The sequence below is a fragment of the Amphibalanus amphitrite genome, unplaced genomic scaffold (assembly GCF_019059575.1).
Source record: "Amphibalanus amphitrite isolate SeventyFive unplaced genomic scaffold, NRLGWU_Aamphi_draft 000279F_arrow, whole genome shotgun sequence".
NCBI classification, from domain to species: domain Eukaryota; kingdom Metazoa; phylum Arthropoda; class Thecostraca; order Balanomorpha; family Balanidae; genus Amphibalanus; species Amphibalanus amphitrite.
Genome location: NW_024881774.1, coordinates 1 through 118,640, shown reverse-complemented (window position 1 = coordinate 118,640; position 118,640 = coordinate 1). Strand labels below are relative to the sequence as shown.

General features: G+C 51.4%; 5 protein-coding genes across 9 annotated transcripts; 3 read left to right on the top strand and 2 right to left on the bottom strand.

Moving 5' to 3' along the window:
• The first annotated feature begins 1,346 nt into the window (after positions 1-1,346).
• Positions 1,347-5,873, top strand: LOC122387258 (zinc finger RNA-binding protein 2-like). Its single transcript, XM_043377318.1, has 3 exons — positions 1,347-1,673; positions 3,760-3,881; positions 4,269-5,873. Exons 2-3 carry the CDS (start codon positions 3,766-3,768, stop codon positions 4,969-4,971), a joined length of 819 nt encoding a protein of 272 aa, XP_043233253.1. The 5' UTR covers positions 1,347-1,673; positions 3,760-3,765; the 3' UTR covers positions 4,972-5,873.
• A 15,248-nt stretch (positions 5,874-21,121) lies between these two features.
• LOC122387251 (CLIP-associating protein 1-B-like) lies at positions 21,122-70,465 on the top strand. The gene is made up of 28 exons (XM_043377308.1): positions 21,122-21,311; positions 21,823-22,047; positions 27,191-27,296; positions 27,901-28,069; positions 29,525-29,701; positions 33,917-33,999; positions 45,757-45,797; positions 51,516-51,609; positions 53,245-53,399; positions 54,967-55,076; positions 55,772-55,898; positions 56,506-56,759; positions 57,129-57,256; positions 58,124-58,246; positions 58,619-58,750; positions 59,917-60,003; positions 61,350-61,524; positions 62,093-62,183; positions 64,259-64,375; positions 64,753-64,824; positions 65,161-65,328; positions 65,510-65,673; positions 66,024-66,204; positions 66,635-66,766; positions 67,057-67,163; positions 67,573-67,752; positions 68,157-68,541; positions 69,194-70,465. The coding sequence occupies exons 2-28, from the start codon at positions 21,874-21,876 to the stop codon at positions 69,431-69,433; spliced, it is 3,972 nt and encodes a 1,323-aa protein (XP_043233243.1). The 5' UTR covers positions 21,122-21,311; positions 21,823-21,873; the 3' UTR covers positions 69,434-70,465.
• A 452-nt stretch (positions 70,466-70,917) lies between these two features.
• LOC122387253 (Bardet-Biedl syndrome 4 protein-like) lies at positions 70,918-78,035 on the bottom strand. 3 transcript variants are annotated; one of them, XM_043377312.1, is made up of 2 exons: positions 77,860-78,035; positions 70,918-73,036 (listed from the first exon to the last, which is right to left on the bottom strand). In XM_043377312.1, exon 2 carries the CDS (start codon positions 73,007-73,009, stop codon positions 71,645-71,647), a length of 1,365 nt encoding a protein of 454 aa, XP_043233247.1. In that variant the 5' UTR covers positions 73,010-73,036; positions 77,860-78,035; the 3' UTR covers positions 70,918-71,644. The 3 variants fall into 3 exon arrangements, with proteins under 3 accessions (XP_043233247.1, XP_043233246.1, XP_043233245.1); XM_043377311.1 differs by having other exon boundaries at positions 77,955-78,032; XM_043377310.1 differs by having other exon boundaries at positions 77,960-78,029.
• Positions 78,036-78,573: 538 nt separating this feature from the next.
• On the top strand, positions 78,574-100,770 carry LOC122387255 (nudix hydrolase 24, chloroplastic-like). Of its 3 annotated transcripts, none has more exons than XM_043377314.1 (9): positions 78,574-78,638; positions 93,072-93,253; positions 93,590-93,828; positions 94,100-94,163; positions 94,487-94,617; positions 94,937-95,055; positions 97,847-97,976; positions 99,130-99,229; positions 99,437-100,770. In XM_043377314.1, exons 2-9 carry the CDS (start codon positions 93,196-93,198, stop codon positions 99,535-99,537), a joined length of 942 nt encoding a protein of 313 aa, XP_043233249.1. In that variant the 5' UTR covers positions 78,574-78,638; positions 93,072-93,195; the 3' UTR covers positions 99,538-100,770. The 3 variants fall into 3 exon arrangements, 2 of the variants coding, with proteins under 2 accessions (XP_043233249.1, XP_043233248.1); XM_043377313.1 differs by lacking the exon at positions 97,847-97,976 and adding an exon at positions 96,053-96,182 and having other exon boundaries at positions 78,581-78,638; XR_006257534.1 differs by lacking the exon at positions 78,574-78,638 and adding an exon at positions 96,053-96,182 and having other exon boundaries at positions 92,827-93,253.
• A 211-nt stretch (positions 100,771-100,981) lies between these two features.
• Positions 100,982-113,771, bottom strand: LOC122387250 (venom allergen 3 homolog). The gene is made up of 8 exons (XM_043377306.1): positions 113,609-113,771; positions 108,927-109,031; positions 105,629-105,793; positions 104,240-104,327; positions 103,555-103,690; positions 103,037-103,263; positions 102,517-102,708; positions 100,982-102,358 (listed from the first exon to the last, which is right to left on the bottom strand). The coding sequence occupies exons 2-8, from the start codon at positions 109,029-109,031 to the stop codon at positions 101,994-101,996; spliced, it is 1,278 nt and encodes a 425-aa protein (XP_043233241.1). The 5' UTR covers positions 113,609-113,771; the 3' UTR covers positions 100,982-101,993.
• Positions 113,772-118,640: the final 4,869 nt, after the last annotated feature.

Here is a 118,640-nt window from a genome sequence, read left to right as displayed (position 1 = left end):
ACAAACACTTACACGGTCCTTACATAACATTCGTAAAAATATTAGTACTGTATGGTATAACATTAACAGTGCAACATATCTCACTTTTTAGCTAAAAACCCGTAAAATATCATTTTTGCGCTATAACTTTAACAATATGCAATTTTTGTCAGCCTTAACTTTTTTGCTGGCGTTACCTTAGCTGCCACGCTGAAAGGACAAACAGTTAAGCATTTTATTGTGAATAATTTAGCCGGAAACGGGGTGGCCGGGCTTCCCCCGCGCCCGGGCTTCCCCCGGCTTCCCCTATGTGCCTGCAGGGCTGCGGGGTCGGAAACGGTCGGAGTCGACAGTTTTGCCCGGAGTCGGAGTCGGAGTTAACGTTGCATGGCTCAAAATCATACCATCATACATTACACCTGTTTGCTCAACAATATTTCGTCCGTTAACCTTTCAGTCAGATTTCGTTGAAGCTCAGGACATACCCCTGTTTTGGACGAACGTTTTCGTTAAAAAAGCAGAAGACGGCTGCTGCGTCAAAATCTGTTATTATTTCTGCATGCCTTTAAAAAAATGCTTGCAATGCAGGGCCTTGGAACGTGCAAAGGGTCCGACAGTGCGCAGTGCACACTGACACCTTACGCATACACAAAACAAGCCACATCATGTAAATTGTCATGTAAGCCACATCATGTAAAATTCAATAAGTAAAGCCTCTGGGTGTAGGCTTAAGGCTTATGGGTTGTACTGACTAAACGCTTTTACGATGAAGTCTCACACAATGCAACATACACATCCTAACCAATGAATATGATTTATATCGTTGAAGGCTCGTCAAATGTAAAAGGTCACTTAATTGCTTTGAATGGCCTTTCAAAATTAAACTTTTTTATCATTTATGTACGTTGTACGTACCTATATTTTTGCTTGAAATTAATATTCTATTATATAGCTTTAATAAATTTTATTTCTTTTTTTATAAATTAAAAATTTTAAATTTTAATATTATAGCTTTAACCATACTATTGGAATTGATGTGAAAACAACCGTGGCCGAAAATAAGGATAAAACAAAAATATACAAGAATGTAAAACGGTAAATTTTGTGAGGAGGTTATTCAAAAACAGTTACTTAAAGTTACTGTAGTTTAAATCAGCCCAACAGCCTCTACACGCATTGCTGACTGCATGCACCTAAACATCGAAACAAATATCACCTCGGATGACTAAAGCCATCACTAAACATGACAGCCGATGATAACTGATATCGGCAGGACTGACCTCGGGCGTTCCCCGCTAATCCCCGTCGGCGGTCCGTCGTCGGGCCTCGGCGGTCGGTCGGTCGGGCGGTCGGCGGTCGGGCCACTCACCAGTACGGCGCCGCGGTCGGCGAGTGTTGTCGATGCGGTGACCATATCAGCGTGGGCGGCCCGGGGGTCCCCCGCCAGTTCTTCCCGGTGTTGTGACGCGGGACGTCGACCGCGATGGCCGCGCTCGGCCAGTCAGAGTGTGTTCAGCTCGGCCTCGGGCGACACGGAGGGTCGGCACAGCGCTATACGGGAGACACGGCAGTTCGGCGCGGCCACGAGACACTGCAAGTCGCCACAGCAGTCCGGCCAACAACTCGCCACAGTGCAGTGCGCAGCCGGAACGACAGCTCGTCAACGACATCTGCTTCTCGTGTAAATAAGATAGGTATGTTTGTGCTTGTGCCTATATCGCCACAGTGCAGTGCGCAGCCTGGTTTGTGCAGTTACAAATGCGAAACGATTGGTTGAGGCTGCAGGTCAACCCACGCCAGGGGTCGGGCTGTGGCATAATCGGGCCTCATTTACCCCCGCCCGTATCGTGTTGGTGTTTTGCCAGCCGCTAACGTACTAGGCACGGGGGGGGCAGCCATTTGGCCCCTGATCGGGCTAGGGCTTCGCAGAAAAAAAAAACGATGCTGTTGCCCGTAACGAGAGGAAGCCAATGGTACCATGTTAAGATGTCCAAGTCCTACCAACCAATGATCTAGGACTTGGACTGCTGTGCCAAGTCGTAGATCATTGGTTGACCTTCCAGGTCAGGTCAATTACCCAAAAGTCGGGAAAATCGGGACCTGCTAGAACTTCGTCAAGTCAGAGGTTGTGGAGTTTTTCGGAATGCTGATCACGAATTTCATGTTAGTCTTGATCACATATGCTGTCTTCATGCATTTAGGCTAGGTCGGGTCAGGTCAACCAATAGGCGTTTTGCCGGCTAACCAGAGTAGGTGTTCGAGAGAAAACGTACCGTGCCGCACAGCGACGGCAGCGCGCGGCGGGCACGGCCGAGCCCCGCCGTCCACGTGGTCCTCTACAGGGCCTGGGGGGTCATCTGGAGCACATATGTGTGCTGACCGGCCCCAACGCGCCGGGCCGGCCGCCGCCGCGCCGGCCGGCTCGGCAGTTCGCGGCGATACGACGACGACGGCGCGGCTCCGCCGGCGCAACGGCGCCGGCGTCGTACGATTCGAATGAGGTGCAGTGTGTGACGAGTAATCCAGAAATAGACATTCATCAAAGAACTCTTTTGGTCCTCCGGTTAATGAACGATACGATCAGCTACGCAATTCTTAGTGAACTGGACGATTACACGAACACTTTGGTCTGCCGTGCTGGATCAGGGTAAACGACCACGAATCACACGAACAGTAGGTGTCTTTAAAAAAAAAGTAGGTGTCAACCACCACCGGCAGCTTCGTAACATATTACGAAGGCACCAGTGACCAAAACTACTTCGTAAATGTTCCAATGCAATGCTAAATTCGAAATCATCTTAAAAACTGCTCTAGAAACATGTACCTACCTAAATCTCGAAAAAGTGAGCCAAGGTCATCAGAGGCTAATGACCTTGACCTGACCTTCACGTGACCTTGACACCCACCATACTGCATGGGACTGCACCATGCATCACTGCGCATGTTTGAACGTTTACAACCGGCCCCCGCGCTGAAGCCCTGGATCCGCCAGTGCAACCACACAAATTCAGAAAACGGCCGAATAGATAATGTGAGCCGACATACGCCGAATCGCGATTCCGGCCAAGCATGGTCTCGAGAAAGAGGTCACAATTCAGTCATTTGGCAGGGTCATGAAATTGTCAGGATAGGTGTAAAACGCCGGGGTTCTGAAAGTTTTGTCGCAGTCTGTTTTTTTTTACGCGAGGTATTTGCGAAAAAAAAAACTGAGGTGGTCCATTAGGTTTCCCTTCCCTTCCCTCTCCTTAGTGTATTATCGTATTGTCGTCGTCCGTTGTATTGTCGAATGTTAAGAGCTAAGACCAACATTGCAATAAATAAGGGAAGCAATTTTCTTGAAAAGCACTAGAAGAGAATCAAATTAATAATCTAGATAGCAAAAAAAAAAAAACGGAAAAGCGTCGAATTTTTCGAAGCTTATTCATCATTAATGTTAGACTTCGATGAGTGAAATACCGGTATGAGGTATCGAGCCCGTTGTAGGTCGAATGCGTACACAGAATGAGGTTCCACTCCAAACAAGGTATCAGTTGACTGAAAGATTAGGTTATGCCGATTAGCGCGCAGTTAAACATGTCTGGTGACCATGTGGTCACAGGGTCAGGCTGTGTCACCCAACATGTGTGATGCAGGCTGCAGCACAGTCTACCATTCCAGTCAACTGGCTGCGTATGAGAAATTGAACGTCATTGTCGTGTAGTCAACTGTAGCCCAGCTGCCTGTTCTTCCAGCGTGTGATGCTTCATTTCTGACAAATATTTTGTGTTTCGTGCCCCGCAGAAGGCTATGGCGGAATCGGCGCCTTTCCGGTGCTCGTTGTGTGCTGTCACCTGCAACAGTGAGCAGTCCTGGCAGCAGCACTTGGCCGGCATCCAGCACGCCAAGCACACCGTCCACACAAGGTGAGCTGTCCGGTGTCCAACATACTGACAACACTCACTTAGTAATAATCCAGTAGACGTCCTGTTCTCAACTCAGCTACCATACTACCAACACTCAGGTAAGCAGCCCGGCGCCACCCTTGCAACAGAAGCGTTGTTTAATATTTGTCGCACTACGAGTACGATAAGCGTAGCCTGTATTTATCCAACAGGCACATGTATGGTAGCATTTGCATATACGAGCAGCTGGTTGCATTTGTTGACGCATACATGCACCTGCCTCTGTAGCATATGCTCCCGCTCTCGCCTCGTTATTATGCCTACTACTATGCCATTTCTGTCTGTACTTGCTATCTTGCGTGGACGCGACAATGTAGGTCTTACTGCAATGTTTGCCCGTATCGGCAGTGTCGGCGGCCGGACGGAGGGGGCGGCGGTTGCCAGCGAGTTCTTCTGCGCGGCGTGTCAGCTGCAGTGCTCGGGTCCCGTGCCGTGGAGCCAGCACCTGCAGAGCGGCCGGCACTTGGTGCGGTGCCTGCAGACAGGAGGTCTGGTCAGAACGGGGCAGCAGACGGCCGGGCCGGCGCAGCAGACTGCACAGCCGGCGCAGCACACTGCCCAGCCGGTAAAGCAGACAGCACAGCCGGTAAAGCAGACCGCCCAGCCGGTAAAGCAGATAGCACAGCCAGTAAAGCAGACAGCACAGCCGGTAAAGCAGACAGCCGGCCCGGTCCGACCAGCCCAGCAGACAGTAGACCAGGTACTGGAGACAGCTGCCCCGGCCCAGCAGACAGTCCTCCCGACACAGCAGACAGGTGGCCCAGCTCCTGGAGCACCCGCTGCCACTTCGCACCTGGCCTCGGCCTCGACCCAGACGAATCTGCCGCCTCCAGTGATCCCGATCCTGGCTCAGACGGCGGGCTCGACTGCGACCCCGGCCCCGGGACTCCCGGCTCAGCCCCCGGGGCTGGGGAGCGGCGCGGCGGCGGCGGCAGCCTCCCCCTTTCACTGCGGCCCCTGCGGGGTGCAGTGCTCGGGGGCCGTCTCGTGGCAGCAGCACATTGACAGCAGTCGACACCGTAAGAAGGCAGCCGGCGGCCGGCTGGACTGAGGGTCACACAGACGCAAAGCTGGCGGTCCCGAATGGTGCTAGTCGGGATCACAGCGCCGACTAACACGACTATCGCTGGGTTCGCATCGATGAGACTTTCCCCAGAAGCTTTCCACGCGATGGCCGCTCTTTGTCTAGCATAACGCTTACTCCGTCTGTCGGAAGTAATGAGATAGGCGGTTGCGTCGTGTTGCAATATTGTACTGCGCTGCAACTTATAACGACATGTTGTGTTAGGTATATGTTTACGCTATATTTTGAGATCGATAGTTTTCGTCGCATCGGCATACTGCAATGCTTCTGAAGAGAAGCGCGGAGCTGGAAATGGTATTTAGGTATTCATATAGGTATGCTCCATATCTTTGTTAAATGGTTGATTACCCTCGCCCTAGTCAAAGCAGTAAAAAAAAACTTGTTTATCGAATAATGTAGTTAAAATGTTATTGATTTGAATCGGGAAGGCATCCAGTAGCAATTGATATGTGACTAAAAGGGATAGCTGGGGGGATGAACTTATCTGTCTTTCATCGTCTTTCATGGTGGACAATTATTTGTCATTCAGGATTACTGGACATTGTCAGACTCTAGCTTATCGCGATGAGGAGCTCCTAGCAGTACAGGCAGATAAATTGTCGATCATCATGTAGTTATCAGATTGGCCAAGGTGTCAGTAAATACCTACATGTGCATGTAGTAATACAGGAGAGAGGGCAGAGGCTTTAGAAAAGAAACGATTCAATGCGAATGACAAGTTGTTCTCGCGCATGGTGCGAAGTAAGATCAGATGCGTGTGTGCTATAAAAACAGACTTGAGTTAGAGACATGAGTTTGAGTATAGGTAGATATTTGTCGCGTTGTGAATTTTTATCGATGGACAATAATATACATATATTAAACCGCGAGTAGGAGACGTTTAAATGATTTTTTCTACCTACGAGCGGTTTAATAATTTTACCCCGTACCGCTGATTCCTTTCGGGCGCTTAATGGGACCCTCCCACCTTCAAAAAAGTTTATGAATTGGCATGAAAGTGATGTCGCTCGGTTCAGAAAGAGCGAAAACGAATATCTACTAAATTTCACCGAAAAATATTCACCGGTTTTCAAGATATTAGACTTTTACTTCTGTTTACTTTTTTGGGATCTCCGCCGTTTCTAGCGACTTTATTTAAGAAGTGCGGCGTTTGCGGCAGATGTTGCGCGCAAATAGCATATACCACCGCGTGCTACAAAACGTTTTAGTCAAACATTTAAAAATCGTTAGATATCTGCGCTGACGTCACACATTCAGAGGGGTATTCCTAAGCATTAGCCCCTCTGAATCAAAATGCTGCAATTTTGAAATTGAATATTTCCGATTTAAGGCATTTCTCGATGTTGTGAGTGCCGAAACCGGTAATTGTGAGCCAGGGACCCCATTTTGGCTATCTCAACTCAAATCTAATGTTAAGGTGGGAGGGTCCCTTTAACCCTCGCCGGCCGAGGGGGGGGGGGGCGGGTGCCGCCCCCCCCCCCATAGGGTTTTTTCGCGATAGCTCCGAACACGCTGGCGATAGAGAGCTGAAACTTGGCATACCTGACCTTTGATCCAAGCCGCATCTTTTGACACTAACCGCATTTTTGGGTCAGGTCAGGTCACTGACCTATGACGTCATAAGTGAACCTCTGCACGGTCTTCAGATGTCGCAACTTCGCAACGCCCTCACTGCCAGAGGAGATGTCACAGGGAAATGAAACTTGCAGGATCTAGTATCCATTATGAGTCCTACAACTTGTATATCTCGGATTTTTCCTAAAGGTCATATGAGGTCAGGTCATTTTCGTGACCTCACCATTATAAGTCAATGGGGAAAAATGAAAACTGCTATTCTGGCGCCGGGAACGATCTCCAACTATCTCAAGCACACAGAATCGTGATTTTATGCACTCCTTGCAAGGTTAGATGCGTCACTTTTGCAATGTTGACCTTGCGTGACGTCATTTATGACGTCATCAAGGTCATATTAGTTTTTCGTCAATAACTCTTGATCAAATTGAGCTAGCGAGTCGGGAAAGCCACCAATGGACTCAGGAAGACCTGCCGAATCGAATGATATGCGACATGACCTCTTTCGACCAACTTCGTGACCTGGGGGTGCTGACCTGACCTTGACCTGAGGTCAACACCCCAAGTTGACCTGACCCGGACAAAAAGTATACCATTCGACGCGCCTGAGCGCGACAAACACGATGCTGCCAAAATCGGCGCTCTGCGGCCGTTTTTTGCGAAGTTATTCACCAAAAACTGAACCGTACCTTGGGGCACTTGACCTGACCTCAGAGGTCACCGGTTGACCTAGGACCTTAAAATCGGGTACCAATCTCTGCGTCTCGTAACGGCGCACACGCTCGTTTTTTCCGCGACGCGCTAGCTCCACCAGGGGCGAAACGGCGAGGGGGGGGGGGTCGTACCCGCCCCTCCCCCCTCGGCCGGCGCGTATGTAGAAAACCAATAGGTCCGGCGAGGGTTAACACGCGCACCGACGGGGGGGGGGGCGGATATCCGCCCCCCCTGATGTTTTTCGTGGATAGCGGGAAAACCGCGGCGCGTAGCGGCGAAATTTGGTGCGACTATTCTCTCATCAATTTTACAGATGGTGTGCAAGTTTGAACTTCCTAACTTTTAAGGTCAGGTCACCAGGTCACTTTGAATGACCCAACCTCAAGTCACTTTTTTGCAACTTTGTCACCAGTGGCGTATCCAGGGGGGAGGCCAAGAGGCCATGGCCTCCCCCTTTGGGATCAGACATGCAAGTGGGCCCTTTGGGTCACTTAAGTGCAGTGACGTACCCAAGGGGGGCCACAGGGGCCCCTGAGGTCCAATGATAACTCAGGGCCAGGGGGACCAGCGTGACGAAGGCGTTCTGGGTCTCTCTGCCTTAATTCCAGTACTAGACAGAACGTCTTTTACTCGGAAGAAAAACTAATATCAAAGAGCGATATCTATCACAGTGACGAACACAGAGGGCCCCTAACTACCTGAGAGCCCCTGGCTACCTGAAGGGCCCCTTGGTTACCTGAGGGCCCCCCTGGTCACCTGAGGAGCCCCTGGTTATCTGAGGGGCCCTGGTTACCTGAGGGCCCCTGGTCAGTAATCTAGGGAGCCCCTAGTTACCTGAGGGGCCCCTGGTTATCTGAGGGGCCCCTGATTGTCCGAGAAGTTCCTGGTTGTCTAAGGGACCCCCTGGCTACCCGAGGAGCCCCTGGTCACCTGAGGGGCCCCTGGTTATCTGAGGGGTCCTGGTTACCTGAGGGCCCCTGGTCACGGAACCCCTGTTTACCTGAGGGGCCCCTGGTTACCTGAGGGACCCCTGGTTATCTGAAGGACTCCTGGTAAAGGACCCCTGGTTACGAGGGCCCCTGGTTATCTGAGGGGCCCCTGGCTACCCGACGGGCCTCTGGTTACCTGAGGAGCCCCTGGTTATCGGAGGGGCCCCTAGTTACCCAAGGGGCCCCTGATCCCCTGGATGGCCCCTGGCCAGTCATCTGAAGAAGCCCTGGTCACCTGAGGGGTTCATGTTTACCCGGGGAGTACATGGTTATCTGAAGGACCTCTGCAGTCGCATGAAGGCCCATAGTTACCCGAGGAGCCCCTGGTATAACCGGCTCCTGATTATCAGAGGATCCCCTGGTCACGGTAACCTGGTGGGCCCCTGATCAATTGAAAAGCCCCTGCAGTCACTTGAGAGGCCCCTGATTACCTAGAGGGCCCCTGATCACTTGGATTCAATGGCATAGCCAAGGGGAGAGGGGACACGTGTCGGTTTTATGGTTTAGAGTCCCCTCGGGCCCGAGGGGCCCTACGGTGCCAATTGACATCAGAGGGTTCGCGCTGGCCACGCGGCACGCTTCAACTGGAAAGGAGTGAAAGGACACCACGGGGCTTTTGAGAACACGTCATGGGCTCTTATGTAGCCACACTTTCTCCAGAAGGGCCCCACCCCAGGTTCTGAAGGACCTTGCCGCCCTCTGAGGGTCCTTGAAGGCTAATGAGGGATCAGCTGTAAGGGCCCCACACCTGTTTGTTATGCCCCAACGGCCCACACCAATGTTTCTGAGGGCCCTCACAATGGCGCCTGGGAGGGCCCTCACCGCCACCTCTAAGGGCCCTACACCAGCGCCTCTTAACGGCCTACATCGGTGGCTCTGAAGGCCCGCTCACCGGCGCCTCCGAGAGCTCTATACCAGCGCATCTAACGGCCACTTAGCAGCGACTCTGAGGGCCTCTTACCGGCATCTGATGTTCCCTTGCCGGCCTATAAAGGGTCACTAGTAACTTTCAGGGCCCCATACATGCCTATGACGGCCCCTACCAGCGTCTTTAAGCCCTAAGGCCCCCGCAACGGCGCCTGTGTGGACCCCACATTAGCGCATCTGACGGCCTTTCACAGACACATCTGAGGGACCAACACCGGCGACTCTGAGGGGCTCGCTCGCTTCGCTTCTTCATAAAAGACCGTGCATTTTATGCACATTTCTCAGGCAAAATGAAATTTTTATCTGCCAATTTTCCACATTTTCTCAGGGCTTAGACTGACAGACAGACAGGCAGACAGTGAGACAGACAGACAGAGGGGCCCGTCCGCAAGGGGGACCAGACCCACCGTGCCCAATCCCCCCCCATCGAAATGTTCTGGATACGTCCCTGCCTGGGTTGACAGTGGCCCCCAGGTAACCCGAGGCCCCTTCGAGAGCAGGTTGCCCCCTCCTGGGCGAAATCCTGGGTACGTGCATGCTTGGGTGTCCCAAGAGAAACGACCTTCAGGGCCTTACGCGAATTACTGGCCCAAGCTTAAATAAAGTCATTACGTCATTAAGTCATTAAATAAAGTCAACTACGTCAAACTATCATAAATTTGCCGTTTGATGGCCTTCGGAGGTCGGCGAAGGGCCCTCATAGGCTGAGAACTAGCCCCAGAGGCTAGCGCTGAGGCCCTCAGAGGCCGCTTCAGTGGTCCTACAGAAGCTTAGACTTGGGCGTGGGACCCTTTGATTTGACGCTGGCATGGAACCCTAAGCAGCCTGCGCGTAGCCCTCTAAGGCCAGCCGTGGAGCCCTCTAAGTCCATTGTGGGGCTTTCTAAGGACAGTGTGGGACCTTCTAAGGCCAGTGTGGGACCCTCATGTTCAGTGTGGGGCTGCCTATGTCCAGCTTGGGGTTTTCTAAACCCAGCGCGTGGGGCCTTCTGAAGTCAGTTTGAGGTCCACTGGCCACTGAGACCAGCTTGGGGCCCTCTGAAGACAATGTGGAGCCCTCTGAGGCCAGTGTGAGGTCCTCTGTGACCAGCGTGAACCCTCTGAGGCCAGCGTGGGGCCAGCTGTCATCTGACTTCAGACGCTGGTGCTGGGCCCTCAGAAGCGGCAGCACGGGGCCTTCATAGGCTGGCGTCGGGCCATTAGAGGCCACTTCGAGGGCCTCGGCAGCCATACTTCAGATCTTATGCATGTTTGAGCCCCCTGAGGTAGGAGTGGCCCTTAGAAGCCGGCGCGGAACCCTCAGAGGGCAGCATGGGCTTCTAGAGATCGGCGTGGGTTCGAGAGCGGCATAGGGTCATCAGACTGACTCAAAGGCTCCCAAGAGCCAGCGTGGGGCCCTGGGAGGTCAGCAATAGCATGGGCCAAGCCAGAGTCGTTCACTCTGTTGCCGAATAGGGGCTTTCAGAGGCCAGAATGAGCCTTCAGAGTTTTTAGATTGCCAAGTGTGCCTTAAAAGGCTCCCTCACATGTCGAAAGTGGTGAAGAACGGCATCTGCGCGTGGGTTAAGTATGCTACCACTGGGCCCTTAAGGTAAGGGTGGGGCCCCTTGAGCAGGTTTGGCCTCCCCCTTTTCAAGATCCTGGATACGCCACTGTTTGTCACCGTGCCAGAGCTACAGTAGATGTCGGAGGCCTTTGAAAGTCGCAGGATGTTATAAGGTCATTAGTAGCTACAATTTGTATATCTCGGAATTTTGATGTCGGTGACCTAAGGTCAGGTCAATTTCGCGACCTCCCCATTATAAGTCAATGGGGGAAAAATCAACTCCCTGTTTTTACCACTAAAACGGGTCGGAATGGCCCCATATACCATACATGACTTCATATACGATCAACCTTCACTACCTTGAGGTCTGTTATGCTGCTGGGCAGCTGTAAGGTCATGTGACGTCATCAAAGGTCACCAAAGTTTTTTTTGCCAATTACTCCGTACAGGAACAAGATACAGCCGCGCGGATGGTCTCATTGTGTTCAGCTCGTCAAGACGCATCGAATGATATACATGATGACCTTGAGGTCACGTGACCTGAGGTCAACCTTTGACCTTGACCTTTCAAGGTCAACATATATATCATTCGATGCGGATTGAGAAGAGGATCACGATGATGCCCTTAGTTTGTTCCTATCTTGACTAATTCGAAAGTTATTCGAGAAAACTATCTCCACATCTAGCGCCGCCATTTTGACTTTTTCGACCCCTGTGACGTTATCTTTGACCTGACCTGAAAATGACCTTTGTAAAAATTGTAGACCTTGTCCGTGCGTATCCGATGCCGTTTACCGCTTGTTGCTATCTTGCTTCGTTCTCGAGATCTCAGGGGGGGGGGGGGGGGGTCGGTCATCCGCCGCCCCCCCCCCGTCGGTACGAAGTTGGCGCAGGTCGGTGCGCGGGTTAAAGGTAAAAAATACATTTTATTTAAAAACACGACACATTTCAGCAGAGCCAGAGACAAAGAGAAGCAGAGACAGATAAAGCTTTGAAAAACGATCCAAACAATGTGATCGGTCTGGAATTGACAGGCTCATTGAAGCTCAAGTCGCAAATACAAATAAAAAAGAAAAAGAAAATGATGTTTCATTGCCTATCCCTGCGCATACTGGTGAATAACGAAACAGTCAAATGGAAGAATTGTCTACTAGACGTTTTAACAATTTGTTAATCGTCACTATTATAGACGTTTAACCCGCGAGTTGCTGGGGGGGGGGGGGGCGTTAAACGCCCCCACTTTTTTCGCCGGGCCATAGCATAAAAACGGCGCGCCGCAGGCGCGCCAAATTTTGGGCACCTGTAGGGAATTAATTGAAGTTTATTGTGACAAAGTTTCAAAGAAATTAATCGGAAAAATTTTGAGATATCGAGGTTTTAGTGACGTCATGATTTCTGAAATTTCGACCAAAAACGGCATATGTTCAAAAAATCATATAAAATCGCAAAATAGGTATACAGACATGCCGTAAACGCCATTAGACTGCCAATACCATGAACAATCAAATGGCTATCTTCGATATTGATTATCGTTCCGCATTTTCCAAAATCTTGAACTGAATCTTGGCAATTTCTCGTGACTACTTCACGACCATGATCCATGCATTTCTTAAATTGAACTTTTTGAGCCAAACACGTACACATATGATAAAATGAATGTCACCATCGTGTTCTACGTCCCAAATTACCCATAAAACATGTGTCAAAGGCTGTGAATATTAGTTTTGATTTTTGGGATATGTGCCTACCCGCTTGACCTGACCTTGACCCTGACCTATGCTTGACTGACCCCTACATGGAGCTGACACTCTTGTAGTCCTTATTTGATGGATTGTGCACCGTTTTGACAGAGTTTATGATGAGAGGCGCCCATTGCGAAGTCCTGAAGTCCATGCTACTGAAAGCCCGATTTCAGGTGTTTGACCTGACCTTGACCCGACCTGTGACCTCAAAATTCAACTTTAACCATCGCCGGACCTATTGGTTTTCTACATACGCGCCGGCCGAGGGGGGGGGGGGGGGCGCGGGTACGACCCCCCCTCGCCGTTTCGCCCCTGGTGGAGCTAGCGCGTCGCGGAAAAAACGAGCGTGTGCGCCGTTACGAGACGCAGAGATTGGTACCCGATTTTAAGGTCCTAGGTCAACCGGTGACCTCTGAGGTCAGGTCAAGTGCCCCAAGGTACGATTCAGTTTTTGGTGAATAACTTCGCAAAAAACGGCCGCAGAGCCGCGATTTTAGCAGCATCGTGTTTGCCTCGCTCAGGCGCGTCGAATGATATACTTTTTGTCCGGGTCAGGTCAACTTGGGGTGTTGACCTCAGGTCAAGGTCAGGTCAGCACCCCCAGGTCACGAAGTTGGCCAAAAGAGGTCATGTTGCATATCATTCGATTTGGCAGGTCTTCCTGAGTCCATTGGTGGCTTTCCCGACTCGCTAGCTCAATTTGATCAAGAGTTATTGACGAAAAACTAATATGACCTTGATGACGTCATAAATGACGTCACGCAAGGTTAACATTGCAAAAGTGACGCATCTAACCTTGCAAGGAGTGCATCAAATCACGATTCTGTGCGCTTGAGATAGTTGGAGATCGTTCCCGGCGCCAGAATAGCAGTTTGAATTTTTCCCCATTGACTTATAATGGTGAGGTCACAAAAATGACCTGACCTCATATGACCTTTAGGAAAAATCCGAGATATACAAGTTGTGAGACTCATAATGGATACTAGATCCTGCAAGTTTCATTTCCCTGTGACATCTCCTCTGGCAGTGAGGGCGTTGCGAAGTTGCGACATCTGAAGACCGTGCAGAGGTTCACTTATGACGTCATAGGTCAGTGACCTGACCTGACCCAAAAATGCAGTTGGTGTCAAAAGATCCGGCTTGAATCAAAGGTCAGGTATGCCAAGTTTCAGCTCTCTATCGCCAGCGTGCTCGGAGCTATCGCGAAAAAACCCTATGGGGGGGGGCGGCACCCGCCCCCCCCCCCCCCCTCGGCCGGCGAGGGTTAAAGTACTCATCTGAAGCGTCTCGTCGCGTTCTTTCGTTTGCCGCCTCGTGCGTTTCGCTGCGCCTATCGGTTCTCCGGTTATCGGCTGGGGGCCTTTAACGCCCCCCCCCCCCCAGCAAACGGTGGGTGGCCTGCTGGGTTAACAAATCAGTTAAACGACATCTGTTAATTTTCTCTCTTTGCACGTGAAGCAATTGTAAACACTGTCTTCGGTGCGGGATAATAGCCGTTTTCACGACGGCCATCTGGTACACATTTGGTGCACATCTGGTGCAGACAGGTGCAGATTTGGTCAAATCAGGTTCAGTGTGTCTCTTAGTAGCTATCAGCTAGGGTTGCACTATTTGCTTATATGCCTGCTTTGTCATATTATCAGAGAGTATCATCGATTAAAACACTGAAATAAATTCATAAAATAAAGATTTTTGCTGTAAAAGAAATTAGGTGCATATTTGGTCAAATCAGGTTCAATCAGGTGCACTCGCCGGATAGCCCGTCGTGAAAACGGCTATTATATATTAAACCACGAGTAGGTTGAACAAATCTTTTAAACGTCGAGCCGATAGGCGAGACGTTTAAATGATTTTTTCTACCTACGAGGGGTTTAATAATTTTATCCCGTACCGCTGATTCCTTTCGAGTTTCGGGCGCTTAAAGGTAAAAATACATTTTATTTAAAAATACGACACATTTCAGCAGAGCCAGAGACAAAGAGAAGCAGACAGATAAAGCTTTGAAAAACGGTCCAGACAATGTGCTCGGTCTGAAATTGACAGGTTCATTGAAGCTCAAGTCGCAAATACAAATAAAAAAGAAAAAGAAAATGATGTTTCATTGCGTTTCCCTGCGCATACTGGTGAAAATAACGAGACAGTCAAATGGAAAAAAATGTTTTTCACATAGCATTATAGGCACTGAACGGGAATCCGATTCCGAAGATAACCTATTACGTTGGACATTTGAAAGAATATTGAAAGAATATTGTTCTATGTGTTGTTGACGACCTGCGCTTTCTTGCAGTGCCATATAAATATACCCCATATGTGTGTGCAATCCTGCTTTTCCAGCTCACACAGGCCTGCACAATGCCGTTATAATGTGAGATTTCGTCTAGTCGGGGTGTGCTTATGAAATTATGCTGACATCCTGCTCATTAGGAAGGTATGTTGTTAGGTTAGCCTCTTACAAATTACAATTGACATCAGAATTCGAAAATGGAATTTGGATTATTCTTCTTCCATGGATCTTTGGCCGGCAAGATAAGGAAAAGTGGATTAAGACGGCCACAGTAACTTTAGAGGCATTTTTTTTTCGACTGCTTATAAATCAGTTATCTATCCGTAATCACACCGGGACATAGAACTTAATGAAAACGTTCTTTAGGCATTTGAATTCCAAGCGTCAGGCGATGATACCTTAACCCTATTCCTGGCGGGGGGCCTCAGGAGCCCCCCCCCCCTGAGGTTTTTTGGTTATTTCTCCCAAACGCGTTGAGCTAGGAAGCTCAAATTTTCTGACTTTTCCTAAAAGGCTTCTACGCAACATATCTGAAAATTTTGAGTTGATCTGACCTCAGGTCAGGTCACCAGAGGCGGTTTGGTGACCCTACCTCAGAAAAGTTTGCAATCACGCCAGAGCTAGAGTTTTTGACCGATCAATTTCTTCTCTTCAGGCTTTAGTTAGGGTACCAGTATGTGCAATTTGTATATCTCGGAATTTTGATATCGGTGACCTAAGGTCAGGTCAGTTTCGCGACCTCCCCTTTATAAGTCAATGGGGGAAAAATCAACTCCCTGTTTTTACCACTAAAACGGGTCGGAATGGCCCCATATACCATACATGACTTCACATACGATCAACCTTCACTACCTTGAGGTCTGTTTTGCTGTTGGGCAGCTGTGAGGTCATGTGACGTCATCAAAGGTCACCAAAGGTTTTTGGCCAATAACTCCGTACAGGAACAAGATACAGACGCGTGGATGGTCTCATTGTGTTCAGCTCGTCAAGACGCATCGAATGATGTACATGATGACCTCGAGGTCACGTGACCTGAGGTCAACCTTTGACCTTGACCTTTCGAGGTCAACATATATATCATTCGATGCGGATTGACGAGAGGATCACGATGATGCCCTTAGTTTGTTCCTATCTTGACTAATTCGAAAGTTATTCGAGAAAAACTCTCTCCATATCTAGCGCCGCCATTTTGACTTTTTCGACCCCTGTGACGTCATCTTTGACCTGACCTGAAAATGACCTTTGTAAAAATTGTAGATCTTGGCCGTGCGTATCCGATGCCGTTTACCGCTTGTCGCTATCTTGCTTCGTTCTCGAGATCTCAGGGGGGGCCGAATCGGCCCCCCCCCCCGCCAGTTTCTTGTCCCGGCGGAGCCCGCCAGGAATAGGGTTAAGCTGTTGTGAGCAAACGCATTGTTGCTATTTTCGTAAACCAGTACGAAAAACCGTCTTACCCCACCCCATAGGGTATAACGGCCATATGAGTGGGTGGGGTAAGAGTGGGTAAGACGGGCGGCCAACCTTTTATACAGCTGGCGACAAATGCAGCAAGGCTGACAACATTGATACAGGCACTCGGTGTCCTAAAGTTCTTCGGAATATACATTCTTGGACGATACCGCGAAAACGAAATGTTTCTATCGAGAGTTTTCAAAGGATTTCATGCACGAGGCCTTGGCCGAGTGCATGAAATTCTTTGAAAACTCGAGATAGAAATATTTCGTCGCGGTAGAGTCCTAGATATTATTTCCTGTATGTTTCTTAATATCGTTCGTTATTTGCTTAAAAAAGGTCGAAATATGCATAAATAAAATACAGTAACATTAACTACACGTTAAATACTGAAATACTGACAGTTCTAATTGCTCAACAGTTCAGCAAAGCTTACAAATTTTCTTTAAAACAGAAGCCCTCGATGAAATCAAGCTATCCAAGAAAACCATCCAAGAAAACGTCTCGCGCAAAGTTTCTTGGATGGCTGGATTGCATTGCAAGATTGCATCAAACATACAGGAAAATGTCGTATAGGTACCTACGAGTTTTGAGCAGTATACGTCTATGACTCTGTAGACAGTTGTTTTGAAACGCTGCAGACTAAAATGCCTATCTCTTTTAACATTTATAATAAACTGTACGGTCCAAATATTCGTAGTGTGTTCGTGACCATTGAAATTGAACATACCTACCTATATCCTCACTCAAGAATACTTATTTAATATTTTAATTTTACCCGTGAAAGGCCCATTAGACAATCCTTGGCCGTCTACCCTAAACACAGAGCCAAGAAGTTCAGCGCCATTTTTCTCCGAGAGAATTTGATAAGAGCAGGGCAAAGCAACGGTGAATGAACACTAGTGGCATATGAGCAAGTCACAGGGAATTGCGATTTCTTAACTCCAGGCCCAGGGAGCTGCACACGAAAGCTTACACAATGCACTACAAATGGTATCAAAGAAATGAGTGTTTTTTAATAAATCAGATCGGCAACTCTGATCCCAATACCTACCCTGGCCGTCTTACACTACTTTCCCCAGGGTATGTTGGGACATCAGGAAAATTGTGAATTGCTTTATAAACTTCATTGTTTCAACTCAAAGAGTTACGAGCCCATTTTACCTAGTCTAAGCAATAAACATGTTGAAATCGAGCAGCTTTGACCTTCGATGACTTTTGGTGACCCAAGGTTTGACCTCACCTAAAAGTTAAAACTGATCAAAGTGGCTGTTATCCGCGACCGTACCTCGCATTCTGGATAGTCCCGGAGTCCCGGCCCCTGCCACCCTTTCGCCCTGCCCCCATAAAAGATCTCGGGAAGTTACAGACCGCGGTTTTCAAAATTCAAACAGCGTTCGATAGACCCACCGGGAAACTACCAGGTAACCCAATTTCATTGACCGAGGTGCACCAATGACGTCAAACGAGGTGCAGTGCACCAATGACGTCAAGAGGTCAGGTCAAAGCCGTCTTGGAGGACTTGGCGGACTTGAGCCTGACTTGGCGGTCCGAAACCATACCAATTCCGGAGAGGTACGGCAAAGACTGGCTAGCCGGAATAGAGCCATATCATATCGACCCAACCCCCTTGTTCTGACGTCGTTCTGTTTACGCTGTAGCCCAAATGTAGCATGTCGGAGTTGCCGGCTGGGCAAAACGGACTTGAGCCGAACCAAATTGCTGGGTGGGATAGAGCCATATCGACCCCAACCCCTGTTCCGATGGCGTTCTGTTTACACTGGTCCAAATCTGGCATGTCGGAGCTGCCAGGGTAAAACGGACTTGCGCCAAACGCCTTGAGCCAAACCAGATTGCTGGCTAGAGCGGTTTCGGTATTTCCCCCATAGTTTTGGTTGGTATTTGGTTTGGTATCAGTATCCTGATTTTCTGTAGTTGATATCACTAGTTAAGCCGCAAGGCATCAAAATCTGAATGACTTTCTTTTTGGAACAGGGGCGGTCGCAGACTTGGAGTTTGGGGGGGGGGGCCAACTTGGCAAAGGGGCCCCTGCGCTGACCCGGGGGGCCCGGTGCTAGCTTAAAGGGGCCCACGGGCGTAGTGCACGGGTGCAGAACTCCAGGCCATGGCCGGTGAAGCGGGGGGGGGGGGTAGGGAGCGGCACCCGAGCGGAGGCTCATTGCGAGCTTTGAGGATGTTCCATGTCGAAAAGGTACCGATAAGTGCATTTTTGATAATGCCAATAACTCACGCAAATGTGAATGGACTACCGCAAAAGTAAAGACGGCTAACTTTGCCATTTTTTGATATCATCGTGCTAAAACTTTTGACAGTGGGTCATCGGTATCTGTTCACTGTTCAATCACACGTGTTCCGTTTCATTTTTGTTTTTTAGGTACTTGAGCACAAATGTAATGGCAAATGTACCTATTTGAAGACCATTACAGTAGCAAATGCTTCGAAAGGTGGATAGTGGGCAAAATATCCTAAATTTGTCGTGCTGCATGGAAAGTAGTGTTGCTGAGAAAAGGGGGTTTGTTCCAGATTATTGTGGATGCAGAATACATTGTCTGCACCCTATGCAGAATTATTGTTGGTGCAACTGCGCCCACTGCACCCATGGTTCCTACACTTATGGGCCCATCGATAGCGCTTCGGCGATACCTATCGCCTAGATGCTGCAATGGGGCCCTTATAGTACGGTGTCAGACCCCCAGAGGCCGGCGTTGGATCCAAGGGTCAGCGAAGGGCCTCAAAGGCCCCAGGTAGGGCCCCAGAGGCTGGTGTGGGCCTTCAGAGGCAAGTGCGTGACGTCCAAAGGTAAGGCTTGAGCCCCCAGAGAACATAATAGGGCCATCAGTGGCCGGTGTAGAGACTTCATAGGCCAGTTTTGGGCCCCCTCAGAGGCTAGTGTGGGGCCTCAGGTGTCGGAATGAGGCACTTAAAGACCGTTATGGGTCCTCAGAAACCGGCATCGATCCTTCAGAAGCCAGCACAGGGCCCTCAGAGGCACATAAGGGTCAGTTTGGGTCCCAGAAACAGAAAAGGGACCATCAGAGGCCGGTGTGGGACCTTTAGAGGCTGGTTTGGGCCCTTAGGGGCCAGTTTAGGGCCTCAGAGACCAGTACAGGGCCTCCAAAGGGCAGTTTGAGACCATCAGAGACCGAACTGGGCACTCAGAGGCTAATCTAATGTGGGTCTTTACAGGCCAGCATGGAGCCCTCAGAGGTTAGCGTGGGGCCATAAAAGACCGACATGGGCCGGCGTTGGACCCCAGAGGCCAGTAGAGGGCCCTCAAAGGCCAAGATGGGCCCTCAGAGGCCGCTGCGGGCCCTTAGAGGCCGGCATCAGGTCTTCAGAAGCCCGTGCGGGGCCCTCAGAGGCTAAGGTGGGTCCTTACAGGACAGCACGGGCCCTCAGAAGTCAGTGTGGGGCCCTAAAAGATCGGCATGGGCCGGCGTTGGATTCCAGAGACCAACAGAAGGCCCTCAAAGGCCAATATGGGCCCTCAGAAGCCGATGCTGACCCTTAGAGGCCGGCATCGGGTCTTCGGATTCCAGTGCGGGGGGCCCTCAGAGGCTAATGTGGGCCTTAACAGGCCAGCATGGGGCCCTCAAAGGTCAGAATGGGACCCTAAAAGACTGGCATTGGCCGGCGTTGGACCCCAGAGGCCAGCAGAGGGACCTCAAAGGCCAAGATGGGCCCTCAGAGTCCGATGCGAACCCTTAGAGGCCGGCATCGGGTCTTCAGAATCCAGTGCGGGGCCCATAGAGGCTAATGTGTGTCCTTACAGGCCAGCATGGGGCCCTCAGGTCAATGTGGGGCCCTAAAAGACCGGTATGGGCCGGCGTTGGACCCCAGAGGCCAGCGGAGGGCCCTCAAAGGCCAAGATGGGCCCTCAGACGCCGATGCGGGCCCTGAGCGGCCGGCATTGGGTCTTCAGAATCCAGTGCGGGGGGCCCTTAGAGGCTAATGTGGGTCCTTACAGACCAGCATGGGGCCCTTAGAGGTCAGTGTGGGGCCCTAAAAGGCCGGCATGGGCCGGCGTTGGACCCCAGGGACCAGCGGAGGGCCCTCAACGGCCAAGATGGGCCCCAGAGGCCGATGCGGGCTCTCAGAGGCCGACATCGGGTCTTCAGAATCCAGTGCGGCCTGCGGGGCCCTCAGAGACTTAAAGGTTAGTCTTGGGACTCGAGAGACAGAAATGAGGCCACCAGAGGCCGGTTGGGCCTCTGAGGCCGGTTTAGGGGCCCTCAAAGGCCAGTGGAGGGCCCTCAGAGGTCAATGTGGGTCCTCAGCGGTCAATGTGGACGCTTGACCGCCACTGAAGGGCCCTCAGAGGTCAGTGTAGGACCCTCAAAGACTGGTATGGGAGCTGTTAATGGCTGGCGTGGGTTTCTCGAGCCTCGTGACAATTGAATACGGGCCAGGGCCCCATACGGCCATGGGGGCCCATCGGTTGTTTGGGGGGGGCCAAATGATATGATGGCCCCCTGATTTGCCTTTGGGGGGGGGGGGCATGGCCCTGATGGCCCCCCCCCCTGCGACCGCCACTGTTTTGGAAATTAGCGAAAGTTTTGTACAGTTTGCGATTTTATGTCTCTTTTTAGGCATGCTCCTGACCCTCCTGACCTGTGGCGCCCTTCACTGCTTTTTTGATTCACCAGTGTTTGGATATGAATTAAATATTTTGTGCAGACGCAGAGCATGCAGAGCATAGCATTACAGTAGTAAACGATGGCCTTGTAGTAAACTGAGAACATTTGTATGATTTTTAGCAAAGCAAAAATAGCAGCAAAATAAATGAGTTTTTCAGTCGATTATGGCGCAGCTGCTACAAAAGGAATTTCACAAACAAAACAAAACAGAGGGAGAAAGTGCGCGCGCCCGCCAGTTGCTCTCACAGCCTGTTTCCGGGTGGGCGTCTGCCGTGGATATATATATTTTTTTTTTGATGGCTCCTAAGTTTGATGAAGAAGCTGAAGATATTTTTAACGAAGAAGATGTCATAATTCTATTCTTCCCTGCACGAGCTGGAGCAGGTGTGATGGGGTAGGCATAGGCGGAGGCGACAGAGAAGAGGTAAGCATCACCCGTCTTTTCCTAAACGAAATAACATATTTTTAAAGCCCGTTTTTCAAATTATCGTTCGCCTGAAGTAACACAAATATAGGCTAAAGAAACTATCATGTTGCCTTTATATTCATTACTCATTTTTTTTTCTGTAAAAAATCTAGGCAATTAATAGGTACTGTGTATATATATATATGTTCGTTGTCTGTCTAGATTTGGATGACTTTGAGTTTCTCAATCTGTCCATGGCACTACATTTCACATGGTAGATATGCTTAACTGTGACACCTTAATATTTGATAATTTTTAAGAATTGTTCATAACAAACTTCCTCATGCCATATATTTTTAGATTGTCCGTGAAATGTGGCAGGTGCCACAGCCCCAGGCGGCCTATCAATTGGGTAGGTACCTAGGTACTAATATTCTAAGCATGTGTCAACATGTGTTTGATTATTGCAAATGCAATAGAACAGTGGCAACATTCTTGCTGACTATTACCCATGCTTCTTGTATTGCAGACTTCAACTTAGTCAAAAAATTATCTGGAGACTTCAGACAGCTCTATCAAGATGTCTCAAATGGACTCATTTCTTCCACTCTTGACAACATCTGATATAATGAAAAAGCTCTCAGTGAGTGCAGATGTTGTTAAGCACCTGGAGTCTACCTCTGATATTGAATGTGAAGACATTGGACTCTTCATTGATAGGATCATACCTTGGACTGCACAAAGTAACTTCAGGGTGAGTACAATACAATAGCCAATGGAGATAATTATATGCATCTGTAATGTGTGCATTTTGGCAGTTGTTTCTATGTTGCCAACATTGGGTATGTAGAAAAGTTATTTGCATGGTGTGAAGTGAGTGACAGAATGCCAGGTTCATTGAATGTAAGTCAGGCTGGATCTTTGGATAGCGAGTTAGAATGTCAATCCAGGCAATTGTAGGTTGTACAAGAGAACCTATAACTCCTCTTTATGTCATGTTATATTGTTAGGTCAGTGTCAGTGATGGAGGGTAAACATCCCTTGACGATGGCTGCTTCCACTGTGCTAGATTCTACAGTCATTTTCATAAAGTGACAAACCCTCCAACAGATGTTATACAAAGGAAAAGGGATGAATGGAATAGTCTTTGCTGTTGAAGCATTCTTCAAACACCAGGCATATCATCAATGATGATGTCTGTAAAAAATCAAATTCCTCTTTGAGTCACATTTTGTTAAATCTGTTGAATGCAGATTCAAGCTCAGTGTGCATTCTAGAATCATGTAAAAAAGACTGGCAATCGGTCAACTGTTAATGACTTGGCCAGGGGACATAATACAGCTCGACTTGGCCTGCCTGCATCATGTCACACATGAAGGACGGGGCACGACATGCCTACCTACCTCATATGGCATCGGCTTGTCTCGGGCACCGTGTCAATCGATTTCTCGTGTCGATATCTACTGCGGCTTTGCTAGCCTCATGTGGGGCTTCAACGAATAATGCCGTGCTCTGATGCCCCGCACCTCAAAGGATTGGATGTTTCATAAATGCCTGAAGGCGTCGTTTGAAATTTTTATTCCAGTTATTGATATCGGTTCTGTCGATGTATTTCTGTTACGGTTCTGTCGTTGTCTGTTACGATTCTGTCGTTGTCTGTTACGATTCTGTCGTCTGTTACGATTCTGTCGTTATCGGGTATCGGTTCTGTGGTATTTTCTGATATCGGTTCTGTGGTGTCCTTTGATATTGGTTCTGTCGTTGTCTGGTATCGGTTCTGTCGGTGATTTCTGTTATCGGTTCTTTCTGTCGGTGTTGTCTGTTATCGGCTCTACCGGTGTAGTGTGGTATTGGCTCTACCGGTGTTGTCTCTTATCGGCCTCCCACGGATGACTGAGTGACGGCTCCCGGTGACTCGGGCCTCCACTGCACGGCGAGGCTCCCCGGTCCGGGCCGCGCCCTACCACCTAACCGGTAGCCGACAGCGTGACCGACAGCCGTCCGGCGGGGGCGGCGAGCGCGCCTCATCCCCGGCCCGATTGGCGGTTTTGGGCCGGACCGGCCGGCCGGCCAGCCGGCAGACCGGTTCACCACTGGCCGCCGTTGCACCGCCCACGGGCAGAGCTGAACTGAGCGGCTGGTCGCTGATCGGAGGCGGGTTCAGCGGTTTCTGGAGATATGCTGCCGCTGCAAATTGGTGGCAGGTCCGAGGGTCTCGGAGACAGGCTAGCGAGGGTGCTTTTGGGGGCGAGGCGGCGGCCTCCCACTGGCATTCCGCTGCTACTGCCGAGCTCTCTGTCCGGCAGGATGTCCTCACTCCACAGCAGCCGCACCTGGGGTGACGTCATCGGGCGATTGTCTGTTGTCATGACGTGATTGGTGCACAGAATGACCCCTGACGTCAGCCTGCCGGGGCAGGCCGGCCGCCGGATGGTGGCTAATGCTCGCTGTCTGTCGTGTAACTCGAAAGGAATGACTGTTATCAGTGGAGAGTGCACCATGCATAATAATTGGTAATGCATGATACCGTATGCCATTGTATACGAAGGACATTTTTATCTGCCCTCCAATGGGCCACCGTACCACCCAATTACAGTAGGGTTCCTGGTCCTCCTCGGCTCTTTCACCCCTGGGCTTTGACCGAAGGGAGAGCCCACCCCACCCCCTTTTCTGACATTACCAGCTGCGAGAATGACGTAATCGTTTCAGATATTTTAGTGATATTTTTATGAAAATGACTGGTCTTGTGCAGGCTGTGATTTTTTTTAATGCTCTGCCACTACCCTGACTCTTCTTTTTTTGCCGTATCCTCTGCTACCTTCTACAAGGGACAGGTATTTCTGTACTGTTTGTATGGTGTGGGTTACAGGTGAGCACTGGCGGATCCAGACTTGCGTTTTGGGGGGGCCAACTCCTGCAAGTAACCAAACCTAGGGTACCCCCAAATCCTGTTTTCTCATCGGATTTAGGCCACTTATTTTTTCGTCACAGCCCTGAAACGATATTTTTTTTTACTAAAAAAAAAAGAAATGGTAGCCCACCCAACCCGAGCCTAAATATTACTTTGAAAACACTTCAAATTGCTTTTGTCGACCAATTAGCCCGCTCCGGGTCGGTGCGTGGCGCAGCCTTCGCGGGCTGGGAGGTGTCGGTTGGACCCCCTGCCGTCCGGCCCCTGATTAAGCTAGAGCTCGCGGAAAAAAAAAACAGGCGTGTTGCCCGTGAGTGACGAGACGAAGCCGATGATACCCGATTCTAAGGTCCTTGGTCATTGGTTGACCTTCCAGGGCGGTGTTTCACGGTCGTGCTGACAGCCGCTGACAGCGCATTCCGCGAGCTAAGGTCAGCCTTCGGTAGTGTTGTGGGTATAGGCTTGTTGATGTCTCCATTGAAACCAAAAGTGCCATCAGCGCTGGCAGCGGCTGGCAGCGTGCCGTGAAACACCGCCCAGGTCAGGTCACAGACCTAAAAGACGGGAAAATCAGGACCTGTCAGACCCTCCTAAAGTAAGGCTGTAATACGTTTTTTTTGTGCTGATCACAAATTTCATGTTAGTTTGGATCACAGATAATGTCTTCATGCGTTTAGACCATGTCGGGGCAGGTCAGGTCAGATCAACCAGTAGGAGTACTTATGGGCGTCCGTATAGCAGGTGTCCACTACCACTGGCAGCTACGTAACATGATACGAAGGCATCAAAACTACTTCGTAAATGTTCAAATGGCTGCAAAATGCTAAATTCAAAATCAGCTAAACGAAACTATCCTAGAAACATAGTAAACTCGGAAAAGTGCACCGAAGTCATCAAAGGTCAATGACCTGACTTGACCGTAAGGTGACATTGGCATCCGCCCTAATGCGTGGGAGCAACATCATATCACATGTTTGAGCGTTTTAAACCACGAAAAGACTATAAAAGCGCGGATAATGTGAGCCGACATACGCCGAATCGCTATTCCGGCCAAACATGGCCTCCAACATGGCCAAACAGTCTCGAGAAATAGGCCACAAGTCAAAGTTCACTTGGGTCAGGGTCATGAAATTTTCAGACTTTGTCACCATGAGGGTACTAAAGTTTCGTCGCGATCGGCTTCATGATACCTTACACGATAACTTCACACGTCGATCGAGAGTTAAAGCATGGATGAAGGAGAACCAGGGGATGAAGGTTCTTTCATCCATGGTTAAAGTGTGCAATAAGAACTTCTTGGGTGAAGACAAGACCAACACTTTTATCAAGCTCACAGATTTTTAATGATACGGTATTTTCTCTCTACCTACTACGCCCTTCTCACATTCATTTTTCTTAAGTGTTTTTGGGGACAAAAAAATATACGTTGTTCCCCTTTCAGGCTTGGGGGCATGACCCCGTGGCCCCCCTGGATCCGCTAGGCCGAAACTAACTAGGTCGTTTTCAAACGGTCTGATATTTCAGGTCATAGTTTGCAAACGGCCGGTGTTTTCAGGTAGTTTCATATGGCCTGACTGGGCCAGGCCGTTTGCAAACGGACCGAATTTTCATACGGCCTGTAACATATATTCAGATTTCGACATCTGTCGTAGCATCAAATGCTGATGTGGCGCACTCAAAAGCCGGAATTGGTCCTTGGATGCCGTAAGGACCCTTTTAAGAAATAAGTGACCCGACTGACCCTTAGAGATTGGCCTGAGCTGTGACCGAAATAAGTCTTTTACCGTTTCGCAGGAAGGGACAAAAAGGTCCCTCATATGCTTCTTGTACATTTACGAAACAAAACAAGTTTTTTTTTTCAACGAAAACTCAGTGAGTTTTCCTAAAAAATTTATTGCGCATATTCCGTGAATGAAAAGTTGCCGGGTCATGTCAGGTCAGGCTGCCACAGCAAGTTTGTTAACTTGACAGCTCAATCGATATTTATGCAATAAGACCTTCTCGGGTGACGATAAGACATGACGACACTTTATGAAGGAAGCTAGTAAACCCGGTAGTTTCTCCATAGGCGCGGGAACCGGGGGGAGGGGGCAGTGGTGGCAGCTTGCCCCCCCCCCCCAACTCTGGGGCCGTGCGGGCGGTGCCCCCACAACTTTCAGACAGAATACCGCTCCTTTTTGCAAATGTTTTCTTTTTTTGTTGAAAAAGCCAAGGGATGAAAAATAAGTGGCCTAAAACCGTCGAGAAAACTATATTTGGGGGATCCTAGGTTGATCTCTATCATGGTGTGACCTCCCCCCCCCCGTCTAAAAGTAGTTCCCGCGCCCCTGGGTTTCTCTACGCTATTGAATCACGCTGCTGATTCTAGTAAGTATCTACTACACAACCTTCTCACATTAATTTTTCTTCGAGCGTTTTGGGGGGCCAAAAGATATGTTGGCCCCCTCTTTCAGGCTTTTTGGGCCCATGGCCCCGGTGGCCCCCTTGAATCCGCCAGTGGGGGCGGTGCCCCCACAACTTTCAAACGGAATACCGTTCTTTTTTGCAACTGTTTTTTTTTTTGTTGAAAAAGCCAAGGGATGAAAAATAAGTGGCCTAAAACCGGTGAGAAAACTAGATTTGGGGGGAAACTAGGTTGATCTCTTTTATGGTGTGCTCCCCCAGTCTGAAAGTAGTTCCCGCGCCCCTGACTTTCTCTACGCTATTGAATCACGCTGCTGATTCTAGTAGGTATCTACTACGCAACCTTCTCACATTAATTTTTCTCCAAGCGTTTTGGGGGGGGCCAAAAGATATGTTGGCCCCCCCCTTTCAGGCTTTTGGGGGGGGCCATGGCCCCGGTGGCCCCCCCCCTGGATCCGCCAGTGCAGGTGAGACCTCTGTGAGCGCTAAGTACCAGTTGGACCGCTGTGCACCGGTGGACCGCATTGTTCACTGTGCATTGTGTCGCCCTAACCCCGCGTCCTTCCCCCTCCCCTCGCTGCAGGTGGCACAGAACGGTCTGACGATCCTGACTCTGCTGGCCGAGCGGATGAGGTCCGGCTTCCGACCCTACCTCAAGGACGTGCTGCCACACGCCGTGGACAGGCTCGGTGGGTCCCGCGCGGCGCAGACGTCCCTCTCTCACGCGCCGGGCGGGGGCGGGGGCGGTGAGCGCGGCCGGCCGCCCACAGCGCGCCCAGGACTCACCGGTCGCGTGCACGGCGGAAACAGCTCCAAATGGGGACGGCTGGGGTGGGACCGCGGCTGATGGCCGTATTCGGGTCTGAGCCTACCGTGCTAAACTGTTTTGAAGTTTTACGAACAGCGTCAGCCCTTGGGGAAGTGTGCACTGCAGCCACCACCCATGGTTAAAACAAGCTGCAAGCTGCTAATATTTAGGTAGCTAGATAATGTCAATTGGATAATGTTATTTCACACCTGTGTGCGTTTTTCATGGCTATAATTAGCATAGTCCAAGCTCTTCATTTTGTGGTTACGTTTTAATCACTTTTTAGAAGAGGGGCTACGGAAATAAATGATATGAAATTCCATCTAACCGTGATATATTTCCATTTGACCGTGCTCTGTCCCGTCTGACCATTTGTGTTCGGTCTGACGGTGCTGTGTGGCCGTCTGACTTCTATATTCGATCTTACCGTGTCTGACGTTGTTTTGTCTCCATCTAACCGTGCTATGCCCCCGCTGTGTCCGCAGGAGATCCCCGGGACACGGTCCGTGAGAAGGGTCGCCAGCTGCTGGCTCGGCTGATGGCGGGCTGCCTGACGCCGCGCCAGCTGTTTGACCGACTGGCGCCGGCACTGGCGCACAAGAGCGCTAAGGTGCGAGAGGAGATGCTGCTGCTACTCCAGGAGGCCGTCACAGTGTGAGTGGGACGGAACTGTGTAATGTTCCCGGTCTGTTTCAGCGTCTACCCGGTGACCTCTCGACTGTCCGGTGGCTGTCCCAGACGCGGTCTGTGGTTAGGACTTCCATCAGCTCCATCCGGGACTCGCGTGTTGTTCGTTTTGTCGTCTATCTTCCAGGATTTCCGTCAGCATGTTTGCCTGTTATGTGTCTGTGAGATGGGTGGTTCGTACATTTTGCGCGGCTAATGTCGTTGTTGCGTCCTATCTGTTAGCTGCCTGACTGGTACGGGTGAATACGGCCAAAGTGTCCCAACAGTGATACCTAGACCCCGGCCGGGACTACCGGAGAGTTGGAGTGAGTCTGATTCGGTCGCCACAAGTGTCAGTGTCTGGTATTGCCGCCGCCCCATACCTTACACACAGACAGACCGCACACACAACACACCAGACGCCGCCGCCGCGACTCCACACAGGTGCACGCAGCGGGCCAGACACCGGGACGCAGCGATGGTCGATACATTCTACCAACACGTATGTATAACTCGCCAGCGTGCGCCCACACGCACACACGCACGCACGCACGCACGCACGCATCCCTCACATACACAGGGCCTTACACAGAAACTATGACGCCTTCTAGTGCTGGCGATCGGTTATACGATTAATATCTTGTTTCATGGTATCTTGGAGACTGGAGAGCCTCACTGCAGGCTTCCATGGTGTGGCTTTGTGTGCGTGTTTAATAGTTTTCCACCGCGGCTCCTTCCGCCGGTAATGGCCGACTCTCCCACTGCCGTCCGTACCCTGTCTGCGGTGGCTGCGCCAGCTCGTTCCACCTAGTGAAGCCGCTGATGTTTGTGTTTGTTTGTTTGTGTTTGTTTGTTTGTTTGTTTGTTTGTTTGTTTGTTTGTTTGTTTGTTTGTGTTTGGTTGTTTGTTTTGTTTGTTTGTTGAGCGGTCCCCGCTGTTTCGACAGTCACGGCATCGGTTTGATTCACCTTTTGCCACTGGCGTTGTGTTGTGTTTGTTTGTTTGTTTGTTTGTTTGTTGGTTTATATGCTTGTTTGCTGGTATGTTGGTTGTTTTGTTGGTTTTTTGTTTGTTTATTTGTTTGCTTGTTCGCTTGTTTGTTTGTTTGATTATTGGGTTGCATGTGTCTTTAGCCGTCTGTTCTCTATCGACAGTCACGGCGCCGGCTCGATCCACCTGACGCCCCTGGTGGTATTGTTTGTGTTTGTTTGTATGTAGTTATGTTGAGTCGTCCCTTCCCGGCCTGCAGTCACGGCGCCGGCTCGATCCACCTGATGCCTATGTTGTTTGTGTTTGTCTTTCTGTTTGAGTGTGTCTGTGTGTTGAATCGTCTCCTCCCGGCCTGCAGTCACGGCGCCGGCTCGATTCACCTGACGCCTCTGTTGGTATTGCTCGTTTGTGTTTGTTTGTATGTATGTTGAGTCGTCCCCTCCCGGCCTGCAGTCACGGCGCCGGCTCGATCCACCTGACGCCCCTGGTGGCACCGGTGGTGGGTCTGCTCGGCGACCCGACCCCGGCCGTACGAGACGCCGCCTTCAGCACGCTGGTTACGCTGTACAAACACGTGGGCGAGCGACTGAGACACGATCTGCAGCGGAAACACAGCGTGCCATCGGCCAGGTGAGGGCTGGGGCGGGGGAGGGTGGGATGGGGAGCAGGGTATGGATGATACCGGGAGTGGGGAAAGGTGTGACGGGAGACATAGGACGGGGAAGCGCTATCGTGCAAATATCTATGTAATTTTACTTTCACTATCGTTATACGTTGCTATCCTAGTGAAGTGCCGTTTTATTCGCCCACGATTGTCAATATTGTGTGAATTGTGAACGGATGCACTTACGTGGCACCTGCTCAGCAGAACAAGTCCATTCGGGGCACGTCACGTGGCAGTTTTGGGACGGCTGGTGTGGACACGCGGCTCTGCTGAGCCAACAGTGCGATAATGTGATAACGTGTCGGTCCTCTGACAAATAAGTAGCCGCTATCGATACACGCAGCTGAGCTCCTACCGCCTCCTGTGCGCCTGTTAAGCCGTCCGCCGGACTGCGATGCGGTTTCGGAGAGTCTGTCTCAGTCTCTTGACACATGGGTGTTTCGTAATGAATGTCAATTTTAAATTGGGGAGTTCAAAAAGAAAAAAATGTGTAACACGTGCAAACTTTCAAGCATTGTTGGAAATTGATGGACATTTTATATAAATAGCATTCAATGCCAAAGTTGTTGTCATTCTTTTTTCAGAACGGGATATGTCGGGTTCACCTCGCGGCTCGCCGTGCTCAAATGATTAATACGCCATTTTCGAAAGAACAGAAGGTGTGGATAGTGTTACAGCTCGCAGGCCTTAAGAACATCTCCAAATTCATGAGAAAGTTTCGGCTTCACTTTAGAGTCAACCCTTCACTTTAAAGTTCACTTTAGACTTGAGCAAGACTTCGTTGACTCCCCCATGGACTGCGAAGAAGTGCTCCGGGCCGTGCGCCATATCCGTGGACGGGACCGAAAGTGCGTTGATCTTCACGGGGCTGTCGTGGAACCGTTTGTCTAGATAGAGAAAAGTGGACAGACAAAAATCAAATGTCCAAGTCTTCTGGTGTATGTGAATCTAAAAATTATGCAAATATATTGTTTTATATGGCTAATATGGCAAATTTAAAATTGACGTTCTTTATGAAACACCCTTGTGTCAAGTAGTGGAGTTTAAAACGACGGGGTCACCGGAACACCATGTCATGCTTGTCAATCGACAGGAGCATCTTCCCTGTTCTCCTCGCTTGTTTACCTGGACTCATGCTGCAATGGTGAAGTCGTTAAGATTAAACCCATGCTTATTATCACCCCTAGTCGTGAAGAATGCTATTTAATGAACTTGCGAAAATCCCGTCGGCCACTTTGTGGCTGCGGTGTGCGTATATTAATTACCCCATGCAGTTTATGGTAGGAATTTTGTAGAGCTTGTATCGTGTATCGTTTCTTCTGGCTGAGAAACCGCGCAAACATGCGAATTACTATGCTGTATTCGTTTCAAGAGTTCCCTTCCTTTTTTGCCGTTTGCCATAGGTTACATAGGTTTACCATAGACGTGTCAAAGATAAACCTTTATTAAACTAGACATGTCATCAGTTATCACGAACATCTTGCCAGTTTTGATATCGAAATCCGTGACGCTAACAAAAGTGGAGAGTGAGCCTTTCAGAAAGCACTTTGATGCGATGCATTTGATGCATTTTTCATGTATGGATACTGGGAATGTCACCAGCGACGAATCATCTTTCCTAAGTGATCTGGTCGCCGGCGAATGATATGCTGGCGCGTAGTATTGCCGTCGAGTTCTGCTAGTAATATGCGCGACCCTGTTGCACAGTATGTGACGCGTCTGACCCCTGAGCTCCTGTCCGACTCACCCGCGTGGACCCGGGCATGGGTGGAGAACCTGCCCCGGCCACCCCGGCCGTGGCCGGGGTAACTTTCAGCCGACCCCGGCGCGGCCGGGGTAACTTTTTCCTCTTTTGTAAATCCTAAAAGCTGTCTCCATACGAAAAAAACTGCCATCTATAAAAGCGTCTCGCATTATTCTTATCTACCTTGAAAAGTTCTTGAAAATTTACTTTATTTTCATTTTGGAGCTTCTATGTTTTTAAGTCTTTTCACGGAGCCCGACATGTTTCATCAAACAGAAGTAAATCATATTTAAGGGCCGTTATCGTAAGATGGCACTGTAATAACATTACAAGACAGGACGAGGGTAATATCAGTGAGATAGAAGGACGAGCTGCTGGGGCTCAAGGCTCCCCCAACTTAACCCGCGCCAGGGTGGTGGCCTTATCGTCGGAACGACGTTTGAAAGAGCGACAAACGTGATCAGAGAAATCTGGTCATGTTTTAGGCAAGCTCAATAATAAAATCACCATAGATCATCAAAAGCCAAATTTCTTTGAATTTAGCGTTCTCCGACAACTTTTCTCACAGTTCATGAACATAACGGAGCTTCAACACTGCAAACAAAACATTCGATTACTCGTTTAACCCGCGCCCGGCTGGGGGTCCTGGATTTCCACTCCCTGCTGGGGGGGGGGGGGTGTTTGAACACCCCCCCTTCTAACTCGGCTCCTGGGCCACGTAGCGATACGCGGAAGGCGGCGTTCGAAAGAGCGTCAAAAATAATGAGGAAATCACTTCGGTCAATTTTTTGGTCAGGTCAAAGGTCAGGTCACCAGAGGTCATTGAAGGCAAATTTTCGCCGATTTCCAGGTCGAATGTCGAAAATTTCCAAGAAGCCAACGCATAACTCGGGAACCAATAGAGCTACAGCGCCGCGGAAAAGCGCATTCGATAGCCCTATTAACGCCCTTTCTGAGTAATTCTCTAAGATTTGACCTAACGTCAACGGTTTTGCCTGCAGGGGGCAAAAACTGCAAAAATAGCCGATTTTTTCGGAAACAGTTTTTCTGCAATACCTTTTGACCCAAGCATTGTACGAGCTTACTTTTACCGGCATCGTGTTCCTCTCGTCAAGACGCATCGAACGAACTATAATTTGACCTTGAAAGGTCAACTTGAAAATTTGACCTCAGGTCAAGGTCATGCCCTGACCGGAAAGGGTCATGTTGCATATCAGTCGATCCGTATCGTCGAGCTGAACACATCTAAGGCGTTTTCATCGCTCTAGCATGCCTCTATCAAAAGTTATTTGCGAAAAACTGTTAGATACCATTCGTGACCTAAGATGACCTCAGGGCATAAACAGGGGTCACAGACACCATTTTCATGTTCAGTGTGTCTAAACCACTTGTAATTCAGTGTTTGGGAGTGTTTATAATGTCTTTCGTCCAAAACAGGCGCATTTCAATTTTCTCCCATTGACTTATAATGGTGAGGTCGCAAAATTGACCTGACCTTAGGTCATCGATATCAAAATTCTGAGATATACATTTTGTACATGCTAATGCTCTTAGCAATCGCTGAAAGTTTCAAAGCGATCGGTCACTCGGTGTAGCTATGACAGACATTGAAACTTTTTATGAGGTGAGGTCACTTCGAGTGACCTGGTGACCTGACCTTGAATGACCTTGGTCTGAAATTTTCACAACATGTGTAGAATTGATGTATGATAAGGTGTACCAAAAACGGCGGCGCTCCGCGCCGCCGTTTTTGAGATATTCGCGAAAAACCACAGGGGGGGGGGTGTTCAAACACCCCCCCCCCAGCAGGGCGCGGGTTAAGGCTCGGTCGCGAATAATATTTCAGGTGCGAGCTCAAATCAATAAGGGGGTCAAAACGGTCAAATTTGACATTTTGTTTTGTGTGGGGGTTGCAACTTCCAAGGAATAAGCTTTGCATAAAGGGCATGACGGCATTTTTAGCACGATCATCCAGCAAATTTGACCTGATGACCTGACCTAGCACTAGGTGACATGCGTCCGAAATTTTAAGGCGTTTTGCAAAATTGTTGTTACAATTACGAAATCTTCCGCACCTGCGTGCAGCAGGTTTCCCTAAAAACGTACAAACGGCAGACATCCATTATTCTATGCCACAGAATAGGGGTTTGTTGATAACCGTTGACAAATATTTGAGCATCATCGTCTTTCTGACTTTCGGTCACCGGCCGGGGTAACTTTTTCAAACATTCTCCACCCGTGGACCCGGGAGCTGCCTCATCCCGCAAACAAATTGCCTGACTTTAAAAGGCACCTCCGTCTGACCCCTATGACCAGTCAGACCCTTCAACCGGACCCTCTGACCCCTGTGCCCTTCTCTGACTCCTGTGCCCTCTCTCTGACCCCTGTGCCCTCTCTGACCCCTGTGCCCTCTCTGACCTCGCTGATCCCTCCACAGACTGCCGGCTCTGATGGCGGCGTTTGACGCGGTGCGCGACTCCGGGGCCGGACCGCCGACGTCCCGAGGTGCCGTCACCCCAGGTAGGTCAGGCTCTGCTGGGAATGGTGGCCAGATTCTGATAGCCCCCGTTCCCCGCCTGGAACCGGTTGCCGGTAGATTTGAACGCGTCGGGGATACGAAAACAAGCTTAGTAAGACAATATTGCAATCGGGAGGCGGGAATTGGTTTTGTCTTGTTGGGTTAGGCTGTTTCGGTCTGACGAGACCATTGCAGAGCCAGAAGGATGATACGAATTAGGGGGAGACGTTGGTCTGGGCGGTCACCCTGGTGACCCGTTGGGGCTTAGCGCGTCCCGAAGGACAGGCGGAGGCCACACAGCCCCCTGACACTGCACCCGGCCAAGGGTCTGCTCCTAGAGGAGCTTCCCGCATGGGATAAAGTTTTCCTTCCAGCCCGAAACGGGGTTGAGGCGTTGAAGAAAAGGGTTGGACTGTCCTGAGGATGGAAACAACGGAACGGAGAGAGACTTGGCTGCAACTCAGTGCGAGCGAGTGCGAACAAGGGGCATGTTGAAATGTAGTTGTGACGCGTATGGTCTTGAGTATTCGGGACGTACCGCCATCTACTTCGCCACACTGACTTCACCTGCTGACCGATAGGTGTCGGTAGCTGTGCCGTTTTACAGCATGCTCCTTGACGCTCGCATGGTAACAGAATCTTATTTAACCCTCGCATGTGTGCGGCGTTTGCCAGCTTCTAATGTGTAGGGGGGGGGGTCGGTTGGACCCCCCCCCTTGCCGTTTGGCCCCTGATCGAGCTAGAGCTTCGCGGAAAAAACGAGCGTGTTGCCCGTGACGAGAGGAAGCCGATGATACCCAATTTTAAGGTCCTAGGTCATTGATTGACCTTCCAGGTCAGGTCAATGACCCAAAGTCGGGAAAATCGGGACCTGTTAGAAAGTCGTAAAGTGTGGCTGCTAAGGGGTTTTTCGGGGTGCTGATCACGAATATCGTGTTAGTTTTGATCACAGATGATGTCTTGAAGCATTTAGACCAGGTCGGGTCAGGTCAGGTCAACCAGTAGGCGTCGTGACGGGTATTCGTAGTACATGTCAACCGCCTCTGACAGCTTCGTAACATGTTACGAAGTCACCAAAACTACTTCGTAAATGTTCAAATGGTTGCTAAATTCGAATTCAGCTCCAAAAACTAGCCTAGAAACATGTAAAACTCGAAAAAGTGACCCGAGGTCACCCGAGGTCACCAAAGGTCAATGACCTGACCTGACCTTCAGGTGACCTTGACACACACGGGAGTAACATCAAATCACATGTTTGAACGCTTGAAACCACGAAAAGCTTGCAAACACGCGGCTAGTGCGAGCCGACATACGCGAAATCGCGATTCCGGCCAAACATGGTCTTGGAAAAGAGGTCACAGGTCAAAGGTCATTTGGGTCAGGGTCATGAAATTTTCAGGGTAGGTGTAAAATTGATCAATGCGAGGGTACTGAAAATTTCGTCGCGATCGGCCGCTTTTTACGCGAGTTATTCGCGAAAAACCATGGGGGGGGTCCATCCGACCCCCCCCCTACACATGCGAGGGTTAATCCTGGATATGCTATCTGATGGTCGTATTCCCATAGCTGCGTCCTTTCATGCATTATGAAACTGTTTCATTTGAAGTGGGCCTGGTTCCTGACTATCATGGCCGCTGTATGTTGTGTTGGCGGCCGGTACCTGGTTAGGTTAGGACTACAGTCAAAGTGTCAAAGTAGGTGATATCTAGCCGGAGTCTGAGCTGCTTTTGGGACTGCTGTTCCACACCGCTTCTGTTCGTCCTCAGCGCAGTGTCACTGCTGCGTATGCAACTGCTATAATACCCTCAATTGCCTAAAGCTTTGCCTGTGAATGCCTGCACGGTGACTAATGCCTGTAGCTTCTCCCGTGCATACGTGCGTCACAGTTGGGAGGATGCTGGACATGCGCACGTACAAAGGCCATTTATGCATCTAGAAAAGAGAAAAATGGCTGGACTGAATGCACCCAAAGTTGTCAGCCCATTATTGACCGGTTATTTGGTTGTCCCGCACATTTCAGTTCGGGGGTCTTACTATGCATAGTGCGCAATACGCATGCACCCGTGCAGGTCTCACTATAAAACTCGCTAGTTTGTCGCCCTTATTTTGTCACCTGGCAAAAGAAGGCTTAACTAGACTGACGAGAGGACCGTGTCGCTATCCACTGCGATATGCTATGTTAACGTTCACGATATGTCAACTTATGGGACATGATAATTGATAACTTTCGGTCTAAATACGATCCGAATGGGGGCGCAGGCGATGTGGTCAAATTCAATGGTGAGTCCATGTTGCTGCAAAACAAGATCTGCCTACTGAGATCGGTAACCACCCATTTTACTTTTCGGATTACGGAAGTATATTGAAATTATCCATACAAAATTAACGATTGTGGAGGAATAGAAATCGACTCAAACGTTGCCATGTTGCAAATCCTTTTCCCGCAATGTCACTTTTGCACATTCTTTTCCTTATACGATCCATTTTTTTTTCTTAAGGGGCTGCCAGTGGCAAAAATGCACATTGCACATTGCACATTGCACATACTCTAATCAAAGACGCCGTATATTTTTGCTCCGTAACCTTTCGTTTTGTTTTTGCGCTAGAACGCCATAATCTCTTCCCTCGTGTCAGGAAAGATGTAACTTTCCGATGTGTTAGTGACGGGTTACGATGTCTTTACAACCAGAATAGCGACCCGCTAATATACTCTGATCAATTCACAATCATCCCAATGTCCTCGTTCTGTCAGTAATCAGAAACATAACCGCGTTCCTTCTATGTATTATAATCGGTGGCAAAATGGCCATGCCGTTCAGTTGGGCATCTGGCTTGTATGAGCGGCTGCTGACCTCATCTTTTATATAAGGACTCTCGGGTTTGGCCAGCTAACGTAAGCGGAAGTCAGTCTGTTCCACTTTGGCCATTTCTTTGCTAGTATCACTTGTTACTGATTTGACTGCATGCCTTACGGAAGTGATTAGAGCCAAGTCTCTCAGTAGGAAGCTGTACGCGAAACATCCATCCCGGCGCTCGGTCGATTGTGGACTTGAGGGAGGGTGCCGAACCCGTCTCACATTCAGGGCCAGTGCCCCCCCCCCCCCTAACTCAGGTCCAGTAACGGATCAACACCAACACATCTTGCATCAATAAGCAACATACTGAGTCCAATGAGTCCAACACCGGTCCTACGGACCTCCAACCCAGGCTGACGCCACACCCGTCCAACATACAAAGTTCACCAAGCCCCGCACCAAGCTGCTGTTCGAACTTCGAGCTCGAACCCTAATTTCCGCGAAACTTGCAAGTGGCATCGACCACGGGCCGTGGTTACTGTCACAGAGCGCGGCTGGCGGTCCATGTGACGGCGTGACGCTGCTGTGGGCGGCCGGTGTGACGTCACGCGCAGAGGGGCGGGCCGCTGGGTGTGACGCTGCTGTCGGCCGCCGTCGTTCGTCGGCCGTCGGCCGGTCAGTCGGCTGTGGACCGTCAGCTGAGCGGGCGGTGCCGTGGTAGCGCCGCGCTCGATACGTGACGGGCCGGCGCGCCGGGCGGCTGCCGCTGCCGTTAGGTGGACGTGGTGCTGTGTTCTCCGGCGGATCGGCGACGTGTGGGAGCCACCACTCGTCTTTGTTCCGAGCCGCGGCGGTCAGTGGTCAGTGCCAGTGTCTGTGAGCGGTATCGACCGGCCGTGACCGACGGACGGCAGGTCACTGTCCAGCCGGGACGGACCGCTCTCCCGCCTGAGACGGACTGCCGAGCGGCGTCCAGTCCGCAGTCCGCAGTCCTCCGCGCGCCGTCCGCAGCATCCGCAGTCCGCCGCCGATCAATACCAAGGTGTGTCGCCGGCCGCCGGAGCGGAGCGGCCCGACATGCCCGGCCAGCCGGACCCGGAGGCCGCCAACGGCGACGAGGGTGTCGTCATGGACGAGTCCGCTCCGGAGGAGACGGCGGAGTCCTCCGACCCGGCCTCCAAACCCTCCGCCGTGCCCCGGCGGGCGAGCAGTGCCGCGCGGGAGCACCGCGGCCCCAGCGCGCTCTGGGACGAGGACCAGGAGTGGATCCTCATCTTCGACCGGCTGCTGAACGAGCCGGGAGGACGCCGAAGAAGCCAGACGGCCGCCGGCGGGGGAGGAAGTAAGTGAGGGTATTGTGAGGGGCATGGCGAGAGCGTGTCCCGTGCTGGCTGGGCTATGAGAAAGCACGGGAATGACAGGTAAAGTTTCAAGTGACTGGTTGTTACGGCTGTCAGCCTGAGGATGCTGGATGTTGAGGAATGCTTCAGCTCTGGTTCTCGCCAATGCTTTATGGTTCTTACTTACAATCCTGGTCATAGTGTTACCCTGGTCCATGCACAATGCTGACTTGTGGCCTGAGCAGTACAGCTTCTGGTCCGCTATTTATGACCCATATCTAGTTCTGGCCACCGTCCCCGGGCCGCATGCACACAGCGCCGGTTACCGTTCCTGGGCCGCATGCAGTATGCACACAGTCCTGGCCACCGTTCTTGGACCCAACAGTATGTACTCTGCGTGCACTGGCTGTCCGCCACCACTGCACGGCCAAGGTCAGACTGATAGGAGGCGAACAGACGGTGTCTGAGACGCGGCTCCCTGTGCTCTCACATACATACAGATGCCGTAGGTGTGGAGGGTGCGCCAGGGCGCGGCGGCTTAGAGGGAGAATGGTGTTCAATATTCATCACTGTCGGTACTTGGTGGCAGGGGGTGCAAAGTGACACACCTAGCGAGTCAGCGACTGTGTCAGTGACAGGGTTGTATACGACTCAATCAATAGCAATCAATTCAATCACGACAAATTTGGGAAACCAATCAAATCAATCAAGTCAGAGCAGTTTTCGGGAATTGATTCAATCGACTCAAACGCGACAATGAAAGGAATCAATCAACTCAATCAAACGACTCAAACCAAGACATACATTAGGTTTTTTGCCCCACCAACTTGGAAAAGTGTCCATAGCAGTCTGGTGTACCTACCTACCTACAGAAGAAACATAAAAATATTGTCATTTAAAATTATATTTTTTTTTCATGCACTAACTAATCTACGAAATAATTGCCATGCCAATAATCTACGCCATAATTGCCAATAATCTACGAAAAAATTGCCATGCCATTCAAAGTTTCTATGTAATAAGGAAGGATACCTAGTGATGGACAGGTGGATCATGATATTGAGGTTCAATGGGTAGAATTGGAGCAGAAGTTTCATTTAATGGGTGCAAAATGACCCAGTAGTTGACTCGCCCCTTAACCCAAATCACCACCTTTCACCTAAAGGCCGCCCCACAATGGACCTCGCATGCGGGTTGCGAGTTTTTGGATTTTCGGATTTCTCCAAAATCAAATAAAACAATCTAAGCTGAGTGACCCATACTACAATCTAACAAGCAAGTTTGCATGCTTTTAGCTTGCGAGCGACCTTGCATCGCATTCCAAAAGTTGATTTTTAGTCAACTTTCGATTTTCCTCGCTGCGAGGTCTGCGAGGTCTGCGAGGTTTGCGGGTTTTTCGTTGGAATGGAATTTTGGCTTGTTGCGCTGGTATTGCGGCTATATGTTAGTTTCTTAAGGTGTACCGGCTTCACTGCATTCATGAAGTTACCATAAGGGAACGGTCTAATCAGTTTATGAATTAGTATTATGCCCGCAAACTAAAAACCCGCAAACCCGCAACCCGCATGCGAGTTCCAGTGTGGGGCGGCCTTAAAAGTTGTCAATTTAATTTTGGCCATGTTCCAACTCCATTTACACTAAATATCAAATATTGCAGCTGAAAGTTGGCTGCTCGGATTTTGGCAGTGTTCGTGATTTGGCCATTTACCCTACACCATGTCTATTTTAATGGATAATATGCATCAATAACATATTAACCATAGGGAAATAGAAATAAATATCTTACCTGCATCATGCATGTGACGGTTTCGGTTAGACAGAGACTGACGGGCAGCCTGAAAAATCATTCCACACAATGTGCATTTGAGACATGGGATGTTGTCAGATTGGGAAGGAAGAGATTTGAAGTATTTAGCGGTCCACGATTCTGGACGTGGCATGTCAATGTTAGGTACCTATGTGAAGAATTCAAAACATTTTATTGCAATACAATTTGAAACTGTTAGGACTGGGGGATAGGGATGAGGATTGAAAATTAACCCGCGCCCTGCTGGGGGGGGTGTTTGAACACCCCCCCTTGTGGTTTTTCGCGAATATCTCAAAAACGGCGGCGCGGAGCGCCGCCGTTTTTGGTACACCTTATCATACATCAATTCTACACATGTTGTGAAAATTTCAGACCAAGGTCATTCAAGGTCAGGTCACCAGGTCACTTGAAGTGACCTCACCTCATAAAAAGTTTCAATGTCTGTCATAGCTACACCGAGTGACCGATCGCTTTGAAACTTTCAGCGATTGCTAAGAGCAATAGCATGTACAAAATGTATATCTCAGAATTCTGATATCGATGACCTAAGGTCAGGTCAATTTTGCGACCTCCCCATTATAAGTCAATGGGAGAAAATTGAAATGCGCCTCTTTTGGATGAAAGACATTATAAACACTCCCAAACACCGAATTACAAGTGGTTTAGACACACTGAACATGAAAATGGTGTCCGTGACCCTTGTTTATGCCCTGAGGTCATCTTAGGTCACGAATGGTATCTAACAGTTTTTCGCAAATAACTTTTGATAGAGGCATGCTAGAGCGATAAAAACGCCTTAGATGTGTTCAGCTCGACGATACGGATCGACTGATATGCAACATGACCCTTTCCGGTCAGGTCATGACCTTGACCTGAGGTCAAATTTTCAAGTTGACCTTTCAAGGTCAAGTTATAGTTCATTCGATGCGTCTTGACGAGAGGAACACGATGCCGGTAAAAGTAAGCTCGTACAGGGCTTGGGTCAAAAGTTATTGCAGAAAAACTGTTTCCGAAAAAATCGGCTATTTTTGCAGTTTTTGCCCCCTGCAGGCAAAACCGTTGACGTTAGGTCAAATCTGAGAGAATTACTCAGAAAGGGCGTTAATAGGGCTATCGAATGCGCTTTTCCGCGGCGCTGTAGCTCTATTGGTTCCCGAGTTATGCGTTGGCTTCTTGGAAATTTTCGCCATTCGACCTGGAAATCGGCGAAATTTTGCCTTCAATGACCTCTGGTGACCTGACCTTTGACCTGACCAAAAAATTGACCGAAGTGATTTCGTCATTATTTTTGACGGTCTTTCGAACGCCGCCTTCCGCGTATCGCTACGTGGCCCAGGAGCCGAGTTACAAGGGGGGGGGGGTGTTCAAACACCCCCCCCCCCAGCAGGGCGTGGAAATCCAGGACCCCCAGCCGGGCGCGGGTTAAAAGGAAATGGAGAGGACGGGGACTCTGGGAAAACGGCACGGCGCGACTGCGAAACAACGAAAACGTTTGGTTTTGCCAATAAGTATGCTAAGCTTTTATAAATCCTTATTCTACTTCTTTTGACTTTTTGGTAAGATGACGTCATTGATTATCATGTAGTATGGTAGATCATCATAAAAGAAATCGGTTGTACAGCACCAATTTCGTTTTAATTATTATTTAATTTGAAATAAAAACACTTAATAATGTTCTGTAAAATATTTTAAGGAAAATGAAATATATTAAATATGTTATGCTTAGGCTCTCAGGAGAAAAGGATCAACAAACGTTCTGCTGCAAATTAAACAATGCAGCAAATTAGCTATTAATTCTTTTTTTTTGCTCGGTCGGCCTAGTGCCATACCCGAGCAGGGGGCAGTTACTCCGGCAATTTTCGCCGGGCAGTAAGTCTTACGTTAAACCGGTTTATGTGAACCCGGTAGCAAAAACAACGTGGGATCCTATCTGTAATCAGCGAGACGAAAACGGCGCTTTTGTTTCAGTTATTTTTGTAGGGGTTTCAGTGTCAGATATTTATAGAGCTCAGTGGGTTGTTTCTGAGGAGATGTGGAGATGTGAATTATTAATTAATCACACTTTATTAGTATATAGGGCCTTGCACTTTATCATCTGGATTAAAAAAAAACCTTTCTTGCTGAGTGCAGAAAGGAAGGTAGGTGCATCGCCAGGTTCTATCACCAGGATTGGAGCAGTTATTGCAGTTGAAAGTCAACGTTGGCTGTTCATGTTGTTTAGGCCCTGTTCTTTATTTGGCCATCTATAGGTACCCCATATTGCAGTTGTGATGACAAGCAGTTTTCAGTGTAGTTTTGTGATCTCTGGTGTCATCAATTGGTGTCATTATTTTTCGTCAACTAAAACTTATTTGAACTTTCCATTCAATCGACTCAATCATACGAGTCACTCTAATTTTCGGGAATCAAATCAGTCAACCAGTCGCTAAAGTCAAACGAGTCAGTCAACCAGTCATCTCGAAAAGTCAATCGACTCAATCCAATCAACTCAAAATACGCGTTGAAACAAATCAATCAATTCAATCGACTTGATTGGTATACAACCCTGGTCAGTGACGCACCTCACCGTGTGTCAGTGTCACAAACCTTACCATGTGTCAGTGACACATCTAACCATGCGTTACTGAGACACCTTATAACCGTGTCAGAGATACACCTTACCATTACAGCAATTTCACTCTTGTGAACTGTGTCAGTGACACCTTACGTCTCTTGGGACCGAAAAGACGCACGTCTCACCTTTATACACTGCAGCGCACGGTGGCGTGACTTGTCTTTCTGTTCGCCGTATGTCAAAATGGCGCATCATTCTTCAGATTACTTGAGACGAGGCGTTAGTACAACAGACGTTTGCAAACAGAGTCCCGTCGAGAAACTATGGAAGGCGCACACATCAGCAGTACGGTCAACACAAGTGCCATCACACTTCACAGGTCACTTCTGGGGTCAGGCCACCGACCTCCGCAGAACACTCAAGGAACTGCATATTGACGGAACACCCCGGCAGTTGAGGCAGATTCTACAAGGGCCAGACTGTCTGCAAGCACTCAGACCGGAAGAGCCCAGAAAGGCTGCTATACGGGGCGGAACACCGAACTCTATATGGTGCTGGGCACCAATGGTCGGCGAAACGCTGCTAACCAGCACGGCGGAAGGCTACCAATCTGCACAGCAAGAGGTCTTTCAGTATACTCTGGGCACTGGGCAGGACCATCACTAGCCACAAAGGGCCGTGCTGAAATATCGCTCAGATCAAGGAGACCGCTCACATGTCGCTGGTCGCTAATCCTATCAGAGAGCTATCTTATCCTATGTTAACAGCTGACCGATATGGTTCCAAATAATAAAAACGACACTAACATCCGAGGCAAACAGGCCTTATATCCAGGTCCCAGCTCCGCTAAGCTACCGGACTACGAGTGGATAACGTGGCGACGAGGACCACTGACCATATCCTGGGCTGGGGCGCACAAGCAGCCACTGCTTACCAGAGTTTTTTTTTTACATTTGTTTTCCTTCAGAAGCGTCAGCGACACGCCTTCCCAGTTTCCCATTGTCCCTTCGAATTTACCGAATACCACGCCGAGCTGGATAGTGGATAACCAGGGCATTACCTCTCCCTGAATTTCTCCCTTCTGCGCTCGGTCCTTTTGCTGCCGCCGACGCGCGGTTCCAGCCACGGCCGCCCGTGGTGCCGGCGCAGCCCCAGTCGACTCAGTGCCGTCCGGTGCAGACAGCGGTCAGCTGGGTGTTTGTTTACATTTCTGTCCCTCTCTCCGGCCGGCCGTCTGGTCTGGTCTGGTCTGGTCTGTCCGCGCCGGTCAGCCCCAGAGCACAGAGGACATCGCCGGCTGACCGCACACGAACGAGGTGGTGCACACTGCACAATCCCTGAACCGATACAAACACTATCATATGTTTTTTTTTCTGCTGAAATGAAATGCTTTTATTTGGTGGCTTGGTCATTCATCATATTTTTTTAAGGATTGAGAAACCACAACGGTGTTGTTGAATGCATACGTGTCAAATGATTGATATATCGAGCTTTTGAATGCAATTGTTTGTGTCACATTGGCTGATCTGACAACTCTAGACGTAGGTATTGATACTCTGTGGAAGAGATAGACTGGCCCAAGTCATCTCCGACATGTCCTATATCCGTTAGTAGGGCGGATAGGATAAACAATCGATGGCGGTCGCTTCCATCTCGACTGGCTCTGCACCGAAACGGGACCTTTGGTTTCGTCCAGAGCCGCCGCACTGTGCACATCTGCATTGCTGAGATTGGCCAGAGGCCGCTTTTAAAGCTCTAAGCAGAACAGAAGTCACTTTCACATTTTGAAGGAAGGATTTTTTTTTAACGATAAGAGCAGCAGATTGATATGATCGGCCGATACCGCGTCCACATATGACCCTGAATATTTGAACTCTGCACTTCCTAAAGCCTTTGCGCGGATGGTGCTTGAGCAGCCGGCGGGCTCTCGAGCCGTCAGCTGGTGTCTGAGCTGTCAGCTGGTCTTGAGCTGGGCCGTATCGACCACGCTCGGCAGAGCCATCCGCCCTGTGTCCGCCGGCGAGCGAGCCTGAACAGGGAGCGCGGTTGGGGATGAGACGGGGATGGGAGAGGCGTGGGTCAGGTCAGATGGAAGACTGGGGGCTGGGTTAGGTCAGACAGGGGAGCTGCGGGTCAGGTCAGGGAAATGGGAGACGCTAAGGTGAGGCAGGTCAGGTCAGAGACCACCTTCTCCGTCCGATTCCGGTACGGTGGAGCAGGGACGGCCGCCGGGCCGGGCCGAGGCGACACGTGTCCCCGATCGGGGCTGCCGGACCCGCCGCTCTGTCACACGGGTCAGGGGTGACAGCCCTGTCAGAGCTGCTCCGCGAGTGACGTCATAGGTGATAGGGTGACGGCTGTCATGTTAGGCGTACTTGCCAAAGTGCTCTGCGCCCGATCGTCCAGAACCACTAGCGGCCATGGAGCGACACCACAACCGAACTTTGTACCTTAGGCTGGATACATGATCAAAATATAATCAAATATAGTATATTTCACTTAAATTGTTCTCAAGTCCCAGTGTAATAAGCATGGCATTTGGTGGTTTTTGGTTGCCCAAACTTCGGGAACCGTGCTACATCCCTGAACAATCACTGTTGCCCGTGCTTCATGCATGCATTCATTCATTCATTCATTCATTCATCAGTCCAATCGCTGGTTCGCTCGCACACTCTTTCATTGTTTATTTTGCCAGCACAAACAATGTACAAAATAAAATAAACCAGGGGTGGTCCAAAAGCAAATGCTGGAACATATATCAAAGAATAGCCAAACGAACCGAGCAGCAGCGAGCGTCGGCCTCGTCAATGCGCACAACGTTGAGCCAGCCAGCAAAACATACCATACGCCTTGACAAAGGAGCGACTAACGGTTGCATAAATGGTGTAGCTCTGTAGGCAGTAGGCACCTTCTTGGACCTGGTAGTGTACCAAATGACCTGTGTCGCCGCGATGCACCCAAGCCCATATCGTCCTTCGTAATCAACGCTGAGAGATTGTGAATGATCCAACACAGTGAGCTGTGCTTAGCGGATGGTTCAGCGTTTAGAGAGCTCTCCGTAGAGAGCTCAGCGCTTCGTAGCTCGGTGGACTCTGTGAGAGCCTGAGAGGCATGTTTTGTTGATGACCTAGTTCATACATGACAGTAGACTTTTGTTATCGATCCGTTATCCATCACCACAATCTGCGCCGTGTGACAGGTCTCTGTTATCTGTACCCGTAGATAGGTGTTCCGTGTGTGACGGTGTCTGTCCCTGCCCGCAGGTGTCCGAAAAGAATCAACCGATGAGGTGGACAGAGTGGCGGTAAGTGAACCACCTAACTGGACTCTGAGAGCTCTTCTCCTGTAAGTGGAAATTCGAGAACACCTGTGGCCCTGGCCGCCTACGGGCGTTATTGAATTCAGGGACAAAGTGACCACTGACCAGCCGTGAGCACCCGTGTCAAAATTAAAATTGAGCGTTAGATGCTTCCTGTTACTGACCACCGAATTTCCTAATTTTCTTGTAAGTCACTAGATTTAAAATTGTCGTCGTGCTTTCGCATTTCCACAAATGCTAGGAGTAGGTATTCTCTTTTTCAAATTGCATTGACCACGATTAGCAATCTTAGTCACTGCACTACTCTGTACTCACTACATAACCGATATCGTCGTCCGTTTACATTCACTCAATGCACCACTTTGCAACCCCTTTAGCTGTCTGGCGAACTGAATATGGATGTAACTGGTTATCTTATCTTGTTTACTGCGGCCAAACACTCCTGTGTTATCGATTTTATCATCATTCCCTGTTGTCTCTCCGAGCCAGGGTACAGATAACCCGAGTACAGTCGGCGCTGTGCTTGAGATTATCCCCTTTCATCGGCTCACTTGATAAACTATTGGCCTTCTTTGCTGACTTTTTGTACTAACCTGGGCATTGTTTGCCATTGATGGCATTTGGCTCGGTGTCCACTTGGAGTTTTGATTGTAAAAATACTAATAAGTCGTAAAAGCAGCAACTGCTCCCTAATTTTGCGGTGAGCGGAAATCACTGATGTGTGAAAACGCAGTTTTTAACGACTGGATTTTCACCTCAACACAAAGAACCTTCACAAGGCTTTCATGAGATTTGTTCGTCTCGTTTGAAGGAAATGGTGAATAGATGAGCACAGAGAGAAAGATATCAAGATAATCCGTATAGAGGGACTTTGAGGATCTTGGAGAATCCGTGAAGGAATTCTGGGGTCTCTAAGCACTGTCACGATTTCCATCGAAGCCGCGCTGTCATTGTTCGGCGCCAGCTGGTGTCCGCCCACCCGCCGGCCGGTGTCTGTTGACTCACGGCGGACGTCGAACTGGCCGGTACCGCTCTCTGTTCTCTACCGTCGGCCGGTACCGCTCTCTGTGTTCTCTACTGTCGGCCGGTACCACTCTCTCTGTGTTGTACGGTCGGCCGGTACCGCTCTCTGTGTGCTGTGTTATACCGTCGGCCGGTACCGCTCTCTGTTCTCTACCGTCGGCCGGTACCGCTCCCTGTGTTGTACCGTCGGCCGGTACCGCTCTCTGGGTTATACCGTCGGCCGGTACCGCTCTCTGGGTTATGCCGTCGGCCGGTACCGCTCTCTGTGTGTTGTACCGTCGGCCGGTACCGTTCTCTCTGTGTTGTACCGTCGCACAGTGGCCCTTTTTCAGAATTAGCACGCATAAATTCGAAATATTTTTTCTCTTCTTTTGAGTAAAAAGCAGTCTAATCGTGTGCAAAACATTCCAAACTATCCGATGGTGCCATTTTTACCTCCTAAAAAATAATTATCTTTGGTAAAACTGACCGCAAAATCGAAGTTTGTCGAGAGGCGCGCGGACACCACCGGCGGACGCTAAAAAGTAGGGTGAGATGAACATCAATTTGTAAGGCTTTCGGTGTGAAAATATTAAAAATTAATGGCATGGCTGTGAAGCTGAGTTTACGTAGAAGCCCTAGAAACCACAATTTTCATTGTATCAACTTAAATAGACCACTTTTGCCGAATATTGTGGACACAATAACAGGACAATTATTAACTGGAGATGGCGGCATACATATGAAGCTTTATGTTAAGTAGCACACACTGGAACATGTCGTATTATACATCGTTCGAATCGCCGATCTCTTCTGACCATGTCCACCAAAGGGCATCGCGCCATTTTGCGCCATTTTGCTTCTACGGTGAATAACGTGAGCCAGTTCAGTCCGCGAGCGGCTGTGGCTCCTATTCGGTACGACTAAGCTCATTGACCTGGCTCGAAGCTGGTGTCACCTGGTGGGCGCCTAAATGTTGCTTGACTTTTGCCATAAGATGTGCTTATTGAAATGTCATGTAGGCATAACGCTGTGCTCAAGAAAAACTGTCCGATTTCTTGTCGCGTTTGATGTCCAAGCCGCACAAGTCCCGTGGTCGGCTTAAGATCTAACGTCAAAAGCGCCTATGTGTTTGTATTGTTCGCGTCGCGCTGACCTTAGTTGCTGCCCGGCCGGGGCCGACTAACGGTGGCTGGCAACAGCTGCAGATACGGTCACGTGACGCCCTGGGGCGTCCTGGCGGTCAGTGCAGCGCGGTCGGCTGGCGGGCTCGCCACACTTGCGCTCGGAGCGGCCTGGGCCGGCGGGCGAGCCGTGCGAACGTGCGCCAAATCTTGGGCCGAGCGGCCTGTCGCTGTTGGGCCGAATCTCCTTGGGCATTTCGTTTCTTTTCTTGTCTTTGCATTGGCAGGGAATACGTCCTTGATCACGTGGTGATGTCTTGCACCACTTCCAGGTAATGTGGGAATTAATGCGTGCTAATTCTGAAAAAGGGCCACTGTGCGTCGGCCGGTACCACTCTCTGTGTGTTGCGGTACCGCTCTCTGTGCTGTACCGTCGGCCGGTACCGCTCTGTGTGTTCTACGTTCGGCCGTCACGGTCACGGTTAGCGGAGCTGGGACGGAACGGTCGGCCCGGAGGTCGGGACAAGGCCGCCGCCGGCCCGGCACGGATCGGCGGACTGGGCGGCGCTCCGTACAGCTAGCGGGTCGCTGTCCCATGCGGCACACGGCGCGGCGCACAAGACTACCAGTGGGCAGCTGTCATGGCACAAGTTCTCTGTTCTCTCTGTGTTTGAGGGTCAATGTCCAATACTGCACGGGGCTCATCACATAGCGTGTGCGTTCCTTTGTCCCTTTGGTCCTAGGGAGCAACTTTCCCATCTGTCCCAGGATGCACGGGGCCCTCTATTTCAGTAGGTGGAACTATGGTCATGAGTACCCAAATATAGGAACGTCCCCATTTTTGGGAACGGAGTTCCCAAATATGGGAACGGGCGTTCCCATTTATGAGAACGGAAGGTAATTTTTCGGCCGTTCGCCCACTAAAACTCATTAGTGCATCACGTCTCAAAAAAGTGCACGCTTATTTAAGTATCTACTAAGTCTCTATAAAATTATCTTTAATCTGACCGTTGAACAAGGAAATTGACCGTCGAATGATATTTTTAATGATTTTTTGAAATGACGGAATGGTGAAAACATCGCTTATACTACATTTAACATGCAATTTAAAGGAAAATGAAGCGTTTTTTACATTTTGAGGTCAAGTATAATAATTTTCGCCTGGTTATGAAGTTTCATCCTAGCGACACCAGATGCTGACATATGCAAGCGAACACGCGGACAGTCCGGAGGTAATATTGTTGACTTTTGGTGTCGGGGCGCACGACCGCGTGGAACGTCAGTGATTTTACCGAACTACTGTTGTAAACTCAGTTTCAGTGGTTTAAAATTATTCAGCTGTATTTTATCAGCCCGGAAAGACATATTTTATTTGGATGCTAGCTATTTAGCGTTGTTTTATAAGGAGCGTCATGAGCGTGGTTTTGTCTTCCGTGTTTCTAAGCATGATCGTTTTGGGGAAATTTCTCTTATATAGGTCGCTCTGTGTGGCTTATTTATAATTTTTATGCTGATTTCGATCATTCCTCGTGCCCATCCTACCAGGTCTTTTGTCACTTACACTCATTAAGAAAGAAAAAACTAGATTTTCATTGGGACTAGGTGTTTTGAGGGTGAAACATATTCAGCGTTCCCATTTTTGGATACTTCCTTGTGCTCGTCAACTATCGGTGATAAACAGACGGGTGCTTGACATGTCTCCACCCTCGGCGCGGACGGTGGATATAGGTATGGAAGACCTTGTTGAGCATCGCCGAGCGTTGTGAATTACGTAATCCTGCAGAGGGGGGCGTGCCCCCTGCGGGATCGACGGGAATAAGAACGCAGATGACTCGGCGAAACATGCGACGGTCTTGCGGGAAAGGTCATCTGATGATTGTTGCGTTAACAATAATTTACGGCGTTGGACGTGATGCTCGTTAATGAAGAGGGCCCCTGAAAGTCGTCGGTGAAATCGTTCCCAATTTTGGGTACGCCGTTCCCATAATAAGGAACGCTTGCAGCGCCAGTGTACGAGAGCGTTCCCAAATTTGGGCTCGCGGCCCGGATGATGGACTGCTTTAGAAATAGGGGAAGGATTTGAAACTACGATGGGCCTTACAATATCAAACTCTTTCCCAACAATATTGAGGCAAATATCAGGCGGTTCACGATCGTTTTATATTTTTTGGACGTCATTTAACGGTTCTTTTTCTCGTTTTAAATAATGCCTACATGGCGTTCCCATATTTGGGTTTATCGTTCCCAAACATGGGAACGAAAATGCGTTCCCGAAAATGGGTACGCTTGACCATAGTTCCGCCTACTGATTTCTATATTATATTATATTATATTATATTATATCGCACTCTGTATTATATCGGGCACACAGTTCTCTGTTTCACTGACCAGTCCGTGCACACTGCACACTGCACAGTGCACCGCCCCAGCTAGAGATAGCGGGCCTACATGCAGGAATCAGGATATGCTTCTTCCTTTCTTCTTATCTCCCCCTCCCCCCTCGTGCATCAACGTTGATTCCTAAGGACTCGATTTTGGAATGCCCTGTCCCTCGTTGTAACGGTGGTCTCTGGTAGCGAAACTGAGGCCAGCGCCGTGCCGTGGTAGCCACCGCCGTTCGGGGCGTGTCCCGCCTCCGCGCCGGTCATGGGCGCCGCGCCGGTCCCAGGGCCAGACTGTGGCCGCCAGCAGTCAGAGCGCTCCATCGCTCCGGGTGAACGGGCACTCCTGAAATATTGGCCAGACGAGGAACGGAGAGGCAGTGCCACAGGCGTCTGGGTAAGCGACGAGTCGACGGTAGCGATGCAATCATTGAGATTGGAACATCATGACTAATGATGAGACCGTATTGACTAATGATGGAACCGATACAATTGATGGGACCTCAGTGACTAACTAATTCCTAATAATGGGACGACCAGGATTGTCGGGATTCGTTATCGATGTTGAATGTGCTAGTCCACGTCTGTGTGCGTCCAGAGTCAGACCCGCCAGCCTGTCGGGTCGGGAGCACAGTGGGACTCCACCGCCCGACTCCAGCCCAGTCGGCGGTCGGTCGGCGTCGATCAAACCCGATCAGCTGGCGGCTTCCGTCTGTTTGTTGGTGGCCGCCAGAGCCGCTCTGCCGCCCGGGGCTGGAGGTCATCCGCCAGAGACCGGCCTTGAACCGAGCGCACTGTGCTGACTTCTGAGGGTGCTCCCTGCGCCTCTGTCCTCCGCACAGTGTGTGCTCTTTTCGGGGGAAATACATTTCGATAACGGGCTTAGGCCTGATTACCATGGCTTTGGTAACCATGCTGATTGTTTTGATGGGCTTCGCACTTCGAGTATTTAATCGATGGAGCTGATAGGCGTTGACCTAGCATGTTGCGGCGCAAGCTGTTGTGTTGTGTCTGTGTGGTAGCTAGGTGTTAGGTGAATGGTAACTTCAAAAGTAGTACCGACTGTAAACCTGAATGATAAGACTTAGCCAAGGCTCGGATATCCCGAAAATTAGTGCCAGTCAAATTAGTCAGTTTGCCGTTCACGGAAAGTACGGGGCTCTGCCGTGGTGACGCCGCGTTTCGTCCCGTTCCAGGTCTCGGCCACCTCGGCGGCGCGGTCCACTGGGATACCGACCGTGCGGCGATCTCTGACGCAGAAGACGAGCAACGGCGCAGTGCACTCCGGAGGTGGGTTGACAGTGACTGACACCGTCCGTCACTGTTCTCGATCCTGCCCCGTCCCTGTCTTCCGTCCCTGACCCCGTCCCCTCATACTTACCCCTGACCAATAACAATTTTGAAAGATGTCCTGTCGCCTTTGTGAGGCAAGATGCCGCCCTAAGGACATAATCCTGGCTCCTGCCCTCGAAAAGTAGCGTGTGCTACTTTGCGTGGGAATAATACTGAAAACTTACCGTATGGCAGAGGTCTGCTAAAAATCGGAGACTTCGTCATATGTATATGAACAAAATGACTCCGAGAAATGGTTTGGTAAGCGCGGTGGTTTATTTCGTCACTGCTACTTCATATCCGGATGGCTAAGCCGGGATAACGGCGCGGTTACTTTAAGAGATATATGTAAAATTGTTTACAAGAAGGAGTGTTCAGGCCTTCCCGCAGCTTATGACATTTGACATTTTTTATCACACAAACTCTGTGATGAAACAAGGATTGAGCCGCCTAATAACGTAAGGCGAGTCAAACTGCTTATGCTACTGACTTGGTGGTAGCAACAGAGCTGGAGGTGACGATGCCAGCGTCGTGTTTCAGGTCAGGTGGGGCCAGTTACGGCTATGGTAATCTGTTACAGAAAAACGGTCAATGTTATTCGCTGATCTGCATATGCGACACTGCATGTGTCAAGCCTAGCAATGCGGGGGATTATCGATTTTTCCGCTTACCGCGGCACTTCCTGAAAGAACTGTAGTGAAAGAGGCGGTGGGACAGTCTGTGACTAGGACGTTGTCAATGGCTGCATAAAGCCACTGATCCGCTCACCACTGATAATTCAGGTGGTCATACCCTGCCAAAAGTCTGTGCGTCGACCTCTGAGTGGTTGTTGAAGTCTGTCGGTAGTTACCAGGGCCTTGCGGACCGGGTGAGTCACCTCCCCCTCCCCGGTCAGTGAGGGAGGGTCCGACGGACGCACTGACGAACGGCGGTCGATGGGGAGGGGCGGGGTCGCACCGACCGCGCCCCATCCGTGAAAGGTGCGATCTGTCAGTGTCATTGACACCGACCACACCCAAACCTAGCGAGGCACGGATCGTGCGAGCTGGTGGTGGCTTACGTATGGTCTTGGACTGTTGTTTAAGCAAACTGGGTTTTAGTGATGTCACCAAAAACGTCATGGTCTTGAGCCTTCTGAAGTGGTCTTGCCGGGGCGCCGTGAATTACGCCAACTGAACGGAGCACAAGGCTTATTTTATTTGGTACTAGGATCGCTGTGAAAATTTTTGTCTTTGTAAACGGTCGCTATAGGCATTATGTAAGAATGGAGATGAAAATTGATATTTTACAATTCATAGCCTTTAAACTATGAACTGGTATTTCCCGTGCTATATTTGCTATTTCATTAGTCTCTGCTGTTCAGGCATGATCTGATCTGGTCTCTCATCTTCAGATCTGACCGGACCCAACCCTGACCTCAGATCTGACCTGGTCCGTCCCCGTTCTCCATGCCTGACCTATCCTGACCCTGACCATCCGATATTACCTGACCCTGACCCTGAGGCCTGAACTCTTACCTCTGACCCTGCGATCGGAGCTGACCCGACCCCGACCCTGAGCTCTGACCTGACCCGACCCGTCCATGACCGGCAGGCGCCGGCGCCATCGACGAGGCCACGTTCATCGCGTCGTTCGAGCAGGTGCCACGGCTACAGATCTTCTCTCCCAAGGAGCTCGAGGACACGATGACGCGCCTGCGGGAGACGCTGAGCCAGCCGTCGGCCGACTGGGACTCGCGTACTGAGGCGGTGAGCGAACGGCGGTCACCTGGGACGGTCGGCGAGCGTGACTCTCTTAGATCTTCTCTCAGATAACTCGCGCTGGATCCATAACGGTAGCATATTTTCCTTTATCCGTGCAGCCAACTTCCCTTGACTTTCCTTTCTTAAAGGGACAGTATCATCGAAAAAAAAATCCAGGTAAGGAGCTGATTTTTTTTTTTACTAGCATTTCTTATTTTTCTGAATCAGAAAAACATAGTTTGAGGACCGAACTCGGTGAAAAATATTGCAACCACATTTCATTTTCATGATTCATTTTCATGAGCGAACCACCACTATACAAGCATGGCCGCCAGTTTGGAAGCATGCAAAATTACTACAGAACTGGCGCAGATAATACATTATTGACGCTACGCTTACGCGGTCGTTCTTCTGATTGAGTTGTCCTTAGGGAGAGGTAGCCTTAGGTATTGCCTATAAAAATATAACGTGACAATTGGAGGGAGTGACAAATGGACGTGACAATTGACAATGGGAGAAAATGTCACGTGACAATCACGTGATAAACGTCATACATTGGAGGGAGATTGTGATTCCAGCTGGAGGAATTCCTTTGTTGAGCCGCTAGAATCCGAAGGAAACAGCGGAAATTGCCTACGACTATTTAATGAATTTAACGGTGATGAATAAGTGCGAAAAACGTTTTGGCTTTATAAAATTTGATGAAATGACCAGGGTAAAAGTTTTATTACTGGCGGTCAATTCAAAACGGCGCAAACATTTAAACAGTGAAGATAGTGAAGCACGATTCAAAGTGTGGTACACCTTTCGTACTTTGAGCGGCGATAGCGGGATAACGGTGTGGAGCTTCGAGGATCGGTCTTCAGTTCCCGGACCAGAAAGGTGGGGCCTATGCAATGTCAAATTTCATCAAAATGGTGATACTGTCCCTTTAAGCATAAAACGAAAATAAGTAAGTAATTAAAGACGTATTTAAAATCTCTGTTATGAGCGCAAAATGACCTCGCAGTCGGCGCGCCCCTAACCCCCAACAAACAAACAAACAAACAAACGGTCGGCGAGCGGCGGACGCTGTCCAGTCGGCGGTGTCTAATTCTGCTGATTGTCAGTGACAGTAGCGGGCAACGGCCCACTGTCCTTTCCGCCGGTATTTTGTGGTCTCCGATGGTTTGCACCGTACAAATGGCCACGGATTCCAAGAAGTATTTGAATATAGCCGCTGCTGACGCTTATATCTCATCCCCTAGCACCATCTCTCGGTGCCGTGACTGACCCACAGTTTTCCAAGGTGTTCTATTTATTCATCCTTGTAGTCGGTGGTGAGGATAATCGGTGTCACTGTCATGTATGTGTCATACCTATACAGTGCAGCGCAGGTGGTCGCCCGTGGTTACGGCACTGACTTTGTCAACGGTGACCTCTGATAGCAGCATCACTGACCGTGCCGTCCCCTTTGCCGCAGCTGAGAGAGCTGAGAGGTGTGCTGGTGGCACTGACAGTAAATGACGTCCCGTATTGACGGGCTAACCACTAACCTCTGTAACCAGTGACGGTGCCATCCCCTCGCCCGCAGCTGAGGAAGCTGAGAGGCGTGCTGGTGGCCGGCGGAGCCGACTTTGACGAGCTGTACCGGCACCTGCGGCTCATGGAGCCGGCGCTGCAGCTCTCTGTCCAGGACCTCAGGTGAGCTAACTGGCTCATTGTTCAGGACCTCAGGTGAGCTAGCATTAGCTCACCGTACATGACCTCAGATGAGCTGACTCAGTTGAGCTGACTCCGGCCCACCTACCGGGATGGCTCACCTGAGCTAACATTGGCTTACTGACCGGAACCTCAGGTGAGCCTGGGATGGGATCTCCATTCTCCAGTGAGCTAACAATAGCTCACCGTCCAGGATATTAGGTGAGCTATCACACGCTCACCGTCCAGAACTTCAGGTAAGCTATCTCTGGCTAATTGACTGGACCCTTATCCTGGGTCGCTGACCGGGATATCAGGTGAATCAATTTCAGGTCACAATGCAGGACTGTGTGTAAGCTAACACCGCAGCTTATCGTATAAATCCTCAGGAATAATCAGAATGTTCTAATTCTGTCTTGGCCTTTTATTGCAGCTAAATACATACAGAAAAGGCTCAATTAGCGTTTGGTGAACTATCGAGCAGTGAGTTCTCCATAGCGGTCGTCATCTGTTTCAGCTTTCGTTTAGCTCTGAGGGTTTTGTGTATTTACTATATGTTGGGCAATGTTGTCACTGTGCCGCTCTTCAGATTCCAAGTGGCGGAAGGAGAAAATCTCCCCTGCTGCAGCCTGCAACTGCAAGTCCCATTTGGCGCACATTAGGGTTGACCTGACCTGACCTGATGTTCTGCCGGGCAGATCTCAGGTGGTACGTGAGGGCTGCATCACGATCGCCTACCTGTCGCAGCAGCTGGGCTCGCGCGTGGACCACCTTTGTCACTCGCTACTGCCGGTTCTCATCGAGCTGATCCCCAACAGTGCCAAGGTACTGCCTGAACGCGAGCCACCGGGCGGCCGCTAGCTGCCCCGTCCCAGCGACCGGCGGCCGGTGGCGCTGTTCAAACTACCAACCCTGAAATAGAGTGGACATCCGTTGTGCTAAGCTAATTTGCTTTAACCCCGAATGGAGAACTATATGTTAGCTTTAGCTATCGTGATTTGCACTGTGCAAATGACGCTGCTCAAACGCCTTTTCACTACTGTTCTTCACCTCCTACCTCCTGCCATTTTCCGTCTCACCATCCCCGTCACATCAGCTTTTTTCCGTCAACATCTCTAGCATGTTAAGCTCTCGTATCTCCATCCCCTTCTGTCTCCCTATCTTTGATGTCTTCTGTCTCTGCCTTTCATCCCATGTCGCCGTCTTTCTCCTGTCTCCGTCTTCCTCTCGTGACTCCGTCTGCCTCCCATTGTCTCCGTCTGTCTCTCCCTTTGTCTCATTTTGTCTATCCCGTGTGTCCATCCGTCTCTCCCCGTCTCTCTCGTGTCTGTCTGTCTGTCTCACCCTTATCTCGAGTGTCTCCATCTATCTCTTCCATGTTACCCGTGTCCCACCACTCTCTAGTCTCCAACCCCCGTCACCCCTTCTTCAGGTAATGTCCACATCAGGCGTGGTGGCCATCCGGTTCATCATCCAGCACACGCAGCACGCCCGCCTGATCCCCATCGTCACCAGCCAGCTGAGCAGCAAGTCGCGCGAGATCCGGCGCGCCTGCTGCGAGTTCCTCGAGCAGATGATCACCACATGGCCGACGCCGGCCCTCGAGCGACACGTGGCGGCCATTCAGGAGGCGATACGCCGCGGTGTGGCTGACGCGGACAGCGAGGTGCGAGCCACAAGTCGCAGGTACGGACTGGTGGGGGCTGGTGCAGCGGGGATGTGTGTCGGGAGGAGAGGGTGTGATGTGCTAGTGGGTGGGTCATTGTTGTTGGTAGGTACCTGGACTGGGCCATGGGTAGATTAATAGGTAGGTGATGAGCCGTTATTCTATTGAAATCAATATCACCCCTGTTTGTGATTTTATTTCTGAAAAGTATGTGGGTACTGATCTGCTTGAGCAGTTTTCGAGCCTGATCCCTATGTGTATCTGATCGTGTGGCCGCATCAGCCCATCACATAGTGCCATATAAGGTGGGCCGCTGAGTCTGTCTTGCTGCGCTCGCCGCCCGGTCCGTGGGTCAGCCCGTCTGACTGTGCGCGGTGCCTCTCCGCCAGGGCGTACTGGGGGTTCGCCGACCACTTCCGGCAGCAGGCTGACTCGCTGCTCAACTCGCTAGACCCGCAGCATAAGCGGCTGCTGGCCGGCGCCCGCTCCCAGTCCGGCAGCGCCGGCTCGCTCAACAGTGCGTACTGTGTCACAGGGTGGGCCGGTCACGCTCGGTAGCGGACAGCGTTGTCTGTACTGTTCGCGCGGCGCTATTGATTAGCTGTGTGCGACTGACTTGATTCACCTGTATGCAATTCGTACCGTGGTATTCTGCGCGCTGTTTGCAAGATTTTACTTATTTTTGTTTAGCCTGCTTTCTCTATATTCACGCTTAGATTGTGTTCTGTTCGTCATTAAGTTCTTAATGCATAAAGATTAAATACTGCTATATTGTATTTCCCTGTTTGCATTAATAAAATCTTGTTTCTTCCGTTCGATTCGTCTTGGAATGGCCAGATTCGTCTTTCAAAGGTTCGTGCGATACTTTTCCCATACCTGCTACATTGCATGATTAAATCGAGACATCCAGGCATTTAAACGGCACGTGCACTGTACCACACTTTTCAAAGTATAATGCAATGCTTTAATATTACCAGCCGTGTGGTTCAAGGGGTGTGGTTAAACACGTTGAACCACACGGCTGCTGACGTCACTATCCTATAGTTGTGAGCTTTTTGGCAGGTATGGGAAACACCTTCCAGCCCTAAGGCCGGAAATTCAATAAATGTCACCTCGCTTTTTTAGCGAAAGCACCTCGGGCCTAACGGCCCTCGGAGTTTTCGCTAAAAAACCTCGGTGACATTTATTGAATCATCCCGGCCCCGGGCAGGAATATATTAATACATTCTGACGATCTGGCGCGACTAGTTTGATCTGAGTTGTGTTGTCTAGGCTGTGTCCTATCTGTATCTGGAACCTGGTTTGTCGCTTAGTTTGAACCAAAGCTGTTTGCTGGCTGTTTATGCTCTGTATGTGACGCTCCGTGCGTTTCGTCTGTCACCAGCGCCGGGCCGCCGTTCCCGCTCCACCAGCCAGGAGAGCCTGCCGTCGGCCGTGGGACTCAGTCGGACGGGGTCTACCCGGAGGAGTGGGCTGCCGCAGCCGAGCCCTGCGCCCGTCGACAGGGGTGAGTACTGAGTAGGAAGTAGTGGGGAGGGGTCAGTAGGAGCAGCAGCGGGGAGGGGCGGGGGAGGAGCGGACTGCCACAGCCGAGCCCCGCACCGGTGGATAGGGGTGAGTGGGGAACGGTGGGGACGAGTGGTCTGCCCCAGCTGAGCCCCGCGCCGGTGGACAGGGGCGAGTGGAGAGGGATGGGAGAGGAGCGGAGCGGAATGCCCCAGGTGGTGGACACGGACACTGACGGGGGCCAGCGGGACTCTGGAGACACGGAACACCCTCCCCTGGCACAGGTTGATGAGTTTGGGCCCTGGGGTTTGTGCTGTTTGTTCCCCTTTGGCCCTTGCGCTCGTCTGATATAAACCACTTTGTTCCTTCTCAGGGAAGTCTCCGGCGCCGCCCGCGTTCCGTTCTACCTCTGCCATCGACCTGCAGGCGGCACAGCGGGCCAGTGTGCGCGCCCAGTACGCGGCCGCTCAACGCGCGCGCGCCGCCGCCGGACCCGGCAGTCTGCGTGAGTACCCGGCCCCTGGAGGACCGCAAACCGGCTAGTGGCTACAGACCCAGTCACAGACCACAGACCGGTTATTGGCCAGATCTCAGGCCATCCGCAGTCGGCAGACCCGTTATAAATCACAGGCTTCTCGTGATTGGCCACGGGCCGGTTATAGACCACGAACCACAGACCAGCTACAGACCCACCGTGACCACGGTAGCTGCTGCGTATCGCGAAGGTGCGGTACCTCTGCAAGCTGGATAAGTTCACTGTATAACATATGTCGGATGACCGGCAGGTGATCAACTATTTTAATCTGAGGTGTTTTTAATGTTTGTATGGAGTAATGGATTGTCTTCTGTGTCCACGTCTCTGGGTCTCTTTCTATACTCCCTATGTCTGTGTCTGTCTTTGTGTGCCGTAGGGTGTCAATTCCAAGTACCGACTCGATGTGCGCTCTGTGGACAGTGGACATCTTAATTGCCCAGTCTGTTTGTCTGTCTGAGTGTCAGCCTCTGGACGTGTCTGGGCCGGCGATGGTGTGGTCTGGTCTTTGTGTCCTCTCCTTTGCCTGTGCATGTGTCTCTGTCTGTCTAAGTACTCGTGTCCCGGTTCATGAGTGATAGTCCGGTCTGGTCTTTCCCCACCGCCGCTGACCGTCAACAGACGGAAATGGCCGTCGCTCCTGTAAGTAGTCAGCCCGGTCCAAAACACTAAGCAACTCTGCAGAATGCATGACGGTGTCCCGCAGCTACTCTAGGAATGAGCTACACCAGCAATCCACTGCCGCTGCGGGGACCCTCATCTCAATATTTCCCCTACCCTTTAGTATCATTTTAGCATCGTAGTAATAACTGCTACAGTGTCATCTATACGATACGCGTATGCCGTTCATTTACTGGATGGATTTTAGACTGCATTTTGCCTTTTCAATGATGCTGCGTAGTGCGTATGCCTTATGCCTTCTGCTGTTTGAGCAAAATTTGAGTATGCCTGTCTGCATCCCGCTACCCCAGCGTCCCACCTCCCTACTGCCGCCTGTCCCGGCCGCTAGCCGACTAGCTCGCTCGCTCTCTACCCGTCTGAGTGCTATGACGCCGGCTCACGGAGCTGCCTGGCTGCGCCGCCGGCCGCCTGCCGTACCGTGGCGGCCCGCCGTGACGCCGCCGTGCCTGTTCCCGCAGTATCGAGCACGCCGGGTCCGGGCCGCGCCCGGCCGCCGCCCTCGTCCGCCGGCCCACAGCGCACCCGTTCCGTGACGCAGAGTCAGCGTGAGTGACTTACATCGCATCAGGGCCGTACATCTCGCCTCAGTGTTGAATCGAGGGCACGATACTGAACCAATACTTACCCAGTACTGTGCTGGATACTCTCAGCTCAGTACTGGCCAGAGTCAACTCAACACTAGTTACACGCAACTCAGCACTACTAGTGATTTCAACACAGATAGTGGTCACACTAAAATGAATAATCAGTGTTGGCTGCCTACACACAGACTAGTAGTGGTATTGTTCGCACTTATTACGAGCGAGCGAGCACAGCGAGCGAGCGAGTTCTTACTGAATTAAGGGAAAATCCTGAGTATGAGGGGCCGGCCGGCCGGCCGTGGGGACGCTCTTCAAAAGCTAATATCTTAGGAACGGGACATCCGATTGACAAGCGGTCTTCTTTACTAAATGTCACTTGGACGTAAAAGTTCTGTGGTGTGATGGCCACTATGCGTTCTTGCCAACCGCCGCACGTGGCGCGTGGTAAAGTTGGACATTTTTTAAGAACCCCCAAAATTGCAACCTCAATAACGGCACAACGGTCGGGCCGATTGAATTGAAACTCGGTACACAGTTAGGTCTCCATCAGATAATTCATCTGCATGTGTTAAGGTTGGGGTGCTACAGCACGTGCGCACGTGCAGGGGGCGCTCCCAGATCTCGAGAACGGCTGGGCCGATTGCGCTCAAATTTGGTACACGGTTGGGGACCAGTTAGTAGGGTGCCGTGCAAAAGTCAGTTTGGACCCCGCTTGCACGTGCGCACGTGCAGAATGCCGCTTCCAGATCTCAGGAACGGCTGGGCCGATTGCGTTCAAATTTGGCACACCGCTAGCGACCGGTTAGAAGGGTGCTTTGCACAAGCCCGTTGGAAGTACCCTCTCGCCCTTGCGCACGTGCAGGGCTCACTATCTCGCTCGCTCGTTCTTCGCCCAATATGCGTTTTACTGGTAATACTGGGAATGGTCACAATCAGCTTGGCGGCGATAATTTTCAACGATGGTAGTTACCAGTACCACTTCAGATCCGGCAGCATGCTCAGTGATTTAGGCTGAGCCCCTAGTTCGCTTAGCTTGCATGTGCCGTATTTTCCCTGCTATAAGCTAGCTTGCTGCTTGAGTGCCTGATAAGTGTCTTTTTCATGCTATTCATCATGAGAAGTTGCTTGCTATAAATTAACAAGATTTCTTGACCTCCCTCCCCTCCCCACCTGCCCTGGCCGTCCGCTGCTATCGGGACAGACTGTCCTCCCATTGACCTGACCTGAACCCCTCCAGCTGTCCTGACCCTCCACTAATTAAGGAATAGAGCCTTTCCCCGTTGACCCGTCACCCCGCCCGTTGACCCCAGCCGGCAGTCGGAGCAGCTCGCCCTCTCGGCTCGGTCTGACCGGGCGCGGCTCTCCGTCCGAGTCCCAGACGCTGGGCAGACGCCGGCGCCGCTCGGGCATTCCGCGCTCCACGGGTCCGTCCCGGGAGACGTCTCCGCACCGACAGACGCCGGCTGGAGCCACAGGGATCCGCAGGTTAGTACAGAGACGTTCCCCCCCCCCCCCACCGACAGACGCCGGCCGGAGCCACTGGGATCAGGAGGTGAGTGCAGAGACGTCCCCACACCGGCAGACGCCGGCGGGCGCTACAGGGATCCGCAGGTTAGTACAGAGACGTCACTGCACCGGCAGACGCCGGCCGGCGCTACAGGGATCAGGTCAGTACAGACACACATACCCCTCCCACCACAATCAGACGCCGGCAGTGGCTACAGGAACCAGGATGTCAGTACAGAGACGTCCCCCGCCCGCGCCACCTCCGTTAGTTATCACGGGTTATCACTGGAAGACGTGTGCACACCCTCCTTGTCGCTGCCGAAAAGTATTTCGGGATACAGGATATGTGGCTGTCCATAAGGACACAACCGCGGCCGATCGTTAACATGATCAACCGTTCTCTGCGCAGCACACATTGCTGATCTCTGTGGACATCACCTGGCGACCCAGCTACGCGACCTGTTACCTTTATATGTGACCAGCTGACCTCAGCTGTATGTGACCCGCTGACCTCTGTGGGTAACCTGGAAACCCCTTCTGACCTCAGGCCCGGTGTGACTGGACTGTCCCGTCCGGCGGCGGCCGCCGACCTTCTGCGGCAGAGGAGGGCCTCTGAGAGCGCCCCTTCAGACACCCCGGTGAGTGGACGGCTCACTCCGGTGCTGTACGTGGGGTGAATGAAAAGTTTTGAGCCTAACACAGTTACAGGTGACGCAGGTTAATGAAAATTTGGTCACACATTTTGCCACTATTCTTAGGTGTGTACACCAAGTTTTGAAGTCCTATTAGTTCTTTTCGTTTCGTTTTTAGAGCCCGTTAAAGTGAAGAAGATTCCGCGTTCGGTGAAAAGGGAGAAAATCGAGAACCGAGCTTTTATAAAGTATTGCGATTTCAAAGCCATGCCCTCATCTGAAATTAAAAAGGACCTGAAATTAAACTTATTGGTTGTGGCCCATCATATGGCACTGTTTAGGTTTGAGCTGCTAATTTCAAGCAAGGCAGGAACAGCGTCCAAAATGAACAAATATAAAAAACGCCGTAGAATGTGACAAAATCGGAAAACATTGACCCTGCTCTAGGGGTGTGGATGCTGGATCAAAGACTGTGACCTCATCAGATAGCGGTAAGAATGGACATCTCCCAGGAGCAAGCTGGCGACATTCTTACCAATGGGCATGACATGAGAAAGGTCTCTGCGTATTGGGCCTCTTGGCTTTCTGCTGCAGAGCACGACGAGAGATGTGTAATGACATTTGGCGCTAATTGAAGCAGATTCTGAGAATTTAAAGTCACTTTTCGCCACCGCTGATAAACTGCGGGTGTTTCACTTCAATCTAGCATTGGAAGAACAGTGGAGTCAGTAAAAGAACGTCTCTACTCTCATCTGAAAAATTAAATGTCACAGTCACAACAAGGAGGAAAGTGTTCCGTAATTGGGAAAATAAATGGCATGTCTTGCAAGTGCACTCCTTTTCAAAGGGTCTTACTGTAATGGGGCATTACTAAGATGACCCACCGATACACCTTTGTTAGAAAATCAGGAAGATCAGAAGGGCAATGCCGACAAAATTGGTCGTGTTTCACCAGGACAATAAATCGGGGTATTTTTCACTGGTTGCGATGTAAACAATCAATTACTGTGCCTTCCAATGTATCTCAAATTGAATCTTTTAACCAGCATTGACATCCTTAGGGTGTATATTTCTTTCTAAACCTAAAGAAAAAACTGACTGGATGCCGCTTTACAAAAAATAATGACGTCATTGACACCGCGAGCACTTACCCAAAATAGCATGATTCAAGGCGCTTGAAAAGTGAAGAAAAAAGTGCTAGGACTTCACAATTTGGTGTCCATCCATATCAATAGTGGCAAAACACATGACCAAAGTTTCATTTATCTGCGTCACCTGTAACTACAGGGTGACACAAAAAAAAAAACGGTCATCACCAAATTTCGAATAACTTCGGAAGTTTTATTCAGATCATCACCAAACTTCGGTCACTTAAGGTCACACCTATGTAGCATACATCCACCAAGTTTCAAGTCTTCACTACGAATACTTTTAGTACAGTGTGTGTTTTACTGACGCTCCACAATGTGCTCCAGGTGAGCGCCACGGCGCTGCAGGGCGTAGGCACACTTGCATCCGGCGGGCAAAGTTGTCGATAACCCGATGGCTGTGCACTTTACAGAGTGCAATGGCCTCTGGAGACAGTGCTCAGGGGGTGTGCTACCCCTGAAACGTTATTCTTATCGGGTTATCGACAACTTTGCCCGCCGGATGCAGGTGTGCCTACGCCCTGCAGCGCCGGGGCGCTCACCTGGAGCACATTGTGGAGCGTGGAGCGTCCGTAAAACACACACTGTACTAAAAGTACACGTATTACACGTGTATTCGTAGTGAAGACTTGAAACTTGGTGGATGTCTGCTACATAGGTGTGACCTAAAGTGGCCGAAGTTTGGTGATGATCTGAATAAAACTTCCGAAGTTATTCGAATTTTGGTGATGACCGTTTTTTTTGTGTCACCCTGTATGTTAGGCTCAAAACTTTTCATTCACCCTACGTATGCGTACATTGCTGTACGATTGGTACTCCGTACCCTGTTCGAACTCCGTGCAATGCCGTGCCCTGTCCGTACCCTGTCCAGTGTCCACCCGCGGCTATCTGTCATTTTCTTCGTTGTCTGACCCTGTCGATCGGTCCACACAGGCGTCGGTGGCCCGGTGGCGCTCGCCGGTACCCGATATGTTCTCAGAGGGCTCCCCGTCGGAGGCGGGCAGTCTCAGCTCGGGCCGCTCGTCCCTGGAGCCCACCCCGCGCAGAGACGTGAGTCACGACCGCACTGTGGTCAGGAACGGTGCATTGTTGGACAAGACGCTGGTGGAAATAGTTATCATTTTCTCTGCCTCGTAAAAAATGTTGTAATGACGTAATCTTACTTGAATTGCGTAAATCGCTATGATAGTGCCAGCTTATTCAATGAATGAGGCGTTTTATTGACGTGCTCAGTTAAATAGAATGGATTCCATCAAGATGCTTGTATCCCTACAGGACTTTAAGCCTCATATGTTCTCTGTATAAGGGTGGGTGGGCTTAATGGACTTGAGGCCAGTTTGACAAAAGCAAAACCGTGTGTGGGTATGAGTCTATTACGACTGGGGTGCGAGTGTGTCCGGTAACACCTTCCCTCTGTGTATTGATAGGCGGGCGGCTGGAACAGCGGTCCCCAGTCTCTCGGCTCCCTCCCCAGCAGCCTGCCCGAGGTCGGAGACCGGGTAAGTATAGACTGCCACCACCGTCTGTTCACACTCGCTGGGTAGGAGATATTGGGGTAAATTGGCTGCTTTAACCGATGTGTCTAAAAATGGGCGACGTATTTCCTGGCCTATCGATGCTACCAGGTTTTGGATTTATTTTATTTTCCAGGGGCAGTAACCTGAAAATGATAGAATAATAACTAATGTGAAAATTGCGCCATTTCACAAAGGTCTGTCAAACAACCCCGCTAGGGTGGTAACTTGGTCGACGGTTTGGGCTATTTGACCTGTGTCAATTAAAGGTCGACTCTGTAGTCTGTAGGTCTGACGCTATCTGCCGTCGTCTGCCGGCAGCCGGTGGGCGATGTGATCGAGCAGGCGGCCTCTACCCAGTGGTCGGAGCGCCGCGAGGGTCTGCTCGCCCTGCAGGCCGTGCTCCGCTCCAACCGAATGCTAACCGCCTCCGAGCTCTGCCGAGTCACCGAGCTCTTCACCAAAATGTTCATGGACCCACACACCAAGGTAAGGAAATCGCGTACGAACGCTATTTTCCCTTCATTTTAACTCAGCTGCTGAATAGCTAGGCTCATCGATGTGTTCTTACTCCTGTCACCTTGAAATGAACCCTGATGCTTCTTCTGTTTGGTGGTTTGCATTTACGCTGTCTCAGCATGCTATCTCTAACCGCCCTCCTCCCGTACAGGTGTTTGGCGTGTTTCTGGAGACGGTCCAGGAGCTTGTGATCCAACACCACGACGACCTGGGCGACTGGCTGCGCGTGCTGGTGGCGCGGCTGCTCACCAAACTGGGCGCAGACGTGCTCGGCTCCGTGGTGCAGAAACTGGAGCACACACTCAGTGTGGTTAGGTGAGTGATGAGATACACTTTGGGCTAGCGTAGGCCAACGGGGCACACACTGCGAGTGGTTAGGTCACACACTTTTTCATCTTTGTTCGTATACATCCTTTCCTAATTGGTTCAGTGATTTTTTAGTTTTGAGACATTTGGATCAGGATGTGCGCAAGGTTCGATGTCCGGGCCGGTCTCTATCATGCTATCAACAGCGCTGCACATTCGCGTCGAAGAGCAACTTTCCTCCGCAGCTGGGGTCCGCTGTGTCGAACAACTACCCTCAATCAACCGTGTGTGACAGCTACCCTCGCTTGTGTCGCTGTGCTGAACAACTGCCCTCACTCGTGCCCGCTGCGTGTCGCCAGGTCGTCGTTCCCTGCCAGCCAGCAGCTGCAGTGTGTGTGCCACTTCCTACTGGACCAGTACCACACGCCCAACGGACGCGCCAAGGCGGCCGCGCTGCGCTACCTACGCGCCCTGCTCGACAGTATGGACGCGGCCGAGCTGACCGGGGCCGAGGCCGACCTGCCGGCGGCCGTCACCAAGGTAGGGAAGACCAGGGCAGAGCGCCGTCACCAAGGTACGACCGGTGGGTGGGCACACCGACATTGGCGCAGGGTTCCGTGAGATAATCATCCTTACAATCAGTTGCCAATCAGGCTCCTGTTACAGTAATTACTTTTTTGCCATGAGCCGACTTACACTCTAAGTAAATGAAATAGCTGCATCCTAAACAGCACCGTCGAATTACGTTCCACTTCTTGCCAACCTACGTGCCGGTTTGCAACTGAATCTACCCAGCTCTGTGTCATTGCTTGCGGATTTCGACTTGGCTTTTTGAAAGTATCTCGCTCGACGTCTCTATGCTGTCTTACCTCAGTCTATTGTGTTGTGCCGCTATTCTCCGTCGCGTGCCGTGAGCCGTACGCTTTCCCGTCTGCCGTTCTCCGTCTGAACCGAGCTCTCCCGTCCCCAGGTGCTCAGCTGGGCGTCCGACCAGAAGTCGGTGGAGACGAGGAGCGCCGCGCGGGCCGTCATCGTGGCGCTGTTCGAGCTGAACACGGCAGAGTTTACCCGTGTCCTTCAGCAGGTGCCCAAACCGTGCCAGGTGCGTCACTTACTATGCTCTAAGGGCTTCAGGCGTGGGCTGTTGGTCAGCTGGGGAATGAATGACTTGGGTCTGAAAATGGGATAACGGGACGCTTACTTCCAATATGGACTGGCGAAATGTTTTGATGTTATGTAGCTCATTCAGTCGTAAGATTCTGAGAAAGTGCGCAGAGACTCTGACATCTGACCTCCGACCTGACCCCTGACCTCTGTCTTGCATGTCTAAGCTCTGACCCGCTCTCCTGACCTCTGACCCGCCCCTCTGACCTCCTGGCTGCCCTCCGGCAGGACGCGGCGACGGACATCATTCAGCAGCACCTGCGCCGTCGCGCCAGCGTGGACCAGTCGGCGGCCCAGCTGCGGACCCGGCCCGGCCGGGACGGCGACGGCGGCAGGTCAGTGGACAGTCATGGAGGAGCGCGGGCTGGTGCGCTGGGAAGAGATTTCGGGTTGGAGCAAAGCTGCTGATGGGATGCGGTTGTCTGTTTCGGTCGCCACTCATGAGCGAGTCCGGTCGCCGAAACAGAGAGCTCGGACAGCCCTTCTCGCCCTTCTTCGAACAGGAGCAGTGCCATCGAAGAAACAAGCATGATGGTTCAATGGCCAAAGTGAACCGTTCTGATTTTCCAATGCTAACATTTAGCATTGAAAAGGTGTAGGTGACGAACAATTAGGATGCCCATATCTGGTAGCATTGTCATCGGTGCCCGTCTCTTAGCTACGGGCTATAGTTCACCTCACCCGGTCTCGCCTCCAGCCCGAAGGCGCGATGGCTGTATCTGACCTCTTGTACCCTGCTCGCAGCCCGGACCCTCCGACCGCCTCCACTCCGGAGGCGCCCTCTGACAGTGACGAGCAGCAGCAGTTGGCCGCCGCACTGGCCGCCCTCCACCTGGAGCCGGCCGAACAGTGGCAGCCGGCGCTGCACTCGCTGGCCAGGCTGGCAGCCACCGGCTCGGAGCAGCTCTGGCGCGACCACTACAGGTGGGCGGGCACACGGACGCTATGGTTACACACGGGCGAGGGGGTGACATGTGGGATAGGTAGACAAGCTTGGTATTCTCGCCCGCGCGATCAGACGCCGGTCGGCAGGTCTGTGGGAATGGGCGACTCATGGCTTACATCATCATTGTAATATCCTTGGGGAGGGGCGGGGGGACAGGACGGCTTTTGCAAGAGATACAGTGCGAGCGAACAGAGGTTTGTGCGTTCTCCGTCTGTATGACAGCGGTTGGCAGCGTGCCTTGCTCTCTGTTGGTAGTCAGTTGTCACTTGTCAGTACTCTTTATCCTGTCTGTCTAGGATAGACAGATACGGCAGCGGTGGTCAGCTGTATCTGTCTGTGTGACGGCGGTGATCACTGACATCTACGCCTCCCTGTCTTGCAGCGCCGTGCTCCACCTGCTGCTGGACAGTCTGCAGTCGGGCGGTGCGGCGCGCGAGCCCGTCCTCGCCGCGCTCACGGCCATGCTGCGCCGCGACTCCATAGCCGGCCTGCTGCTGCCCTTCAGCGAGCTACTGTTCCGACGCGTGCTCGAGGCGCAGGCGGAGCCGGCCGAGCGCGAGGTGGCCCGCGCCGCCGAGCAGTGCGCCGGAGCGCTGGCCGCCCGCCTGCCGGCGGACGCGGCACTGCGCGCGCTAGGACCGCTCGTGCAGGCCGGTCAGTTTCCGCTGAACCGGGCGGCGATCAACACGCTGACGCGGCTGATGGAGCAGCGGGAGGCGGCCGCCGTGCTCGGTTGGCTGCCGGAGCTGATGCCGCTGCTGCTGAAGGTGAGCCTGGCCTTCCGGCGCCCGCCGTCCCCCTCGCTATCCCCCCAGCGCGAGCGCCCCTTCCCCTAACTTAGCTGCCCAGGCGCTCACCCCCCCCCCCCCCACTGCGCAGAGCCACGCGGTACTTGGAAGTGGGTGGGACTGCGACATGGCTGCATATGCTTCGCAGGTTAACGATAAATAAAGGATATGTTTTGACTTTTGACTTCAGTAACGTCCCGATAACCCCCGATAACCCCAGCCACTAGCCACTTGGTGTCAGTTGTAACAACAATAAGATGTGACAGCTCTGTTCAGATATGCGCCACATGGTTCTTTTGAAACTGTTGTCTGTAGGGCTCAGTGCCTCTTGTGTAGGCCAAACGATTCCCTTTATGTGACCCACACACTTGGACTTGCCTTTGCGTGTCCCCGGCCGTTGTTGTGCGGGCACTTTGTTGGCTGCTCTCTGCAGTTTGCACTTGTAGTGATGCGTCTCTCTCACGTGACTGCGTCCTTCATCCGGCTCTGTCACGTAACGTCGCCTTTACCCTGTCCCGTGAGCTCCGTGTCGGGCTCCGTAAAGTAACGTCCATCCGTGAGACTAGTCTCATGACTTCACGTCCCTCTCTATTTTACTATATACCTAACTTGTCGCCCTTCTCTCCGGTAGGCATACGATAACCGCGAGTCGTCGGTGCGAAAGGCTGCCGTGTTCTGTATCGTCACGGCGCACACTGTGTGCGGCGGCTCGGCGGTCGAACCCCACCTCACCGCGCTCAACGCCACCAAAATGAAACTACTGCGCATGTACATCGCGCGCGCCCAGGGCGCCACCTCACCCGGAGACTCGCCTCGCGGAGTCGACTCGCCCGGAGAGTCGCCCCGGGACACGGAGTCGCCGCCCAAGTAGTGCGGCCGCTGGCTCGGGGCGGGTCCTACCAGACTCCACCGGTCTCCGCTCGGGGGCCGGTCTCGTCTGACCGGTGGAGGTCGGTGTAAGCCGGCGCAGAGCGGCTGGGCCGGCGCTGGGAGCCTGTTTTACCCTCACCGGGCGCCCGCCGCTATCGGCAGCAGCTTTAACACGGCGACCCGCCACTGAGAATATGTTGGCTTTAATGTTGCACGCCGCTGTGTTCTTCCTTGCGTCGCCCTATGCAAGGAGCAGCCGCGGGCTGGTAACCAGTGCTGGCTGTCAGCGGTGGTTCCCGTAACCCGGGGAAGGAACCAGGTAGTTCCGTAACTAGGGAAGAGAACCAGGTGGTTCCTGTAACTGAAAGGGATACTCAGAGCCAACTTGTAACACTCCCAGGGTGACATACTTTGGGCCCCAGGCGTGGGTCTGTAATCAATCCTGACTGGGCGTTGACCGTCCGCCCCAAACCAGCGTTGTGTCCTTATGGCTGCTGGCTCGTTATCTTGTAGTGGATGTCTGAGCCATCCTGGTAACGGTTCCTTGTCAGCGGCCCCACGACTGACATCAAACTGATTTTAACGCATTCCTGGTGCCCCGCAGGCACCGCGTAACCGGCCATTTCCAGTTAAACATTCCCGATGGATCGCGCGACCGGCCGGGAGTCGGTGTCATGCTCGGTCACAATATGCACGGTGCTGTCTGATGTGTAGGGTTATGCCGTTATGTTTTTATATTTTGCACCCCGTTTTAGGCCGATGCGGGCGGGTGTATGGGTCCTCTGCGGCGCTGCAGCTGTCCCGGTGTTTAATCTGTGATCGGTGGCCGTCCACTCGTTCCTGGGGGAGGGGTGGCGGCGTCCTGAGACGGGTCGCGGGGGAGGCGTGGGCGCGCTTCGACAGCCAGTCACTCTTGTGACGCTTAACTGTGTGTGCAATGGTGAGAGTGTGCAATTGTGATCAGACGACTATGCCTTTGCAATGAGCTAAACAATGGTAGCTAGACAAAATAAACTTATTGACCACTGACAGACACGTGGCTTTGACTGGTCGGGACTGAACAGGATTGGACCGGGTGAGAAGTATTGACCAGGGAGCTCGGCTAGTCGCGTCTTCTGAGAGGTGAATAATCTATGCCCTGTGCCCGTCGCAACTCCGTCACTACTGGAAAACTGTCGAATAACCTCCCCTGTCGCGTTTGACACAAAGCAAAGGAAAAAATGCATTGCAGTATTCGAGCGGATTAAGAGAGCGACTAGAACATAATATCAAAATAACTGTTCGTAGAAATGCGTGATCCGAAACAGCTTCATAACAGAACGCACCCATTTTCGTAATTTGAACTAACTAGCGTTGTTGGTTAGTGGTTACCCTTCTCCAGACGTCAGAACTCAAAAACCGGTGCAAAGCAGTGCAATGATTCAGGTCTTGGTACATGGTATGAACAGGAAACTGTTGGAAATGTCGTATTATCTAAAAATTGACAACTTGTTGGTGCATTTATTCATCAAACAAAACATGACGCCTCAAACGGCATACCGCCGACGGCCTTGGACGGAATGGAATAAGCATTGAGCAGACGCATATCTCCATGCTCTAGGCAGGTAGCGACACCCAGATGACGCAGCCCTCCGCTCTCCCACAGTGATCTCTCCTCATCCGCCCCGAACCAGCTCAGAACCGGCGCATTCCGGTCCACCGGGGTTAGAGATCGGGTGCAAAGCCCCTGGCGTATGCGCTCCGGGTTTGTAAAATGAGCCGATTCTCACATGCCAAATTAAACATGATGACAAATGCTATAATGCCAGATTAGGTTCGTTTTTCTTTTTTCAGCATGTTTTTCACTCGACCTTATTTAAACAAACAACAATTATAGCGATTACAGCGAAAACAACGATCACATGTGGTGTGGCCATTACACGTCTGTACTAAACGAGCAAAGACCATTTCTAAATCGCAAATGAAAATACGATTGAATGTGCATCAAAATGAAGAAAGCCAGCATGCGAATGAATATGGTCATTAAGACATTTAAAAATCAACAGTGATGATCATAGTGAAGTGACTAGTACGACTGTGACTAGATATGACAAGACGAGGGTCGGCCTCATTGCGAAATGCCCCGTGCGAGTGTGACTAGGTGTAACGAGACGAGGTCCGGTCAGCCCTGACCAGCAGAGCCGGACCCGTGCAGGGCGGAGCCGCCCGCCCGTCAGAGCGGCCGCTGCGCGGCGCCGCTGATGGACGGCAGGCCGGAGGTGGAGGCGCCGCTGAGCAGGCCGGCCAGCCGGGCGGCCGTCTCAGCCAGCTCCGGCGGCGGCTGCGTGCCGGCCGCGCGCCGCTCGTACTCGGCCAGCTGGCTGCGGCTCTCGGCGTGGCGGCCCAGCGCGTGCAGCAGCACGGCCAGGTTGAGCGGCACGGCCGGCTCGGTCGGCTGGGCGGCCAGCGCGGCGCCGTACGCCTGCTCGGCGCTCTCGGGGTCGTCCAGGTGCGTCAGCGCTACGGCCAGCAGCAGGTAGATGGGGCCGTGGTCGGGACGCAGGTTGACCGCCGCCGAGGCGAACTGGAACGCCGAGGCGTACTGCTGCATGGTGAGGTGGACCAGGCTCAGGTTGTAGAGCACCTTCCAGTCGAACGGAGACAGGTAGTTGGCGCGCTTCAGACAGCTGATGGCGGCCACGTACTTCTTTTTGCCGAAGAAGCACATGCCGATGTTGTTCCAGAGCGGCGGCGACTCTGCCGACGCCCGGGCCGCCACGCGGTACTTACTCAGAGCCACGTCAAACTCGCCATGGCCCTGCATCATGCTGCCGGCGGCCAGGATGGCTGCCGTGCTGTCGGCCTGGTGGGCCAGCGCCGATCCGAGCTGCTCGAACGCCTGCTGGTGCTGGCCGGCGCGCATGTACAGAAGCCCCAGGGAGGTGAGCAGCTCGGCCGACTCGGGAAACTGCTCGGTGGCCTGCTGGTAGGTGGCGATGGCCTCCTGCAGGTCGCCCTGCAGCAGCGCCACTTGCCCCAGCTGGTCGTAGGTGCGCTCGTGCTGGTGCAGCTGCAGCGAGCGGCGCAGCGCCTCGCGGGCGGCGGCCAGCTGCTTTAGGTGCTTGTAGCACAGTCCTTTGCTGTAGAATATCTCCCAGTCGGGGGTGCTGCTGGCTTCCTTTTCGGCCTGTGTGTAGGCGGCCACCGCCATGTCGAACCGGCCCAGCAGGAACAGAGACCGGGCCATCTGTCGCAAATTATCCACGTTCTGCGGGTTCAGCTCGCGGCAGCGCTGGAACATCTCGAACGAGTGCTGAATGCTACCCTCGGAGCGCAGGATCAGACCCTGGATGTAGCAAGCATATTCGCACATGTCGTTCGTTTCTTGCAGCTGTTCTTTTAGCAACGCCTTGCAAGTGTCAAACTCTTTTCTGATGAAATGAATGTGTATCATCCAGTTCCGCCGCTCCACCAAATTCAGTTCGGGAGCTTTTGATGGACGGCTTTTACCGAGTAAGGCAGATGATGCACTCCCCACTACGTCTTCCATTTTTCCATTTGAAGTTGAAACGCTAGGTTCCGATGGGTACATAGACATCGCCTCTTTTAATGATATGCTGCCGTACTGCCGAAATAAGGACGCGCAGTGTCAAACAGCGCTCGTTCAGCGTTGCACGACAGACGCTAGACTAGAGCGACTTGAGCCAAGATAGACGATCTAATATTTAGTATATAAGACGAGCTTATATTTTGGTAGACTGAGAACTTTACTGACCCAGTAACGCTAAACCAGTGACAACTGAGCCAGTGACAGCTGAACCAGTGGAGAACTGAGCCACTGGACAAGTGAACCAGTGTAGTGGACAACTGGACCCGTGACAGCTGAACGTTAGGTTAAGTAACGCTAGGTTAGCTAGCTCCATCCCAGACCCAGCAGATGACAAAAAGGGGTCAGTTTATGCTAGGTTAGGTGAAAACAAACCAAATCTTAAGGTCCTAGGTATTGGCTGACCTTCCAGGTCAGGTCAATGAGCAAAAAGTCGGAATAATTGGGGCCTGCTTTAAACTTCATAAAGTGAGGCTGTTATGGGCGTTTTGTCATGGTTCTGATTACAAAATTCATGATAGTTTTGATCACAGATAATGTCTTCATGCATTAAGGCTAGGTCAGGACAGGTCAGGTCAGGTCAACCAGTAGGCCTCCTGCCAGCTATCCATAGAAGGCAGGTATCAACCACCACTGACAGCTTTGTAACATGCTGCATAGGCACCAAAACCACTAAGAGTGAATCAAGGTCATCTAAGATTAATGACCTTGACCTGACCTTCACATGACCTTGACACCCACCATGACATATGGTGCCAAGTACCAACATCATTTGTTTGTTTTCATATGTTTGAACATTTACAACTACAATAAGACTGGAAATGCAGATAATGTGAGCTGAACCAGGGCCTCGGCTAAGGAATTTTGACTGGTGGGCCACTTGGGCAGCGACATGGACTGACCTTCGTAGCCATAGCCCCCCCCCATTTTCGATTTCTCCCCAGATTTCGGCCACTTTATCCTGCAAAAAAAAAACGTCAGGATGGCATTAAAAAATGTAAAAAAACGGGGCTCGACCCCCCCCCCCCCCCGACTCTTCAGAGAGAGGAGAGAGAGTAGGGACCCACAACCCTCTCAGTGGTGATACTCCGGCGGTGCACATAAAATCGTACAAGTATGCACAAAATATTGACGCAGATTATAAAACTTTGGACGATAACTTACGACCGGTCGGATGTTAAAAATCAGCGAGCCCTGAATGGATCGCTCGCCGACTAGTCGGAGATTCGGAAGCGGTCGGACGGGATCGGGCGTTGTCGGGTGGATCGGGAGGAATTGTGAACAGCACAAGTGCAACTTTATATATAAAGTGGGTTGTAGCAGGAACCCCAAAAAGGGGTTGTAGCAGGAACCCCAAAAGGGGGTTGTAGCAGCAACCCCAACATCTCTGAAAATGATCATTAAGTCTATTGGTGTCGCATGGAAAAGAATTCACTCAAAAGCCCAAGCGCACTGCGCAACCCTAATATTTTCTTTAAAAAAAAAAACTAATTTATGTACACTTCTGGTGAACAGTGTACCAAACTTCAGATTTCTCTTGGGTGTCTGAGTGGAAAATTCTAGCCATCCAAAATGTGAGAGTGGAAAATTATCCATTCTTATTCTTGAGTGTCATCTTCAGCCCAAATGAGAAATTTTTGGAACGCTGACTGTGAACGGTTCGAAATTCGTCCAACTGGTCAGATGTGCGACTGCAAGCATCATACCGTTCGTGAAGACGCATAGTATCGCTTGCAGACTTCAATCGGCTGGAAGTTGGACACTACCTCTAGTTTGACTCTGGCTTATATCGTGTCTATCGGCGAGCCGTCTGAGATCGCTCGCAGGCTTATCCCCGACCGTCTGAACTGGTCTGTTCTTTATACGTAGTTTTTCTTGTAACCGACTGGTCTGCGGCAGATGCTTATGTGACTGTAACCACTCGATCGATCGGAAAGCTTGCAAGAACTCTCGCAGACCTCAATCGGCTGGAAGCCGCCGACACTATCTGTAATTGACAGAGGCAAACGTCTTTCACGATTATTGCATAAAATTTAAAGCCTCGGTCACACTTAAACGGATTGGACCAACGGACGAGAAACGGACGAGAACTGTCTGCGTCCGGTGATGTCCGTTTGTTTCCGTTGGACGTCCGTTTGTCATCCTTTAACCCGCGCCCGGCTGGGGGTCCTGGATTTCCACGCCCTGCTGGGGGGGGGGGGGGTGTTTGAACACCCCCCCTTGTAACTCGGCTCCTGGGCCACGTAGCGATACGCGGAAGGCGGCGTTCGAAAGAGCGTCAAAAATAATGACGAAATCACTTCGGTCAATTTTTTGGTCAGGTCAAAGGTCAGGTCACCAGAGGTCATTGAAGGCAAAATTTCGCCGATTTCCAGGTCGAATGTCGAAAATTTCCAAGAAGCCAACGCATAACTCGGGAACCAATAGAGCTACAGCGCCGCGGAAAAGTGCATTCGATAGCCCTATTAACGCCCTTTCTGAGTAATTCTCTCAGATTTGACCTAGCGTCAACGGTTTTGCCTGCAGGGGGCAAAAACTGCAAAAATAGCCGATTTTTTTCGGAAACAGTTTTTCTGCAATAACTTTTGACCCAAGCCTTGTACGAGCTTACTTTCACCGGCATCGTGTTCCTCTCGTCAAGACGCATCGAATGAACTATAACTTGACCTTGAAAGGTCAACTTGAAAATTTGACCTCAGGTCAAGGTCATGACCTGACCGGAAAGGGTCATGCTGCATATCAGTCAATCCGTATCGTCGAGCTGAACACATCTAAGGCGTTTTCATCGCTCTAGCATTCCTCTATCAAAAGTTATTTGCGAAAAACTGTTAGATACCATTCGTGACCTAAGATGACCTCAGGGCATAAACAAGGGTCACGGACATTATTTTCATGTTCAGTGTGTCTAAACCACTTGTAATTTAGTGTTTGGAAGTGTTTATAATGTCTTTTGTCCAAAAGAGGCGCATTTCAATTTTCTCCCATTGACTTATAATGGGGAGGTCGCAAAATTGACCTGACCTTAGGTCATCGATATCAAAATTCTGAGATATATATTTTGTACATGCTATTGCTCTTAGCAATCGCTGAAAGTTTTAAAGCGATTGGTCACTCGGTGTAGCTATGACAGACATTGAAACTTTTTATGAGGTGAGGTCACTTCAAGTGACCTGGTGACCTGACCTTGAATGACCTTGGTCTGAAATTTTCACAACATGTGTAGAATTGATGTATGATAAGGTGTACCAAAAACGGCGGCGCTCCGCGCCGCCGTTTTTGAGATATTCGCGAAAAACCACAAGGGGGGTGTTCAAACACCCCCCCCAGCAGGGCGCGGGTTAATATCCGTTCCATCATTCCATGTCCGGTGGTGTCCGGTTGAGCACACCGGACACCACCGGACATGGAACAGATATTAACGGATGAGAAACGGACGTCCAACGGAAACGAACGGACATCCCACGCCGTCCGTCTCTCGTCCTTTGGTCCAATCCGGTGAAGTGTGACCGGGGCTTAACCTACGGCTGTCTCAAGAAACCGGGAATGGTGATGGTATTAGGCGGGCAACGACGATCAAGTTCTTACTTTTAATAAATGTAACAATGTATGTAGGGCCTCTGTATCTGTCTGTATGACAATGTTACCTATGTCGTGATGTAAAATGGGAAAATTTCGATTTTTCAGAAAATTACTGGTGGGCCAAATCTTTGAGGCTGGTGGGCCATTTCGGGTCACTGGTGGGCCATTTGGCCCACCAGTTAACATGTTAGCCGAGGCCCTGAGCTGAACTGCATTGCAGTTCAGGCCAATCCATATAGAATATTGCATTTCACCTGGTAAGAAATCTTGTCCAAATGGGCATTATAACAATCGAAATGAAACACTTGAATAGTTTGGTGCATTAAAAGTAATCAAAATCTTTATTTCAACTCCTTACCTATATGGTCATGCCATTATTGCCACGCCCCCTTTCATGATGTCATAATCCGTTACGGTCCAAACTCCATAGACAAGCGGACATACGGTTTTACAAGAGTTAGGCGACGAAATACTCAGCTTAATTATTAAGTAATGGGCACCATTAGGTAGGCCATACAATTTTCTGTAGTACCGCATAGTCGCTGCAGTCAAAGGTGTTCTGGTTTTTATGCTACATGCCAAAGAATTTTTGCATGTAATCACCGGTGACACGACATATTTCTGCTTTATTGGGTTGGGCGGTGAAGTCGATGATGTGATCACAATGAAAATGGCTTAGTTTTGTAGAACATTGAATTCTGATTCCGGCACGACTCTCGCGACTCGCTAGTCCATTTTTTATTATAAATAAACCATTAATTGCGGTACAAAGTCAAAACTAGCCCGAAACGGCGCCCGCAGCGGCCGTTAGCACAGCGGCCTTATAGTAAACAGGTTAGTTCACGTTCCCGCCGCTATGCGAGTGGCGGCGGCGCCACCTGTCCTCATGTCCGCCTTGGACCGTAACACGCATGAACTTGATTGATCAAGCTCATAATTACCTCCCCATAGTTTGCCCAACTGAAATGTTAGTAATTACAAAGAAACAATATTCACTTTACCAAAACCAAAAATGAAACTTGAGTTCAAGTTTGCACCTGCAAGAAACGAATACCAAGCATTAATGATTGGATTTCAAGAAAACTTCAAGCCTCAGTATGAACTTTGAGTTAGCAAGATTCAAGCTATTTCATTTTACAGAAGATTGAATACCAATATTGATTTTAAGAGAAAGTTTGCTAAGAAATGTTGAAACTGCAAACTTTCTGTTTCACAGAGACCAGAAGGCAGAACTTAAAGCAAAACAACTACGATGTACAAACCTATAATTCCAGTGGTCCTGGTTTCCAAAATATGGTAACTTTTTGTGCAATAATGCAATACAGTCAATAACATCAATATCGATAAAATATGCTACCTAACCTATGCTGAGTGACTCTGGCACGCATTCTCGTTTTTGTGCTGGCTTGGCCACTTGGCACACAGAAAATCAATCGTCATGTTTTGTCATTCGCGCGCCATAAAAGCATTAAATACTTCTGATGTCTATTGTTTTGGTTTCTAATTTTTGCCACAGTGTGTATTAACAGTTTTTCCAATTACAAAACGTTGCAAGGTATTTTTGTGTAAATATGGTTATCAATATTATTTTGTTTGTTCATAGTTGCAATTTGACAAATTTAGATAATATGCAGAATCGGTAATATACCATTGTTCTTGATTACTAACCTAGTTTGTTTACAAATATTTTTCAAGGTCATCTATATTTTTTATCGAAGGTGGAGGAGGCGGTGGAGCAGGCTGACATGCACGGTCATAGAATACTACTGACATGGGACGGCACGTATTGGTATTGGTAGTTGGTGCTAAGGCCACATATAGGTTGGTGCCTTGAGTCGTTGAATTGTTTTTACGTTTGCAAAAATAGATGGCGGTACCGAATGTCACCCAGATGGCGCAGCGCTCCACTCGCCCACAGTGACCTCCCTTGGACCTCCCCTCCGCCCCGAACCAGCTCAGAACCGGCGCATTCCGGTCCACCGGTGCCCCCGGCGTATAGAGATTGATTGTCAGGCCCCTGGTGGATTTTCGTTTCAGTCTGGTAAAATACGTCGATTTTCTCATGCCTGATGCCAAGTTGAAGTCTCAGTTGGTTTAAATTTTTCCTCGATATTGTTCTTCTCATCGAATTTCACTTTCTTATCAATTTTCAACAATTCGATCGGACTTTGCCCTTAGTTGTGTAGTTTGTCAACAGATGTCACTGCAGTGTCTTACGGAGGCCTGCCAAGCTCAGCGCTTGGCCCGGAGCGCCCGGAGCAAGGCCCGGAGTTGGCCCCAGGGGGGCGACACGGCTATTCGCGCAATGTATTAATTTATGGGCCGCGCGGGGCCTCGCGATGACGCGGCTGGAGGCAACTGCTCAGCGCGCTAGGAATTAGGATACTTCTGTCGTACTGCGCTGTGGGTAGCGCGTGGCTGGATGGACGGTCTGTGACAATCTATTGATCTGTGGCTGATCTATTAGAGTGTCCGTCCGAGAGCCGTACGACGGCTGACAGAGCCTGGGGGTCGCGAACTGGTGTGGTAACCGTTACGCCCACCTGGGACGCCCGAGTCGGTACGGCACTTGCGGTGTCGTAACCGGATCGGCGGGAACCAGCAGAACGCTGTTGGACCGGCGGTGAAAGTCGGAACCGAGCACTCGCCCACCAATGGGCGTCTGGTCGAGCAGGTCTACCCGCTAAGGCAGCCTGAGCACGAACCAGTGGCAGGGTCCGATCAATGACCGTGGTCCGACCAGGGTGTCAGCGCAATGGCCAGTCAGAGGCGTCTTTAAGGGCGCAGAAGCCCACCTCGGTCGACTGGCCGGTGCAACCTAGTCAGGTCGTTTGTGTGAATCTCCGTGTTCTTCCCTCGCCTCAGAGTAGCCGCTCTTCTCCAAATGCCCGAGCCGTTTTCTATGTGTATTTGTCCTGTAGCGAACAGCAGAGTCGAGAAACGAATTGACAATGTCGCCGAAAACCGCGGTCACATGCTGGCCGTTCCTAGTACTACCAATATGCCCGCAGGCGCGGCGAGAGACAAGCTTAGCGTATGAGTCACCGTCCGGCTGCCGGGAGAGCCCCTACCGCGACCTTTGTTCACAGTCATGACGTCAACACAATGGGCTCCTAAACGTACGGGCAGCGGCCGCCTCAGGGGTGCCGCCGTGACCTTTGCACGACACGTTCTATAGCGTATGGCACAGCGGTTACTAGGAAGGTTGAGGCCAGCGGCAGGCCGGTTTACAAATAACAAACTTGACGCGCAATTGACAACAGGTAACAGATTGATTAATAAAGCGGTGACAATATAAATGAAAATGACAACATGAAATGACAAATCGCATAGATGACAAATCGCATAGATGATAAATCGCATAGATGATCCCTAGCCACTCGCCGGGTCTCTTCTTTGGCACCATGTGGAGTGGAGTTGTCCAGCTGCTGCTCGACGGTCGAATGATGCCTTGCTGGAGCATCTTGTTGAACTCAGCACGTGCGATTTGAAGGCGCTCCGGCGGGAGGCGTCGTGGCCGCTGGTACACCGGTGGACCCTTGGTGACGATGTGGTGCGTCACGTTGTGCTTCACCGGTGTTGGTCCAGGTTTTGGTGAGGTCACATCCGGGTACCGGGCGAGGACAGCTGCGAAGCGAGCAGCAGCCTGCTCCCGGACGAGACGCACTCCGATGGAGCACAGCCGTGACCGCTCGGCGCTGGCGCAGACGGTGCCGTCCCGCAGGAGACGCTGGTTGGCGACGTCCACGACGAGGTGATGTGCGGCCAGGAAGTCGGTGCCCAAGATGGGTGTGGTGACGTCAGTGACGAAGAATCGATGTTTCAGGCGGTGCTGCTGACTCAAGGTGACGTCCAGCAGGCAGGTGCCGTGCACCGCGATCGGTGAGCCGTTTGCCGCGACGAGCTGCTGGCCGACAGGAGCAGGGGTCAGTGTGGACCCGTTGGGCAGGCAGCGGCGAGGCAGCACGCTGACCTGCGCCCCGGTGTCGACTAGAAATTGCCGGTCCGTCTCCGTGTCCCTCACGAAGAGGAGTGGCGCGGCAGGAGGGGCACCCGTGCTTTGCGCCATCAGCACGGGGCGCCTCAGTTTTCCGAGGCGATCCAGGAGCACGGCAACTTGCATCGGCGCGCTTGGGCGCCGAATCGCTGGTGGTACCAACACAGCGTGTCGTCGTGCGGCGGCGTTGAAGGACGAGCCGGTGACGGGCGGCGTGACTGGCGAGACGCCTGGCGCGGCCGGGAACGGCTGCGGTCGCGTCGCACGGCGTCCTCGAGTCGTCGGTTGCTGGCCTCCAGGCGCTCCATCTTAGCGACCAGGGAGGCGATGACGGTGTCCAGCGCAGGGGTCGCAGCTGGCGCTGGGGCTGTCACTGCAGCAGCGATGGGCGGTGCCGGCTGTGTGTACGGCTGTGCCGCGATCGCTGATAGCCGTGGGTCGGGTCCGCTAGCTTCCAGATACCGATCGGCCGCTTCTGCCAGTGCGTCAAGCGTGCTGTCGGCTGGCAGGAGGGCGAGGGCAGCACGGACGGGCTGCGGTAGCCGTTGTTGAAATAGGGTACGGAAGAGCTCCGTATCAACCGGGGCGTCCCCGGCTGCGGCTAGCTCGTTGCGCATTGAGCGCAACAGCGCCGTCGGCTTCTGATCGCCGAGCTGTTGGCGGCCGAGCAGGGCTTGTAGTCGGTCGGCGCGTGACTGTGCCAGGCGGGCTTGGAGCGCCGCACACAGCACGTCAAAAGACCGAGATGACCGGATGACGTCCTTGACCTGGACGGCGATGTTGGCGGGGAGGTTTGCGACGAGGAGCTTAAACCTCAGCTCGTCGGAGTCGACCCCGCTGACGTCGAAAGCGCACTGCACCTGCAGTAGCCACAGGTCGGGCTCTTCCGGAGAGTATGGTGGTAGCCGGAAGCTAGCCATGGGCCGATGAGCTGACTCGGAGGCTGAAGCTGGAACGCTGGCTGGGTCTTGAGCTGCGGCGCCGGACTGTGCGCTGTCCGCGGGCATGACGAGAGGCTAAGGTCGAACAACGGAGATCACGTCGGGGTCACCAATTGTCGTACTGCGCTGTGGGTAGCGCGTGGCTGGACGGACGGTCTGTGACAATCTATTGATCTGTGGCTGATCTATTAGAGTGTCCGTCCGAGAGCCGTACGACGGCTGACAGAGCCTGGGGGTCGCGAACTGGTGTGGTAACCGTTACGCCCACCTGGGACGCCCGAGTCGGTACGGCACTTGCGGTGTCGTAACCGGATCGGCGGGAACCAGCAGAACGCTGTTGGACCGGCGGTGAAAGTCGGAACCGAGCACTCGCCCACCAATGGGCGTCTGGTCGAGCAGGTCTACCCGCTAAGGCAGCCTGAGCACGAACCAGTGGCAGGGTCCGATCAATGACCGTGGTCCGACCAGGGTGTCAGCGCAATGGCCAGTCAGAGGCGTCTTTAAGGGCGCAGAAGCCCACCTCGGTCGACTGGCCGGTGCAACCTAGTCAGGTCGTTTGTGTGAATCTCCGTGTTCTTCCCTCGCCTCAGAGTAGCCGCTCTTCTCCAAATGCCCGAGCCGTTTTCTATGTGTATTTGTCCTGTAGCGAACAGCAGAGTCGAGAAACGAATTGACAATGTCGCCGAAAACCGCGGTCACATGCTGGCCGTTCCTAGTACTACCAATATGCCCGCAGGCGCGGCGAGAGACAAGCTTAGCGTATGAGTCACCGTCCGGCTGCCGGGAGAGCCCCTACCGCGACCTTTGTTCACAGTCATGACGTCAACACAATGGGCTCCTAAACGTACGGGCAGCGGCCGCCTCAGGGGTGCCGCCGTGACCTTTGCACGACACGTTCTATAGCGTATGGCACAGCGGTTACTAGGAAGGTTGAGGCCAGCGGCAGGCCGGTTTACAAATAACAAACTTGACGCGCAATTGACAACAGGTAACAGATTGATTAATAAAGCGGTGACAATATAAATGAAAATGACAACATGAAATGACAAATCGCATAGATGACAAATCGCATAGATGATCCCTACACTTCTGCCGGGGCGGGGCGCTGAACGGTGTGCAATGAATGGGTTATGGTCGGGCCGACAGAGATGAGGTATTGAATTTGAATTGACATCAGCAATCGGGTGGGGAAGGAGAACATTCCTAATCGAGCTTGGGTTGGGGAAAGCCGAAAATATCGCGATCGGCTCATAGCTCAGACAGGGCCGGGTGCCGTACCATGTGTTGTATACATATTTAGGCGGGCAGACAGAGATGAGTTATTGGATTTAAATTCACCTTACCATCGGTTTCTGGTGGGGTTTGAAAATGGTTTTAGTCAAGCTCGGAGTGGGGCAACCCACTGGCGGATCCAGGGGAAGGCATTTGGGGCAAATGTCTTCCCCCACATTGGCAGCGCCCGAAATCGCTTTTCGAGAATCAAAGAAAACTTCACAACTTTTCTGAGGATATGTTGGTTAATCACACTGCACAGCAGTGCGCAAGGAATCGAAATCAGAGTTTTTTTTTTAAATTAATTCCGAGAAACCTTTTTGGGGTAAGCCCCCGCAGTGTCCAAGACCGCTTCCTGGATCCGCCAGTTGTGAATAAGTCACGGTCGATACCGAGCTTCGGCGGGACCAGGCGCTGTATACGTTGTTCTTTCAATGAAGAGGTGGACAGACACCTAGCCCCACATCCTACTGCTATGCCCGTGCTTCTGTGGGTGAAGCACTAAAGCATCACGGAATCCCACAGGACCTGCGAGTCGACGAAGTGGGCCGCTTTGGCCGCCGGGTACTGCAGCTCCCTGGAGTTGCCTGGGACCGATGGCAAAACAACAGCTCCGGCGGTGCCCCTATGGGCCGTAGTAATTAGTGAATTCCCGTAATGTAGAGATCATATCCTCAATAATCTCCATTACCATTTTATATTCCTAAACAGTATGACAGAACAATTATGCTTGCCTACGTTCAGGCATTACCTCTGATGGTCATACGTCTGTGAGAAAATCACGGTCGCGGTGGGCGCGACCGGCGCCGCCACCTTCGGTGACCGTGCCACGATCGCGGTGGATGTGACCTGCATCACTGCCTCTGGTGGCGCAAGGCTCGCTGCAACACCACGCCGCGGCGGCGTGGACCGCGGCCGGTGCCGTAGTGAGACCGTACCGCCCACACGCACCGGCGAGGCGGCACGGTGTCGCAACCTACGCACTGGCCACTGACCGACCTTCGCCCGACCCCTCGGGACGTGACGGTGAACCCGGGACGGAGCGCGAGGAGATGGCTTTAGCCCGACCCTGGGGCCGGGCGCGCTGGCGAGACCGGGCGGGCGCGCGAGGTCACGACTTTCACGCCGCACAGCCGTGCCACGTGAAGTACGCGTTTCTCCGACGTTTAGAACATGTAGTTCTTATATTTATGTAATTAGCCCTGCAATGGATTGGAACAGGCTTTTTCTCCTGTAGCTCTGTATAGCTAACAACGAATAAATAGGAGCAGACATGGAATACCTACGGATCGATCGCATTATTCCTTGTGTGAAATAGATTACGACGTATTACGGTAAATACGTGCGTAATAACTTATTGCAGGACCGACCCTCACGGACTGCATGATTTATTGTACTTTACAGTGTTCGATATGCCACGTTCTAAGCTGATGTATGTCGCCCAATTTGATACGGGTTGCATGGTCTATTGCACATATAAGATAAGATACCTTAGAGACAAAACTGACTGTGTCACGGAATGTTCACTATTTTACGTGATTTCACGGGTTTTCCAAAGCAGAAAACATAATGCTAGTTGCATTGTTTGTCGGTTGGCGGTTGCATTAGGTACGTTTAAAAATTGGCAATGTAACATTACGAGAAACAATACGGGCCGTCTGGTACAATAAACAACGATGAGGTACCGGGTCGCATTGTTTATTGTAATGATATTAACTGTTAACAAAAAGTGTGTGACTTTATATCCTATCTGGTATTCTATATGAAAATCTGACATCTTGTTAGTTTGTGAGTTAGCACTTGTTTCGCATGTGGTTTCATTCGCGAATAAGGACGGATTCTTACGGCCATGCCTGTAACGTGCGTGTACTCGTATGTGTATTATTTCTATATGTTATACTGTGGCCCTCGGATTGCGTGAAAGTACGCGGGTTGTGACGTCACACGGCGTGTGACGGTATAAATACGCGCGCGTGGCGTAGGTCGGGGCTCGCTCTACTGGCTCGCTTCTGGCTCTCTCTTGTTCGCCCTCGCTGGCACTCGTCCGCCCCGTCACGGACGGAGCGGTGCTCCTCCGCGGCCTCGCCACGCAGCGATGTGAGTACCGGTGGGTCGCCGGTCCAGTCAGGACCTGTTGAGCCCGAGTGGCGCGGCAGTGTTTTCTTCACTGTGCGTGTAGCGGGTAACATTGCGCCTGTCTGCCTATTGCCTGGTAACTGTGCTATTGCTTTACTCGAATCTAATCTCATGTCTTTTATAGCCTGTAATGTAATATACCTGTTCCAAGACAAAGCAAATTCTTTGTAGTTGGTAACGTTTACATCCGAAAGGGACGAATGCTTTAGAAGTTGGGCTAAAAATAAAACTTTCATACTCCTAGACAAACGACCTGCTCAGCAGACACTTCACGCGTGAAGCCAAGCTGGCAAAGTAAAACATAAAATTCACACTGGGGGCTCGTTGCCGGTATGACTTGAATCTGATCGATCAAGGGACTAGGGACAGGTTTTATTTAGTTTGCATTTGCATTAGTAATTGTTTTTTTTTGTAAAGATACAGGCACAATGACACCCGATTTCAAATCTCAGGCATACAGGCTCCTGATCAATCTCTTGATGAGATTGATTTGTCTTTTGGTTCTTTTTACTGTACTGATCACTTTCACGATCGGTTGTGCTGGGTTGCAGTTGCAACCCATGGGATATCCCTTGGCAAATCGGATATTTCTGTCGCTGGTTTCTTATTCCGAGAATGATCTGCTTGGCAGCACACGGGGTGTGTGAGGTTCTAATTTAGTTAGAATTTGAGACGGCAGATGATATTTGACATTGAACATTTTTATATTCGATTTGATTTTGAATTGTCGGTTCATAAATGCTTATTTTTGATTTATTTTATAAATAGTTTTTGTGTTCCTAAACCAATGTTTATTCTATAACTTCCAATTAAAAGGAACAATGTTTTTGTTCGTAATTTGTCTACATTCAGTTCCACATTGGTGCATAATTTATTGGTAAGCCGATTCGCGTCGATGCTTATTTGATGCACCAATTATTGTGAGCAAATGGATTTCATTCAAATGATGGCTATTTAATAGCAGGGTTTGTGCGACGGTTGCTAGATTTAATATCAGGTTTCGTGCGACGGAAGGTGTTCTTGGTTTGTTTCCTGTCATTTGTTATGTTGACCTGCTTTGGTTCTGAAGCGATCGCTTCCGTCGAATCGGTTCACGGTCAGGCGCCCCAGCCGAAAGCGAGAGCTGAGCCGCGTTTTCACTTTCACCTTCAACATCGCTGCGTGGTGCGTGAGGAAAACCGGGGCAGCCGACCGGCCGAGACGGACCGATCAATTTCTTTCGTGATTAAAATTCATGGTAACATCGTCTGACATATCTCGTGATGCTTTGAGATGCCATTCCGGCAACATTATTCTTAAAGGTCATTGAAGAATATAAAGCCGTGAGGCATCATAATATTTGCTGACTCAGATAAGTTAGTTAGATTTGCCAGCCGCTCGCGTGCTCTGGGATGCCGGGTGTAGAGAGGTTAATTTGGAGTGTGCGCGCACCAGGGATGGCTTTCCCCCCTCTCTATCGACCGGATTTGCGTACGGGCAGAATCCCCCGAGGGCCTACGCACTACACGCCTCTGCCTGGCCCGCAGATGGCCTGTAGAATGGCATCGCCAGTGACGTTGAACCGGTGTAGCTCTGATTGGGAAAGGTAGAGGCTACAGGCAATTATCTGCGTCAGATCCTTCTCTTCTCATGTTCTAGATACATGGGAAATCCAACACAGGGGACCTCCGGCACGAAGGCGGAGGGCGGAGCAGGCACCACTCCAGGGAACCCTGCCGCCGTCGGAGGAGAGGAGGAGTATTATGACGTGCTCAGCCAGTACGGCACGGCTGGCGACCAACGACCTCGTCTGGAGGTACTCGGCGCCAATACAGGTCAGTCCCGGTCACATGAGGTGGCGAGGGGTGAGATGGTCGGTCAAGAGCACAGTGCACTATTTGATTCTAATCGAGGCACGGGTCAATACGATTCGTTCGTGTTGCGCAACCTCCCGGTCTTCAAAGGTGAATATAACGGTACTGCCGTTACTGACTGGGTGCAAAAGGTTGATCTACTTCTGGAACTCACGGGAACTCCCGATGAGACGATTCTGCCGCTGTTGGCACTGCGCGTCGAGACGCAAGTATTGAGCTTCTTGGAGAGCCTTTGCAATCGTTTTAGTCCCTCTCAGTACAACTGGGCCAGGGTTAAACAAGCTCTTCTGAAACAATATGGAGGCGTCGTCGACCTTAGTAAGCACGTCTCTCAGCTCCACTCCGCCCGCATGGGTCGCGAAACTCCAGTACGGAAATTCGCTCAGGAGGTGGAAAGACTGGCTCGTCTTGCGTACCCTGAACTTGTGCGTGATATGGGCACCGCAGAGCCACGAGAGGTTCAAAGAGGTATTATGAACCGCATCACGCTCGAACAGTTCGTAACGGGATTACCTCCGATGTTGAGCCGTTCACTCGTCGAGCGTCAGATTGAAAACTTTGACGAAGCTGTCGATCTGGCTGCTCATTTGGAGGACGTTAACGCTCGTTATTTTAAAAAGGCAACCATCAACGCTATGTTCGATGCTGAAGAATCAGCTCAGCACAATGCCGGCGTCTCTAGGCGAGGACGGTTGCAACGACCCAATCGTCGACCTTCTCGCAAAACAAATCAGAGGTCAATGGGCGGCCGACAGCCTCAGATGGACGCCAGACAGCCTCGGGCTAATACGTCGTCCTCTGAATGCTACCGGTGTGGACAGGTGGGACACTTCAAAAGAGACTGTCCAATGCAGTACTTTCACAATGGTCAGCCGGGTCCCTACTACGAGAAAGGACCGGTGTGTTTTATCTGCGGAGACGACCATCCGACAGCAGCCTGCACAAACATTGTTTGCGCAGCATGTAAACAGACCGGACACCCAGCCAACCATTGTTCAAAAAGCTTGCAGGGCCTTCCTTCAGCCACCACTACCCATAGCAATTGATGCGTTTGTCGACGGATTCGCACGAAGTGTCTGCTCCAATTGACAGCGGCGCTTCACATTCGTTGATAGATAAAAACGCGTACGAAAAGATGTCAATCCAGCAACTAGTTGAGCCCCGCCTCATGTTCGAAGGCAACTCCGGTTGACTATCGAGCAGGCGCTGGGCGCGTGACTCTCTTCTAACTCCGCGGAGTTAGATGATGGCAAGTCACGCAGCGGAGAGAGAGTGAGAGAGAGAGAGAGAGAGAGAGAGAGAGAGAGAGGGAGAGAGAGAGAGAGAGAGAGAGAGAGAGAGAGAGAGAGAGAGAGAGAGAGAGAGAGAGAGAGAGAGAGAGAGGCAGTTTGATGCAATTGCTCAGACAATCGTCAATCAAAAGGCTTCTCGGTCTCACGAACGAGCGGGTGTTCAACCGGCATGCCGGAGATAAATCCTACAAGGTGGGAGACCTTGTCTACCTTTATCGGCCCGTCACCAATCCTGGTAATGCCTCGAAATTAACTAGAAAGTATGAGCCCGGCTATGTGGTAAGTGATTACCATTACAATGACACAGCTGCGGGTCCGTAAGCCCGGTTCAAAGAAACCGCGAAAAAAAAAGGTGCACTGTGACCGACTGAAACCCCGCCCAGTCTCCCATGTGTATCGGGATGGCCAGAGAAAGGCTGCGATGCAGTTCAGATCTGTGCAGATCCCAGTCGCTGCCAATGAAAGGCAGGATATAGTATAGAAGCCCGGCTACAGAGAGCCTGGGGCAGGGTGAATTTTCTAAGCTAACGATACCGCTTCGCCGTTCCGCTGTTGGAAACAGGATCGAGCGCAACCCTCGATCAGGCAGTGGAGTCACCAGAGTTCTGGAGGCCTTAGGGCCCGGAATATGGTTCCTCCTCTGAGTGGAGAACTGGGATCGGATGTGTCCGATTCCCGTGGCCAGCAGGATGGCCTATCGGGCAGACAGCCCGTCAGACGACAGGTGCAGCGGGACGAGCTGTTCGCTCAGATCCCGACTCGTCCTCAGAGGACGCCTCCGAGACATCAACGATCCCCAGAGGACAAGGAGAGCGTCCGATCGCTATTCCCCTTAGATTAGTGCTGTATGGATGCTATTAATTGTCGGTACCTATGTCACAAGGTATAAGGTTCTGGAAGGTCTGGGAACCCTGTCAAGTTCTCTGGCATGTGGTTGAGTGAGTTAGCATGAGGTGTTAAAGGATAAAATTATCAGGTGAGCCACTGTCAGTTATTTTCCATCGGCTTTCCGTAAAACCTTTGGAGCAGCATTACCTCTGGTGAAATGATTCCTATGATTCCTGACTATGTCACATCCTGTTGCAACATTTCGCTGCGCTAACCGTTCACCCTTATCTCTGGTCTAATCAACCAGAAGGGCAAATGACCTGGTTCATTGTACGGCTGTTCTTGGATATTGCCACCCTAATGCTGATGCGAGCACTTTGGAAGCTCCACCGGAGATTGAATGATCTGGCCCTGTTACAGCAGACTTCTCCCAGTGAACAGCGACCGCTTGTCGCGTCTGGCGCCGGAGACGTCAGGCACCCGACCAGGTGGCCTGAGTCCTGCACTCTCAGTTTCATGGCCTCTGATCATTGACCCAGCTGAGGCGGTCGCTACATCTCGAACCCAAACGTCCACGTGAGACCGGGGTACAGTTGGTGTTTGGGGTGAGTAATTAAGCATTAAAACCACAGATGTGCTACCATGCGACTAGGTGTGACCGACCAGCAGTGGTGAGCGAGACCGCTGCAGATGCCAGATTTACTGGCCGGTGGCCGCCCATACGCGCCCAATATCCGAACCCACACCAGTGTGTCGAGGTGCAATACTCGGACGCTTGTGTTGGCTTCGTAAAGGTGCAACAAAGTTATCGGTCCCACACCCGTACGCCAAGGTAGAGTACTTGGATGCGTGTGTTGGCAAACCGAAACGCAGGGCACACCGCGGTGAGAGAAGGCTACGCTGACCTGTCGATCGTGCACAAGTGCTCCATGCCGGATTCTTGTGTCGCCGTCGGCCGTCAAACTGAGCCGAGTTGTGACTGGGGAGAGATCGGACACCGTCGTGTTGCTGGGGCTCACTGTGTGTTTTCAATGCCAAAGCCACCCCGAAATCTTTGACCCTCCTCACACCGACAGACCGGGAGAGAGAAATCGTGCCCGTTCCAGCTTGACGAACGATCAGCTTGCCACTTGCTATTTGCAGATATCAGCTTTCTGTTATCAACTCCGAGGTTCATAAGGAGAACTATCGCTGTGCTACACCAGGTCACTCTGCCTCTGTGTTACCCAGCAATGAGTTGTTTGTGGCAGTACATAATATAGCAGCCGTAAATGACCAGTGTTACAACCGCCCGTGTCATATCTCCGATTATCCGATCATATTACACCTATCCGCATGACCCTGAATCTTTTGCTACAGATTATCTTGGCCAGTACGAGTCCAGGATACCTCGGCGGAATGATGCTCCATATCAGCCAAACAAGGACTTTCAGCGGTTCGCTGGCAAGGTCCTACTCGTAGGTAGATGGATTTATTTTGCTATTTTGGTGAATAGTAAAATGAAAGGGAATGCATGCCAGGGAACGAGGACAGACCCATCCGACCCAGAGACCCAGAGAACCACGTAGTATTTACGTGAAGTCCAAGTGATCCCCGCTGGTTTAATGGTATTAGGTAATGGTTGATTCTTGTGTGTGCATGTGCATCACTTTTAGTTGTTTCAGACCGCTGAGCCCCAAAGGTTGGAGCTATTGTGCCTCTATAAAAAAGGGAGGAATGTGAGAAAATCACGGTCGCGGTGGGCGCGACCGGCGCCGCCACCTTCGGTGACCGTGCCACGATCGCGGTGGATGTGACCTGCATCACTGCCTCTGGTGGCGCAAGGCTCGCTGCAACACCACGCCGCGGCGGCGTGGACCGCGGCCGGTGCCGTAGTGAGACCGTACCGCCCACACGCACCGGCGAGGCGGCACGGTGTCGCAACCTACGCACTGGCCACTGACCGACCTTCGCCCGACCCCTCGGGACGTGACGGTGAACCCGGGACGGAGCGCGAGGAGATGGCTTTAGCCCGACCCTGGGGCCGGGCGCGCTGGCGAGACCGGGCGGGCGCGCGAGGTCACGACTTTCACGCCGCACAGCCGTGCCACGTGAAGTACGCGTTTCTCCGACGTTTAGAACATGTAGTTCTTATATTTATGTAATTAGCCCTGCAATGGATTGGAACAGGCTTTTTCTCCTGTAGCTCTGTATAGCTAACAACGAATAAATAGGAGCAGACATGGAATACCTACGGATCGATCGCATTATTCCTTGTGTGAAATAGATTACGACGTATTACGGTAAATACGTGCGTAATAACTTATTGCAGGACCGACCCTCACGGACTGCATGATTTATTGTACTTTACAGTGTTCGATATGCCACGTTCTAAGCTGATGTATGTCGCCCAATTTGATACGGGTTGCATGGTCTATTGCACATATAAGATAAGATACCTTAGAGACAAAACTGACTGTGTCACGGAATGTTCACTATTTTACGTGATTTCACGGGTTTTCCAAAGCAGAAAACATAATGCTAGTTGCATTGTTTGTCGGTTGGCGGTTGCATTAGGTACGTTTAAAAATTGGCAATGTAACATTACGAGAAACAATACGGGCCGTCTGGTACAATAAACAACGATGAGGTACCGGGTCGCATTGTTTATTGTAATGATATTAACTGTTAACAAAAAGTGTGTGACTTTATATCCTATCTGGTATTCTATATGAAAATCTGACATCTTGTTAGTTTGTGAGTTAGCACTTGTTTCGCATGTGGTTTCATTCGCGAATAAGGACGGATTCTTACGGCCATGCCTGTAACGTGCGTGTACTCGTATGTGTATTATTTCTATATGTTATACTGTGGCCCTCGGATTGCGTGAAAGTACGCGGGTTGTGACGTCACACGGCGTGTGACGGTATAAATACGCGCGCGTGGCGTAGGTCGGGGCTCGCTCTACTGGCTCGCTTCTGGCTCTCTCTTGTTCGCCCTCGCTGGCACTCGTCCGCCCCGTCACGGACGGAGCGGTGCTCCTCCGCGGCCTCGCCACGCAGCGATGTGAGTACCGGTGGGTCGCCGGTCCAGTCAGGACCTGTTGAGCCCGAGTGGCGCGGCAGTGTTTTCTTCACTGTGCGTGTAGCGGGTAACATTGCGCCTGTCTGCCTATTGCCTGGTAACTGTGCTATTGCTTTACTCGAATCTAATCTCATGTCTTTTATAGCCTGTAATGTAATATACCTGTTCCAAGACAAAGCAAATTCTTTGTAGTTGGTAACGTTTACATCCGAAAGGGACGAATGCTTTAGAAGTTGGGCTAAAAATAAAACTTTCATACTCCTAGACAAACGACCTGCTCAGCAGACACTTCACGCGTGAAGCCAAGCTGGCAAAGTAAAACATAAAATTCACACGTCCAGTACAACATGTGTTGTCTGTCAAACAACAATCGACGACGGGATCTCTTCTCATTATCTCTTAAGCCATCGGTTGTCAATTCACCCACCCCGTTTCCCTAAAAATAGACGGTCAGATTCGGCCTGGGTCCTTACGACCCCTCTAGATTCGCCAGAGACGGGATCGGATCGCCGTTATTGCACCCGTCTTAGTGTCTTTAATACTATGACAGCTTCGACCACGGACTTCGGACGGGGTGATCGTTCCACGAATGTACGAACCATCCAGGCCTAGAGTGCATCGAGGTTTAAAAGAATGCAGTCTGTAGATCAATAAACATAACAATGGTGGTATACAACCACATTAAAATATCTCCCCGGCTCCCGCAACGTTCCAACGCCCCTCCGTTATGCATTCGCCTTGTGTGTCCGCCGAGCCGGCTTGCCTCCAATGACGTCATCGGCCGGCCGGCGGCGTTCAAGGTCAAACGGCTGGTGTCCTTACCTGGAGTTCTATAGCCTTGGTTGGCCCCCTTGGTTGGCCCGGAGTATCAGTTTGAGTTTTGGATCGGTTTCATTAATTGTGTTGTGAGAGTTGCCGTGCCCAGCCGTGCCCGACAACTGATACCAATACGGGGCTGAAGCACTTTGTGAGAAATCATCCTGGCGAGCAGACGTCAAATTGAAATTCATTATTCAACTGAGTTCAAGTTGGAAGTGACTAGCAGTATTTGACTTGCCTGAAAAGTGTGAATATTTGGACTTTTTCTTCTAGGTAACTATAGGGCTAGGCGCTGATCATCCATTGCCAAAACACTAGGCCGCCATCTAGACTCGAGAGGACACAATCAAATTAGTCTGGTTAATAATCTACCCACCCAAGGGAGCCTTCAGTGAAAATGGAAAAGAGCAGATTTATTACTCTGGCTCGGAAGTTCAATGCTGTTCTTTTTGAAGGTCAGTATCTGATGCATGCTTATCAACCTAATATTTTACAATATATTGCTAAGTATTGTAATATATAATTCTTGCTAAATAAATTTATATATTTTTGTTTGATATGAATCACAAGAAAGATGTCTTGGGCAGCAAACAATGCTTTAGTTAAGCCCTGTTGGTAGGAACATGCATGATGCCTCAAGTTTTACCGTACTTAATGCTCCTGAATAGGTAGTGCTATTTTCAGCTCAATAATACTAAACTGCCGTATTGTTTCCAAGCCACGTGTCAAGAGTTGACTATTCACTGCAGATTTTTCCCTTCCCCTTGCTCTGACACTGTGCTCTGGTGCAGAGAACGGCCTGCTGTCCGGCGCGCTGCCGCTGGTGGTGGCCGGCCACACAGTGGGCCTGGTGCGTGCCGAGCTGCTGCCGCTGGTGAGGGCCGCCTCCATGTTCCACGTGACGGAGGGCGCCGTGACGCTGGACCCGGCGCTGGAGACGCCCGAGGCACGCTCGGCTGCCATGGCCGAGCTTCTGCAGCGCTGGCGGACGCAGGAAAACCTGGTGGCCCTGCGTGGCTGGAGAAACGAGGTACGACCACATCCGCACATGGGCTGAGGTTAGTCTGTCCCCTTCCCACTCATGTCCCTTTTATGTCATAATCTTTGGCATGAATCGGATCGCAGTGTTACAAATTACGATGTGCCTGTGTGGTACGATTGTAGCACTCAGTCGTCCGCTGGTACAGCATTGATTCATATGTTTACGTGTTGCGATTGTGACATGCGGTTGTCCGTCGTTCGCAGTGTTATATGCTCGGCGTTTCCGATTGTGACACCCCACCATTATCGGCTGTTCGCAGTGTTATGATGTGCGGGCGTCCTTCTCCAGCGCTCCCCTACTAAAGATGGAACGGTCGGCCACATGTGAGTGTGATTCTCATTCAGTCCATGTCAACTGCTCGTTGGATTGTCCAGAGCGCTGTTCGGTGTGGTTTTTGTATCACCATGCTGCTGGTTCTCCCATATCATTTGGAAGTTAATTACAAGCGTTTCTTGATTTCGCATTCGTGAAACAACACACACACCGCGTGACCTCGACCAATGGGAAACCGAAAAATGCCAGCAAGCTGGCAGCTTGCTGATAAAAACGGCGACCGAACAGCGTCCAGTTTCCGTGGTATTAATTTGGTACTCTCGCTCGGTGGGTTAAGTTCGCTGGATTACACGCGTGTGCCCCGCCGCCGCAGGTGTGTTTGGCATCCGGCAGTACGGGGTGGACCTGAACGGCTACACCCACCACCCGGAGCGGGGCTTCTGCGTCTGGATCCAGCGCCGCTCGCTGGAGAAGCCCACCTGGCCCGGCAAACTGGACAACATGGCGAGTATCTGCCCGGAGTTCGACGGCGGCCCGGAGTCTTGATCACGTGTTTTACGTTTATCTCCAGTTTTGTTCGTTCTTGAACGTCCAAGCTGAATTGAGTAATATTTTACGGGACTTGTGCAGTTTGCCAACTCAACTCATCCACTCTGCAACCGGTTCTCCCAGTAATTTTTTCTCAGTCTTATCAGTTTCTTTCACTAAGGTATGGAATTAATGCGTGTCGGGGTGTTTTCTTCTCTCCTTGCGTCTTTGTCCAAACTACCATCATTTTCCGCTGTGACCTCAGAGGAGGGCTGACCCTGCTCTGTTTGGACAGGTCTCTGGCGGCCTGACGTCCGGGCTCGGCCTGCTGGAGGCCGTGCAGAAGGAGGCCTGGGAGGAGGCCGGCATCCCCGAGCACCTGCTGCCCGGTATCCGGTCGGCCGGCGCCGTCTCGTGAGTGCCGCTTCCGCCCCCGCTAACCCCCGCCCCCCTCCCCGCGTCGTCTCGCTAGTAGAGAGTCCACCGCCGCTGCGGGCCCCGTCCCCCTGGCCGTCTCGTGGGTACCGCCCCGGCCGGCCGCCGCCCCGGGCCGACCGCTCCGGTCTACAGCCGCCGGCGTGTAATCGGGCCCAGGAAACGGTACTGATACCGGTTCAGTCCGGTCCTGTCCGGTCATACGCCGCCGAAAGCTTGTTATCGTAAAGCAAAACGGTTCCTAGTGAGAATAAAAACGCGTGGCGTTGGCACTGTTATCAACTTTTTGCTGATAACGGTAGTTTATCTCAACCCACCATTAAGATGTGAAACATTTGATCCATAAGTCTAGGTTAACTTAAGTTTAATATATGATTCAGCAAAAACGCGGCCTTTTGCTCTGACATTGCAGCCTGGTATTGGAGCTGGTCCTTCCCGTCTCGCCCACGATAGCATGGGGCCGGTCGAGGGATCGACAAAAGTGTCTACACGACTTCTTTATTGCAACTGATTGGGCGGGTTCTATCGTCATTACGAATTAGGGTGTGTTCCGTGCGCTGAACTGTACTACATTGACCTGGTATGCTTGTTTGTCTCATCATGACAATGGCGTGTACCTATACTATTTTAATGTATGTCTCCGTTTCTGTCGTTATGTGGGTTCGTCTTGGTGTCGCTCTACTTTAAAATCCTCTCTTCGTCTTCTCTGTCGGTGTTTCGGGTGCTCTGTAGTCAGCCGTGTTTTGGTTGCTCTGTAGTCTGTCGTCTTCTCTCTTGGCGCGGTATTTTCTCGGGGTCCGTAGATCCATGTGTCTGGCTTTATTGGACCCGCTGCTGTCCGTGTGTCCCTCACTCCCTCTAGTCTGTCCCTCCGTCCTCTGTCCTGTGGCTCGGCGACCACCACCCGTATGTCCCCCTGCCCCGCACGGCGGCCGGGCGGTCGGACCGACCTGCCCTTGTGGCCGCTGTGCGCCAGAATCTGCTACCGGAGCGAGCGGGGCCTGTTCGCCAACACCGAGTTTGTGTACGACCTCGAGCTGCCGGCCGACTTCACACCACAGCCGCAGGACGGCGAGGTGGATGAGTACCGCCTGATGCCCGTCCAGGTCAGTCAGTGGGTGGGCGACCCCTCCCCCAGGTCAGTCAGAGCCCAGTGACCCCGCCCCAGGTCAGTGGGTCAGTGTCTCAGTACCGCCTGATGCCCGTCCAGGTCAGTCAGTGGGTGGGGTGACCCCGGTCCCAGGTCAGTCGGGGTCGCTGACCCCGCCCCAGGTCAGTCAGGGTCCAGTGACCCCTTCCCCAGGTCACCGGCCGGTGACCCTGTCTGGTCCCCAGGTCAATCAGTGGCCCAGTACCGCTTGCTACTTGTCCAGGTCAGTGGGGGTGGGGGTGAACCGCCCGTCCCGGATCAGTCTGGGGGGGGGGGGGGGCAGGTCAGTGCCCCAGTACCGCCTCCTGCCCGTTCAGGTCAGTGGGTGGGGTGACCCTGACCCCAGGTCAGTCAGTCAAGTGACCCCGCCCCCAGGTCAGTCGGGGCCGAGTATCGTTTGATGCCCGTCCAGTTCAGTAAGGCCGGGTGGACCCGCCCCCTCCCCCTTCCAGTTCAGACAGTGACCGAGTACGTCCGCCTGCCCCCTGGGGCAGGACTGACCTGACCTCCTAACTGACCTGGAGGTCAGTTGGCAGGACATGTTTGACCGTCCAAGTCAGTGGGCTCCGCCTCGGGCATACCTCGGTCCTCTTACCGACACCGACATACCAAACACATTTTAGTAGATCTCGTATGAACAGTCGACATGAATAATATCACGTTGCCATAAGAAGACATCACACCAACACTGGCAGAGTCGGTTAGACCTGTGTTAGCACCTAGCTCCTTGATGCATGCCAGCTGGTCCGCATGACCACAATAAAAATATGGGTGGGTTATGATCCCATTTGAGTAGGTCTAAGGTTACGACATTTTATTCTGCCTTCAATAGAGTTCAATAGAGTTATCCTGCCTTCAATAGACATTGTTAAACACGGAACGAATCAGCGGCTCTACAAGAATTAATCTAAAAAAGCTTTTGATGAGCATTGTCCCAATTAACTCCTAGGATAATAGAGTCCAGCGTAACTCCATCTTTTTGCCCGTTTTTGCATTCTCCAGAAATTTAAAATAGTTGGAAGTAGCAAATCAACTGAAGACTCGTTGACTCTAGGTATTAGGTATTTGGACACGGAATTCCCTATGGTTGTATTTTGATGGACTTCGCGATATTTTGGATGCGTAAATATTTCAACATCGGACTGAATCACATATTTCATCCATGTTTTGCATTGGATGCGTCGCGATGGTAGCTGATTCTTCCCGTGCCTGTCTTTCCTGGTCCACAATATCCGGTCACGTCGATAAGCCTTTGCGGTGACGCCGTGCGAGTGTAGGCGTAAGCTGCCCTGAGTGTGGCTCACTAACCTCCTACCGGAGACGGTCCTTTCTTAGTACCTATATACTCCTAGTTGGGTGCAGCCCGCTGCCCTGTGCGCCCTGATACTAAAATTGACTGGTTGTGGGTGCCACCGGCACGGTTCATGTCGCCGCGGCGCCCAGTGACTGGTGGTAGTGCTAGTGGTGACCGGTCAGCCGGTGGTGCCTATCACGCCGGGGACGGACGGCCCCGTGTGCAGGTTTACTGGTGATTGGTCAGTGTGGCGGGCGGTGACTGGTGACCGGTCAGCCGGGGCGGCCTATCACGCCGGGGACGGACGGCCCCGTGTGCGCCGGCAGGTTCGTCTACGGTAAAGGGAGCGCCACATTCGCCAGCCATGCCTTCTGCTTCGATATCCAGCTTGCACCCGATTTCCAGCCGAGAAATCAAGACGGGGAGGCGGAGGAGTTTATGCTGGTTACACCGAAGGTTTTGAACCATTTTCTTTCTTTTCGAAAATTGTGGCTTTGTTTCGTTTACCTATCGATATTAAATACGAATCATTTTTAGTTTAAGTATTGGGAGGAACTTGTATGTGAAATATCTATGCTTTGTTTGGAAATATCAATCCGTCAATATTCATCTTAATATGCGTATCCGAAACGTCAAAACAGGGGAACGGGACACTACTGTAAAACACTGGTCCTCTATCTATCCGATACCTTTTCATTTGGCATTCAGTATTGTTTCATTGGGCAGGCAAGATCAATCTAAGTTTTGTATGATTTATCAGATAAACTCATTTAAGAATGTTCATTTGATTTGTATGGAAAAGTTGTTGATCATTAAATTAATCGAGCCCATTTGAGTTATTTCAGATATTCTGAACCTTCAAAATCGTCCCACATGTTAGTACCGTAAAGTGGGGCTATTTGAGACAGTGAGGCTATTTGAAACAGTATTTAAAATCGCTATAAAATGAAGAGCGTTTGATTTTTATGTGATATTTTTGCTCAGAGTAAATCGCCTGAGAAAAAATGATGCATAAATTTCAAACGGTTTTTATCTTAAAACAATTTGAAATACTGTATCAAATAGCCCCACTGTCTCAAATAGCCCCACCTTACGGTACTCTATAGTTCTAGTTGGCATGCTTTGTAAATCGCCTGAGAAAAAATGATGCATAAATTTCAAACGGTTTTTATCTTATAACAATTTTAAATACTGTATCAAATAGCCCCACTGTCTCAAATAGCCCCACCTTACGGTACTCTACATATAGTTCTAGTTGGCATGCTTTTGATACTCTATTTGACACCTCGATAAAATTGCGACTATTGTGCGCCATACCACAGCGCTCAGTAGAAGTCAGCCGGGTAGCGCCTCCCACCTCGGTTCTTCTCTGTAACGGCAGCTTTACCAGTAGCTGTCCTGCCTTTTTACTGCCCAGGGCCCCGTCGCCTTTTCTCTGGGTCCGTCAGTGAGGCAGGGGGCGCTACCGGGACTGGCCGACGCTGCGCCTCTATCAGTGGCGGCGCTGTGGGCGCCCAGCGCCTGCAGACGTGAGCCGAACCCCACACAGCGAGCTGATCTCAGACAGTGTGCCCCTGCGCGGTCCCTGACCTGATCTGGCTGTCCCCAGGAGCTGATGGAGCTCGTCTGTAGCCCCGAATTCAAGACGACCAGCGCGCCGGTCACCCTCGACTTCCTCATACGGCACGGCTTCATCACACCAAACAACGGTAAGTGACGCATGGCCTGATCATTCCGAGCAATGGTAATGCAAACTCGGTTTCATCACTCCGAGTAATGGTACTTATGCGTCCTTATCACACCGACTGCCGGGTATTAACTCCGCCTCATCACACACAGTAACGGTAGTTGAACGACACGCCAGTTTCTGTGTGCCTGTTTGTGTAGCCGCACTAGCGCTGCGCTCTGTGTTTCAGAGCCGCGCTTTCTGGAGATCTGCGAGCTGCTGCACGTGCCACTGGCGAGTGCGTACAGCACGGGCCGGCTCATTAGCGGGCTGCAGGCCATCCACGGCTGAGCTGTGAACAAGCACCGCGAGTGGGGAGGGCGCAGCCGTCCAGACGCCGCCGGACCGAACCCTCCATAGCCAACAGGACAAGACACTTTCGGACCCTCCACAGCCGACAGGACAGGACAGGACAGACCACCGGACCGACCCTCGATAGCCGATACTCGACAAGACAGGACAGGATAGGCCGCTAGACCGCACCCTCTCCAGCTGACACACAACAGGACAGGACAGGATCCTTCATAGCTGATATCGACAGAACAGGGCAGACCGCCAGACCCGACCTTTATAGCCGACAGAACAAAATAAGGACAGTACACCGTCACACAGGACCGAAACATATAGCAGACGGGACGGACAGGCTGGTTCAGATATCTTCATCCGACAGGACGCCACCGGACAGGCGGGCAGCACCAGATCGGAATCACGTCTACACGACCTTTCCTTCCAACGAACCGGGGCCTGCCCACCAAACCAAGCCACCGCCAGAACTGCCATTTCCTTGCCGAACCTGTCCTTCCCATCCAGTTTAAATCTCCCCTTGACTGACATGCCTGACTGACGTCCGCACGAATGTCGCCATGAACAGTTACTTCGCCCCTCCACTGGAAGGACGGCGGTGCAGAGGACGGGAGTCGCACCTGCTCCTGTCTGTCAGATATACTCAGCTGTGGTCGGGGCGTCTTTACGGGTAGCGCGGGTGTGCTGCCTGTCTGCGCTGTGGGTGTGCCACCCTCCGTGGTATGGCTGTCCTGCCGGTATGGTGCCCTGTCGTGGGATGTGCCATCTGCCTGCCCTGTGGGTAAGATGCCTCCGTTGGGCACTGTCCCACAGTAGGGCGCCCTGCCGGTAGAGCAGCTGTCCCGCTCGTTTGGGTGAGCCGTGGTGGCCCTCGGCTGCTCCCATTTCCTTGCCAGGGAGGTCTGGAGGTCCGCATAGAGGGCAGCGTTAGGCCTCGAAGGCTGTGGGGCGGTCAGTGTTGTTGAACAGAGGCTACTCAAAGTGGTCCCGTTGAGCCGGTGTGTTTTAAAGAGTCCGTAGCTATTTGTAGACGTTTGCCTGTTTCTAATATGTGGTATCTTCTGAGAGCTTTCCTTTGGCTCTGGGGTACCTTTTTGGGACTTGTGTGTTTTATTATGTAGTCAATTTGCAATTGGTTCAATGTGTACTACGTTATTGCTTTGTGTCGGATTTTACCGTATGGGAAGTCATTTGACTAAGAATATACATTGTCGCACCATACACTTTCTTTGTGGAAGACTGTACCGAGGAAGTTGAAGTAGTGAATTTACATTGTCTCGCCTGGACAGTGCAGTGGGCAGGGATTGCTTATCCTTGGAGGTGGACGATCAGTATCAGTTTGTGTCCTTCTGGCTTCTGCACTTGTGTCAGCGATCCTTGACGCGTCAATCTGTCTCCCTTGCCGCCGACACTGGTCGATTCAGACACTGCGTATATCGATACGATTGTATTGCAATAATATGGCGTCGCACGGGGTCCTGCCCCAGAGACGCGGCAGGCGGCCTGCGCCTGCACTGAGCGGCCGACACTCTCGGCTGGGCTCTCCCACTCCAAAACACAGTGGAGACAGGACGGAAACAGGGACCGAGTCTCGGGACAGGGACACCTGGGCAGGGCTCCGTACACGGCGGCACCAGACGGCCGGGGTGGTTCATCAAAAACTGAACACCCGCGCATCCTCACACCGAACAGCAAACCGGTTAAATAGTGAATACATATGCACGGGGCCAACAATACAGTTGATAATGGGCTCAGGGAAGCGACGAATTGTCGGTAGGTGCAGCATCCAACAAAAACGCAGAATGGCCCCGAAAATCAGGGATCGGGAACGCGTGTGTACCAGGAGGCACGGCATCGAGTTGACCTCGCATTCGGTCTCTGGCTCATAAACCTGCTCTTGCAAAGCAGAAGAGACCGCTCGCAAAGCCAGCAAGATGCGGCCGGAGCTGATTTCGGCACACAGTTCGATATTAGGGCCAGCGCCAGCGCCTTGGACCTGAGATCTGCAGTTATTTACATATTTGGGACAGCGTATCTCTTGCCAAGCTGAGCAGATAACACACAATGTGTTGTGTTGCTTGGAAGAAATTCGCTGCCCTTGATGCAGAAAAACCTTATGTACCCCTTAATCCGTATTTCGGGTCCTTTTATACCCTGCCTATGTACATTTTAATGGACATGGTAAAAATATGTACAACGACCAACATGAGAGGGGTAAATGACATTACATGAGAGGGGTAAACGATGTGTACAGAGCTGCTCGTAAATGACAAATACGAGCAGCTCTGTACACATCGCCGTAATTACGCGTAAAACCACTCGGCAGCATAACAAGGCGCGTCAACATCAAACCCAACAAGGCGCGGTTTCCTGAGGTGGCCGGTCGCGGCGGCGGCCCGGGGACGGTGTGTCTTTTGTCGATGAGCGGCGCGGCGGTGCGGCGATCAGCACGGACCGGCCACCAGGCGCACATCGTCCACGGCCACGACTGTGGCCTGGCCGAACGCCCAGGCCGGCACCGAGGCCGACACCCGCAGCCGGAACGGCTCGGTGACGTGGTCCAGCTGCACGGAGCGCCGCGTCATGGCGCCGCGCGCGTGCGACCGCTCCACGTGCTCGATGGGCCGGTGGCCGGACTTCACCATCGGCTCCAGTGTGAACACCAGCTCGACGGCAGCGCTGCCGCGCAGCTCGTACTTGAGGAACGAGTAGTGCAGGCAGAGCGAGCCCTCGCGCGGCGGCAGCACGAGGCTCTGGAACGTCAGCTCGGTGGTGCGACCGGAGGTGACGGCCGTGCCCAGGATCCGACCTGAGGGAGACGACGCGGAGGGACCGGTCAGCGGCAGCGGTGAGCGTAGCTACACAGCAGACTCAGACCAAGGATGATGAAACAAACGTTTCAATTTGAAGATTAAATCATCGAGCAAGCCCTTACTATCTTCACCCTGCCTCGCGAACTGCACGCACCTTGTGCCGAGTCTGTGTTGATGACCTTCCAGGTGGTGCCGATGAATTTGACCCGGCACCCCTCGTGGTCCAGGTCGCAGCTGAAGAGGCTGCGACCGTCGGCGTTGGGCAGAGAAGACAGGTCGACGGCCGGTGTGGCCGGGAGCGCCGGCTGCTTGGTGGAGACGATCGGCGACCCGCCGCTGCCGTCACCTGCCGAGCGGAGGGAGAGGGTCAGAATGGAGCGACGACCTTACGGTGATGGACGGTACGGCAGTAAAGAACGCTCGCATCAGGTGACTTGCCAATGGCAACTACAGTTCGTTCGCAACTAATGGACCGAAGACCTGAAGCTGGCATTTGCATAATGCCTTACGACCGCTCGTACTTTTGGTATGCTTGTACTTCATTTACAAATTGAACAACAAACGTTCTTAGAGAGGAACTTACGTGTACCTAAACATGGAAAACAAAGGAACCATAAGTAACTAATGACCATTTCATCGTACATCCACCCACTACCAACTAGTCAGTTACTCACTGCAGAGAGCCGGGTACTGTCTGGAGCAGGAGGTGCCGCTGGGGCACTGGCTGCACGGCGTGCCCCGCTCGTACATCTGGCCCCGCTGGAAGTTGCCCGCCGAACCGTAGTTGCACACGTACAGCTTGGTCCACCAGGGTCCCTCCTTGTACAGGGCGTAGCCGCAGCCGATGCGACTGGACGTGGCCCACGCCAGCTGCGTGTAGTGGCCCAGTGGAGAGGAGAACCTAAACAGACAGAAACACCTTACGTCAGTAAAAGGACTGGGTAGTACATAGGTACAAACGTAACCTGAGAGCGAGCGAGCTAGGCAGTAGGTACACAGCCTTGAATGCATAACTGATCACAAATAATATTATTTAAACCTGGTGTCGGCTACGTATAAGGAAGAAGAAACTTGTCTCACATTCCTCTCATCAATGTCTGTCTAAAGTGCGTATCATCAGGATTATGTTCCGCGGTTGATACGTGATGCTATGTGCGCTGGTATGACGACGGGACGCTGGCTGTCGACTCACACGAAGGGTTCGATGTGCTCCGGATTGAAGAGGGCCACCTCATCGTACCAGGCGTAGATGGCGCGCCGCCACTCGGAAAAGTTGTCCAGACGCGTGCTCGACGAACTGTAGAGGTTCTGGCCCACCTTGAACCGCGCTGTGAACCATGCGGAAATGACTGTTAATCCTGGCCCTGACAACAAGCTACCGCATCGTACACAGCTGCGATCTCGTACTGGCGACGTTCCTTAGTCTGGGCGAATGTATTATGGAATATTTGCCGTGCTTATCTTTATGGGAGCTTGGGCTGGACATTTTTTAACGTCTGTAAATTCTCAAAACAAAGCCGGCGCTCCCTGGTATCAGAGTGGTCCGATCAGCTGCCCTGTGGCGAGCAGCTTAGCAGAGAGAGCGCCCCAGAGGAGCGGCGGCGGCCCGTCCACCCCGCGGGGCAGTCCTCTACAAATGGAGCGCGTCCGTCCAGGGCCGTGCAGCCGCCTATCGCCCGGCATCGGAGCGCGCGCGGCCGCACATACCGTCTGCCGGCCGCGGCCAGGGCCAAACATAGCCCGCGTGCCGCCGACGGAATCCCTGATGATCCCGACCGGCCGGCCGGCGTCCCAGACGGATCCACCGGCTCTGAATGAGCCGACCGACCGGCCACATCCGCGTGGCGGCGCGGTTAGGGCGGATGTGCCACACTCACCGACTCGCTTGCAGTCGCGGCAGTCGTGCTTGAAGACGCACTGCTCGGCGTGCCGCTGCGCCACCTTCGCCAACTCCTCGTCCCACTCCTGAGGGGAGGGAGGACACACACGTCAGTGGCATTGTCGACACGGGTCAACAACCCAGACCACCTGTTCATAGTCCCGTTCAAACACAATGAGAGGTCTGTTAGACAGCCTTAGAGAAACTACGCTCTCCTCTGGCTCTTGGTGTTACTGCCTAATGAGTGATTGCAGTCTCCGTGGTTGTTGGTGCTCCCGCCTACTGAGCGCGTTGCAGTCTCCACGCTATTTGGTGTTACTGCTTAGTGAGTGCTCTGCAGTCTCCGTGGTTGTTGGTGTTATCGCCTACTAAGTGCGTTGCAATCTCCGTCCTAGCTGGTGTTACAATCCACTGAGGCTACTGCAGTCCCCGGTTCTATTGGTGCTACCGCCTACTGAACGCGCTGCAGTCTCAATACTTTTTGGTGTTACAGTCTAGTGGGGCTGTTGTAGTCTCCGTGCTTTCTGGTGGTACAGCTTTTTTTGTTTGTTTTGTTGGGTTAGGCCCTTTCGGTCCATTAAGACCATTTCAGAGCCGGGAGGATGATAGGATATAGGGGGAGACATTGGTCTGGGCAGGCACCCTAGTGAGTCGCCGGGGCTGAGCCCGTCCAGAGGACAGGCCACCCAGCCCCAAGGCACTCACTGCACCCGGCTACGGGGTGCGCTCCCTCGGGAGCAGCGGTGCCGCTCCAAGGGAGCAGCCCGCATGAGATAAAGTTGCCTGTCCAGCCCGGAGGGGGGTTGCGGCGTGGAGGAGAAGGATTTCAGTATCCTGAGGACAGAAGCACGGAACGGTGGTGGTACAGCCTAGTGAGCCTGTTGTAGTCTCCGTGGTTGTTGGTGCTATTGTCTAGTGAGTGCACTGCAGTCTCCAAGCTTGCTGCTGCTTCCGCCTACTGAAGGCGTTTCAGTCTCCCTGATCTACCGATGTCATTGCTTTGCTTCACAGTCTCTTCTAGGTTCTGGAATTATCGATACCGCTCACTGAAGGCGTTACAGTCTCCCTGCCTTGTGTTATTTTCCACTGTGCGCATTGCAGTCTCTCAGAACTGATCTTATTGCGCTGCCACATATCTAATACATTCAATACGTCACTTCTTTGACGTCATTTGTTGACTCTACCTATACTATGTGCGCTTATATAAGTGACATCCTTTGTTTACACGTGTTAGCGCCCACTACGCATTGCATTCCCCACCCTTCTGCCGTCACCACTGCGCACTCCCACCCCCACTATGTGCGCTTCTACATCGTCTGTTTACAAGTGTGATAGCGCCCACGCACTGCAGTGCCCGCCGGTCCGCCACCCCACTGCGCACTCTCACCAGCTGCCTCATGTTGGCCGCCTGTGGCTGGCTGTAGATGCTGCCACGCGTCTCGCGCCCGCTGGCCACCTTGTCACGCAGCTCGTTGTGCTCGGCCACGATGTATTTGGCCTCTCGGGCGGTGACACCCCGCGCCTGCATCTGGTCACAGCGCGGACCGGGTCCCTGAGGGGAAGGAGAGGGACGCAGGTCAGTCGGCTGCCGGGGAGGGGAGGCATCTAGAGACAATATCAGCCACATATTGCACAGTGCACACTGCCGACAGACAAAAACATAAGCCACAGGGCGCAGAGCAGACAGGATGATATCGGCCACAGACGGACTGGGTCACCTCTGAATGGGGGCGTGGACGCCCACAATGGAGCCACTGACCCAGGGCGCTGACGCCCACCCGGGCCGGGCGGTGGTGGGTGGTGTCACCGGCACCACCGTTTGTCGTGACCGCCCCGGCTGTTTTCCCTTCAATAACAGGCGGCTCGTCGCGGGAAATCCTGCCCGGCCGCTCGGAGCACACCATGAAACATGCATGACAGTGATGTTATATGTATTGCCATTGCGTGTGTCGGTTCGGGTGGCAGCCCGCCGCAGGAAAGCGGCCGTCCCACCACAGAATGGCACACTGGGGCGTAATTTCCGCGAGAAAGTGTGGACGTTTTGTCCATATTAGTGGTTATCATGTAACAGCAACGACAACAGCAGCAGCAGTAGCATCAACAATAACAATATGTAGGTAATAAAAGAAGTAGCACTGAAGCAGAAAACGGAAAACGGGTCGCATGACTCATGGTCTGTCGACCGCGGCATCAAAGCCGATTAGATTGAATTCGTTTGTACCAATAAGTACTTTAATTGACAAGTCTGGTGACGTTTTGTTAATCTCATTACCAAGCGCAATAAAACGGGGAACAGGTGGCTGGAGACCGAGGTCCCACGGCCCGCTCCGAAGCAGGAAGAAGGCCGCCGATGGTATCTGAACGGTCCACTCTCCGTCTGGGTGTGTAGAGTGGACTACGGTGGATGGATGGGGTGTTTCCGGAAGGGCAGCCGGTCTGGGTCGGAGGCACCACGGTCCTTCGACGGGGAGAGGAGAGGACAGCCTTGGCACTGCCCAGTTCCGCCGCTTCCGCCCAGCTACACACACCCATCCCGGGGAGGGTCCACAAAAAAACGACCGGCGCCGGCGCCCATCCCGGCTGACCGTCCGGCCGCGCCCGGTTAGCAGCTTCAGCGGGAGCGGCTTCCGCCCGCGCCGGTCGGACAGACCCCGGTATCCGGCGGGGTGGTCCGGCCACCGTCCGTCGTCCTTCAGACAGACGGACCACCAACCGACCGAGATGGGCCATCAGTCCGCTGACGGCACGCGCCGGTCCGGTCCGGTCGGGCCGAGGATCGTCTGCCCGCCGCCCGGCCCTCGGCAGACCGGCGGGCTCAGCGGGCGGGCTGCAACGACGCCCGATGGGTTATTCATGAGCCAATCTCCGTCCGCTAGAGCCATAACGGTGATGCTCGGAGAGATTTGTTGTTATCGTTTGCCGGCCGTCGCGGGAAACTGTCTGGGAGTTTTTTTTCGGGAATGGACAAGTAGAAATCATCAGTCACATATGACCGTCAGACCGCCAGCGTGCGAAAGTTGAGCCGTCGATGGATGGAGCTGCGGCGGTGGGCCGTTTGGTGAGCTGGTTGTGAAGGTGAACTCGGGCCGACCGGCCGCCGGAAGACGCCGCCGCCAGCCGACATGTCACCGATCTGGGACGCGGGTCAGCGAGCTCGCCGAAGAGCAGCATTCATCACGGTCCAGGTGCGGACGGTGCGACCGTCGGAGACAGGTGCGGCGCTGAGCGCAGGTGCTGCCGGCGCGGCCCGTCCCGCGGAGACGCTGCAGATAAGGGCGGCCACACCGCCGGCAGCCGCGGTCAAACGGAAACCGGGCCCGGCCGGCCGATAAAGCGCTCATGTATAGACTGACTGATGGCACCTGTTCGCGTCCAGCCCCGGACCGGTCGCGTCAATGAATGCTGGATTGATGCATCGCTGATGTGCCTGCATCTTGGCGTATGTTGCTACTTGTCAACAAACCTGAAAACAAGGTTCAGTCGTTTTGGCGATGCAGGTTCCTGACGTCAAGTGGGCGCCACCGTGCAGCGATCATGCACAGATGTGAGGTCGTCCCATCCCGCCCCGCCATCGAGCGCCGGTCCTCTGCGTGCGTTTCGCTCGTGAACTGCGTCTAAGCCGACTCGTGCATGGCGCAGGTAATCCATTTAGCATGCATTCGACGAGAACCAGGTCATATATGGCCGATAAATTAGCGTATTATGGCGGCGCAGACCACAGAGCCCGACCGGTGGATAAGATCGGAGAAAGTGGTGTTGTCGCAGCGTGAGATGGCCAGACGGCGGCGCAGCGGGGGCGACGGGGGGAGGATGTCCAGGTGCCGCTCCCGCCGGCCGACGTCACTGCCGGCGCGCCTCCGCCGCTTCCGACTGTGATCCATCGCGCACTGCCGGCGAGAACCGGCCCGCGGGCTGCGCGCGCGCACCACCGCCGCAGCCGCCGCGCCCCGAATTAACACGTACTGGCCGGCGCACATTTGCCTTTCAGATGAGCGGCCGGCGGAGCGGTCCGTCTGTGGCGGCGGCTGTCGGTGGACCACCGCGACCGGCGTGGTCACCGGCGCCGCCCCCGCCGCGCCGGACGCGCGCGGACTGCCCGTCGCCGCCCACATCGTGCTCGACGAATGGAAATGGGCGCCGAGCTCCACTGAGCCCCGCTGTTTCCAAGGAAGTAGGATCCCGCATATCAGCTACTCAATCACGGATATTCCGCGGATATCTCAACCACCGAGAGTGCGTCGTGCTGCTCAGCCCGCTATTGTCCTGGACACCGATGGTTCAGAGGGGCCCATCTGGCTTGGGAACAGGCCGAAGTCCGGCGACCCCTCTCTCCTCTCCCCGCCCCGGACCTATACCGCTGAGCCATGACGATGGCTCTTACGCTGCTGATCACGACTGCATCACGTCATCCGTCGCCGGCAGAGAGTGTACCTTAGCGCAGACGGACGTTACGTCAGCTGGTTGATGGCGATGGGAGTGTGAAGAGCACGGTGGCGGCCGCCTCACGCTGCCGGGAGCTGACGGGTCGGGTGTGTTCGGATGCCGGCCACGCGGGTGTTCGGACGAAGATCACGTCACATCAGTGGCAGGCGGTGGGGAGGGGAGGGGTGTTTTGGCGGTGGCCACGTCGCGTCAACGGGAGCCGAGCGGGGGGAGGGGAGAGGAGGGACGTCACGTCAGCTCACCCGGTGCTGGCATAGAGTGTGTTTGGGTGTGAATCGGCAGTACTGGAACTGCGCCTCGACGGTCGCCGCCAGGCCGGCCGCCACCAGCAGACAGGTCATCAGCATCTGAAACAAAACAGAACAACCGTTAGTCATCACACGCCCCTACAATAGCGCACAAAACAGTATTCAGTCGCCTGATACCAGCGGGCAGCGACAGCTGAAATAGATCAATTGCGGCCTTCCTATTGCAATAACTGTCACACAAATGTATGGGGTTTCCGTTTTCCACATATCTCGCGTGCTGAAACTGGCTCCCTAAACACGAGACACGTGCCCCTCCTTGCTGGTTAAAACATTGCACCAGATGCCATCACCCAGTGTGTTATCATTAGTGCTGCGGCGTATTGTTGCTTTCGTGCCAGGGTAAGTCATTGTCCTTGCCTTTGACCTTAATGCTTGCCATGAAAGTCATCTTTCCTCAGTCATAATGCGCCCTTTACCACAGGAATGTGCCGTGGCACCAATCCGTATATCAAATGGGATCAAACTTCAACTGGCACTGGCGACATTTTAACAGGCTTATAGACCGGACGAACCGGGCCTAATGATGACGATTTTTTAAATGGCATGACATTTTAAGCAATGAAAATCACTTAATATTGTCTTGTATATGAACGGAACAACTTTAAACGAATCAGCTTGATTCAGGTGAGCACAATTTGTGGTTTCAATAACTCACGTAATCCTATGTGCCCACATCTAAGAAAAGTATTGGTACATATTTATCTTTAGTAATAAGCATTTGAATGTGACCATTCAAGCTATGGCCGAAATATTTTCGAACTTCATGGAAGCAGCATGATGTGCGGCCAATTGATCCCCAAAGTATTGAGAGTTACTATGAACGTTATAAAAGTCGGATATAATTGCCCATAAATGCGTTCCTCACAAAGAAACACCACGAAATAATTAACTCATGGCGATAATATTATCCCATGAATTCGTTTTCAGGCGTGTGGGGCGTTCCAGGTCATAAAAGGGGGAGCGTCAGGACAGTACCTCTACGCTCGGAGCTGCGGTAGACGGTAGTGGTTCCCTAGTGAATGGACGGGGCGCACTTCCCGGACCCCGCGTGAACCGCGTGCCGTTCCGAGAGGCACGCTAACTGCACAATTCGCAGCGCTAACCGCGCGATTCGCTGTGGTCGCCGCGGGCTATGGAAATGGAGAGCTCCTCACGCCTCCCGCGAGCGCCGGATGCAGTGCTAAACAGCTGGTCTGCCAACACTACGTCTCTCTGCTACCAGGCCACAGGTGCAGCTGAGTATGACTCTCAGAGTCGGGACCGTCACAGGTGCAGCTGAGTCTGCCCCCTTTGGGCCTTCCTGTCAATGCTGGACCATCACAGGTGCAGCTCGGTACGTAGTCACCAGTGCTGGGTCATCTCTATTCCTTATGTCACAGTCACCAGCGCTGGATCATCCCAATGTCCCCGTGCTGAGGCCCTTCTGCCTCTCGTTGTTGTTACCATGGGCGCGGCGGACCCGTCTGACTTCCCGTCTGCGCCCTCTGGTTCATCGGGAGCGAGCTCGCTTCGTGAAAGCAGTCTCTCCCAAAGAAGTCGCGCTATTAATCTCCAGTCGAGAGCAGCTTGCTAATGCGGCCGCTGCAGTCGCTGACCGATAAGCGTATGCGCCGGCCGCCGCGACCCGTCTGGGTCGGTGGTCACCTTCAATATGGAGACGCCGGCAACCGCCCAGTTTGTCGGGCCACTCAGCCGGCGCGCATGTCACTGCCAAACGGGCCGATCTGCCCGGCGTGGCTGTCATAGTCTGCTGTCACAGACGCTGTCACTGACCTGCTGTCAATCTTGCGCTCCCGCTGTCATACCCGCCAGCTGTTATCACTAACGCGCTATTGCCATAATAAATGTGCGAACAAACCTTTCGTGCGTACGCCAATAACTGAACAAAAAAAAACTTGGACGCACGGGCAAACGGACGCACTCAAATATCAGCGCGCAAGGCACACATCTAAACAGATGTATACGTGCGCTCATGAATGAAAGGCACAGCACCGTTGAGCCAGCAGTGTCTGTATCTAAGCGCAGGGAGGGGGCTAGGGTCGGGGTGGGTCAAGCGGTCTGCTCTAGACAGACGGACGAACATGAGCTGCTGGGCGCCGACATTGTCGCGCATACCGATCTAATATGCAGCCATTGGCAACACATGCGCTCGTCGCCTTTGAATGGCGCCGGGCCGGTCCCCGTTTGCGATAAGCCGCCGGGGCAGTCGGCGACTCTGACCGGTCCGTCGGCACGGCGACATGTCCGGACGCCACCGTCTCCATGGCAACAGGGACGCTGCCGGTGACCGGTGACGTCACCGGGCGTGCAGCGGTCACCCGGTGGCTCATTAGGGCCTCGCAGGCTGCTCAGGCCAGTCTGCACGGCCAGCCACTGCGGCGCCGGGAGAGAGTCGGCCCCGGCACCGGCAATCGGAAGGAGCGCCACACCGCCGCGCCGCACCGCCGCACCGCCGGCCTTTCCTTCCCGGGCCCTTGTTCATGGAGACGGCACCGCTCGATACCTCCTGGTACCGCCGAGCGTTTTTAGCGCAGCTGACCACCAGGTAATGAACATCCTTTCCTTCACGTAAAGGTTTTAGGATAATCGGGGAGAACACGAAAAAGATGGGTAGTTCCATGGAGCAACGGTTTAAGCTTTCCATTTCGTGAGTAGTCGGTACAAATCCATTGACACGGACGGGCCAATTTAGTGCCTCGCCGTTTCCTTTTATTCTGCGGGGCATGAGTCTTTCCACAGCTATTAATACATATGTCTTCAGATATTTCCACGCCATTCATTTGTAAAAGTGTTTGTTTTTCTTCTTCCAAAGGCTTCTAAAACGAAAGAATCCGAAATAATCCGAAATAACGAAAGAATCTGATCCTACGACAGAATCAAGTGTTCTTGGCTGTATTGCGCAGATTTTAGTGCGTTTTTGTTTTAGTGAAGATTTAGTGAGTTTGTTTTTTAGATCATGGTTGCTGCGAATGACCCCGGAGATAAGAAATCATGGCTTAGCGGTGTCGTAAGCCGTAGCTCTTTGACCTGCACGCTCTGTCGGTGGCCCCAATGCAGGTCTGCCTAAGCCGCGGCGGCTAAGCTGAAGATGTCACGCCTGATGTCGTGGGGTCACGGACAGCGTCCGATCGGGATTAGCGTGGGAGCTGTCATGGAGGTGTCATTCTGCGGTCTTAGAGCCGTACTTAGCGGCTTTAGAAGGTGCGGCGGGGGAGCGTTAGTACCTACCGTTATAACTATTTAACCGCTTTGAACATAAATCAGACAAATGTTATTTATAGACTAGAAATGAGCATAAATGAAGTATTTCAGAATATATAGTGCCAAGCCAAAAGGCAAGCATAAGTTGACCTGTCGTCATTTGATAACTAACATGTGGGAACATAGTATGCCACACAATACACATAGATCCATAGCACGCGGTCATCCTATTCATCGTGCAATAAGTTGTAGAAATACGAAGAATTAAGTAGAATATTTACGCAAAACAACCTTATCTTATTTTATATCCTAACATAACATCGGGTGAACCATTCGGACGTTTCATGAACTTTGCTCTAGACAAGCGTATCTCTTGCAAGAAGGCTAGGTAAATTTAATTACTTCATGCGCATCGCTTATAGGTGCGTAATGCAATTACGCCCTTATGAAAATTACGTTCAATTTGACAGAGCCGTTACATTTACTCAATTTTTATATCAATCTGATAATTCATCGCTTAATCATTAGTCACACAGGTAGTGATCAGGCTTCGCAGGTTTTCACACCTGTTTTCCCGGTAATGCGAGCTGCAGTAGTCTGTCGGGTTTTCAGACCTGTGCGACTTCCCTAACGTTCGGATTACGATCGGCGTCTGGTGGCGCATGACCTTTTCCTGAGGCACGTCACTCAACACGACACTAAGGAGTCGGAAAACGCATGTTGGTGCTAAGGGAAGATCCAATGACTCACCCCCGACCTTTCCCCCATTATGACATAAAATGTGTTATTTGCTAATTAAGCTGGCAAATCAATCGATTTAATCATCGCTTCTTCGCTGCTCGTCAACGTGATAGTGTAAAGCATGCAAGTATCAATCACGGCTGCCAAAGTAAATATAGGCTAGGAACCCTACCATATTTTTATCCCTTATCAGTACGTTACCAAGTACGACTTAAGGCATTTGTAACGCATCGCTACAAACGTTTCCGTCTAAATATACATTTACCTTGCGTAAAGTACACATTTAACCACAATATTAATGCCAAGATTTTCGTTAATTAACTAGATATATGGCTAATTTTCACCATTTCTTAAAATGCGTTTCAGCATGAGCGATTCAGCGTGAAGAATAAATCAAAAATCGGTAGGCACATTGATATAAGATCGGCATGCCAGGCATTTCAAAGTTCAGACGCATTGCAGCAAGCTTCATCATTAAAAATGTCGTTCAGTTAGCACTCTTTCATGGGGTCTTGGATTATGATAAGAGATAAGTTAGCGCATGACCACTGGACTACAACATATGCTACTGAATACTGTAAACCACATGAATGACCAATTGAACATGACTAATTCGTAGCAAATTTGACCCGTAATTACAAGTTATATGCACTCCATCCGATTGATTCGCCTACCTTTGTTGCGTTGTGTTCACCGCTCCGTGTCTATAATGCGCCGCCGCTGGTCCTGTTGGTCTCGGTGGTCTCTGATATGCTGCTCGTGCGACTGACGGCGTGGCCCGAGTCCCGTGGCGCCCCGCTGCCGTGCCCGCTCCCGGAGAGGTGCCTGCCCGTCTCTGAGACCGGCCGCGCCGACTGGCGACGCTTTTATAGCGGCGGCGGTGGCGGCGCGGCGGCTGAGGCGACATCCCCCCTCCCCCTCGCCCTCAGCCCAGAGCACAGGCCGGCTCCGGCGGGCCACCCGCCGACCCGGCAGGTCGACAGGCCGCCGAGCCGACTGAGAGCAACCTTATTCATAACACTCTAACCGGAACATGGCGCCAGGCTTGCAGTGGCTTTAGGCTGGATGCTCATGACATCCGAAGATGGGCTTTCATGCAAAAAAGGGCGCGTAGTATGTTGTGGCAATACGTTTTGCTATTACAAAATCCTAGCTTGTAATAATTAACAGGTAAAATCGTCCTTGTTCTTGCATCAACTTATAACTTCTTAGGCGCATGGTCAAACGGTTGCGTTGCTGAGCTTTAACCCGCGCCCTGGTGGGGTCTGTTTATAACGCGACCTGGTGGGGGGGGGGGCTATTTTTTGCCCCCCCTCGTATCTCCGAAACTACTGGACGGATCCGCAAAATTCAAACGGCGTTCGAAAGGCCTGTCAAATTTGTCGGGATAAACCAAATTTCATTGACCTCAGGGTCACCGATGACGTCACAGGTCAGGTCAAAGATGAAATGTTTCACCGTTCACGGGTCTTCTATAGGGAATGCGCTATAACACCGAGGAAAACGCATTTTGTCGAGAATCAGCGATAGGGCGTCAGTTGCCTAGTAGATATGTTGCTATTAGAGGTCACTGACAATACCAGTTCAGGTCACAGGTCAGGTCACCAAGGGTCACAGGTCAGGTCACATGAGCCCAACTTTACTCAGGTTGTGTGATGCATGTTTTATGGCCAATTTTTCATTTCCAACTCAATGGTGTTGGTTATAAGACTATCAGGTACGGCTTAGGTCACTTTCTGGTGAAGTGCAGGTCAAGGTCAGGTCAAGGTCAGGCCAAAAAAGGTCAAATTTTAAAGTTGATAGTTTTGCATAAAATGGGTATTGATTCGATGCAGCTCGTCACGGGGAGTCTAATGGTGGTCTTTGTTTTGCGCTACGGGGTCTAGAATTGCTAAAAATTGAGTTCGAAAATTTGACGTCATCAATTTTGAACAGTTTTTTCGCTATAACTTCGCTAAAAAAAGAGGTATCAATCTCAAATTTGGTATGTGGATGGAAGGCGGTATGGACTATCACATATATTCCGGTTTTTGCGAAATTCAAAAAGCTTTTTGGATTTTTCGATTATCATATCAAAAAAAAAATATTTTTTGATTTTTGGGGGTCAAAATCCAAAAATTTCAAAAATCCGAGATAGCAGTTTTGTAGCCCTGTCTATTCTACAGCTTTTATGTCTTTATCATTTTTCTGTATTTGCAAAGCTATAGGCCTGACAGCTGTTCCCGCGAAACCCTTTTTTGGGTCGAAAACGGCAGAACATGACGTCACTCTGACGTCATTTCCGGCCAACCTATCATAGCCTTTGGAAAAATTTTTGGTCACAATGTGTAAAATTGATGTCCGGGAGGGTACTGAAAGTTTGGTGACGATCGGCGCAGCGGTTCTGGAGATATATCGAAAAGTCTTGAGGGGGGGGGCAAAAAATAGCCCCCCCCCCCACCAGGTCGCGGGTTAAGTACTTAGATGTTTGTGTGATGTCATTAGCATGACAATTATATAATATAACTGTCATAACAGTTACATAATCGTTCATTTTTAAGTTACATTCCATTTGAATGTTGATGCTATTTTAGTAATTGTTTCCGTTTACTATGATGAGCTGCTAAATGGTTGCATTCTAGATAATTTTTCATTCCATGCGTCCGTCATCGCATGATGCTGAACAACATAACCGCATTTCATCTGGACGCAATTCCAAACACCACAAGCAAACTGAAGCTGAACACGTGAGATCGTATTACTTCCGGACATCTTTTTAAGCCGGTAAGAGTTGCCGCAATGCAGATCGTGTACGATGAGATGTACCGCTATCACCGACTCAGTTTTATCTTCCTATCAAGTTCGTTACTGGACAGAGGGCACCGTTAGTTGTCCGTCTACAGTAAAAGACCACTATCACACATACATGTGAGACCGACAGAGATGACCACTATCACACAGAGACCGACAGAGACGACAACTATCACACAGAGACCGACAGAGACGACCACTATCACACAGTTATGGAAGACCGGCAGAAATGACAATCACATTTCACTATCACGTCTTGAATATTTTTATTGCAGCATTTGTATCCTTAAAAATAAAATTTTGTTTTTGGTTATGCTAGAGTGCCACTTCCTCTACTTAAGCCGTTCTCATACTAGAGCCGAAGAATTTCACTATACCATTACGGAGCACCTCTTTACTAAAAAATAGTGCCCAAAATGATAATGGGTATAATACTCATAATTACCGTTTGCTACCATGATTATTTGTCCATGTATATCACAACATGGTACGTTTTGATGCATGTAAATGAAGATTGACCAATTTTTTAACAAGAAAAAAGCACTTTTTAAGGCTATCACTAGTAGTTGAACAGAAATATCTATGTTCGAAGAACAGTTCTTTCCATCTTTCTAATAGGAACTAATATGATAATGTTTCTAATATGATGCCTTCAGTCACCATATGGTAACCATGTTGCATTGTGTTTAAAACTTCAATGACGTTATACTGTCCATCATATAAACGTTTTACCGCCGTTACTAAGCGCGCCGCACGTCAGTCATCGTCTACAAATGAATGGCTTCCGATGATGATTGACGTTTAGAGCCATCAATGGGGATGTCGGCGTGGAGGTGTCTGATGTTACTATCAATCACTTTGTGGAAATATTGCTTGAAAGCTTGTAAAACATGTGCATTGGGCTATTCTGCCTAATGTCTGCAACCCGATGCTTTGCACGGCCATTACCATAATCTTGCAGTTTGTTTGGTCACTTTCCACCACCGCTGCTGCTACTGCTGCTGCTGCTGCTGCTGCTGGGGATACAAGCCTTAAGGCCTGGCTACACTATGCGTTTTCTGCGTGCGTTTTTTGCGTGTTTGCGGGTTTTGCGTAATATCGTTCTAGAAAAAGGGTTATTATTAAATAAACTTCTTTAATATTGATATAAAAAATAATAAAACGTTTATGTTAATTAAAAGTTTATATGAAAAACATATCACAAAAACGTAATTTCGTTTCTTTCTAGAACGATATTCTGCAAATCACGCAAACTCGCAAAAAACGCACGCAGAAAACGCATAGTGTAGCCAGGCCTTTACCCAGCACCGACTCAATCATGTAAAGCGTCGGAAACGGCTGGAGGTGCTTGCTACGTGTTTAGTTTTCAAATTGAAAAGCAAAAAGTAGGTAGGGATACATTTGATTTTTGACGGGACTCTGCTTTTGATTATGACATTTAATCAAGAAGGTTCCTAAAAAAACGTGCGCTATTCACACATTGACGTCACCAAACCCGAAGTCGTTACGGCATTTTAGAGACTATGGCCTGGCAGCAACCATAATATTTTAAGTCCACCACAATACATTTTTTATTTACGCAAATAATGAAGCCTGATTCTTTGTAGTTCTGAACAAATATTATCCGATCCGATAAATATGTACACCGTAAGCATTTGCAACATGAACTTTGACCGCATTCAGTCCCTCCTTGACGGGAGCGTGGGCTTATCTACAGAGGCCCGCGGCTATTACACTGAAGTCGGCGGTGATTACGCGGAAACTCTCTCTACCGTCACGTCAGCTGAATCTCATTTAGCCCGCTCCCAGGCGGGATATTTCCATGCCGTTTACTATGCCTGTTCGCTAATGCATCGACAGCGAAAAAAGCAAGGATTAAATCGTTTAGTGTAATGAATACGTAGCATATCATAAACCTGTCTTGCATATCATATTGCAGATATTGCATATCAATCTGATTTGCTAATAAGGATATTAAACAATGGACCAAATAACCAAAGTACAGCGACGATCGAGTAAGCCACTCAGATCTCTTGTCCAATACAACCAACCGAATATGCACGGGTCACAGCACAGCCTCAGCAGCATGTGTAAGCTCACTAGGGCGTCTATCAATGGAGACACAAACGTAACTATACGGTCTATGACACACAACTCTGGTAGCATCATCGTGCGTTTATGACCAGGTGCCATAGTTAACATTACACAAAATGACGGTGAGCTCACATCACCCGAGCCCCATCAGACCACGGCTGACGCAGCGGGAGTGATCTGGAAACCACGCATCGGATGATTGGCGCCCTGGCCTTTTCCTTCCTGTCCAGTGTGGACGTTTGGACTTCCTGGAATTAGCGCCAGAGTTTTTGGGACAGAGCACATTTTCCCAGACTGCACGGCGTCGAACAATAACAACTAATCTCATATATGCCTCATCAGAGTCGCAAGCAATGACAACATTGAAATGACGTTGGATAGCTCTCTTATCAGCAGATGCACAAAGGGAGTAGTGTCACATTTATTTGTAAATATATTCACACAAACCACTAATCCAATTCAAACACAAAATTTCCTCAAGGACGCCATTACATAATTTAAGCACAATTCACAAGTTAGTCAGCAGTCACGCTAGCATACTAAAGGCATGTGTAAATAAAACTTCACGGTAAATTTGAATTACATAAGCGGCCCATCATGACACACGAGCGTTCTGTCACCTTTCCCTGGACTGCATAATTGCATTGGACCGTCCTTTCGGCCGGTCATTGCACTTCCGTCACCACGCGCAGGCTCCGTCTGATTTACTCCCCTCCGCCCGAAGGCTCTCTCTGATCTGTTCCGCTCTGCCCGGAGTCACTCGCTGATCTGTCCCGCTCTCTCTCTCTCTCTCTCTCTCTCTCTCTCTCTCTCTCTCTCTCT

Excerpts from the sequence above, each read along its gene's own strand:
- LOC122387258 (XM_043377318.1), top strand. The coding sequence starts at position 3,766 with ATGGCGGAATCGGCGCCTTTCCGGTGCTCGTTGTGTGCTGTCACCTGC. Across the intron at positions 3,882-4,268 it reads AAGCACACCGTCCACACAAG|TGTCGGCGGCCGGACGGAGG; the intron begins GTGAGCTGTCCG and ends CCGTATCGGCAG.
- LOC122387251 (XM_043377308.1), top strand. The coding sequence starts at position 21,874 with ATGTCTCAAATGGACTCATTTCTTCCACTCTTGACAACATCTGATATA. Across the intron at positions 65,329-65,509 it reads TCATGGACCCACACACCAAG|GTGTTTGGCGTGTTTCTGGA; the intron begins GTAAGGAAATCG and ends CCTCCCGTACAG. Across the intron at positions 67,753-68,156 it reads CTCTGGCGCGACCACTACAG|CGCCGTGCTCCACCTGCTGC; the intron begins GTGGGCGGGCAC and ends CCTGTCTTGCAG.
- LOC122387253 (XM_043377312.1), bottom strand. The coding sequence starts at position 73,009 with ATGTCTATGTACCCATCGGAACCTAGCGTTTCAACTTCAAATGGAAAA.
- LOC122387255 (XM_043377314.1), top strand. The coding sequence starts at position 93,196 with ATGGAAAAGAGCAGATTTATTACTCTGGCTCGGAAGTTCAATGCTGTT. Across the intron at positions 94,164-94,486 it reads GATGGAACGGTCGGCCACAT|GTGTGTTTGGCATCCGGCAG; the intron begins GTGAGTGTGATT and ends CCGCCGCCGCAG. Across the intron at positions 95,056-97,846 it reads CGGTCGGCCGGCGCCGTCTC|GTTCGTCTACGGTAAAGGGA; the intron begins GTGAGTGCCGCT and ends GTGCGCCGGCAG.
- LOC122387250 (XM_043377306.1), bottom strand. The coding sequence starts at position 109,031 with ATGCTGATGACCTGTCTGCTGGTGGCGGCCGGCCTGGCGGCGACCGTC. Across the intron at positions 105,794-108,926 it reads ACACTCTATGCCAGCACCGG|GGACCCGGTCCGCGCTGTGA; the intron begins GTGAGCTGACGT and ends CCTTCCCCTCAG. Across the intron at positions 102,709-103,036 it reads ACAGTACCCGGCTCTCTGCA|GTGACGGCAGCGGCGGGTCG; the intron begins GTGAGTAACTGA and ends TCCGCTCGGCAG.